Source organism: Ylistrum balloti, unplaced genomic scaffold (assembly GCF_031769215.1).
Source record: "Ylistrum balloti isolate Yb309-2 unplaced genomic scaffold, AGI_CSIRO_Ybal_v1 Utg370332, whole genome shotgun sequence".
Lineage (NCBI taxonomy): Eukaryota > Metazoa > Mollusca > Bivalvia > Pectinida > Pectinidae > Ylistrum > Ylistrum balloti.
In genome coordinates this window covers 1,382,771-1,504,666 of record NW_026782241.1, presented here as the reverse complement: position 1 = coordinate 1,504,666, position 121,896 = coordinate 1,382,771, and the positions used below count along the sequence as shown (strand labels likewise).

At 36.3% G+C, this 121,896-nt stretch overlaps 2 protein-coding genes across 2 annotated transcripts; both read right to left on the bottom strand.

Moving 5' to 3' along the window:
- Nucleotides 1-5,474: 5,474 nt before the first annotated feature.
- Nucleotides 5,475-47,358, bottom strand: LOC132553521 (uncharacterized). The gene is made up of 11 exons (XM_060217768.1): nt 47,173-47,358; nt 40,644-40,890; nt 40,333-40,503; nt 37,759-37,946; nt 36,860-37,019; nt 35,495-35,606; nt 33,021-33,171; nt 30,402-30,546; nt 29,495-29,666; nt 6,080-6,270; nt 5,475-5,557 (listed from the first exon to the last, which is right to left on the bottom strand). Exons 1-11 carry the CDS (start codon nt 47,356-47,358, stop codon nt 5,475-5,477), a joined length of 1,806 nt encoding a protein of 601 aa, XP_060073751.1.
- Nucleotides 47,359-63,978: 16,620 nt separating this feature from the next.
- Nucleotides 63,979-65,028, bottom strand: LOC132553519 (G-protein coupled receptor dmsr-1-like). Its single transcript, XM_060217767.1, has one exon. The coding sequence runs from the start codon at nt 64,867-64,869 to the stop codon at nt 63,979-63,981; it is 891 nt and encodes a 296-aa protein (XP_060073750.1). The 5' UTR covers nt 64,870-65,028.
- Nucleotides 65,029-121,896: the final 56,868 nt, after the last annotated feature.

Below are 121,896 nucleotides of genomic sequence, written 5' to 3'. Positions count from 1 at the left end.
TTACCAACTTTTTTGAATTTGTATTTAAGGTTGTAAGGGAGAACGACGAAAAAGTTTTTCGTTGGAAATTATTCAGTAATATTATCCCCAATGGCGTTTTATTAAAAAGATGGAATATTAAGTCACACGAGAATTGCGAAGTATGTAAAGTTAAAGATGACTATATTCACTATTTTATGAGTGTATTTATATAACTCCACTCTGGGATCACGTAAAAGAACCTCTTCGTAGAATAGGCTACACCATAAATATAAAATGTTTGAAATATATAGTTATTGGATATAAAATAACCTATTCTGCGTATGACTGGATTAATAGTTTGTTATCACTGGTTGGGTTTGTTATATATAAATGGTTTCACCAAAGTGATTCAAGGACAAAGTACGTGGACATAGTAAAACTATCTAAGTATGAATTGAACAGAAAATTATGTTTAAAGTATTACCAAAATATGACTTACTTGAAATTATGTTTGTAAAAATGATTACAGCAAACGTGACGAATCACTTTGAATAATCGTTTACGTAGTCACAATGCTATTTAAAAAAAAAAAAAGGAACACACTGTGATGAAAATGAAGCCAAAAGAATTTCAGCAAGCATGGTGACAGCGACATCGTTCTCTACACAAAAACAATAAATTGGTGATTTAAAATATATCTTAAAGTGAACCAAAATAATTCATTTCTTTTTTTATATATTTCTTTTTTATAACGTCCATACTATGTTAACAAATGTGTTATCTTTGATCTTCGATTTGTGTAGTTAAGAGAAATAAACAGAGAGAGGGTGATTGAGAGATAGAGAGAGAGGGAAAAGGAAAGACAGGGAGGGGGAGAGAGAGGAGAGAGAAGGGGAGAGAGAGGGAGGGAGAGATAGAGAAGGGGGGGGAGATAGAGAGAAGTGAGAGTGAGAGAGGGAGAGTGAATAAGAGAGAGGGGATGAGAGAAAAGGGATAGAGGAAAAAGAAAGGAGAAAAGACGCGAGACAGGAAAGGAAAGATTAAGAGGGAGTGAGAAAGAAGGAGGGGAGAGAGGGAAAGACAGAACTAAGAGTGACAGAGAGAGAGAGAGAGAGAGAGAGAGAGAGAGAGAGAGAGAGAGAGAGAGAGAGAGAGAGAGAGAGAGAGAGGGGGGGAGGGAGAGAGAGAGAGAGAGGTGAGAGAGAGATGGGGGAAGCAAGGAGAAGGAAGAAACAATTTTTCAGAAAATATGTAATATGTACAGCGATATTAACAAAACATGAAAAAGCATAAACTGAGTCGCTATGTAACTATGTGAGACCTGCTGATTTGCTATTTTCTGAGTGTAAAAAAAAAATATTCAGAACGAAATCATGAAAATGGTCGAATTTCTGGCTGACAACATTTTCGTCAAGTTAAGTGGTAAGACCTTGGAACAGACTATTAATATATCTATGGCAACTAACTGTGCTACTTGTTGTGTTTTCATTCGAAGCTGATTTATCAAACAGCTGATCAAAATAGGTCGGAAAGATCTTGCAAAATCATTCAATTTCACTTTCAGATATATTAATGTCGTCTTGTCTTTAAATAACGAGGAATTTAAAGACCACATCCATAGTTATACCTACTAGAATTGGAAATCAAGGACACCACAGACTCTACATTAGCCACTTTTCTCGATCTTTTCTGACAATGAATCCTAATGGACAGCTTGGCACCAAGTTGTATGATATACATGATGATTTCAACTTCTCTTTTGAGAATTTTCCATTCCGGGAAACAACATCACCTCATCCCTAACGTATGGAGTTCACATGTAGCTGTTGATGCGAAAATAGTCTTCGGCCTGCTTCCATTATCATGAATTTCGTGCAATATAGGCGTAATACAGAATTTCAACAGATACAGATTGACATAGGAGGTGGTTCTACGGTCGTGACAATGATCTTGTTGAGAACTAATCTATTTCTTCATGCGATACCTCAGATAATTGAAACTGAAATTGATCAAATTTTGAGATTTGGGGCACACCACTTTCTCTCTCTCTCTTTTGTTTTTTTTACATCTATTCTGATGATAAGTCCTCGATGGTCGTGACAGATTTATGATACAGTTTCAATAATCGTTCTGTATCTAATTCCAAATCTGTATCAAATATAAATTGATCCGTGCTTCTTTAGTACGGCCCTCTGATCTTGTTATATCACCGATGCTAGGTTTGGAACAAGAACACTTTCCCGGATAACTTTATTGGAGTCGATGGAGTATAATGTTCGTTGATTTAAGGGACAATGCCCTTCTGGTTACGACATTCAAAGAAAATATTAAAAGCAACGAGATTACCTTACAATGCATTCTTTCCACTTTTGCGATCTCTCTGGTATCACAGTTTACACAGTTTCTATTCAACCAACACGTGCTACGAAGGGAATGGCAGGTCATTACATCATTGGTGTATTGCAGATTTAAAAATTAAGTTGAAATTTGTTGTTGGTGACGTTGATGAATTAAAAATAATAATCGATAGAGAAACATGAGAAGGGACATTTTTGTACACATCAGTAATATGTTTAGTGTATACTAGGCCAATGAATGTTTGATGAATATTTTTGGACATATAGCTAATACTGATCCACTTGTTTGTGTTTTTAGACCATCATTTGTAAATATTTTGAAAATCGATTCGGTCTCAAACAATACCTTTTCATGAAGAAAGGAAGTGACATCACGATAATCTTATATTTGTGATATAACCTTATTTGTTTATCATAATTCTAACTTTGTGTTAGAATATATTTCTTATTCAGATGTCGAATTAATGAAATTTTACATGTCTGGGAGGTTCTACATGGAATCTTACATGTCTGATAGGTTTGTGCAGGAAATCTTACATGTCTGATAGGTTTGTGGAGGTTCTACATGGAATCTTACATGTCTGGGAGGTTGTACAGGAAATCTTACATGTCTGGGAGGTTTACATGTACAGGTTCTACATGAATCTTACATGTCTGATAGGTTTGTGCAGGAAATCTTACATGTCTTGGAGGTTCTACATGGAATCTTACATGTCTGGGAGGTTGTACAGGAAATCTTACATGTCTGGGAGGTTCTACATGGAATCTTACATGTCTGATAGGTTTGTGCAGGAAATCTTACATGTCTGGGAGGTTGTACAGGAAATCTTACATGTCTGGGAGGTTGTACATGGAATCTTACATGTTTGATAGGTTTGTGCAGGAAATCGTACATGTCTTGGAGATTTGTACAAGAAATCTTAAATGTCTGGGAGATTTGTACAGGAAATATTACATGTCTGGGAGGTTTGTACAGGAAATCTTACATGTCTGGGAGGTTGTACAGGAAATCTTACATGTCTGGGAGGTTCTACATGGAATCTTACATGTCTGGGAGGTTGTACAGGAAATCTTACATGTCTGGGAGGTTGTACAGGAAATCTTACATGTCTGGGAGGTTGTACAGGAAATATTACATGTCTGGGAGGTTTGTACGGGAAAACTTACATGTCTGGGAGGTTGTACAGGAAATATTACATGTCTGGGAGGTTGTACAGGAAATTTTACATGTCTGGGAGGTTTGTGCAGGAAATCTTAATTGTCCGGGAGGTTTGTGCAGGAAATCTTAAATGTCTGGGAGGTTTGTACAGGAAAGCTTAAATGTCCGGGAGGTTTGTACAGGAAATCTTACATATCTGGGAGGTTTGTACAGGATATCTTACATGCCTGATAGGTTTGTGCAGGAAATCTTACATGTCTGATAGATTTGTACAGGATATCTTACATGTCTGGAAGGTTGTACAGGAAATATTACATGTCTGGGAGGTTTGTACAGGAAATATTACATGTCTTGGAGGTTTATAGAGGATATCTTACATGTCTAGGAGGTTTGTACGGGAAATCTTACATGTCTGGGAGGTTTGTACAGAAAATCTTACATGTCTGGGAGGTTGTACAGGAAATCTTACATGTCTGGGAGGTTGTACAGGAAATCTTACATGTCCGGGAGGTTTGTACAGGAAATCTTACATATCTGGGAGGTTTGTGCAGGAAATCTTACATGTCTGATAGATTTGTACAGGATATCTTACATGTCTGGGAGGTTGTACAGGAAATATTACATGTCTTGGAGGTTTGTACAGGATATCTTACATGTCTAGGAGGTTTGTACGGGAAATATTACATGTCTGGGAGGTTTGTACATGGAATCTTACATGTCTGATAGGTTTGTACAGGAAATCTTACATGTCTGGGAGTTTGTACAGGAAATCTTACATGTCTGGGAGGTTTGTACGGGAAATCTTACATGTCTGGGAGGTTTGTACAGAAAATCTTACATGTCTGGGAGGTTGTACAGGAAATATTACATGTCTGATAGGTTTGTGCAGGAAATCGTACATGTCTGGGAGGTTGTACAGGAAATCTTACATGTCTGGGAGGTTTGTACAGGAAATCTTAAATGTCCGGGAGGTTTGTACAGGAAATCTTACATGTCTGGGAGGTTGTACAGGAAATCTTACATGTCTGGGAGGTTGTACAGGAAATATTACATGTCTGATAGGTTTGTGCAGGAAATCGTACATGTCTGGGAGGTTGTACAGGAAATCTTACATGTCTGGGAGGTTGTACAGTATATCTTACATGTCTGGGAGGTTTGTACAGGAAATCTTACATGTCTGGGAGGTTGTTCAAGAAATATTACATGTCTGGGAGGTTTGTACAGGAAATCTTAAATGTCCGGGAGGTTTGTACAGGAAATCTTACATGTCTGGGAGGTTGCACAGGAAATCTTAATTGTCCGGGAGGTTTGTGCAGGAAATCTTAAATGTCTGGGAGGTTTGTACAGGAAAGCTTAAATGTCCGGGAGGTTTGTACAGGAAATCTTACATATCTGGGAGGTTTGTGCAGGAAATCTTACATGTCTGATAGATTTGTACAGGATATCTTACATGTCTGGAAGGTTGTACAGGAAATATTACATGTCTGGGAGGTTTGTACAGGTTATCTTACATGTCTAGGAGGTTTGTACAGGAAACCTTACATGTCTGGGATGTTTGTACAGAAACTCTTACATGTCTGGGAGGTTTGTTATGGAAACCTAGCAATTCATCAAAATTAACATCATCCAGATACCTGGTTAGTAGGATTGATATGAAATGTTGTTGGACATAGCGGAGCAACAACTGTAACATGTAGTAAGATTTATTGTATTTAAAGAAAGCCAGGCATTGCTCAAAGGGATGATTATTCTTGTATATTACTGAATAAAATTATTCAAAAACAACGCAGAATGTGAAAAAATAGTATTCAGCTAAACCACACTTGAAATCACCAGCGAAATATTCGCCCAATACTGCCACGCAGTATATCACTCAAGTCCAATTACATCTTTATTTAAGCAGATAATTTACATTTTTGTCTGACCTCAGCTGCTGTAATAATTGTGAGATGACAGGAATGGCGATACTTTATGTCTTGTCTCTGACAGTCTTCCTATCAATGTCGGCTCCTTTTATGGCTACTGCATCTGAGAACCGGAGCCGCTGGCAGATCGTGCTGGAGCGCGAAGTGCACTAACCCTGAAAACGGAAAGAAAATCAGTGTGAATTTATGGTTTTATTCCTTTTTATTATTTTCTTCGTCGGCCATTCCTTCAGTAAATAAGCTCCAAAGCGTTTTTCACTGCTGGAACGAGGCAAAGCAGCGACACTGAAGACGGCATATGACAATCCGGTTGATTGTATAACCACTATCAATGCATGTAGCTTTGATAGACGCGATGAAACCCTCTCCTAATTAGTGTTGGATTGTAAAAGATAGGTGACATTTGGAATACATTTTACAATGTATGAGGGCATTGCATTATATCAAAATAGAACTTCTATATTAAATGGTAAAGCCATATGATTTGGTTCCTGGAAGTTTTATTTGGCTAGAGGCATTTTGTACATAATTCTGACAGCACGAAGTATACACAATGTATCAGGTAAAATGTCATGAAGATTGTTTTGCCAAAAATAAATTTGAATTTTACTTATCTTATTTATTGCAATCAATGAAAAAAAAAGATAAAAAAAAGTTCGTTATTTTCAGTAGCGCACCTGCTAATGCTGATTGAAATCCACTGTTATAATCACATGCCACTTCATTCTTAACATAGTCTTTCCGATCATCCACGTAGTCGTCATGGCGACCTGGACCCCCTACCAGAGCTCCATACAGGATGTGTGGGTTCGGTGCATGTGAATCGAATGCATCCCAATCGCAGGTAGTTGGTGGGTCAGGACATGAACTACAACAAGTATGTTCAGAACCATTACGTAGAATAATGACCTATGAACATCAACTCAAAGACAAACACAGATGTACTTCACGAATAACGACGTCAACAGCTTTAGTTAAGACAATACTACATGTATTCATGTTTTTATTTTCTTAAATAGTGCTTGGATATTGAAGATAAGTGATTGACTTTCTAAAAGAGATAAACAGTTGTTATGTAATAACTGATGAGGTCTTTTTCATCAAAGAATAATGACCCTGATATATGTTAATAGAATACCAACTGCATGGCACTTATTTCCATTTCTGAATTGTAAAATTGACATGTAAACCGTTAAAAGAAGGACCGTATCACGTGATCTGATATATAAAAACTGTTGTAGCAGCCAGAACGAGGCCGAGGTCGTAATAAAAGCACCATTGTCAAGAAAATTGGACAATAGCCGTCCAGAAGCCAACATGTGACAATTAGCATTGTCTCCTAACCAATCATAAAAACACGCATCATCTCCAAACACGAGATATTATGCAATGGTAGAAACTTTCTAAATTCAATACCGATCATCTACTATCACGTCTTGCTGTCAATAAAAGATAAATGTATTTGATTATAAAATCAAGCTGTCTTCTAATTTCTACCAATTACAAAAATGAATAATCTACAATGTTTTCAGAAAGATCAACTAGGTTAACCGTTCAATTTTAAGCATATAAAACCCAAAGCTTGTATCTAAAATGGTTTTAATTTTCCCCCAATTTTATCAATACGAAAAGACTGAACGGGCATGCAAATAGCACGAATATCATTTAACTTGCAAATAACCAATCTCTAAACTTTATCTTGTAAAAACATTTTCAAAAGTGGCATTTATTAGCATTTCTATCTTCAACCATTGACACAAGGAGGAACGTAAGGTTTACGAATCATGCTTCCTTAATCGAAAAACAATCTGAAAGCTCCTCATTAAATTGGAATCAAATAGTAATCGTCTAAACCCTGTCTACAATCTTTATTTTCAAAAGTGTCAAATTAAAGCTTTAACTGATAACTTTCAAAATTTCAAGAAAATTGCTCTCCTTGTTGAAAAGTATCCGCATGTTAAGAAATGATACTGTCTAAGACAATAATAAGTAAGAGCTAAACACGATATCATGGTGTTAAAACACGTTACATTTTACATCATGAATGTCCTAGCATTTCTGGTTTCGTTGTTATAAAGGTTACACCTTAATATATTAGGAGCCTTTCTTAATAGACGAAAGTTTATTCTGTTTTTAGCTTTGCACGTTTAATGAGTTCCCGTTCAATTTTTACTTTAAAAAAAAAATTTGGCCATCGGACATATGTTTGACTGATTTTGTGTTCAAATATCGGAAGTAAGTCTGAGTTATACATTGTTTGAACATCATGGTATCTAGTAATTTTAAATCTCACGTGAGAATTCAACGCCAGCGACTTGTTTTTGACAAATTCAGGAACGTTATACATTGAGGCCAACTGTAGTTACGAAACCAAAGTAAATCGAAATACTTTGCAAAATTATTAGTGACCATTTTCAAGATGACGGTCGGCCATTGCGTTCAAACATCAGTCGAGAATGTTTCACTGTTAGCAATACGATTCTACATTCAGCTTGGCCAGTAAATAGGGGTAATGTTGTTGTGAACATTGATTATATCAGTTAGTGTTGGCATAACGTAGAATTATTTACATGCAAAAGAGCGTTATATAATTATTCTCGCAACAAGTTTACAGATCTATATGTTGATCATTCAAAACATATATAGGGAACAATGTATGGGTCTTTTTGTCATTTCAACTAATGACATATAAACATCCAATAGCATAGTTATAATAAAATATCAATTATATTTTCTATCCAAGGTCCACGAAAAGGTGAACACATGACTGCCCATTGGTTACAGAGTCTCTGGGTCAATGGCAGACATCCTAGGTCTCCTCGTGAGGAAATCAGAACATCATATCAAAACCTCAAAAGACCTTCTAGAAAGTTTGGTCACAGTACTTGTTCAAAAACATCAATTCACGCGATATAGGGTCTTTTTTAACCACACACTGGCAAAACACTTGGTAGTATTCGGAGCCGCCAATAGCAAAACAGGTCATGGCAAAAGAACCCTGTATGTTCCATCTCCAAGACATCATGGATTTACTTGACTTTGTGCTTATACAACAACATCGTCTTTCAGCAACGGTTTGGCACGGCCATGGGCCGCCCAATGTCTCTGATTGTGGCCTACTTATTTACGGAACACTGGGAAAAGAGTATATAGCCAAATCCCCTTGTGAAATGCAAGTTTAGTCTACAAGGACAAGTGATTTTTTCCAATCTGTACTCCACCATACTTTCTTCTAAGCTGAAAGAACGCCTTCTTTCTCATGTTACGAGAGCTTTCTTTTCAAGACGGTAAAAAAGTGGGGGTTTTTCGTGAAAAATACATTCAAATCAAACAAGAAATATGTGGAGGACGAAATCATGAAAATGTTCGAGTTTCTGTTGACAATATCTTCGTCCAGTTTGGTGGTGAGATCTACCAACAGACTATTGACATACCTATGGGAACTAATTTTGTCCCTCTGTTGGCTTTATCGTAAATCTTATCAAAACAGGTCGAAAAGACCTTGCATATAACGATACTTGACAGAAAAAAAAAAGTTGTTTTGTATATCTTATCACCTTTTCATAAGGTATCAATTTAGGACTACACAGCTTGTTTGATTCGGAAAGTGATATCTCATATTTATTATTCTATTAGTAAACACACGCGCACTAATAGTCTAACCAACACACAAGAAAGAAGCTCTTGATCATTTCTTGCTAAAATAAAACATATGCAAACCGCAAGGTGGTAAGCGAAAAGTAAAGGTAAACCATTGAAAATTGGTATCAATTTTGGTTAAGTCTAACGTTACTGTACTGGAGCGACAGACTCGTCTACAAGTGTTAAAGAAAGCGTAGCCGATTCGACTACAGTATATTATTGCCATCTTGTATCCTTTTTCTGTCATGAATTTACCATCTCGGCACACTATTATTTTACCTTAGTCATCAAATTGTCACACTCTAATTTACTGGTTGTGTTATAAGCAGTTATATGGTCAATATAACCTTTTCGGAGAATAGAACAGGAAAATAAAATGCTGATATTGATTATGGGCCGTGTATAGTTGAATGTCGACTTCATGGTGGTGTAAATGAAAGAGTGATATTTTCAAAGGTTGTCATTTCATTACGAACATGTAGATTAATGAATATTTTTGTATACTTTCTAATTCTAAATTTGTATTGAAACTTACTGTTCACTTTGTAATTTTCTATACAATCAAATACACGCCTTATTGAGTTTCGAATCTTCCTACAAATACATCACATGTAGAAATCAGATTAGAATAGAGATGATGTCGTACCATAGTAATTTTCTTGATGGGAAATTATATATATATTGTACAATGGTAAGTTAAAAACTTTAAAAACAACTTATATGTATTTTATTGCTTTAATCATCAAGTTCATCAATTTCATGTGGTTTTACTCCACCTATGGAAAGAGGCAAAATAGAATAATAGCTCTCTCGTCGACCATGAAATAGAAATGTAGCTTTAATAGTATTAACACCTGGCACTCGATTCAGATATGTCAAATATCGTCTATTATATTTTAAAGGACTAAACAATGCCATTTTTTAGTAACTGACGAGCATTGAAAACGTGTTACTTCATATCGCACAAAACAATTCATAGCATTACTCAATTAGATCATAATGGCGACCATGATACATCTCCAAAGTCTTCATGTACTTACATCTCTCAAACCCCCGGAAAAATAAATCAACTGTGACTTGAGAACACCGTAGGGTGGAGATTAGGATTGTTTCTATTAAAAGAATGGAAACGGCTAGTGAACAACATCTTTCGATATAAATTCTTTTAGAGAAGAGCCAAATATCATATCGAATTAAACTGTATAACACATCTGTTTCGTTCATGACTAGTCATGAGGTCACTGAGGGCCAACATATGACACAGGAGGGTTTATTAATAAGTTGTGAGACTTATATAGAAGTTAAGCAGAAATGTTCCTTTTCAGTCTACTATTACATGACTATTTAAGGCTGTGTACCCGAAGACTGGTGTCATTTGATCAGTTTATGTCTAAACACTCTAAAGGAAACAAGGCAAGTGACTTTTGCTAAACAGACAGAATCGCTGAAAGGCCAGTGATGCAACACATACATAAGAAAGGTATAGCACTTATGGATATCCATACTGATATGGTAGCAACACTAGGGAATAATGCTCCTTCACTTGCTGCAGTAAAAAACGTTGGTTGCGGAATTTATGCGCGGCGGACAGAGCCATGGGGATGGCGCCCGTCCTGAAAGGTCTGTCACTGTTGCGACTTCAGAAATGGTAAATAAATTCCATGATATTTTTATGGCTGACAGGCGAGTTACAGAGAGATATATATAGCCAGTGCAGTTGGGATTTCATAGGAAAGCGTGCATTCCAAGATCTTGTAATGAGAAAGCTCTCAGTCCGTTGGGTACCGAGACTTCTGATAGTTGATCAGACGCACACCAGGCGGACTTTGTCGCGTGCTTATCTGAACCATTTAGAGGCAGATCCTGCTAACTTTCTGCAGAGGTTTGTGACTATGGCTGAAATGTCAGTTCATCATTTCAGTCAAACAACAGTCTAAACAATGGAAGTACCCTGATTCACCCCCGCCAAAAGGCAGAAAGTGTTCCATTATCTGCAAAAGGGACAAACAGCCAATGGCACATAATATGCATCACTTTTAAGACAGTTTAGAGAATATTTTAAACTTATGCGCCACGTAAAACTCAGCAAACAACTGCCATGGATTCCATTAACGATTTTCGCATTGAATTGATTGAGCACCCGTCTTATTCACCTGATCTCGCTCCATCAGACCTTCATCCATTTCCAAAATTGAACGCCATTTTCGGTACACAGTTTCAGTCCGATGATGACGTCATACAAGTTGTGGAGTACTTACAGAATGGTCAAGAAAAGGACTTCTAAAAAAGTGGCATTGGGGTCCTTTGAACATTGAAAGTGTATAGATACTGAAGATAATGATGTTGAATAATAATGCAATATGTCCGCCAAATTCAAACCCTTACATTTGAGTCCCCATCAGCTCTCGTACTAGACAACTAAGTGAAATATGTGCCTTATGAATGCTTTGTATGTTAAATCTGGGGTAAGCGACTCATATAGAAGAACCTGTTGTGTTTCTGATTTCCTGTTCGATGTATACGATGGGCATGTCAATGAATGCCTTGTGATTGTGATAGGTATCATAAATATAATCGCTTAAAGTATAACGATAAAACCTTAGTAAACATTCCATTTAAATTAATACAGACACTTAGATTTGGACATATTGATATCCTGATAGACGAAGTCTGCCAGCAGAAGTGTTATTACAGGATGAATTGAGATTAAAGTATTTCTGACAAATCTTTATAAAGCGATCTTTCCTCGCAGGCTTGGTTATGCTGTACGAATTACGTGATGTCTATAAAATGTTTGATTCCTATAGAATTCCGCCTGTTTTGATTAAAAGTGGTAGTGCTATTGATGGCTGTTGTTAATGTTAGCAATTCTTGTCTTGTCTGAGAACGGATGAGAATGTCTCAGCGTAATTAAAGCGGAAACCAAGACTCTTTTATCCTAAACTATATGTGTACAATCGGATATACCAAGATATAGTGTCCAATGGATCAAGTATACATATTGTTCCATCACTATTACAGACCACTTATCAGCGCTAGTGTATCTCACAAACATACGACCCCGGCCTGTATAAACACGAGTGGCACGAAATCACTGGGTTAGGTTGGAGTAAATTACTGCAGGCAGATGATTATTTTTTTATCATTATTATCGGGAAAACATTTTTAAAGAATCATTTCGATCCCAATCAAATTGTGCAGGTTTAGTGACAAACCAAACTGTGTAGGTTTGGTGATTATTCAAAAACCAATTCTATTGTGTAGATTTGGTGACTTTTCCAGGCCAATGGAATTGGAGTAAGAAATGTTATCCTGGCAAGTAAATAAGTTGTTACATTGAGATTTTATTTTTCTGCTGAAAAAATTAACAATTGGTGATCATCAACCATATAATTCATAATAAAACAGGGACGGTGTTAAGTTGAGTATGTGTGCCAGAACATAGAGATTTGGACCCGGCAATGTTTTCACATACATATAGCATTTACCTCAATGAGATTTACTAATTAAGACAAAAGAACAGATAAAACCCCGGAATAGATTGCTGACAAATATTAATTTCCCAGAGGACTAGAAATAGCAATAAGAGTTATGCATTATATAGTTAGTTTCGCTGTTACGTCGACATTGCCTTAATTGTTTACCTCATTACAAACGAATAATCTGCCTCATATGTCTTACTGGGTACAGAGAGATACCATATGTCTTACTGGGTACAGAGAGATACCATATGTCTTACTGGGTACAGAGAGATACCATATGTCTTACTGGGTACAGAGAGATACCATATGTCTTACTGGGTACAGAGAGATACCATATGTCTTACTGGGTACAGAGAGATACCATATGTCTTACAGGGTACAGAGAGATACCATATGTCTTACTGGGTACAGATAAATACCATATGTCTTACTGGGTACAGAGAGATACCATATGTCTAACTGGGTACAGAGAGATACCATATGTCTTACTGGGTACAGATAGATACCATATGTCTTACTGGGTACAGAGAGATACCATATGTCTTACTGGGTACAGAGAGATACCATATGTCTTACAGGGTACAGAGAGATACCATATGTCTTACTGGGTACAGAGAGATACCATATGTCTTACTGGGTACAGAGAGATACCATATGTCTTACTGGGTACAGAGAGATACCATATGTCTTACTGGGTACAGAGAGATACCATATGTCTTACTGGGTACAGAGAGATACCATATGTCTTACTGGGTACAGAGAGATACCATATGTCTTACTGGGTACAGAGAGATACCATATGTCTTACTGGGTACAGAGAGATACCATATGTCTTACTGGGTACAGAGAGATACCATATGTCTTACTGGGTACAGAGAGATACCATATGTCTTACTGGGTACATAGAGATACCATATGTCTTACTGGGTACAGAGAGATACCATATGTCTTACAGGGTACAGAGAGATACCATATGTCTTACTTGGTACAGAGAGATACCATATGTCTTACAGGGTACAGAGAGATACCATATGTCTTACTGGGTACAGAGAGATACCATATGTCTTACTGGGTACAGATAGATACCATATGTCTTACTGGGTACAGAGAGATACCATATGTCTTACAGGGTACAGAGAGATACCATATGTCTTACTGGGTACAGATAAATACCATATGTCTTACTGGGTACAGAGAGATACCATATGTCTTACAGGGTACAGAGAGATACCATATGTCTTACTGGGTACAGAGAGATACCATATGTCTAACTGGGTACAGAGAGATACCATATGTCTTACAGGGTACAGAGAGATACCATATGTCTTACTGGGTACAGAGAGATACCATATGTGTCTTACTGGGTAGATAGATACCATATGTCTTACTGGGTACAGATAAATACCATATGTCTAACTGGGTACAGAGAGATACCATATGTCTTACCATGGGGTACAGAGAGATACCAGTCTTACTGACAGATAGATACTATGTCTTACTGGGTACAGAGAGATACCATATGTCTTACTGGGTACAGAGAGATACCATATGTCTTACTGGGTACAGATAAATACCATATGTCTTACTGGGTACAGAGAGATACCATATGTCTTACAGGGTACAGAGAGATACCATATGTCTAACTGGGTACAGATAAATACCATATGTCTTACTGGGTACAGAGAGATACCATATGTCTTACTGGGTATATAGAGATACCATATGTCTTACTGGGTACAGAGAGATACCATATGTCTTACTGGGTATATAGAGATACCATATGTCTTACTGGGTACAGAGAGATACCATATGTCTTACTGGGTACAGAGAGATACCATATGTCTAACTGGGTACAGAGAGATACCATATGTCTTACTGGGTACAGATAAATTCCATATGTCTAACTGGGTACAGAGAGATACCATATGTCTTACTGGGTACAGAGAGATACCATATGTCTTACTGGGTACAGAGAGATACCATATGTCTTACTGGGTACAGAGAGATACCATATGTCTTACAGGGTACAGAGAGATACCATATGTCTAACTGGGTACAGAGAGATACCATATGTCTTACTGGGTACAGAGAGATACCATATGTCTTACTGGGTACAGAGAGATACCATATGTCTTACAGGGTACAGAGAGATACCATATGTCTAACTGGGTACAGATAAATACCATATGACTTACAGGGTACAGAGAGATACCATATGTCTTACAGGGTACAGAGAGATACCATATGTCTTACTGGGTACAGATAAATACCATATGTCTTACTGGGTACAGAGAGATACCATATGTCTTACAGGGTACAGAGAGATACCATATGTCTAACTGGGTACAGAGAGATACCATATGTCTTACTGGGTACAGATAGATACCATATGTCTTACTGGGTACAGAGAGATACCATATGTCTTACACAGAGAGATATGTCTTACTGGGTACAGAGAGATACCATATGTCTTACTGGGTACAGTCTTAGAGAGAGAGATACCATATGTCTTACAGGGTACAGAGAGATACCATATGTCTTACTGGGTACAGAGAGATACCATATGTCTTACTGGGTACAGAGAGATACCATATGTCTTACTGGGTACAGAGAGATACCATATGTCTTACTGGGTACAGATAGATACCATATGTCTAACTGGGTACAGAGAGATACCATATGTCTAACTGGTACAGAGAGATACCATATGTCTTACTGGGTAAAAATAGATACCATATGTCTAACTGGGTACAGAGAGATACCATATGTCTAACTGGTACAGAGAGATACCATATGTCTTACTGGGTACAGATAAATACCATATGTCTTACTGGGTACAGAGAGATACCATATGTCTTACTGGGTACAGAGAGATACCATATGTCTTACTGGGTACAGAGAGATACCATATGTCTTACTGGGTACAGATAGATACCATATGTCTTACTGGGTACAGAGAGATACCATATGTCTTACTGGGTACAGAGAGATACCATATGTCTTACTGGGTACAGAGATATTCATATATCTTTCTGGGTACAGACAGATACCATATGTCTGACTGGGTACAGATAGATACCATATGTCTTACTGGGTACAGAGAGATACCATATGTCTTACTGGGTACAGATAAATACCATATGTCTTACTGGGTACAGAGATATACCATATGTCTTACTGGGTACATAGAGATACCATATGTCTTACTGGGTACAGAGAGATACCATATGTCTTACTGGGTACAGAGATATACCATATGTCTTACTAGGTACAGACAGATACCATATGTCTTACTGGGTACAGATAGATACCATATGTCTTACTGGGTACAGAGAGATACCATATGTCTTACTGGGTACAGAGAGATACCATATGTCTTACTGGGTACAGATAGATACCATATGTCTTACTGGGTACAGAGAGATACCATATGTCTTACTGGGTACAGATAGATACCATATGTCTTACTGGGTACAGAGAGATACCATATGTCTTACAGGGTACAGAGAGATACCATATGTCTTACTGGGTACAGATAGATACCATATGTCTTACTGGGTACAGAGAGATACCATATGTCTTACTGGGTACAGATAGATACCATATGTTTATTTGGGTACAGAGAGATACCATATGTCTTACAGGGTGCAAAGAGATACCATATGTCTTACTGGGTACAGATAAATACCATATGACTTACAGGGTACAGAGAGATACCATATGTCTTACTGGGTAAAAATAGATACCATATGTCTAACTGGGTACAGAGAGATACCATATGTCTAACTGGTACAGAGAGATACCATATGTCTTACTGGGTACAGAGAGACAGACATATGTCTTAAGGGTACAGACGAATATACTGGGTACCTCTGTTGGTTCATTGGAGACATTGAGTCCATAACTATGGAAAAACGTATGTCGTTATTCCACTGCCTTTCACGTCATTCTGGGGATAGAGCGACTATTTGTGTTATCTTACCTATGTCAACACATAAGTTATCTTGGAGATAAATATACACAGAACCTACAACAATACATTATCATTTTTGTTTCAGGAGTGATTAAGAGGTCTTCTGCCTTAGGGATAGCAAATAAATTACCCCCCAATGGACGAGCCTTACCTTGTACTGTCAACTGACTCTTCCCAATTAGACGTTTGAATAAAGAATATCATCCGACAGAAGGTGTCTTATAATTGTATTATTACAGAAAGTATAGATCATAATAAACTCTTTTGAAATTCTGTTAGCTAACTTGTAAATAAAATGCAATCATCTCTGTCATTGACAAGATTTCACAACTATTGTTCACACATCCAACGGTATTTATCGTCGGGAGAATAAAACACTTCGATTAAATCAATTCTTTGGAAAACCTTAGAAAAAACAAGAAAGATTTTAAGTTTGACTGCTTTCCAGTATTTAACATCGGCAGGTGAATTATGATATCGTTTGTATACCATTTAGAGGCTATGATGTAAACTTATAGCTATCAATATATATAAATTGTATGTAACAACCAGAGTTGGAAATTAAATACACAACAGTCTCTTCTTCACCAGCTGCGTATCTCGATTTAATCCTGCAACGATAACAACTTGGACAGCTTTCCATCAAGCTGTATGATAAACCTGATTTCAATTTCTCTATTGTGAATTTTCCATTTCTAGATAGCAACACTCTTGCATTTCCAACCTATCTTGTATACATGTCTCAGTTGATTAATATTCTAGGGTCTGGTCCCATTATCACGATTTTCGTGCTAGAAGTCGTCAACTGACGGACAAACCCGTAACACAGGATTTGAAAAGATGCAGGTTGATGAAAATGATGGAGAAGTTTTACGGGCGTCATAGTAATCTCCTTGAAAAATATTGACGCTCGTAAGAATAAATGTATATCCCTTGTAAATAGAGTAAACCAGATATCCCGGGATCGAGTCACTAAAAATTATTATGACCTCTGTTACATTGGTGCTCATGTAGAGACTCGAGATTAATATTTAGCGTTACCGTCACAAGCATAGCTGTAACCCGAGAAAACTTGAAGACGATATTTTTCTTGGAGGTTGAGTATGTAACCCCGGTAAAATGCTAGCCGTATGATACCACTCGACTAGTGAGAACTTCTCTTTAGTTTGCTCGGTTGAGCGTAAGACTAGTAAACCAGAGGTCACGGGTTCGAATCCTAGCGGAGGCATATGAACAAACCTGTGTTAAATATATGATAGTTTGAGGCAAAAATGTTCATTTTCGATGAATAAAGTGAAACTAAGTTCACACGCATCTGAATTTTAAAAAACTAAGTCGGACGTTTTGAGACACTTCGCCTATTAGGTACAATATACCACCATCTAAACACACGCACACAACCCCCCCCCCCCCCCCCAAAAAAAAAAAAAAAAAAACCAAGAAGTTCAATGCATTACCAAGTTCACCACTCAAGTCATGCATTCCCATGATCCTAAGTCAAAGGTCGTTCCATTCCCAAGCTCCCAAGTCAAAGATAAATCCATTCCCAAGATCCCCAGTCAAAGATTAATCCATTCCCAAGATCCCCAGTCAAAGATCAATCTATTCCCAAGCTCCCCAGTCAAAGATGAACACTTTTACGAGCCTCCAGTCAAAGATCAATCTATTTCCAAGCTCCCCAGTCAAATATCAACCCTTCTACGAGCCCCCAGTCAAAGATCAATCTATTCCCAAGCTCCCCAGTCAAAGATGAACACTTTTACGAGCCTCCAGTCAAAGATCAATCTATTTCAAAGCTCCCCAGTCAAAGATCAACCCTTCTACGAGCCCCCAGTCAAAGATCAATCCATTCCCAAGCTCCCCAGTCAAAGATCAACCCTTCTACGAGCCTCCAGTCAAAGATCAATCTATTCCCAAGCTCCCCAGTCAAAGATGAACACTTTTACGAGCCCCCAGGTCAAAGATCAATCCATTCCCAAGCTCCCCAGTCAAAGATCAACCCTTCTACGAGCCCCAAGTCAAATCAAAGATCAATCTATTCCCAAGCTCCCCAGTCAAAGATGAACCCTTTTACGAGCCTCCGAGTCAGAGATCAATCCATTCACTGGCTCCCCAGTCAAAGATCAACCCTTCTACGAGCCTCCGAGTCAGAGATCAATCCATTCCCAAGCTCCCCAGTCAAAGATGAACACTTTTACGAGCCCCCAGTCAAAGATCAATCCATTCCCAAGCTCCCCAGTCAAAGATCAACCCTTCTACGAGCCCCCAGTCAAATCAAAGATCAACCTATTCCCAAGCTCCCCAGTCAAAGATGAACCCTTTTACGAGCCTCCGAGTCAGATATCAATCCATTCACAGGCTCCCCAGTCATTATCTTTTATGAACAATAGAGTCTAGGCTGTTTTAATGGTTTTAATGATTCATAACAACACACCACCAAATAGAAAAAGACAAATTGATATATATTTATGGAATGAGAAAAAATACCAACAGAGCATTCCAGGACACCATTTATCTATTACCTCAAGTCTTCCTTCAGAATTTCACCGGATTTGATAAAAATGTTTCTGTCAAACTATTAATTTTGCTGTACCAATCCTTTTCTCTGCCTGAGAATAGATGAGGATGTATGTGAGTAATTAAACTGGAAACGATGACTCTTGTCCCAGACAATGTGTGCACAATCGGAAAAACCGGGCTTAAATGATCAATGAATCGGATAGATTACACGTGTTGTTCCACGTCCTAGACAGAGGCCTACATGAATAAATTTGTCTTGAAAAAGTACAAAATCTCCGGAACTGCTTCAATTAAAATCTTTGATGGCTGAGAGAAAACTATGCAATCATTATCAAATAAAACTTTTGAATCTGTGAAAGAATTCAGACGTACTTCAATTTCTGTATTCTATGCTACAAAGCAGAGCAAATAATATTCACTTTGCGTATGCATGCCACACACAAAAGTAAACCAGGATTCATTGCTTTTACTCCAATTAGGGCCAAGCCAAAATACAGCAATTCAGTGATATAGCTATTACAGGAAGGTATTTGAAGATTAGCCGCATTATTTATTATTTTAATAAAGTTTTTACTTACCAAATATTTCAAAATTCAATATCAAATGGGACAGACGACGAAAGACATCGGACAGAAGACGATCGCAATTGAAGGGACCTAAACACTCGTTCTTCAAAATGCCTCAACGTAATTTTCCAAACTTATGACGGCCTTTTACATTTTACTATGCTTCTTTCGGGCAAGTAAACCTTGATTATTTTCCAACCCTTTCTATCAATAAGTCTTTAACATGCTGACAGGGTTTTCTATCTGCATCATTAAGACACAATTTTCTACCTGAGAACGTAGACCTACCCTCCTGTGACGCCAAACTTCCCAGAGCCCGGTAATCCGTTTCGTTTTTATATAGCGCGCCATCTATATCCGGTTTTGGAGTTAACATTTCACCATGGCGATTTTAAGGCTGTTTATTAATCACAAGACGAATCCTAGGGATAAGGGTAGGGAATTTTGTAAACGAACTAAATTTAATAAGATCGGTATATTAAATAAGGGTAGGAAACACGATGGTCGCTCAACAGAGGTACAAACACGGATTTCGGTATTATCATCTTCTAGGAAACACGTTGGTCGCTCAACAGAGGTACAAACACGGATTTCGGTATTATCATCTTCTAGGAAACACGATGGTCGCTCAACAGAGGTACAAACACGGATTTCGGTATGATCAATTCTAGGAAACGCGATGGGTGCTCAGCAGAAGTATTAACACGGATTTCAGTATTATCATATGCGTGCCGCTTTTAGTACGATCATGATTGTCAGTTGATAATCAGAAAGTAAACACTCGTAATAAAAAAAAAAGTGCAGAACACATTTATTTCAATAACGTATATTTTATAGATAGAACTTGTGAATTGGTTAGTTATTTTCGAATCAGTGTTGCCAGGGGTACAGGAAATAAGTACTTTTCACAGAAAACATTGACTCAAATACGAAATACATTGTAATACAGTGTATTTGTATAATGTATTGAGATATTTTAAGATGGATAATCTATTGTAGCCTGGAATGTTGTGAGTGAAATGATAACTTTATGTTCTTTGATATTTTTCAATCTATCGATTTAGTTATGTATCGGGTGAATACCTGGGTAGTAAATCTGAGTTGGAAAAAATACCGACATCAGAATTTAAATCCAAACTCAACTTCGATGACACTATGTCAAAATACGGACAAAAAGTAATTCATGAAGACTTAAAATCAAAACAAAAGGCAAATGAGACCAGGTGTTTCGAAAGGGTATCCGTTTTCTTCTTTAACGACGGCATCCACCATCCAAATTTCGGAACTCTCTGTCCTATTTCGTAAAGCTTTGTTCAGGTGACAACCCAGACTTTCCAGGAAAATCACACTTGGTATTGATGACGTATTCTGATCACGCTTTTGTATACAATATATATAACAGGCAAAATCTTAATCGCGGTATTTAAAATCAATTCACTTCAAAATACACTAATTTATGAGTACTAACGAAATCAGACATTAAGGTCATGTCGGGTTGTACATTTTGTAAATAGTGAAATTAAATTTCGGTCTTCATCTCCATGTGATCGATTATATTTAATTATTTTTACATGATATGAATGCGTATCACGAGATAAGTAACGCCTATTGAACACATGTAAAACAGAACAGCTACACCAGAACCCAATAGCTTCAAAATTTCACCATATTGCAGTTTTTTCGCGAAAAAATATTGCGACGTATTTTGTTATTTTAAACATGAATACCTCTTGATACATTGATTTTATTTGTTGCATTGAATTTTAAGAGGAAACAGCACCGTGCATGTAAATGATAATACATCCACACAGACGACTTTAGGAACCCTGTATCAGAAATACACTAAAAAGAGTACGGTGGGCGTATCTTCGCCTCAAAAGGAGGCTTTCAAACGTCACTTTGTCTACAGGACATCTTGGGTAAGAGCTTAATTGGTCCTAAATATCGGTATTGTGTCGTTCAAATTGAATTAAATAAAAAGACATGGATATCTTTTTGCAATCTATTGGGTGATTAGGGCAATAAAGAAAAGGTACCAGTCCCCTAGACGAGGATACTGTGGTAGCAAGTACTCTCTTGTGTTATTGATCTTTTACTTTAACTTAAAGTCTGTAATGGTGTCATATTTCTTGGTCCGAAGTGTTTAATATCTGTAACAAAAACTACAAAAAAATTACATAACAAACACGTCCATGCGTTTGACACCAAAAAACAGAACGTCTTGACGAAATGATCTTAATCTGTTATTTAAACCAAATTTTTCGAAAGAATTAATATAGACAAGTACATGCTTTCTATCGCATGTTGTCCAAAGTTCAATTAATATTGAAGGTATTTGAACATCGTATTCTTCTGTCTCCCATAACCACTTGTGATAATTTATCAGCCCTTTATGGATTAAGAACTCTAAATACGCAAGCCACTTTACAGAACCACAAAAGACGACACTGCATTATATACGTGCACACCATGTATGGATGTCAAGTGTACACCGGAAGTTAAAGTCACTTCTTAAAGTCCATGACTAATTGAAAATACTCGTGATAATTAATTTCTGAATAAATTCAGTTATTAATAGCGATCACACAGAATTAAAATCGCCATATCCAGATATAAAACTGAAAAAATGGTTCATACCTTGTGCTTCCCGTGAAAGCTGAATCTGTTCAGCTGTGGTTCCAACCAACTAATACCATACTATATATATGTGGAATGTCCTGTAGGTTACGCTTCCGACTAGGAAAACGTCTTGTGAAGATTTCAAGATACGTACGTTGTACATGAAATTCTACGTGGCTGGGCGTCACCATTTTGTAATTTTACGCTAAAATTCTGTAACCTTAACGTCGTTGTGTACCGCTTTCGAACAATCGTGTCTCAGAAAGGACTTTACACAGATACTGAATATGTGGGATATACAGCTTTTAGGTATCCAAGAGCATCCGGGTAAAAACCCATAAAGATATTAGATCGGGCCAAATATGACCCTTAACCTACCAAATCAAATGACAACGTATTTAAATAAGAAAATTGGATTTCACTCGATATTCCCGGTCTACGGTTGATGACGAACAAGGTATTATAAAAGTAACCAACAAGGACTAGAAATGCTATTAGTGTAAATTGTTGGTGATTGGAAGATCAAGAAATACAGATCTCTGATTTCCTTTTCTATTTCTTTTAACACAGGAAAACGTTAAAATGAACTTGTTTATTTTCAATAAATGATATGTGACTAGCCAGTAATTTAACCCTAGTTTAATTTCAGGATAATCTTTTGTAATGATTAAACATAATTCATAGACAATGTAAAACACATACTGTTTATCTGTCTTCTTACATCTAATGTTTACAAGAAAAAAACTAATGATAAATAACTTCGTTTTTTCCGCAACAAAAAACATGACTTGTAATAAGGTATATTACAAAGTATCTGAGGAATTTTTAGTGTAGGAAATGGGGTGCAGGGTTTGATGATATGAAGACCTGCCTTAAAATACTGGCCACATGATTGTCATCTTTGGTTTTCTTTATATAGCTTTTACATTTCTTACTAATTCAAATACTGAATCTGTTCAATATTTAGAGGGAGTTACATATGTAAAGCGATTTTAAAAAAAAACTTAGTATGGTTTTTCTTTTCTTTTCATGTAAACTTGTGCCAGATGCTCTTGTCACTGTTTTGGCAAATACAGAGAGAGAGAGAGAGAGAGAGAGAGAGAGAGAGAGAGAGAGAGAGAGAGAGAGAGAGAGAGAGAGAGAGAGAGAGAGAGAGAGAGAGAGAGAGAGAGAGAGAGAGAGAGAGAGAGAGAGAGAGAGAGAGAGAGAGAGAGAGAGAGAGAGAGAGATGATTATACTAATGTCAGTAAAACAATACCTTTGAGAATTCGAAAGAGTGAAGAAGTAATATTGACTATAAGGCAAATCTACCCGACCCTCCCAGGAAATTATATGCAGCTTTAGCGATTCTCGTGTTATCAATGGACGACATATTTGCATCTCCTTTGACAGAGAATATCCACATTAATATCGCCTTCGTACCATGATAGTGCTGTATAAAGGATTCAACGTAGATTAGCATACAAACGGCAAGTAATAAAAAAAAGAGGTAACCGTCATCACAGAGATGGCCACATTGACACTCGGCAGAGGCAATGAGGTTTGCTCTAAACATGTTATAGTTTAGGCAACTAACGTGGTTTCTAAGACGACAGAGCAGGATAAGTTGTCTAGGTCCATAAGATACAAAAATGAGGGCTTAAGTTTCTATCTACTACCATGGATCTTTTAACATTAGCCTTAAAGGAATTAATAGAAGTTCAGATAATTCCAAAGTTTTGTTTAAGAAGGAAAGAGTTTCGTGATAGTCTAAGTTGGCAAAATTGTTCTCTTAATAGGTGGGCATTCCTTAAGTTATATGGTCCTAAGTTACCTTTTTCATCCAGAAATAGATCAGTAAGGAATTCGGGTACCATATTGTGAACTATGGAATAAAATAAAGAAAGCTTGCGAGATTCCTGTCTTTTTGAAAGTGGCAACCAACCAGTTTCTCGATACAAGAGTTCAGTTTTTGTGAATATGAGCAGCACTGTGACTATTCTTGCAACTTCTAACTGAATTTTGTTCTAATATCAAAGAGTTCATTGCCCCGCAGTTGTCCCATACTTCACAATCATTTCTAGTTTTGAAGGAAGACAGGGAATCCTTAATGAAACTGCTTGCTACCTATTGGTTACATAATCACTTACTCATCTCAGAAGTTAACCAGATATACCATAATTGTTTATGAATAAGACCTTTATGTCATACTCGGTCAAACGCCTTAGAGAAATCACAAACTATATGAGGTCGTTTTCAATATATATATATATACACTTATAAACCACACGTTAAATAGTTTACCTAGACAGCTAAGGAGCGACATTGGTCTGTAATTAGAAGTAACACAAGGGTTGTAGGCTTTAAAGACAGACATGAAACAAGTCAGTTTCCATGAATCGGGATATACACCAGACAATAGAGAATAAATAACGATAAGAGATAATGGCACAAACTTTCATTGGATACAAGTGTAAGCATTATATAACTTATACCATCAGGGCCACACGCCTTCTTAGCATTCAATTTATTTTATGACATCAGTAACTTCACTAGGTAAAATGGTTATTTCTGAAAGAGTCAGTACGTCTCTCAAAAAAGAAATTCTTTATCTAGATCACTTTCCGATAAATTACAGACAGAGCTAAAACAATTGTTCAGAAGCTCACATTTTTTATCATTGTAATATATTATTTCGTTAGTATAATTACCTAATATGGAGATGTTTCTTAATTTGTTCCCCCCCTTTTTAATTATATTTCGTAAAAGTTTCCATTAAACTTTAGGATTATAATTATATTTATCTATAAATGAATCTATGTTATCATAAAATATTTCTTTGGCTCTCTTTATCATATTATTTAATTTATTTCTCATTTACTTATAATTATTTTTAATGCGTACTGTTTTATCATCAAACATTATTTTTTGTATATGTCCCTTTTTTCATGTTCCGTTTAATCATCCCGTTCATCCAAGGTTTGTCTGTATCTCTAAGTAATATTTCTTTAAATTGAATACGTTTATTCATAGCATCAATATTTTTTTCAGTAAAAAAGCTGCACATTTCATTAGCATTAGTCATGTTAGTAAAGGTGAATAACCATGGAATATTATTAATCATAGTCTGAAGTTAATCAATATTTGCTCGATCATAAAGCCACACCTTTCTACTAAGATAATGTTTGACTTCACCAGGAATACATACAATAACAAGACAACTGCAGTAGTAGAAAGCAGATCAGATGGAGACAACTAAGTTTGGATGTTAACAATTTCAATGTTTTAAACCAGTGACGTTTAAATGCTCGAAAAAAGTATATCATATTGTAAATATGAACTGGTATCAGATAAATATGTTTGTGATAATTTACTTAAAAACTATGTGAAGTTTCATCATAAGTTATAACTTCAAAATTCTACAACTATCTATAAACGCATTGTCAACGAAATACATTTTTGTGGTTTTAACCAATAGTGTTGATGTTGTTGAATTATTGAAGTGATCACACTGAAATCCGACTTATGGTCTTCATGTAAAATCCAGAATGTATATATATCAATATATTTACAAAATACATCCTCGTATTTCCAAATTGCATTCTAACATAGTTCAGACAGAAGCCCGAGTGAGCGGGCGTCCCACCAGTGGAGACTAGCCTCTCCTCTTCTTGTAGATCAAAAGGAGTCTGTTTATAACATACGTTTGTCACGTATGTTGAATGTGGCAACCTAAGATGATATAAGTATTGACTTTGATGTATCTAACACTACCAATGTGTATTACTTTGACAGTACGACAAGACATGCTTCAGGCTTACGACTTTGTAAATATAATATTTCAAATTTTAACTCAAATAAATAACATAAACATATTTATAGTTCAAAGCGTAGAAAAAAAAATCCTTCGAAAAGAGAAGGGCAAAGTTATCTATATCATAACCATACAGTTCTTGTGTAGTGGCGAGACAGAAAATTAAAGGTTGTTTTTTACACGTAAGAAAATATAGAGGTTTGTTGTTGTAATTTGGAAATATGAAATGAACAGCTCCTCTTTCATGTACAATGTCATTTCAATATTTAAAATTTTTAAATTTTTTTTTTATCAATTCGGTTTCCTGACGGGCTTAATACAGGAAAAAAACCATTTTCAAGTAGATTTTACTAAGATGGAATGGAAACGGATGTTAAATGCAATCCAAAGTCTCGGATGAGTCACGCTCGATATTTCAAGTATTGGTTGTTGTGGCTTTTTTCTCCCTTTTTTCGTTTCAATGTATTTATCAACATTGATAATACTATACTGTCATTTTATTTATGTGTTTATCACTAACGTTTGTGGTCGATGTTATTCCAGTCTGTTTTAGTAGTCCCTATACGCGAAGTACTCGAATCTCGCCAAAAGGCAAAACTTGGTGCGATTTTGCATCAGTAACTTGTAACACGCTTAGATAACACTTCACTTGTTCAGTAGGGAAAGTCGATTTGTTTCCAGCAATTTGAGAAAAAATTGATATACAAATGTTGCACAAAATTTCCATTAGAATAAACACTGTTCTTGTCGATTTTAACGTTATCCGTTTGTCCGTAAAGTTCTGACGAGAACTCCGTGCACGCGAGATTGTACATACATGTAAAGTATGATACCTCTCGCCGATGTAAGAAAACTAAACATGGTTATGATTTCATTCATTGTCCAGTGTAAGTCCTGACCCTATAACTGCCCAGTGTACGTCCTGACCCTGTGCCTGCCCAGTGTAAGTCCTGACCCTGTAACTGCCCAGTGTACGTCCTGACCCTGTGCCTGCCCAGTGTACGTCCTGACCCTGTGCCTGCCAAGTGTAAGTCCTGACCCTGTAACTGCCCAGTGTAAGTCCTGAACATGTAACTGTCCAGTGTAAGTCCTGACCCTGTGCCTGCCCAGTGTACGTCCTGACCCTGTGCCTGCCCAGTGTAAGTCCTGAACATGTAACTGTCCAGTGTAAGTCCTGACCCTGTGCCTGCCCAGTGTACGTCCTGAACCTGTAACTGTCCAGTGTAAGTCCTGACCCTGTGCCTGCCCAGTGTACGTCCTGAACCTGTAACTGTCCAGTGTACGTCCTGAACCTGTAACTGCCCAGTGTACGTCCTGAACCTGTAACTGCCCAGTGTAAGTCCTGACCCTGTGCCTGCCCAGTGTACGTCCTGAACCTGTAACTGTCCAGTGTACGTCCTGAACCTGTAACTGCCCAGTGTACGTCCTGACCCTGTGCCTGCCCAGTGTACGTCCTGAACATGTAACTGTCCAGTGTAAGTCCTGACCCTGTGCCTGCCCAGTGTACGTCCTGAACCTGTAACTGTCCAGTGTACGTCCTGAACCTGTAACTGCCCAGTGTACGTCCTGAACCTGTAACTGCCCAGTGTACGTCCTGAACCTGTAACTGTCCAGTGTACGTCCTGAACCTGTAACTGCCCAGTGTACGTCCTGAACCTGTAACTGCCCAGTGTATTTCCTGACCCTGTAACTGCCCAGTGTACGTCCTGAACTTGTAACTACCCAGTGTACGTCCTGACCCTGTAACTACCCAGTGTACGTCCTGAACCTGTAACTGCCCCGTGTACGTCCTGACCTGTAACTACCCAGTATACGTCCTGAACCTGTAACTGCCCAGTGTACGTCCTGAACCTGTAACTGCCCAGTGTATTTCCTGACCCTGTAACTGCCCAGTGTACGTCTTGAACCTGTAACTACCCAGTGTACGTCCTGACCCTGTGCCTGCCCAGTGTACGTCCTGAACCTGTAACTGTCCAGTGTAAGTCCTGACCCTGTAACTGCCCAGTGTACGTCCTGAACCTGTAACTGTCCAGTGTACGTCCTGAACCTGTAACTGCCCAGTGTACGTCCTGAACCTGTAACTGCCCAGTGTATTTCCTGACCCTGTAACTGCCCAGTGTACGTCCTGAACCTGTAACTGCCCAGTGTACGTCCTGACCCTGTAACTACCCAGTGTACGTCTTGAACCTGTAACTGTCCCGTGTATGTCCTGAACCTGTAACTGCCCTGTGTACGTCCTGACCCTGTAACTACCCAGTGTAAGTCCTGACCCTGTAACTACCCTGTGCACGTCCTGACCCTGTAACTGTCTAGTGTAGGTCCTGATCCTGTAACTGCCCCGTGTACATCCTGACCCTGTAACTGCCCAGTGTACGTCCTTACCCTGTATTTGCCCCGTGTACGTCCTGACCCTATAACTGCCCAGTGTGCGCCCTGACCCTGTAACTGCTCTGTGTACGTCATGACCTTATAACTGCCCAGTGTAGGTCCTGACCCTGTGATTTCCAGGTGTATGTCCTGGCCCTGTAACTACCCAGTGTACGTCCAGACCCTGTAACTGCCCAGTGTACGTCCTGGCCCTGTAACTGCCCAGTGTACGTCCTGACCCTGTAACTGCCCAGTGTACGTCCTGACCCTGTAACTGCCCAGTGTATGTCCTGACCCTGTAACTGCCCAGTGTACGTCCTGACCCTGTAACTGCCCCTTGTACGTCCTGGTACTGTAACTGTCCTTTGTATGTCCTGACCCTGTAACTGCCCAGTGTAAGTCCTGACCCTGTAACTACCCAGTGTACGTCCTGACCCTGTAACTGCCCAGTGTACGTCCTGACCCTGTAACTGCCCAGTGTACGTCCTGACCCTGTAACTGCCCAGTGTACGTCCAGACCCTGTAACTGCCCAGTGTACGTCCTGACCCTGTAACTGCCCTGTGTACGTCCTGACCCTATAACCCTGTAACTGCCCAGTGTACGTCCTGACCCTGTAACTGCCCCTTGTACGTCCTGGCCCTGTAACTGCCCCTTGTACGTCCTGGCCCTGTAACTGCCCCTTGTACGTCCTGGCCCTGTAACTGCCCAGTGTAAGTCCTGGCCCTGTAACTGCCCAGTGTATGTCCTGACCCTGTAACTGCCCCTTGTACGTCCTGGCCCTGTAACTGCCCAGTAACTGCCCAGTGTACGTCCTGGCCCTGTAACTGCCCAGTGTACGTCCTGACCCTGTAACTGCCCAGTGTACGTCCTGGCCCTGTAACTGCCCAGTGTACGTCCTGGCCCTGTAACTGCCCAGTGTACGTCCTGACCCTGTAACTGCCCCTTGTACGTCCTGGTACTGTAACTGTCCTTTGTATGTCCTGACCCTGTAACTGCCCAGTGTAAGTCCTGACCCTGTAACTACCCAGTGTACGTCCTGACCTGTAACTGTTACATGTGGATCCTTACACACTCGCCCTTTTTCCAGAGGTGTGATACTTTGAATTATTTTTAATTGTGATGCACTTACCTTGCCACATGATGAGGTTTGACAGGGTAATCTGTACCGAATCCGATCTCGTAGCTAAAGTTATGGTTGTTTTCCCCGAGAGCGTAATCTATCTGAGATAAGGCCCATGCTTTGTAGTCATTCCCGCCAATCCCGTCCTCAGCTGCCATCAGGGCCACGAAGGCGGCATTAGCTGATGGAGAAATATTCACACCGATGTTAAAATACAGATACGATATCATTAATTCACTAACTCGCCAGATAATTCACAAATGTCACATATAGTGATTGAATCTTTGAGGTCGTTGCTGGTGTCGGAAGTGATATGTTTTAAACCTTGCTAAATGTAACGATACCCGGACACGGAAGGAGTCACGAAGACGGAAACGTGCCAACAACCAAGTCAAGGCGTTATATGCGGTGTAATGATAACAAAGAAAGAGATACAAAGATGAGCTCCCAGCTCCCAGTTCCTAGTTCCTAGTGACGTTTTTCTCAAACTAGTTCCCAAACGGTTCTTTAACGGAACTTGGAACTTGGAACCAACTTCAGGCTTCCATACAAAGTGAGAACATCACCAATTTCGATTCTGTTTCAGACTTATAATTCTAAAAACCTTTTTCAGCGAATGTCATGTGAAACACACTCTTACAGTAATTTCCATTTCATGCAAGATTTATGAAACTGGATACGTATTTGAATTTTACCTGCCAGACACTTGGTGACATATTCTTCTATGTCAGGAACTCGTGCAACATATTCTATATAAAAATCAGGTCTCAAATAAAATCAATATATCAATGTTCTTATTTTAAAGCATTTGTCATATAATTCATATATTTTAATGTTTCGATGTGTTCCGGAAATTATTATTCATTAAAATTACAATATTTCACGTCTGTTCATTGTTGCTATGTATATACTGTACCTGCAAACGCCAGCGAGCCCCACTTGGCCCTGAACACAAGACCACACGGTGTGTATGGAACATTTCCACCAGGCATGTAGCTATGAAGGAAGTTCCTCACACTGGTTTTATACTGGGTCTCACTAGTCAGTTCCCAGAGTAAAATCTGGATAATGAAAATACTGTGTATTTCTGTACCGTTCCCATAGTACGTGATGATAATACAGTGTATTTCTGTACCGTTCCCATAGTACGTGATGATAATACAGTGTATTTCTGTACCGTTCCCATAGTACGTGATGATAATACAGTGTATTTCTGTATCGTTCCCATAGTACGTGATGATAATACAGTGTATTTCTGTACCGTTCCCATAGTACGTGATGATAATACAGTGTATTTCTGTACCGTTCCCATAGTACGTGATGATAATACAGTGTATTTCTGTACCGTTCCCATAGTACGTGATGATAATACAGTGTATTTCTGTACCGTTCCCATAGTACGTGATGATAATACAGTGTATTTCTGTACCGTTCCCATAGTACGTGATGATAATACAGTGTATTTCTGTACCGTTCCCATAGTACGTGATGATAATACAGTGTATTTCTGTACCGTTCCCATAGTACGTGATGATAATACAGTGTATTTCTGTACCGTTCCCATAGTACGTGATGATAATACAGTGTATTTCTGTACCGTTCCCATAGTACGTGATGATAATACAGTGTATTTCTGTACGTGATGATAATGCAGTGTATTTCTGTACCATTCCCATAGTACGTGATGATAATACAGTGTATTTCTGTACCGTTCCCATTGTAATATCTACGTGATGATAATACAGTGTATTTCTGTGTGATGATAATACAGTGTATTTCTGTACCGTTCCCATAGTACGTGATGATAATACAGTTTTCTGTGTCCCATAACGTGACAGTGTATTTCTGTATATAGTACGTGATGATAATACAGTGTATTTCTGTACCGTTCCCATAGTACGTGATATATCAGTGTATTTCTTATTTTAAAGCATTTGTCATATAATTCATATATTTTAATGTTTACGTGTGTTCCGTGTATTTATTATTCATAGTAAAATGATAATACAGTGTATTTCACGTACCGTTCCCATAGTACGTGATGATATATACTGTACCGTGTAGTACGTGATGATAATACAGTGTATTTCTGTACCGTTCCCATAGTACGTGATGATAATACAGTGTATTTCACCGTATGTAATACAGTGATTTCTGTATTCCCATAGTAGGCAGTGTATTTCTGTACCGTTCCCATAGTACGTGATGATAATACAGTGTATTTCTGTACCGTTCCCATAGTACGTGATGATAATACAGTGTATTTCTGTACCGTTCCCATAGTACGTGATGATAATGCAGTGTATTTCTGTACCATTCCCATAGTACGTGATGATAATACAGTGTATTTCTGTACCGTTCCCATTGTAATATCTACGTGATGATAATACAGTGTATTTCTGTGTCGTTCCCATAGTACGTGTTGATAATACAGTGTACCGTTCCCATAGTACGTGATGATAATACAGTGTATTTCTGTACCGTTCCCATAGTACGTGATGATAATACAGTGTATTTCTGTACCGTTCCCATAGTACGTGATGATAATACAGTGTATTTCTGTACCGTTCCCATAGTACGTGATGATAATACAGTGTATTTCTGTACCGTTCCCATAGTACGTGATGATAATACAGTGTATTTCTGTACCGTTCCCATAGTACGTGATGATAATACAGTGTATTTCTGTACCGTTCCCATAGTACGTGATGATAATACAGTGTATTTCTGTACCGTTCCCATAGTACGTGATGATAATACAGTGTATTTCTGTACCGTTCCCATAGTACGTGATGATAATACAGTGTATTTCTGTACCGTTCCCATAGTACGTGATGATAATACAGTGTATTTCTGTGTCGTTCCCATTGTAATATCTACGTGATGATAATACAGTGTATTTCTGTGTCGTTCCCATTGTAATATCTACGTGATGATAATACAGTGTATTTCTGTGTCGTTCCCGTAGTGATATCTACGTGATGATAATACAGTGTATTTCTGTGTCGTTCCCATAGTAATATCTACGTGATGATAATACAGTATATTTCTGTATCGTTCCCATAGTAATATCTACGTGATGATAATATATTGTATTTCTATATCGTTCCCATAGTAATATCTATGTGATGATAATACATTGTATTTCTGTATCGTTCCCATAGTAAGTAAGTAACTTTGTTTTTATACACTGACTCCGTCCATTCAAGGAATTGTGGGTTCAATGGGTACATTATCACCATCTGACAGTTTATACATAATAATATATGTCACTATAATTGGTCATATGTATGAACAGTTGATACAAAACTGGGTATATCGATCATGTCTATTGACAGTTTATCCAAAAAAATTGTTTGTCACCATGATGAATCGTTCTACTAACTTTATTATTGATGGAAGTTTGTAACAATGTTATCGAAATGACAACAGATGTTACAGATCGAAGTATGAATAAATATACTTGTTTGTTATAATCTAGGTATTAGATAGTGAGGAACCAAAATACATATCTATGGTGCAGTGTTATACTCACTTGACATGAGATTTGCTTGTCATCCCAGGAGAGCGCATACGCGGTGTCTGAATCGTAAAAATGTTTAGCGTCGACTAAATAATGGGTTTCGTTGGTGGCCTTGTATAACCAGGCTGCGGCGGTACACAATTCATCCTCATAGCCACTGGATCTGTGTGAAAACAGATGGACAGACAGGCCGTAGATATATGACAGATGGACAGACAGATAATAAAATGTGACAGATGGACAGACAGGCAGGCAGGCAAACAGACATACTGACAGACACACATACATACAAGCTGGCAGGCAGGCAGGCAGGGCAAGGTGGCAGACAGACAAACAGACATGCAGGCAGACAGCCTGAAAAACTGACAGACAGACAGACAGATACTTAACGTATATGTGACAGGTGCACAGAGAGACCATAATAATGCGATAGGTGGATACCAGGACAGATTACGTAACTGTGATAGTCAGAAACAAAACGGCGGACGCAAGAACAATCAGAAACAAGAATGAATCATGGACATATTTATGTGACAAACGACACAGACAAACAATTCCATACATTCTAAATATTGTTTCTTCAAACCATCCATTAAGAAGACTATTAACGTTCTGTCACATAATTTCACTTTTACAGAATAACATGACACTTTCTCAGACTTAAAATACATGTATGAGACGTTGGGTTTAGTATCCTATTAAAAATCCCATTTCTACTTAAGGAATTTGTTTGTCTGTCATAAAATAGAGCAATTTCCTTGGTTAGCTATTTCTCTGAACCTTTCAGTTTAACGGTCTCTTTTGTCAGCCCAAACGTTAAAGTCGGGAATACAAAGTGAGTTCTGGACAAAAGTGTTTGTACTCTAAAGCTGTCAGGAGCGCCTGGCGATAATTTGCAATATTCTAGAATAGCCGATTCCCTATTCAGGAAGAATTCGTCCCAATTCTGGCCAATTTTCGATGTCAATCTAATTTAGTTCATCAGAGAACGGCATAAACCATGTTGTTTTTGGGCTAGTAATTAGCCAAAGGGAGTGCCTTAATCTCAAAACTATAATCAGACTCAAAATGTAATCCTAACTTCGAACTAACTCTAACTCAAAATGTAATCCTAACTCCGAACTAACTCTAACTCAAAATGTAATCCTACCTCCGAACTAACTCTAACTCAAAATGTAATCCTAACTCCGAACTAACTCTAACTCAAAATGTAATCCTAACTCCGAACTAACTCTAACTCAAAATGTAATCCTAACTCCGAACTAACTCTAACTCATAATGTAATCCTAACACCGAACTAACTCTAATCATGATGTAATCCTAACTCCGAACTAACTCTAACTTAAAATGTAATCCTAACTCCGAACTAACTCTAACTCAAAATGTAATCCTAACTCCGAACTAACTCTAATCATAATGTAATCCTAACTCCGAACTAACTCTAACTCAAAATGTAATCCTAACTCCGAACTAACTCTAATCATGAATGAACTAACTCCATAATGTAATCCTAACCGAACTAACTCTAACTCATAATGTAATCCTAACTCCGAACTAACTCTAACTCAAAGTGTAATCCTAACTCCGAACTAACTCTAACTCAAAATGTAATCCTAACTCCGAACTAACTCTAACTCAAAATGTAATCCTAACTCCGAACTAACTCTAACTCAAAATGTAATCCTAACTCCGAACTAACTCTAACTCAAAATGTAATCCTTACTCCGAACTAACTCTAATCATAATGTAATCCTAACTCCGAACTAACTCTAACTCAAAATGTAATCCTAACTCCGAACTAACTCTAACTCAAAATGTAATCCTAACTCCGAACTAACTCTAACTCAAAGTGTAATCCTAACTCCGAACTAACTCTAACTTAAAATGTAATCCTAACTCCGAACTAACTCTAACTCAAAATGTAATCCTAACTCCGAACTAACTCTAACTCAAAATGTAATAATAACTCCAAACTAACTCTTACTCAAAATGTAATCCTAACTCAAAACCGTACTTTTAAGTCAAAATTGCAACTCTTTATCAAGTGTAATGCAAACTAAAAAAACTAGCTCTTACTCAAACTATAACTACATCACATAACTCAAAACTAATTTTTACTCAAAATTTACTCCTATCTCAAAATTAACTCTTACTCGAAATGCAATGCTTCATCAAGACTGTAACTTTTACTCAAAATTCAATCCTAACTCAAAATTTCAACTCTTAATCAAAATTATACTCCAAACTCAAAACAAACCCTGACTCAAAATGCAATCCGAACTCGGAAATGACTCAAACTGTTTCCCTTATTCAAAACTGTTATCCTTAGAAACTCAAAACAATAGCAACAACAACATGCAGGAGAGAAAATGTAAACGTTGTTGAGACTCTGTTGAGACAATATCGCTTTCGTTTTATAAAACTTTGACTTCATCCGTGTTGCAGCTTCTTCTCCTTCGACCTGGTTCCCTAATTACTGAACTTACGCATAAAACTCGTGAACGTCCTGCACGCTATCGGAATATTTTCCTCTGTGAGTCTTGGCGAAGACATAAAGAGATCTGCTCGCCGTCAGCAATGTATTGGCGTAGGCAGTATCTACAAACAAAAAGTGACGTCAACATTTTTCGCCACGTGATACTCTGGTGAGAGCATTGTAGCTTGGCTTAAATTGAAATAGCGTTTAACTGTCTAATTCTACTTAAATGTGATAAGCCATCACATGCAAAAAAACCTTAAAAACCACAAAACAACAGAATTTTCATTTTGCGAATTCGGAAAGGAAATTAAACAATAAAACATGAAAAAGTTTTTTATTTGATTTAGAAATTGCTACCTTGGATATTATACAATAAAACATTGCTAATTTTCTGATTACAAATGCTATTTTGGCATCCATAGTACACACAAACCCAGTGAGGTCTGATACATCAAGAAATAAAAAAAATCAAATTAGACCAAAAATGATAGGAGCTTTTGCTTTTTATCTTGACTTTACAATTAAATTATATCTTATATTTGTTAGATGTGTTTCATTGGGTCGCACGCTTAGTCACAGCTTTTAACATCGGAATGTTATCTTTCAATACACTTTTTCATTAACTAATTGCAGTAGGAAGTGTTTTGTTATTTCATTATTCATATGCATTCCAACGATTACAGACCAAGACCTATTATTTCAGGTGATAATGAGTGTTAAATGTTTCAATAGCAATTTGGGCATTGGATTAATGTTTTCCTGTGTGCAATTCTCAGTTTTAATAGTAACATCGCCCAACATCTATAAGGAAAGCACGCCACAGTCAGGATAGACACGGTTGTTGGCCTGTCGTCCTTTGTCAAATTTAGATCTACCTAGTCTATGTACTGAAATGGAAGCTCCAGATACGCACAGCGCCATACCTCTTTGTTTTTAAATATTTGGTGCTTCGCTGTTTGTTCAGTATATCTTTGAAAATTCTTCTTAGATAAAAAAATATCTTGAATTTTTTCGATTTAACTACATGTAAATTACGTGTATTGCTTACTTACCAGTTTTGATTTGTAAATGTGAATTTGAAATTAGTATGTCTGTCTATCTGTCTGAACAAGCTAAAACAGTCCATTTCATCTTCATATAAGTTTGATAACTTGTGTCCAATCCCATTCTATAAATTTAATGCAAATAAAATCAAATATACATGTTTATGTATAGAAAACGAGGCCCTACCCATTAATAATAATAAGAAGAAGAAGGAGGAGGAGGAGGAGGAGGAGGAGAGGAGGAGGAGGAGGAGGAGGAGGAGAGGAGGAGGAGGAGGAGGAGGAGAAGGAGCTTCTGATCGACCTGGCCTTGACAGCTACAGTGATACCTTTTCTTTGGAAAGCGATCGAACCAGCTGCCATCGCTGCAGCTGTCTCCCCTGCAACGTCACTTCCGGGTTTATGCGCATTGACTTTATACGTTGGTCTGTTCGGATTCATGTCTTCCGGTCTGCCCCAGTAATCATGGCCTAAGTGCCCATTTCCACACTACAGGAAATTAATACGTGTTAAAGCATATAAAAATCCAATCACATCAAGAAATAAGTGGAGATATGTGAAGACTTGTCGACTGAAATAGGAATTTCAGTAATTCACGTCCTATTAGCGCATACATGCACTTTAATCGTTTTGATATGTTTCAATCTCGTGTAAGGTGTACATATATAGTTAGTGTTGGGTAATTTATCTTCATTGCAGGATGTGCACTATAAGTAATAGACAGTGAAGCCAACGGTTTAACAGGAAAAACTATGGAATGCTGACATGCAATCTCTCCTTCGTCCTGATTTTACCTTTTTAAACTTCTGAATGTCGTCATTCTATTCTGATACACATACAAGGCTTCCCTGTGCTTTTAGAAACACTTTAAACAATTAGAAGTTTCAGCAACGTTACTTGTCATAGAATACATAAAACGTTCATGGAATCGGTCTTGAAAGCATTGCTGTCATTCGCTAGTAATTAGATAATATTGTCTCTTTATTTTCTGACACGATTCTAAAAGTTTAACATAAGAATATATAAGACTGGAGATACTGAAGCATGCTTGATAACAACTTGTGTATATGGTAAAGGACACATGACAAAGCTTACGTATGCATGTAGCCTTGTGTCTACATCAAATCTTGACAAACAGTTTCCTGTTATTTGCTTTATTCTTCTGCATTTAACATTTTATCTGTATCCACCTGTATGTACATTATTTACCTGCCTTGAAAATACCTACCTGTACGTAAAGTGTGTTTATACTTGGCTTCCAACACTTTAGGAAGTAGTCAAGCGGCCATTTTATGCTGTCATACATGTTGTCTAGTTGTCCTGCAGACTGATAGGCGTCCGGCCACCGAATGAGACCCCATACAAGCAGTGTAGTGGTGGACGCCATCGGGAAATTAAACTTAATTAGGTCGCCAGCTAAAAAAAATTGGCAAAATTGTGATTGTGATAAAGATACATAAAATACGTTTTTCTCTGTGGATAAAATTTGCCAAACAAAAACCATCAAAATACAGGAATAGATGGTGACTAAAACGTATTTGTTACCACTCTCTTCTTAAAGTATGATGGATTATTTGATTTAGCTAAGGTTCAGTAGATGTTAGGTGGTTGATTGGTGTTCAAAGTTTTTCCAATTGAAACAATGAAGGCTGGTCACATTATCAGTGAAAATCACCACTCAATTATAACGGAAATCAATTCATGACTATTTGTAGTCAATGATACAAAGTTAATGTTGGTGTTTCATAGAGGTAAAGAGGTAAATATCTGTAGTCAATGATACAATGCCGAGGTTGGTGTATCATAGAGGTAAGTATTTGTAGTCAATGATACAAAATCAATGTTGGTGTATCATAGAGGTGTGTATTTGTAGTCAATGATACAAATTTAATGTTGGTGTATCATAGAGGTGTGTATTTGTAGTCAATGATACAAAATCAATGTTGGTGTATCATAGAGGTGTGTATTTGTAGTCAATGATACAAATTTAATGTTGGTGTATCATAGAGGTGTGTATTTGTAGTCAATGATACAAAATCAATGTTGGTGTATCATAGAGGTGAGTTATGTAGTCAATGATACAAATTTAATGTTAGTGTATCACAGAAGTCAGTATATGTAGCCTCAATGATACAATGCCGAGGTTGGAGTATCACAGAGGCGAACATTTGTAGTCAATGATACAAAATCAATGTGGTTGTATCATAAAGGTAAGTATTTGTAGTCAATGATACAAGCCAAACTTAGTGTGTCATAGAGGTGAGTATTTGTAGTCAATGGTACAAAGTCAATGTTGGTGTATCATAGAGGTGAGTTATGTAGTCAATGATACAAATTTAATGTTAGTGTATCACAGAAGTCAGTATATGTAGCCTCAATGATACAATGCCGAGGTTGGAGTATCACAGAGGCGAACATTTGTAGTCAATGATACAAAATCAATGTGGTTGTATCATAAAGGTAAGTATTTGTAGTCAATGATACAAGCCAAACTTAGTTTGTCATAGAGGTGAGTATTTGTAGTCAATAGTACAAGCCAAACTTAGTGTGTCATAGAGGTGAGTATTTGTAGTCAATGGTACAAAGTCAATGTTGGTGTATCATAGAGGTGAGTTATGTAGTCAATGATACAAATTTAATGTTAGTGTATCACAGAAGTCAGTATATGTAGCCTCAATGATACAATGCCGAGGTTGGAGTATCACAGAGGCGAACATTTGTAGTCAATGATACAAAATCAATGTGGTTGTATCATAAAGGTAAGTATTTGTAGTCAATGATACAAGCCAAACTTAGTTTGTCATAGAGGTGAGTATTTGTAGTCAATGATACAAAGCCAAACTTAGTTTGTCATAGAGGTGAGTGTTTGTAGTCAATGATACAAAGTCAATGTGGTTGTATCATAGAGGTGTGTATTTGTAGTCAATGATACAAAGTCAATGTTGTTGTATCATAGAGGTGTGTATTTGTAGTCAATGATACAAAGTCAATGTTGTTGTATCATAGAGGTGAGTATTTGTAGTCAATGGTACAAAGCCAAACTTAGTGTATTACAGAGATAAACAGATTATTGGTAACCTTCAGGACATCTTGATACAAGATGGTTCGATGATATTTCCCATATTTCCAGAAATCGCAGCTAATTTATACAAAATGGCGAAAATCTGCAATACCTTCATTTTATCTCAGATTAAAATTGATGAAAACCAGCGGATATTAAATGACCTGTTACAACATACATAAACAAGCAAATGACCGGAAGCGCACATATCATTTTATATATGATACTATACTTATATATGATAATTTTTTCCAGCCGTTGACGCATTTACGGAACGGTCTGGGAATAGAATAACACGATTGATTGTGGTAGATATATATAAGTATAACGTAACTCTTATTCCAGTGTATAAAACTATATACAAAAGGACAAGACGATATTGAATAACATTTTTCGAAGACATGGTCTTCCATTTTGAAAATAATACTACCATATTACATGTCGTTATTGATGACTTAATCGTATGAAAGGCAGACATTGTAGATTTTAGATAGATTTATCAAAATGAAACAAGGAAAAACATTATTGAATATATATAAAAAAATCTATAGATACAGGAATTTTAAAAGCATCATTAAAATGACTTATCATCTCTATCGTCTGGTGATATCACCGGTCTTGATATCAACCATATTAAAAAAGAGAAATATTTGTTATAAAGAAGGTTTGGTTTACATTGTAGACTGTTATGACATAGAGTCGTCGTGTGATGTAATAGATGGAGATTAAAATCCAGCTTACCATCATACCATCCACCAGTCAAATCAGTGTGAACGTCGTGTCCGTCCTGGAGAGCGGAGTCACCCCTCCATGGAATAGGGTTGTTAGCCGGAAGTTTGCCTGACCGTTGCGCGGCGTAAAATAGTATTGACAAACGCATGGCTTCCGCGTAATCGTATTTTGTGTTTAGAGCTGAAAACGTTAACAATTTATTTTGAAGTTTTGTTTTCATCATGAAGGAACTACATTGTGCATGTAAATAACAATTTCATAGTTATGTTATACATATTTGTTTCATAATTACAATGAAAAAAAAAAAGATAATGACAAACCATTTACAGAATGGTTGGATGAGCCCTGTGTTGTGGGTCCTGGTGGAGGTGAAGCTGTCGACTGACTTCCTCCCATTGTTACTTCCGTTATGGTAACAGTTCCGGTCGGGGCCTGGTCACCAACCATAGTCCCGGTGAAATCTACAGTTAGCGAGCTATTGGCCGTAATATTTCCGTCCCATCGGACATTTTGAACAACATAATCACGATGATCACTGCTTGACGACAAGACTATGGCCTTGAAAATCTAAACAAAACGAACAATTAGTCATCATGTCGCTTGAACATCCTCAGTTGTACTCACACGGAAAAGACGGAAAGGAAACGTATTGTTAAAATAAACAAAAGCTGTCTGGGACAAAATACATGTGCAGGGTTAAGGTTAAGTTAAGGATTATCATATTAGAATTGATGTCGCTGAACAGCTAAAAGATGTTGATACTTATGAAGTTTAGGAATCCAATATGAACGAGGGAGGTCCGTATCCTTATTATTAATACACAACCTTAATGATTGCAAAAGTGAAACATTTGCCAGTATTTCTCCTGTATAAAAATTGTATAATGTACAGGTTTCCTTCTTTATATAGCAAGGGCTAGAATTATCTGAAGGAAATAACAGGGATATATCTGCTTTGGTAGTATGCTGGAATGTTAGCAGACTTCTGATGTAAAATATTGTTGATGCAAACTCAACTTTCATAAATTGTCGGGTTGCTGGAGGATCACGGCTACCCATACGAACGGTTTAAAAAGCCTGATTTGTGCCACATTTTAATAACTTCCAAAATCTCCAAGCTAGTTTAAGGTAACCAGGTAAAGAAATGTGCTACCATTAAAAATGGTCGGTCTGTTTGTTTTTATCTGATTTTAGGAGTAGGGGAGATAAATCTGTTATTACTCTCACTTGTAAGTCCTCTACTATTTCAATATTTTTCATAGTTTAACAGAAAAAAAACCCCACACATTTCGCTGTTTTTATTTGATATTTCAGATACCATAATTGACATCTTTTCCTAATCATTTGGATTAAGTTAACGAAAAATTGTCCCTGTTTCCCAAGTCTTTTTATGTATTATGTAAATAAGGAAGCAACACTTCAGCTCAGCAATTATTCATTCAAAACTAGTTCAATTAGCTTTGGTACATGCAGGCTTGGCTTAATCAATTATTTCCTTATTAAGACACTGTCGGCCATTGAAAACTTATCATCGAAAACGCCCAGAAACAGAGAGGCTCTGGTTTTGTTCCCCCCCCCCCCCCAAAAAAAAAAAATCATATATTTTTATTTCGTACACGTGTACGCCACTTCCTGAATTAATTAAAACCGACGCAAAATAACATCTTTATGTTGTTGAATATAAAGTGGCTTCCTTTTACAGATCTAAAGTGACACTCTTCTTTTCTTAGTTCATCAAAGCTGTGTATTGTAGCGAAGTGTAAACTACATTGTAATTGATTTAAGATCACGTTTCCGGTGGTAGTTCAGACGAAAAATTTAAAATTAAATTTAAGATTTGATAAAAACGAAAGGGATTGATTACTAACTTTCGATAATAAGGATTTTTGATATGACATTCGAAACGAAATAAACGAAAAGAAGCATACAGAAAAAAAATTCTGACGAGGAAAAAAATGATTTTCATTTCATTAAAGTTATATTTGCTTATCAATAAGATAGACAGCCAAAAATAGCTCATTTTGTATCTCACTCAATAAATATATCTGGGTTTTTATCACAAGGGGTTCTTAATTTCTGTTCTTACTAGTATTAGTGAAGACATCTATGTAAGATTATGTTCAGCAAGCTGATATTGTAACAATAACAGCATGCGATGTTAATGTAAAAGTGTAATAGTAGGACACCACTTTAAATGGACCCCACGAGACCTTAAATGTATGGTAACTGACGGATGAACGAGTCTTTCACCTTATCGTCATTGTTTTTAGAGTAATTGATAGCGAAGCATAGCATTTCTCACAAAAGGTTATCTTCGCTGTGGTGCGATATTTCAAACAGTTCTAGAAAATATCAGAAGATTTTTCCAATCTTGCACTAAAAGGGTTCACGGTGAAATGTATGTTTTTTTTGTAGAATGAGTGGTGAGTCTCGTATTTTAAAAAAATTCAGTAGTTCAGTAGTGCAAAATTACAGTGCAAAGCTACGTTGTACAATACCGTGTCTAAATTCAACATGAACCGAAATCAGTAATAAATTCATATCATAACATACACTCGTACGATAACACGTAAAATGTTTGATACTTGGTATAGCTTATATCTAGTCGCTTTGGTCCTTTAATGTGTAAATGAGATGTCCAACGCACATTAAACTTCACACACAAAACAATTCCTGTTTTTAAACAGATATTGAATTTTCAAATTTATAACAATTTCATATATACAGCTGATACTTACAAAATAGGTTGTAGAAAATCTAAAATAAATTTCATATTTTTGTATGATTGGATAATTCCCAAGAACATGTCTAATACGCATGCGTATTCTGAACTGTGCCACCATTCGAACGAGTTAAAACGTGGCATGCAGGTTAAGACAAACCCCGAGGATTAAAAGTCCATTAGCAATGTCTACCGTCTGTAATCTACGATACCTTTTAAAAATGTTCAGAATTAGACACAATAAAGCCAAGTGAATTCAACTGCATTTTAAAGCAGTTTCATCCATTTAGGACGCATCACTGATAACAAGGGCCTAAACTGTGAAGACAAGGGAAGCAACTGAGGAAGATCCAAACTGGTCGAAATAAATATCAAAATCAGTTGGGGAATCACCCCGAAATTCAACAAATTTCAAAATTATATTTGCAGCTAATATAAACTTAAGGGGTCGCAGAACCCGTCCCCCAAATAAAAAACTAAACAAACAAACTAACAAACAAACAAACAAACAAACAAAAAAAACAAAAAACAAAAACAAAAAACAAACAAACAAAAAACAAACAAAAAATAGGAATTACATAGGTATTTTCAAAATATTTCTTGGTTGATATAACTATACTTCATGTTCATTTTTGAACGATTTAGGCAAAATTTTGCTGACACTCCAATTTATCTTTCGAATTTTTCTGACTTTATGACTTGATCTCTTAATTACATAGGTTTCTGTTTAAGAATTATTCATGAGAGAATTACTCAAACAAATTAAGTCATGAATAAATTGGGTGGCGCGCATGGCGATTGATGACACAATCTAATATTGCAAACAGTCGAGATCAGAATCTTTAAATGTCAGCGTCAAGTGAATTACCTTTTAAGCTCATAAACAATGTCGACATGAAGACATTTTCAATGTGAACACAAACAGAAATTAAAACTAAAATGTTAATAAAACGAGAGAAGGACTTGAATTTAAAAATTTACAAAAAATCATGGCAGATGTTGCTCTCTTTTTCTTCGACGACTTCTGTTATGTCAATTAATGTCGAACCAAGGAACGTCACATTGAGAACCGCGATAGTTACAAGGCAAAACGAACATTGAAAACCGCGGAAGTTACAAGGCCGCGGAAGTTACAAGGCCAAACTAACATTGAGAACCGCGGAAGTTACAAGGCCAAACGAACATTGAGAACCGCGGAAGTTACAAGGCCAAACGAACATTGAGAACCGCGATAGTAACAAGGCCAAACGAACATTGAGAACCGCGGAAGTTACAAGGCCAAACTAACACTGAGAACCGCGGAAGTTACAAGGCCAAACGAACATTGAGAACCGCGGAAGTTACAATGCCAAACTAACACTGAGAACCGCGGAAGTTACAATGCCAAACTAACACTGAGAACCGCGGAAGTTACAAGGCCAAACGAACATTGAGAACCGCGGAAGTTACAAGGCCAAACGAACATTGAGAACCGCGGAAGTTACAAGGCCAAACGAACATTGAGAACCGCGGAAGTTACAAGGCCAAACGAACATTGAGAACCGCGGAAGTTACAAGGCCAAACGAACATTGAGAACCGCGGAAGTTACAAGGCCAAACGAACATTGAAAACCGCGGAAGTTACAAGGCCAAACGAACATTGAAAACCGCGGAAGTTACAAGGCCAAACGAACATTGAAAACCGCGGAAGTTACAAGGCCAAACGAACATTGAGAACCGCGGAAGTTACAAGGCCAAACGAACATTGAGAACCGCGGAAGTTACAAGGCCAAACGAACATTGAGAACCGCGGAAGTTACAAGGCCAAACGAACATTGAGAACCGCGGAAGTTACAAGGCCAAACGAACATTGAGAACCGCGGAAGTTACAAGGCCAAACGAACATTGAGAACCGCGGAAGTTACAAGGCCAAACGAACATTGAGAACCGCGGAAGTTACAAGGCCAAACTAACACTGAGAACCGCGGAAGTTACAAGGCCAAACTAACACTGAGAACCGCGATAGTAACAAGGCCAAACGAACATTGAGAACCGCAGAATTATAAGGCCAAACTTACATTGAGAACCGCGGAAGTTACAAGGCCAAACGAACATTGAGAACCGCGGAAGTTACAAGGCAAAACGCACAAATGAGAGAATGGAAAAACAAAAAGAATTTTCCTGCATAGTATTATGTGAACGACCGCACAGAACATATAACATATGTTAACACATTCGGGGGAAAGTTTATCTTTATCACTCTTTGAAAGGGTGTGTTATCAACATCACCATGTATACCAATAATTTTTCTCGGAACATTTTCTTCAAATTTGTAATTATGATAGAAGAAGTTCTTAGAACACAACCAGTAATAGATCAGAATGTGATGTTTTGACGAAAACACTGTCATCTCCATCAGACACTAGTGTACATAGTGTACGAGATGGTAAGGAATCAACCGACTTTTTCGGCTGTACTATAATCCTATATACACTAAGGTCGAAAAATAGTGTGACGAGATGGTAAACAGATAATATCCCAAAAAGATGGTAACTGTGTATCCCAATCTTGTTGTTTAACCTTGTTCTCATTTCAGAACGTTGCATTACTTGGATTGATTAACAAGGGCTTACAAGGCGAGTGCTGTTCACAAAGCAGATAATGCTTACCCTTCTAGAATACTTGGTCTTATTCTCCTTGTACATTTTCAGGAATTTCAGTAGTTTTTGTGTTACACTTATAGGACTTTTAAGAGCACGCATTCGCTAATCCGATTCAAGTCAATAGCCTCTTTCAATACTAATGTAGAAACAGACCCAATCGGTGAATTCGCTGTATCATAAGCTGTTTTGCCAATCCAGGACTCGTTAGTGATGCTAAATGTAGAAGATGAAAGTTGTTGACAGTCAACTGGATTTTATTTGATAAGGTATGAACAAAAACATTGAGATTGATATGAAATTTAATACACATGTTTTCAATCTTTTTTGAAGGACAAGTAATGTATATGTATAATTCAGGATGTTTAAGACCTCATTTTCAGCTGAATCGCCTTAATATGTCTCTCGCTTCTGATTCTCTTATTTCAATAGAACCCTTGATAGATTACTTTCTTGTATTACCGGACCCAGGCATAATTATTTCCCTCACAACACGACTATGAAATATGACAGAATGAGGCCAATGGACAACTGCTTGGATAACAAATATAATCGATCCACATGCAGTTGAAGTAATTTCCCTACCTCAGCAGTAAGGAGTGTCTCATTGTCAGCCTTTCGATCATTTATAGAAACAGTAATATGCTTTAGAAAAGTGAATATATGCCATAAAAATGATAAACGCATTTGTGTTGTGATTTTGCAAAGCTCTCAAATCGAAGGAAAAAGCAAAAATCTTAAAAAAAACCAAAATTTTAACACTCTTCATGATGGTTGGGTAATCGCTTTATAGGAATCCTTTGAGAAATAATAACTAGATGTGCAACTAAAAAAAGGATAAATGATTAGGATTTCACTCCATGAATCTAATATTGTTAATTGGTAAACAAACAACTCGAGTACACTATTAGCCATTTGCAAGCAAGACAGCTAAAACATGTACATGTAGCTAAATTTCTTGCAGTCTTAATTTCGTTTTCCCAATTACGTTTCAATGCAGGATACACCAGGATACCATATATGTACGACACAAGGGAAAACCCTACGATCAGCAAGGATAATCACAACAGATTTTCACTTATCACAACCAATTAGAAAAATTGCACTTCACACCTTAGAGGCACACTGTCACCTCTGATGGAGGTTACACATCACTGCCTAATGGAGCTGGCAATCTATTCCTCGAGATGTCACACATACTATTTCTAACTGGCTGTGATAGATGGAAATATATTAAGTTCTCTTGTTCATACATTTAAACTTGGTCCTGAAATAAAATTATTCTCGACATACGGTAATGTTTATTACAGTTTTTAAAGATTTTTTTATATTAATATCTCTTTATTCAAACATCAAACCCCCTCCCCTCCCTTTCTTCTGATGTCTCATCGGATTTGAAGTAGAGGTAATGCTTTGTCTTTACTTGACAATTTTGGTTTGTTTTACATAAAGTGGAGATATTTTGACTTTAAGAGGAACTGATACATACTTGCAGGTTCTGTACAGCTTTACTAAAAGACAGGTGAGCTGTCCAGCCTATGATGGCGTGATCTGTGTCTACAGTAAAACTGCTGTGGAAACCGCCATTCCATACATTTTGGATCGTCAATGGCTGTCTCGATGCCTCGTTTGGTTGTACAAGCAACATTAAAGTCACCACGAAGATTGGCAGCATTTTGATTGTCATGAAACTGCAAATGTTGAAGCATTAAATAACTAATATATTGAGGATTTTACACGCGGTTTAATTTCTTATCAGGTATATGAAACGGGTCTAATGATATTATAACTGGCGGGGCAAAAAGAAACAAACATGACGAGGTTAATATATTCCGTAGGGAAAATAACGAATGCATTATTCTGTTTCTCACGAATGCATTATTCTGCTTCTCACACAAACGTTTGCATGTATTCATAGAAGTGGCATTCTCTGAAACTGATATAAGATGAATCTTGGCGATTAGCCAGCTCCACATGTCTATCGCAAACAATAAACCTTCACCCAATCACAGTTATAGATCCACTACGTCTGGCTCAATGTCTGGACACAAACATTTATCCAGCTGTAATGCGATATTGATAACAGGGTTGTTATGTGTTTAAATGATACTGTATTTTATCACAAGTTGTTTGCCCCCAGAAGTAGTAACAATTATCAAATATATCAAAGAATTTGAACAAGCTACACAGAGGTAGGTGTTTCGCGGTGAGTGAAAACAATACACGATATATACACCATGACAAAACATCCGCGAGTGAAATTCGATATTGATACATACCTCATAATCACTGCCATATATGAATATATTGGATAAAACGACGAACCCAGCAATGTTAATGGACAACTGAATGGACTTACTTAGACAACCCCGCTGACATTTAGTCGTACAGGTAATATTCTCTATATGACCTCATTATTGTCCGTCTCAGTTATCCTACATGCATTTGTTTACAATTGGAAAGCTATTTGACCAATTCTTGCAGCTTGGTTTTCAAAACTCACCTCTATCTACATAAAAAAACGACACGCTGGACTTTCGTCTACAAAATCCAGGACGAGACCGGACGTCAGTGACCGACCAGTGCTGTATTATCTAAGATTTACCACAGTGTTAATATCTATACAGTAGTTTCAGATAAGGCACTATCAAGCAAGAGACGGTGACTCTACCTGATGTCCGACAAATATGTAGAATATTTGTGTACAACAGTTAAAATTTCAATATAACAGAAATTTCTTAATCTAGTAATTGCGGCTTGTATTTTTTTAACAGTTTGGTTAAAGAGAAACCAAAAATCTTAAAAAGAGAAAAACATGGTTCGAGCTGAAAGCGGCAAAAACGAACATAAACGAAACCCAGCTTCTGAAAAAAAAATCTGAAAAGATTCGTTGCAGAGAAATCACCCCGCCAGACAGTTGTATAGAAAGATGAAGAAATCGACAACTGATGCTGATAATTACTTATAAAAAAACCTGCTGAAAAGCATGTTTTTTATCGTGAATGTGCTGAAGCGCAAAGAACACTATGCTATGATGAATACGTCAGTTTTGTATTTACTGAAAAGGCATAGCCTTTAAAAGGTTGACACTCTCAATTTTGACATTTATCGACGGGTGTGTTCCCCAGGGAAAGAAAGTTTGAAAAGGATTGCCTCATCAATCAAACGTTAAGGCAGACAATGATTTATACAGTAAACATGTAGGAATGGGACTGACGCTGTGTTATAACACTGTATCCCTCGTGTGTTACACGTTCTGGATCACGTCTTGTTCCAGCAAGCAATGGTCAAGCAAAGCTTAAAGTGTGGATGTTGATATAATAGTGATTAAATAGAAAGGAAAGAAGCCAAGTATGAACGGAAATCTTGACTACAATAATCATGACAACGGTAACCATGGCTACTGTCACCATGGCTACAGTAACCATTACAAAAGGAATAATTCATTCTGATAGATTGTGTCAGGCTTATCAACATTTTGCTTTTTTAAAGTTACTGAATATCCTAATTCTAGATCGGTTGATTTTATGGCTTCATTTTTCATCGTTTAAAAATATCAAGCATTCGTATATCTCCCCACTTGTGTCTGCTGTATTTCTATGTTTTTGCTTCAAGCATTACCGAAAAGTTCCACACGGACGAATGTGACAAAATAGCTGTAAAATGCGAAGTTCTTTTCAGTTTTAGTAAGGACTGTTATAATAACAAAAATCTACATATGTAGTTAACATATGTGTGTTAGTTTAAAAGATTAAAAAAAACGGGGAAGTGTTTCGCTGAACGTTAACATTATCCAGTGTACACGTTTGGTACACTAGGAAGTCTTAAGACCGCTGAATAATGGCATTTTAATTCTGAGGCTATACGATAGATCATCAGTGATTTTACCTGTTTAAAGCTATGGTAACCATGGTTATACCTACACTTGTATCCTTACGACATTGTAGCTATCGGTGGTGTGAGATGTGAGGGCAGCTTTTCGTTATTGAAGCAAAGGAAGGCTTAAGATGTAGTAAAGGGTGCACGGTTGCAGTTTTTCGTGAATAAAGACTATCTAAAAAGGTCAATTGAATAACGCTGTATATCACACAATACCATAAGACTGAAAATTACATTGAATTGAGAAATTGACTTTTTGACCTTTTTTTTTAAACGCCGTAGTTTCTCTTCAGTCTCGCCGGGTGTCGACCATACTGTATTTACACCTACTAAATGTCAATGTTCAATACGTCCGAGGTTCTCATAGAGTTCTTGAAACTGTTTCTACTTTATTGTCCTCACTAACCTATAAACTATCTTACAAAAGGCCTTTCTATCTAGTTTGTTACAGTGTGTTCGGATTACAACCTTTAGTAGAATTAAAATCGGTGCACTTTAACATGGATACAAGTCAGATGACAAATATGTCTAAATCCGGGTCTGTCACGAGCTACCGATCACAGAAGTTTCACGCGCGTGATTTGTGTTTCAGTTAGAGTACCAGACAGGCTAAGAAGTGTATGTCGGGGTTTTAATTTCCGCCAGTGAGGCTGTATACAGACAATGTGATATGAAGAGATAAGGGACGTGGAAGATGCGATTCAAAGTCAAATAAGGTACAAAAGTATACTAAATGATCAAAATTTTCTCAATCATTCAACTGTTCTATTTATGAAAAAATGAACATGTATATCCCTAATCAGTTTCCACATGCCTATATATAGTCTATAAATGGGCGATATTTTACAAAGATCAACATCTCAATGCTGACATCCGCAATTATTGCGAACAGTCACGAGTCCCTCAGTAAATTTCTGCCTAGAACACCAATGAGCTCTGCACTTAATGGGCAACTCAGTCAAGAATCTCGCAATTAATAGTGCCGGACAGTTAATAGAGACCCATTTCACGAATCTCGAAGTTATTGGGTACTTCAGTCACGAGCTGGACAGGTAATAGATACCCAGATCACGAATCTGTACATAGGTCACGAGTTTGACAGCTGATTGGGACCCACATCTAGAATTTGGCAGTTAATGGTTACTCAGGTCACGTGTCTTACAGAGATAATAGTGTTCCTGAATGGTCCCATGCTTCGTCGGTGATGTCTACAATATTTATCTTGACTTTTCTCAATATGATAATTGTTTCAATAACGCGAGAACCACCAGACAAACCACCGATTATTCAATGCATCAAACTTTAATTCAGACGAACTAGTTTATTACGATATTTCGTTGACGACCACAAAGCTCTTTCAATCTCTATCTATATTTCGAGACAGAACAACAGCAAAATATCAATAGGTGTACATAATCCGAACCTAAAGTAAATAGACACAATATGATCAGAAGAAAGATTTACAGTGAGACTCATGAAAAAGGCAAAGGAATATAAGACCAGATGTTCCGGAATAATAAGCGTCTTCTGCTTCATGCCCGCAATGTAAATCTTGGTCAGTCCAAGTACGTTATGTCATTATCAAATTAAAAAAATGTATACAACAAAGGAATCATTAGACAAATTACAAGGCATACAACACGTCCAGCTTCATATTAAAGACATAGAATATCAAATAGTGTATTTAGATAGTGAGGTTTGCTGGAAATAGCATCGTAATGATAATGAACATTCAGGAAATATGTAAATGAAGTACAGGTTACAGGTGAGAAGTACCCAGTACACAGGCCAATGTAAATGTAAAGATAGGAAATGATTTTCTTCACAAGTATATACAAATGAACAAAGGATATTTTAAAATATATTGATCGATCATAGAACCCTCAATCACCTAATTTATCTCACCGACTTCTCTTATGTATGAGTTCATTTTCTTTGAATTCTGATATATAAAAACAAAAGCAAAAAAAAAAAAAACAAAAAACAAAAAACAAAAAAACAAAAAACAAACTTAAAGATAAAAACAGCTTGATAAATGCATGCTTACATTCAGCAAATCACGTGATCACGGATTCCTACGATTGATATTTTGACTCTCTTCATTTTGAGTATAAAATAATTATTATTTCCGATACATTGTTAATTAAACATCAATAAAAAGATATCAGATGTTCTAAAGGTGACTAGTAGGATATAGCTGACTAGCTGACATGTTTCCAGCCAGAAAACTTAATCGTTCTTCCTTTATAAATCAACATATACTGTATGTGATGAGGGCCCATTTTCGATGTTTAAAAAAAATCGCACAAAATATCCAGCATAGAAATATATATACCTCGATTTCATAACTTTCGTTAAAAGAAAAAAAAAAAAAAAAAACTGACACAGAAATATTTCCACTTCATTTCATAACTTCCGTTAAAATGAATCCCTAACAAAAGATACTGATAGAAACATATATATATATATATCCATTTCGGGAGTTTCTTTAAAGATAAATTCCCAGACTGAAAAACTGGCAGAGCAATACATATCTAACTATACCAAGACTTCATTTACAAATGGATACCCCTCCTAAAGAAATGTTAGAGAAATGCGAAATATGTATATATGCATTTCCTGTCTTCCGTTTAAAATTCTATCCTGAATACTGAATCCTGAAACTGATAGCAAGCTAGGAATATATCAACTTCATGACTTCCGTAAACATGGATACCAAACATCAGAAACCGGCAAAGAAATATGTTTTTTTCCACATTACGATTTCCGTTAGATGGATTCCCAGCATAAAAAACTAGTGAAGATCTACATTCCAATTCCATGGCTTCTGTTTTGCTTGAAGATTTTGATTTAACCGAGAATATTTTAACCCCATAAAAACAACTATTATATTACACCAATATAGAACATGGTACTGTCGACATTCCCTCTTAATGCTCATCAACAACAAAAACTTTATAATGAGTAAGTACGGAATTCTAAAGAGCAGGTTATGTTGTTATGCGCGAAATTCTGCTCTTTGAATTGCTTGCTTAAATATCTCTCTGAATTGCACCACTAACGTCATCCGTTCTGCTAGTTTGTTTGATTGCAATGTTACAACGTGTTGGTATTATACCTGTTTCTTAACATTTGTCATTCCTCAGCTCTCAAGAAATCTTGCCTGGGTTTGTAAAACATACACACAGGCCGTGTGTTTGACGTCTCCTTACGAAATATTGGCATTGATCGTCAGAAGTCTATAATGAGTATGTGATGAACGACGTCATTACATACCTTAGTTTACAGACCAGTCAATCCCCAGACGACGCCAACCCACGAGGAGAGCACCCCCCTCACGTCGCCAGAGAATCGAGCATGTCGATTGAACAATGTCTGGCGGCGGGTAGACTCACGGAGACGATAAATTATCACCAACACAATCATCATCATCATCATCATCATCATCATCATCATCATCATCATCATCATCATCATCGTCATTTTTATCATCGTCATCATCATCATTATCATTATCATCATCATCACCATCACCATCATCATCATTATCCTCCTCCTCCTCATCATCATCATCATCATCATCGTCATCATCATCTTACACGCGGGTGCAATAATATTTAATTGGAAAGTTTAGATGGTGAAAACCTATTAAAGTATTTTTTCTATTTATCAATACCTGTTGTCATATTGACTTTTCACAATTCAATCTTGGACTTAAATTGAGCAGACCAAGACAACACTTATCATAGCTGTTGTCTCATTGTGCATTTGGTAAGGATAACATAGCTGTTACAGAAGCCATTTAAGTGAACTGCTCAAACTGTTCCGAGACTTTATCTTAATTAGAACATTGGGAAGTAAAATTGAGAGTATGAAAAGGAAAGCTAAGCCTAACTGATAAATGTAATTTTTGTATCTTGTATATTTATATAATGTTTTTGTATTTTGCCTCTTTATTTTAAGTTTTTATTACATCTCCCGGTATCTAGCTTTTGTATTTCGTCACCCAGTATAAAGTTTTTGTATTTCGTCAGCCAATATTAAGTTTTTGTATTTCATCACCCAGTATAAAGTTTTTGTATTACGTCACCCGGTATAACGTTTTTACATTTCGTCACCCAGTATAAAGTGTTTGTATTTCGTCACCCGGTATAAAGTGTTTGTATTACGTCAACCAGTATAAAGTGTTTGTATTACGTCACCCAGTCTAAAGTGTTTGTATTACGTCACCCAGTATAAAGTGTTTGTATTTCGTCACCCGGTTTAAAGTTTTTGCACTTCGTCACCCGGTAAAAAGTTTTCGTATTTTGTCACCCGGTATAAAGTGTTTGTATTACGTCCCCGGTATAAAGTTTTCGTTTTCGTCACCAGTATAAAGTGTTTGTATTTCGTCACCCAGTATAAAGTTTTCGTATTCAGGCACCCAATATTAAAAGTTTTTATTTCGTCACCTTATGTAAGGATTTTGTATTTCGTAACCAAGTAAAAAGTATTTGTAATTCGTCATTCTTAATGAAGATTTTCATGTTATGTTACTCTAATGCAGGTTTTTAGTTGTTTTGATTACCGCTTCCCACCAGTAAATATTTAACTATATTTTTTTAAAATTTATTTTTCTAATCAATTACGACCAACATCCGGTAAAATATGATTTTCATAGAGCCTTAAACTATCAATAAGATTGCTTTGATCGGTGTAAAGAGGACATTAAAATGAGGTCCGGGACTTTATGGTGCATCACGTCCAATGAGACATGTTTACAGATCCACGTTGTATATATTTATATACAAATAAATCTGTAATACATAAGTACTGTATAGGAGTTAGTTCCCTTGTTATGGTATAAAAACATACCAGGTAGCGTACGTTATACCGGGAGAGTGTGCCGTAAACACGAAGTCACACATATCAGTGCCGCTAATTCTATTAACCTGAAGCTACCGTTTTCACGCCAAATCGTTTTGAGATAAATACTTGGACAGTTGTGTATAAGACGATACCTAGGGAAAATGCTAGCTTTGATAGTTATGGTAATGTACATTGTATGTGTGTTTTATACATATTTACAGAATCCTCGCGTGATCGTTTTTCAGCCCCAACTTTTCCTCGTCATTAGCTTGTTTCTCGTAAAAATATTTTAAACCAGAAAAGACGTATCTGTTCACTAAGATATAAACCCGATTTTGTACGTGTGGTTTTATATGCAAATCAGCTTATCTTTTTTTTGTAGTTTTTATATGTATTTTCCTTTGTCGCCTCTTACGTCTGAACATTTAGGCCCTTAGCAATACAGATAAGTTCTAGAAGGATGAAATAGCTGTGTGATGTAACATCACTTACGAGTCTTAGAAGGGCGAGACAGCTGTATGATGTAACATCACTTACGAGTCCTGGAAGGGCGAGGCAGCTGTATGATGTAACATCACTTACGAGTCCTAGATGGGAGAGACAGCTGTATGATGTAACATCACTTACGAGTCCTAGACGGATGAAATAGCTGTATGATGTAGCATCACTAAGGAGTTCTAGAAAGACAAAACAGCTGTATGTTGTAGCATCATTGACGAGTCCTAGAAGGGGAGACAGCTGTATGATGTAGCAAAACTGACGAGTCCTAGAAGGGCGAGACAGCTGTATGACGCAATTTGATAAATCGCTTGACTCTACTGTATGTAATTCTAAATATGTATTTCAATGTGCTGTACACTTGTTAGTCTTTTGTACAATTTGAAGAGTGGATCCTTATTAAAAGAATTTGAGATGAGTATATTTGCAAAAAATATATGGGCTGGAAAGGAGAAAAGGGTCACAGTTTTCCATGGAAATTGCGTTTGAAATTGAAGAAAAAATATCCCCTCCTCCCCTCCCCAGAAAGAAAAATATTAAATTAAAAAAAAAAAAAAAAAAAGAAAAAACACACACGGATAAATCAAAATAGAAGAAAAAGTTATCCCCTCCCCAGAAAGAAAAAAAAAAAGTAAAAACACGGATGTATCAAAATTATGATTCATTAGAACTACTTGACCTACATAGGAAACTAAGCCGGTCTGATAATATGATTTATATAGGTCAAGGTCAATTTCATACCAGTACACTTTGCCTATGATTTAGCAGATGTACTTGGTATATGAACTTCTCATAACACCTTCATCTACAGAACGTGGGATAATGGTTATAAATGTCATCTGTGTGAGATCCTACCTGTTTAGGCGATATCAGACTAGTTAATGACCCAGCACATAAAAGATTCTTCATAGTTCCTAAAAGTTATGTTGTTTTTGCTCTCCAACACGACCACAATAAGATAGGGACTATCGATTTTTTTCCTGTACAAACCATTTTATCACAACATTTAAAGTCTCATATCGAATTTCTTCCACCAGTTTTGCCGATAAAAACTGTAATTTGATATCTATTCCAACACTACAAAATTACCTAAGGCGATCGTAAGCGTCTTAGAGACTCGTTAAAGTTCAACAAAAGACGGATTACGGGGTTATCAGGAGGACAGTTACAGCTAGACTGAGGTGATTTCGGAATTACCTAATATTTTCAATATGGAATATTTTAAAGCAGAACTGATATTAAAAATCCCACTTTATTTATGGAGTATAATGGACATTTCAGGATTGAAATTTTATTTCTGTGTCATTACAATTCGGAGAAATTGTTTTTTTTTTCAGTTCTCTTAAGAATAACAGACTTTTTCTCTCGAGATTGCCGAATTGTCGAATTGTCGTTGTTCAGAACATACACAAATTCATGTACTTGGTGGTTTACTTAACTTATCAGGTATATGGAATTTATAGAATTATTGGATTTGTGTACCTCCTTGTCTAGCTTTTCACTTTTCTTTAGTAGCCTCATTGTCTTTGAAATTGGTCCCCAGCATCACCAAAGAGTCCTACAAGGACGAAACAGCTGTATGTTGTAGCATCACTGACGATTCTTAGAAGGACGAAACAGCTGTATGATGCATCATCACTGACGGGTCCTAGAAAGACGAAACAGCTGTATGATGCATCATCACTGACGGGTCCTAGAAAGACGAAACAGCTGTATGATGCATCATCACTGACGGGTCCTAGAAGGACGAAACAGCTGTATGATGCATCATCACTGACGGGTCCTAGAAGGACGAAACAGCTGTGTGATGCATCATCACTGACGATTCCTGGAAGGACGAAACAGCTGTGTGATGCATCATCACTGACGATTCCTGGAAGGACGAAACAGCTGTATGATGTAGCATCACTGATGAGTCCTAGAAGGACGAAACAGCTGTGTGATGCATCATCACTGACGATTCCTGGAAGGACGAAACAGCTGTATGATGCATCATCACTGACGGGTCCTAGAAGGACGAAACAGCTGTGTGATGCATCATCACTGACGATTCCTGGAAGGACGAAACAGCTGTGTGATGCATCATCACTGACGATTCCTGGAAGGACGAAACAGCTGTGTGATGCATCATCACTGACGATTCTTAGAAGGACGAAACAGCTGTGTGATGCATCATCACTGACGATTCCTGGAAGGACGAAACAGCTGTGTGATGCATCATCACTGACGATTCCTGGAAGGACGAAACAGCTGTGTGATGCATCATCACTGACGGGTCCTAGAAGGACGAAACAGCTGTGTGATGCATCATCACTGACGATTCCTGGAAGGACGAAACAGCTGTGTGATGCATCATCACTGACGATTCTTAGAAGGACGAAACAGCTGTGTGATGCATCATCACTGACGATTCTTAGAAGGACGAAACAGCTGTGTGATGCATCATCACTGACGATTCTTAGAAGGACGAAACAGCTGTGTGATGCATCATCACTGACGATTCTTAGAAGGACGAAACAGCTGTGTGATGCATCATCACTGACGATTCTTAGAAGGACGAAACAGCTGTGTGATGCATCATCACTGACGGGTCCTAGAAGGACGAAACAGCTGTATGATGCATCATCACTGACGGGTCCTAGAAGGACGAAACAGCTGTATGATGCAGCATCACTGACGGGTCCTAGAAGGACGAAACAGCTGTGTGATGCATCATCACTGACGAGTCCTAGAAGGACGAAACAGCTGTATGATGCATCATCACTGACGGGTCCTAGAAGGACGAAACAGCTGTATGATGCAGCATCACTGACGATTCCTGGAAGGACGAAACAGCTGTATGATGCATCATCACTGACGATTCCTGGAAGGACGAAACAGCTGTGTGATGCATCATCACTGACGATTCCTGGAAGGACGAAACAGCTGTATGATGCAGTTAAACATTCTTAATTTGTATTAAATGGTAGCAGGAAGAGGGAAATGTACAATGACGTTCGGTGATATCGAACTCTCTGATCGGTACAAGCTTCATCTTGATTATCTCGTAAATTTTCAGTTCGTTTTGACGCTGTTTCGCCCCGATCTTTGGCTTGGCACATGTTTTGAAATATTTGAAAATAACAACTCGTCAACAAAATCTTAATTGAAATACGAATACGATGAAACTTCGATAAAATACGGAAAGGGGTGTTAATTATTGACGGTACACATCACATCAACTTAGGGCAAATCAAACATATTTCATAAAACAAACAAAGAGGATTTAATGTCGTCAGTATCCTTATTCAAACTAAAATGGATTAAACGGATGAAACAAAAATATATACCAAATTTAAGTTAAAATGTACACCGATATCCCGAAAGGATACAGGGCGAATAAAAGCACGTGTTTCGGAAGTTTAAATCTAGGTCAATCGCTGTAAGGAATGTTACGTTTGCAAATGAGAAAAAAGGTAAAATTCTCGGCTGACGACATCTTGCACGAGAAGCGTAACATATGGAACTAACCTTTGACTTATAAACATCGTTTGGGAAAGCGGGGATATCACCATCTAAAAAACGGAAAATTCACAATAGGGAATTCGAATTTTAACGCTTATCATAAGCGACAAATGGTATCAAATGGACATGATCAATAAATGTATGCTATTTAGACTTAATCTTCAAGTGAATCTGTGTCGCCACTACACCAAATGGACATGATCATGATAGCGGCCATAAATTTGTCAATAATCATCAACAGAAGATAATTGTAGAAATAATTCTATCAACAAACACAATAGCGATTAATTGTTTATCACCAGGGTTAAGTAGCTTCATTCATATCACATCAGTGCCACAGTTGGTGCTCGATATGAAATTTATTTCAAATATTTTCTTATTATTACCACGTTAACAGCCACATTTCTTGTGAGACGGAGTTTCCTTGTATAAGTTGTTGTCACCTTAATTGAACAGTATAAGGGAGGCGCGTCGCATACAATCCAAACCAAAAGTGAGTGTCGAACAACACACCTTGGATCTTCAATTGAGATTGTGAAGTCCGATACCCTTCCGAGTTAGCTATATTGAGAAGCGCGTGCCATATAGATAAAACACAATAAAGTATATTCAAATGTAAACCTTTAATTTTAGAGACAAAATATAAATAAACAAAAGGTAATTTTAAAAGTGTTACAACATATCTATATCAGAGGGAATCAAAATGGCGAAACGATCATGTGTCATTCACAATCATACCAACACCATTTAACAATAGTAGGTCCATAACGCTGCAGATAGACAAAATATCTCAGAGTTAACTCCCCTGACTTCTTTTCAGAAAAGTTATTACAAATGAAGGGACAAAGGGATAGGTTTAGTCGACTTAGTAGACTTCATCACGATATCATAGGAAATTGTTGTATGGCATATAGAAAATTTATAATTATCTTGATATAAAACGAAACATAAAAACACAAAAAAAAAAAAAATTTTTGATCAATAATACATAAACTGATGTGTTAGACTACAAGCTATCTGGCTGTGTGATGACTTTCATTCCAGATTTCTGTAATAAACATAATGGTATGCACGAGTTATTATGTAAAAAGTCTCACACTGACAGGATAATGTAGCTGATGTTTTCATAACCAGAAATATTGATACTGTGACATGGGACAAGCAATAACAAACGGATATAAATATTTCATTGGAATGTGTTTTGTTGGTAAAGTATCGAATAATGATTAAAAATGTATCATCGATGATGAGATAAACAGACAAGAATAATTGAAACAACATTTCCAGCTGTGACAATAACCAAATGAATCATTATTCATCTGAATGACAACTGCAAATTATGACGCCCTCACAGTTTCCGCTTTCAAATGAGCATGCCTTGCCCTTTAAATATATTAAACACATTCAACAATATTTTTGACGTTTCCTGTTTAATCATGCATGCCATATTTTTGAATTATTAATTTGATTAGTAATTCACCTTGAAATACACCAGTTATTCTGAAACGCTTTCAGATATGAGATACGTGCACCACCCATTTTATAATTTGACGTCAAATTCGGCCATTTTTTCGTTATATTTATGACAGTCATTTCCATCGAAGTTCATATCACTATCCAGTCCCAGGAGGACATAACAGGTTTACAATACAGAATAATTCATTGTATGACAATACTATATCTAATTCTACATTCTCAATCAAATGTGTGGGTATAGGTGTGGGATATTGTGTGTGGGTAGGTGTGGGATGGTGTGTGTGTAGGTGTGCGTGTATTCGAGTTATTATTTTGGTAAAATATTCTACAGTGCACTTAAAGTTGTTAAAAAACAAGAAAATAACAACTTGTCAGCACAATACTAATCCGAACTCAGATTCAATAAAACTAGGGCAAAATACCAGGTGTTCCGGGAGGGTAAGCAAACATCATTCACTTATAATTATATAAATTTTATTCGTGATATGTAACGTGAAGATGTTTGTGATAGTAATAATTTATTTTAGAGGTTTATAGGTAGATCTTAAAGTAGATAGTCAATATTAGCAGTGATCAGATCCTTACCTATCTGTTGTGAAATATCAAAATATTGGTGAATTTAAAATATGGATTTTAGTCTTAAAGACAAAAACATATTTAATATGAAGACTTGAAGTTCTCTGGTCATCGTTATTCGAAAATCAAAATATTTATTGAATTGTAGACTTAGTGATTCTCATCTTGCCGTTTCTTTCTGTTAATTTTGATTTTGTTCAGTCGTCTCTTAGGTTTTAATTTTTAGGAACTTAGAATCACTGGTGAGTGCTAGAAGAATGAGACAGATGTATGATGCACTTTAAATCGTTTCTTGTCTCAGCTGTGTCAATCGATGTAATTCTGTATCTAAATTGTAATTTAAAGTCGTTATTCATTTGTTTGTCGCTTGTACAACCCCTACTAATGAAACTTTTTACAATATATCATAAAAAAATTTCTCTCTCTACATTTTGTCACATCTGAATTTTCCGGGCAAATCCCTCCTTATACATACAATCATATCAACATACAGGTTAAAACTGATCCTCTTCCATCAATATCATCAACATGCATATAAATATTGAAGTAGTTGAATATCAATATGTGCACACAATTTGATGACGTAACAATGTTTGTTAACTCTCGTTTCCTTTTCTGTTTCAATATTTGATACGATCAACATACAATAGTAAATGGTAAAAATAACATGTCGATTATTCTCAGTACAACACAAATATTTCTATATATATGTTAGAATTGATTAAAGTAAATTCGTGAATTTAAAAATTAATTTTCATATTAATTTCATGATTTAACATCGTCATATTTACAAATTTGTAAGCCATATATACAGGTAGCACAACCATGGATACAATTATATAAGTATATACACGTTCTGTTGAACACTGTAGCACTAAGTGTACTCTATAACATAGAACTTTCGTTCTTTTAAAAATACTTTTCTAGCTATAGACAAATTATGAAAATAAAATCGAAAGAAGATTCCAGATAAAAAACATCGTTTGTAGACTGACACGTAAAACACACGAAAATCTGAAGTTATACTGTATGTTGGAGTTGGAAGATATCGCCTTAATCTTTTGTTACACGTGCTAGGTGTCAACTAGAACATACTGAAAAGGCACAACGTTCAAAAATGAATGACAATAACTGAGAGCAAACTAAAATATTCTGAATTAACTCTTTTTAAATATGTCAACTTTAAGTTGATTTCAAAGTTAATATTTTCCCCTCATTGTTCGGAAATGAACTCAAAAGATATGTTTCACATAAATATGCTTTCTCGTGTTTACATGGTGTCAATGAAAAGTATTCCCTTTAAAGTGATGGTGAAAATACCTCGTCAAATGCATTTTTCTGTTAAAAATGTTACCAATTAACAATTGTAATACGTAAGAAAATAATTACATCATTAATAAGACAAAATCTTAATTTCTAAACAATGCTGAAAACATTAATTGATATCGATGAACATAATGTTTATGAAACTTATTTACCAATTTTAATAGTTCTTGGTGTTTTACAAGAAAATCTAAATACCATAGTTTAACATTCTGAAGCAACCTAGAATAAACCTAATACAGATGGAACATTATAGAAAAGACATTTTGAATTTGAAAAAAAATGGAATCCTTCGGGATGAGATTGGCATCTACATAACACAGCAATGACAAAACACATCATATCAGTGAAATCTAACGTCAATGTTTCTTTAATTAAAATGAACATTGCTTGTAAAGAAAATAAATTTACAATTTGTAAAGTAAATATTGACATGTTATAAACATAAAGAAATATTCTATTATGTCTTGTTGATTGATTTGAGTAACGTGAGCAATAGAGACTGCCGTCAGTCAGAAGGAAATAAACCGTCTTCATGGTAACGCCAGATTTCCAAATCTAGTCACGAAGTCATCGAGGCGGATATATAAGTGGCATTGTGGTTTAAGCAATACCTAGGAGACCGATTCTGACGTATATATCAAATACATTACCATATATATCATATCCATCAACAAAACAACATTGTATAAACATCCCTGCTGTTGGAACTTTCCACCTGTTCAGCTCAAGTAAAACTTGTTAGTATTGATGGTACAATCCTACATCTGTATTTCCAAACATCAGTGTTCATCATTTTGTCCCTGGCTAGTCTGATGTCACCGCCCTTCCATCTACAATTGTATTCAGAACCCGGCGGTCGCCTCGTTTAACATTCATTTTCACAACCGTTCTTCGAAAGTCGTCTCGTTTAACTTAATTTTCATTTTAACCACAATATTCCGGAAGTCGCCTCAAAAGAGTTAACATTCATTCACCACCAGAACCACAAAGTCGCTTCATTAATATTCATTTTGACCTTCGGGACATGGAAGTCGCCTCGAAAAAAATAAATATTCATTTTACCCAGCAGATCGTTGAAGTCGCCTCTTCGTCAGTCATTCTAGAGCTGCCCTGATATTCCGTTTAATGTAATGTTGCAAGACCAATCACTGTCTGCAAAGACTTGACCGACCGAGAACTTTTCATTGATATAATATTATTTCCGTTCATCTAGACATTTAAAAACACACCATATCACATGATAGAGAACACATTCTCTTAAAGTAATGAAAACTCCGTGGTCCAGACATCGATGGCGTTAATGGATCATGTTGTTTCAAACGCCTGAATATTTGATTTTAATTTCAAACGAACATTTGAAATCACGACGCTTGGGAACGAGGTTAAAAATAAACACGAGTGGTCTTCTAAACAAGGAAAATTCCACAATGTAATACATGCTCATATGAAGAAAGGTTCTTATTTAGTTAAATAGTTTAAAATAGCTTCTTATTTAGCTAACAAAGTTAAAAGTTTTCTATTTGGTCAATTAGTTAAAAATAGGTTCTTATTTAGCCATTTAGTTAAGAAATTTTTTTATTTAGTCAATTAGTTTAGAAAAAGGTTCTTAAATAGCCAATTAGTTAAAACAGTCCTTATTTAGCCAATTTGTTAAAAAGAGTTCCTATTTAGCCAATAAGTTAAAAAGTTTTTTATTGAATCAATTAGTTAAAACAATTTTTATTTAGTCAATTAGTTAAAAAGGTACTTATTAAGTCAATTAGTTAAATAAATTTCTTATTTAGTTAATTAGTTTAACAGTTTATTTTATTTAATCAATTAGTCAAAAAGTTTTTTATTTAGTCAATTAGTTAAAAAATGTTCTTATATAGTCAATACGTTTAAAATAAATTCTTTATTTAAATAATTAGTTAAAAAAGTCTCTTATTGAGTCAATTAATAAAAAAATGTTCTTATTTTGTCAATTAGTGAAAAAAGTCTCTTATTCAGGTAACACTATCCACTGTGCTCAATGGGAGAAGTCTATATGTTGACTGGGCTATCGGTCAATAATTAACTATGGTTTAGGGTTCTTGTAGGTTCATGTTTTTTTTTATCAACGACACATGCGTCTATATGGTGTGAAACTTATTGATAATTCAGGGAAATACGCAGTACGTTGTTCAGAGGTGTTGATTTGTCAACACATTCAGCGAACAAGTAAATGTTGTGGTGATTGTTTAATATGATGGTTCCCGTGCATATTTGTAGTCATGGCTGTTGTCTGAGATTGGGAGCGGACCGCGTGATACATCTTTGAGGATTTACTCTGAATATTGTCACATGCCATCTCCATCAAACAGTCCCGAAACTGTCGACTCATAGCGCAATACATACAAAAGTTTGCCGAACTGTTGATCAACGACATCAGATCTAACGTCTCTGCAAACATCTGATACGTGTTATCCATAAAATTTTCAAAACACAGACACAGCACAACCAAGATGGAGGAAGGCATTTGTGTGACAATGTACATAACAATGATTGCCAGTAACATGATCGTCGTCCGCTTGTGTTGTTTGAGACGGTTCGCGCACTGCGCACCCTTTAGTGTGAGCGTTCTTTTCTTACTCTCGTGCAAACCGCGTAACAACAGACCACCAAAAATACATATCAAAACACAGGGAAATACCTTTCCTATCAGAATAAATACTCCTCCTGCTGTCTTCTGTAGCCATGTCGCGTCACCAGCACCCATGTTATTTAGACCTTTCAGGTAAATCTCGCCATTTCTGTTGCCCACCTTGGTAACGATATAAACGGGTAGGTAACAGAGAACCGTACATACGTACACAATGATCACAAGGATGACTGAGTTCTGAACCTTCATAACAGACTTATTGTTCCCCATAGACCGGATGTAGATGTACCGTATAATGGCCATACAGACGCCGAGCCAGATTGATATCGTATGGGTGGTGATGCTGAGACCCGAGTGAATGGCCATGTACCACACCCATCCATATGTGTACTTGTCCTTGGTACGTTCTAGACCGTGGATGATGTAGAAATGGATGCAGTACGGCATATAACAGAGCATGGTAAGCACGTCCGCTATAGCTATGCCTGCCAGGATACAGTTGATGGGGGAGCGAAGATTCTTCCTCGTCAAGATTACAATGTTCACGATATTGGTAGGCACCCCGAAACAGCAAATGACGAGACTAGTGTAGCCGTGAATTGAGAAGATGAAGCAGGCGTATGCCAACAGTCCTCTCGCTTGCGATCCACACTGATCTTGAGGACCAGTCAAGTTGGTGATGTTGCTGAAGTTCATATCTGAGAATGTTAGGCACGTCAGTTGGAAATGGTATTTACCTGTAACAGAGAAGAAATCCATATAAGTAATTGTATCAATTAATATTTGTATTGACCCTGATTAGGTAAATAGCTCGTGGTTAAATATGATTAATGTTTTCTCTTAAACGTAATTGTGACAAATGGTCAGATGGTTAAGGTATACTGCACAAGTCGTTTACGAGGTCGATCGCGATTCAGTTCTTTGATCAGATGAAAGTTATGATGCAATTTGCTCGACAACGGAAGCTCAGAATTCTTTCTATATAAGATCGGTCGAGCCCTAGTACACCTGTCACACTATCGATCGATTGAAGTTCAAAGAACTTTAAAAACGGAAGAATTGCGATTATTCGTAATCTGCATAGCTAGCATTCGCAAATAAATACTTATATATTGACATTCTTTAAAGAAAACCAACTCTGGAACCCTCAACGTGATAGTGAAGGGGTAATTAACAAAGAAAAATTCTGGACCCATCATCATGAACATTCTGATCCCTCCATCTCTATGACAGATCTGAGGTAATCAACAGACCGAGAGACTCGTTCTTGATGCACATCTTTAGCAATTTCCAAATGTTTCAATTGGATATTACATGTCTACCAGCCTTTAATCATATGTCTTGAGTTTCTGCTTATATTTTCAGTTTATAAAATCACAATTAGATCTGACGAGAATCGTGAGTATCGGCTGTGTATCAAATCATTCAAAAGTAAATCAACAAAGTGACATCACTTCCGGTACACGGATGCCGGAAGAGAACTCTTTTGTGGAAGTTTTTTTATAGTATATGATAAATTGTTATAGGATATAGAGTCAGGTAAATGTTCATCATAAAGAAACCAATTCAGTAGTAATGATTGTTTTGAAGTTTTTATCTCACTGAAGGTAATTGACCATACTGCACTCGGTTGTAACATTTGACCATACTGCACTCGATTGTAACATATGACCATACTGCACTCGATTGTAACATTTGACCATACTGCACCAGGTTGTAACATTTGACCATACTGCACTCGATTGTAACATATGACCATACTGCACTCGATTGTAACATTTGACCATACTGCACTCGATCATAACATTTGACCGTACTGCTCTCGATCATAACATTTGACCATACTGCACTCGATCATAACATTTGACCGTACTGCTCTCGATCATAACATTTGACCATACTGCACTCGGTTGTAACATTTGACCATACTGCACTCGATTGTAACATTTGAACACTTATATGTGGGTAAAGCACAGCGATGAAGTGATGTGTAAGAAATATATCACAAACCTGCGATTTAACGCAATCAGCTTGGATCGATGGACCTCTTAAGGATAACACCAAGTTACAGTTAGAGAAAAAAACCAACGGAAGATCTACCTGTCAGCAATAGTAACGGTTATAGTTTGTTTTAGATTTGTCAACAAATGGTTGCCAAAGGTGAGTGACCTATGAAGAAATGTAAAAATACTAAAAAATAATAAGAAGTATACATATCTTTCTGGAATATGTGTTGTCATTGTAATTATTTCCCAGACAGAACCGCAGGGTAATTTACATCTATCACATCTAAACTTTTATCAGTCACTAAATTGTCTCTAGGACTGTCAGTATATCTTACTTCATGTTTTTACCTCACGATGAACTCAACAGTGACAGCTTTCCAATCAGCTGTATGATTAGTGTGATGACTGAGTTGCAGTATTTTGAATTTTTTCTGGACAGCAATACCCTTGTAACGCGGACTAGCGTGTTGATTTGATATTTAAGTGCCTGTTCCTAATATCATAATTTTCATACAACTTATAAAATAATCATATGATGTGTTTTTTGTGTGTATACGACTTAATCAAAGAGTTGATAATGAAAAAAATCCTACACAGTGTATGCATATATTCCAAGGTGTCTGATAATTTTTAATTAATCATTGATCGAAACTGAATTTTTTTCGTTTGTGATAATTTAATTATAATTCTAGCTAATTAACATCGTTTGTTGTCAGGATTGATAACATCAATACCATATTATTAACCCAGACAGCTGATTCATAACACTGATGGTCTAACCCAAGAGGATCTAAAGATAAGAACATATCTCCTCGATTCTACTACTGTTGTATGATGTTGACATATAAATATGTATTTGGAAATCGACGTGTCGAATATACAGAGAATACACGGTCAGTGTTTATTTTGGCGAAGGTGAAGAATGACAAAAGTGGTAAGTATCTGGTTAGCCACTTTTGTTTTTCTGCCCTAAGACAAAATACAGCTTATATCTTAAGACACTGACAATGTATTCTATTTATCAGACTATTGAAACAATCAGATTCGTGGTTCAATCTGTGTTTAGCTGATGTTGACGTCACGCTGAATTTTGCCTGATGACGGGCGCGAAAAAAGTTGCTCAGCGCGGAAACAGCGAATACTGCAAAAATATATGTGGCAGGTGTATTCCGACAACGGCGGTGCCAGTTGCAGGATAAAGATACATATTTAAACGACGACAACTATTAATAACCACAGCCTATACAGATTTCTGAATCCTATTATACTAAATGTTAAAAGACCTATAACAATAATGAAAATTAATCTACATATATATATATACATTAAACTTTATTTTTGCAAATATTTCATTTTATGCAGTTTGTGAAAAGAGAGATGTAACGGTATTTAATGATCATCTAGATTAAACTAGAACAAAAATATGAACGAAAGAATAATTTAAATGTTGACCATCGAAAAGGTACGAGGAGAATGAGACCAAGTGTTCCAGTTAAGTAAGCGTCTTCTGTTTCATCGACGACACCCGTCATATAAATCTTTGCCGATCCAAGTAAATATTCTCACGTTTTCAAACGATTTAAGGTAAACATTGGCACCACCAAGCAAACTGACGAGCATCTAACACATCCTGTTTTATATAGCACAAAGAATTATATCACTATGACAACCGTATCTTCTTCAATCTTCATATATCGAAACTCTGTGTTGTGAGTTTGTTAGAATGTAGACAAGTGATAATACACCCAGCTCCAAGTAGCATTTTCTCTAGACTTTCTGCCCCAGCAATGGTGCAGCCGTCCAACAGGTCAAAGTGGTCTTTTATTCTCATTTTCAAGCAGGAGTCAATTTACGATATTTCATTAAGTCTTAGCGCCCGAGGTAAATGTTATATGAAAAACGAGTTCAATCGATCCCATCTGTGTTATAATAGAAAAAAAATCATAATTGCGTCCACTCTGATTACAGACTCACGGACAATGTGACAGATTCTGTTGGTCTACATGAATTGATTTTAACTTTATTTCTCCCAAGCATACCAAAGATGATTGGTTATCAGGCAAAGCAAAACGTGTGCGAGATCGGAGCGCCATCTTTGTGTGAAAACTAGATAATTCATCACACTATCAAGCAAAACTCAACTGATGCAGATAACAATAGAGGTCTTGGCTTCTTACAGATTTATAATCACTGATTTCTATATATATATATATACATTGATAAATAAATTGTGATGAATGTCCTTTTTTCAAAACTGCCGAAAACTGTCCTAAACTTCTAGTTTCTAATTTGTTAAATTACACAATGTTGCCCCGACGTAATGCTTACAAGGCACACCACCAGACCTGATAAATCAATGGCCGTGTAATAAATTGTTGGCATGCTCTAATTATTGGAGTGATAATTTTCAATGAGATGTTTTTTTTTTTTTTTTTTTTAAGAATGGAAAGAATTTGTGCGTGAGTAACATGGCAACGATTTGTAATTTGAAAGAAAAACTGTCACTTAACGATTAATCTGTGTTTGCTTTCAATTCAAAGATGGTTTAAAACTTATTATTATTATTTTTTATTTTAATAAAAAATGCATTGAATTCCAGTCGTAATTGATCCAATGTCGTCTAGAAGATGCGATATGGTATTACGACGCGACGCCTTCTGAAGCAATCCTAATGCGCTAAGTGGCGTCATTTCATTTAGGTAACTTAAATATCGGTTTAGTGATTTATCATCAAACAGACGTAGAATTTGTCTTGATCCTATTCAATATTGATATATGAAACAAAAACTTTCATAGAATGTCTTTGATCAGGACCACGTTTTCACAGTTTTTGTCGACCTATTGAAAGAATTATTGATACTGTTGGTCAATGATATGTCATCAGTTCACATTAAGTTCATTCAGGGTCATATGCATGTTTACATTTTAACTCAAAATTAATTTGTTTGAAAAAAAGAAATACCACAAAGCGTCTTGCTGCGCATGGTAGTGTATTGACTACTTAGGTTATTGAAGATAGGGATTCCGACCATATCGTCACCATGGTAATGGACATCAATATCGTCACCATGGTAATGGACATCAATATCGTCACCATGGTAATATACATCAATATCGTCACCATGGTAATATACATCAATATCGTCACCATGGTAATATACATCAATATCGTCACCATGGTAATGGACATCAATATCGTCACCATGGTAATGGACATCAATATCGTCACCATGGTAATAGACATCAATATCGTCACCATGGTAATAGACAACAATATCGTCACCATGGTAATATACATCAATATCGTCACCATGGTAATATACATCAATATCGTCACCATGGTAATATACATCAATATTGTCACCATGGTAAGACTTCAATATCGTCACCATGGTTATAGGCATCAACATCGTCACTTCAGCAATAGTCAGTTATATCGTTAATGAAAAATAATTAAAAGAAAACTGCGAAAAGCATAACTGGTGATTAATTAAATCAGATGTACAGGAATAAAATACCTTTCGAATCAAAGAAAGAATATCATGTATCGTTTTTTTTTTTTTTTTTGATCTTTTCATGGAGTTAAAAAAACCCAATATTTTATACTGGACAGTTTTAGACGATGTAGATGAAGGTCACCAGAGTATAACGAGAACGTGTTTGATCCAAATAGTGTCATGAAACAAGTATTCTTGTCTCTTCATTCTTGATATCTCGAGTCCAACTACTCGCTTCGAATGTTAAATAACCTCATCCAGCCGTGTGTGAGGCGGTCATATTAAGGCATGGCAGAAGTGTCGCTGTGCTGTTACATTCACAATTGCATTATAGACGGCAGTCTTTTGATGAAGCATGCGAACGTTTTTAATTAGGTATGGAAATCAGTGTTGTCATGTCGTACATTATATATATACACTCTGACCTAAGTCTAGACACTACCGTCAAAACCTATTGTGGTTTAAATCAGAGCGTTATCCCGTAACGCTGCATTCTGTCATGGCCTCCAGTTTATTTACATTTTGCAATATTTGGCTTTAATCTATACAGCAATCATTGGCAATGCTATTCGAACTAAATAATCTATGGAGCTATATCTGCTATGTTTTTCTCCCTGGGGTCATTTTCTTGTGGAGCTGGTGACTTCCTCATTGAATTGCAAGCGGGAGGCCAGCCGCATACCCTCCAGAGCAATAAAGGTAGTGCTTTGTTTAAGGATAGAGCCATGTCAGTTCAGGCCTGTCTGGTTATCAACTTCTTGAGAAACGCATAACGGCATCACAAGACCATATACACATATCAAATGTCGATACAATTACTTAAAACGGTGCCAATAACATCGTTTTATAATCTATGTGAACAAAATAATATTTTGTGGAAATGTTTGTGAGATGCAATGAAGTTGTCATCAATGATTTATTTCACTGACATGAGTGATATTACCATTTCTTTAGAATAAATCCGCCCCCGGTTGTAATTTTACATCATTTGAACACCACATAACCAGAGAAGATATGACAAAAGCGGTTGTATACGGTCACAAAAGTGCATACGTTGAATGTGCTAAACCATCCGAAAACGAAGGAGGAAATGCTGATATCACAAACACCTTAATTCAAACTCAAAATTGGAGTAAGAAGACGAAGAAAAATCATTTTCACGGAAACCCTCAAAAAAGTACAATGTCCCCTACCGAACCTACTAAATCTCCCACTGTAATTATTTATAGAGATGAAGTTACTATTTCATCACCAATGTGTGATAATGCGTTATGGTCATTTGTACAACAAGTAACGGATATTGAATAACAAGAAAAAAGTGGTCAAACGTGCATGGTTTTTCCCAAGTTTTTCTTTCTAAAGTAAATGATATCCGAATATTGTAGCATAACTGTGACACACATGATTGTTCGGTATAGATTGTGATTGTGGGAGAGTGTAGGTCACGTGGTTTTGGGAGAGTGATTATCACGTTATATTGGAAGAGTGTATGTCACGTGATTGTGGGAGAGTGTAGGTCACGTGATTGTGGGAGAGTGATTATCACGTGATAGTGGGAGAGTGTATGTCACGTGATTGTAGGAGAGTGTATGCCAACGTGATTGTGGGAGAGTGTATGTCACATGATTGTGGGAGAGTGTATGTCACGTGATTGTGGGAGAGTGATTATCACGTGATTGTGGGAGAGTGTATGCCAACGTGATTGTGGGAGAGTGTATGTCACATGATTGTGGGAGAGTGTATGTCACGTGATTGTGGGAGAGTGATTATCACGTGATAATGGGAGAGTGTATGCCACGTGATTGTGGGAGAGTGTATTCCAACGTGATTGTGGGAGAGTGTATGCCAACGTGATTGTGGGAGAGTGTATGCCAACGTGATTGTAGGAGAGGGTATGTCACGTGATTGTGGGAGAGGGTATGTCACGTGATTGTGGGAGAGTGTATGCCAACACTTGGAACTGTTAGACCAATACAATGCACCACTCCTTCTCTTGGCTGTCCGTTGGTATGGACGTCAATATTGTAGGATAATTTCACCACGTGCAAACAATTTCTATTGAACCGTGTGATCGATGAATATGGACAACACTCTTCGGAGTAATTAAACATTATGACCACACATTATTGTCTTCTTCAAATCTCCGTCCGGTTTTATACATATTGAACAGCCCATAGCACCGTAATACTGACCACTATGGTCATTCCATGATCAAGTCAATCAGAGACGCAAATGACACGGCTACATTTCCCAGTGAGTCAATCAAACAGTCAGCCATCATCAGAACCGGACACAGTTTCTAATTACTGCCTTCGCGGTGTCAGATTGTAATCATACCGGTTCGTGGCTTTATTTGACGCAGAAATATGTCACCAACAAACCTAGAAACTTGATTGGTCTGTCACACAAGTCCGCCGCAAGGTCAATAGGGATACAGTAGAGGGGTTGGTAAAATACACTGGTGATTTCAATGAAAAGGTCTTATTTGCTATGCTTGTTGGGGCTTGTCGTGTTTATCGTTTTATTGGTGATGCCAGATAGCTGATGTAAGATACTCTGACAAAATGTATGATAGCAATATTGTAATGAAAAAAAAAATCCTGAAAGACGCAAAAACACTTAACATACATATACACATATTATTTAATGAATAAATAATATGATCTTCCGTCATGCTTAATACAGTATTTCAGTATCGTGTATCTTGGTAGCACAGTAATTCAGTATCATGTATCTTGGTAGCACAGTAATTTAGTATCGTGTATCTTGGAAGTACAATCTCGTGTATCTTGGTAGTACAGTATTTCAGTATCGTGTATCTTGGAAGTACAATCACGTGGATCTTGGTAGTACATTATTTCAGTCACGTGTATCTTGATAGTACAGTATTTCAGTCACGTGTATCTTGGTAGTACAGTATTTCAGTATCGTGTATCTTGGAAGTACAATCTCGTGTATCTTGGTAGTACATTATTTCAGTATCGTGTATCTTGGTAGCACAGTAATTCAGTATTGTATATCTTGATAGTACAGTATTTCAGTATCGTGTATCTTGGTAGTACAATATTTCAGTATCGTGTATCTTGGTAGTACAGTATTTCAGTATCGTGTATCTTGGTAGTACAGTATTTCAGTATCGTGTATCTTGGTAGTACAGTAATTCAGTAAGTATCATGTATCTTGGTAGTACATTATTTCAGTATCGTGTATCTTGGTAGTACATTATTTCAGTCATGTGTATCTTGGTAGCACAGTAATTCAGTATCGTGTATCTTGGTAGTACAGTATTTCAGTATCGTGTATCTTGGTAGTACAGTATTTCAGTCACGTGTATCTTGGTAGTACAATATTTCAGTATCATGTATCTTGATAGTACAGTAATTCAGTATCATGTATCTTGGTAGTACAGTATTTCAGTATCGTATATCTTGGTAGTACAGTATTTCAGTCACGTGTATCTTGGTAGTACAGTATTTCAGTATCATGTATCTTGGTAGCACAGTAATTCAGTATCGTGTATCTTGGTAGTACAGTATTTCAGTATCGTGTATCTTGGTAGCACAGTATTTCAGTATCGTGTATCTTGGTACACTATTTCAAGCCCGTGTACCTTGGTAGTACAGTATTTCAAGCCCGTATATCTTAGTAATACAGCATTTCAATCACGTGTATCTTGGTATTACAGTATTTCAATCACGTGTATCCTTGGTATTACAGTATTTCAATCACGTGGATCTTGGTAGTACATTATTTCAATCACGTGAATCTTGGTAGTACAGTATTACAATCACGTGGATCGTGGTAGTACAGTATTTTTTTTTTTCAAAGTCGGAAATCTTAGTAATATTATGTAGGAGTCGTTTATTTTTGTAATTCGGTATAAAATTTGACATATCTTGGTGAGTGACGCTGAATTCAATAGAAATTTTATATATTATTGGACATCCATTTTATTAGGGAACAGTGTCGTGTTTCTCCGGCTCTCGGACAAAAATCAATTATTCCATTTAGTACATGCAATTTCTCAAATAGATTTATTGTTTTCCGAAACAGTAGAAGCAAAAACGACAAGACTACATTCATATGTTTAAAATTTTCCATTATATCTCATATTTTGTTTGATCTTGTGTTAATCTATTAACGGTACGATGCGATTCCTTCCGTAAATCAGAAAGCTAGATTACTTAACCCTATAACCTTCAGTAATCCTGTATGCAACTCGATGTTATGGCCGGTTTCAACTGAATCTTGCTCTATGACATAATTGGATACTGCATCATGTACCGTGTATATACAATGTAGGTAGAAAGCCTTCACAGCGCATTAAATCAATACCATGCCGGTCTGTTCAAAATTCAAATATTATCGAACTAGGGAAATCGATTGTTTGCACGACCATTTCATTATCTCATTATCATATTATTACAGATTTGAATATCATTTACTTCTTAAAAAACATGGACGACTTTATGTATAATTCAAATTACATTTTTTAAAAATCATTATCTTTCCATTTCTATCTACCAATGCGCTATTGGCAGTTTAGATAATTAGTAGAAACCGAATATCACCGGAAAACGTTCTCTCTAGAGACGTTGAAAACGGATGTGCATGTCAGCACGTGCAAGTTGATAGTGTCATCAATAGCATATTTCTAGCAGTTTTATTTTGAAAGGGGGATTTCACGCAGCTCTCGTCTCTGCAAGCAAAAGTAACAAGTGATGCATGTAAAGTGACATTAAAGGTACATTTTTTTTGTAGCATAGTTTAAGACAGGGAAGTGTATTTTAGATATAACTCTGTACAGTCAACAGTCAAACAAAATACCTCTTACTCAATAAAAATGAAAAAAATAAACAACGAAAAACGATGGTTGTTTATGAAAAAGTGCCTATTTCTCGAGGTTAAAATTACTGTAAGTCGAGAATGAATTGGCAGATAGCCTGAACACACTATTTTGACACTACTTATTGTTACAAAGTTGATTTGGGATCTCTCCCTAAACACCTTCCGTGACTATCTATGACTTTCGGAACACCTCGTAAAGACGGATTCAAAACGATGCTCCCCAAATAGCTGGTTTAATCATACATTTCACCAACTTCAAAGTGACTTTTATGTCATCAACTGTCTGTAGTGCGCTATTTGAAAAGGAAATGAAATCGACCCTTGGGTATAAATTTGAAAGTATACCATTCGAGCTTAAACATCAGTGAGGTCTCCTGTCATTGCTTTGTTTGAATGGGTACGTCCAAGGGACTTTTTTCAAAGATCTTCTAATAATGAAGTGTCGATATCGCCTAACCTAGAATGTCCTGATGGAAGAGCGTAACGGTCTTGATATTTTCCCTCGAGGACACCCATGTAGTCGAACAGGCGACAACATGCAGACTCCATTTCATTTCGTGACTGTCTTCGCAAAACCATCCCCTATCGCGACTGTCTTGGTGAAACCATCCCTTATCGCGACTGTCTTGGTAAAACCATCCAATATCGAGATTGTCTTGTTAAAATCATCCCCTATCGTGACTGTCTTGGCAAATCCATCCCCTATCGCGACTGTCTTGGTGAAACCATCCCTTATCGAGATTGTCTTAGTAAAACCATCCCCTATCGCGACTGTCTTGGTAAAACAATCCCCTATCGTGACTGTCTTTGTAAAACCATTTGTAGGAAAGAAGGCGAAAAACGCAGAATCAATCCCCTATTGCGACTAATTTGGTAAAACCTTCCAAAATCGCGACAAGTTTGTAAATAAGAAATATAATGGCGAACATGACTTTTCTAGATGCTACCTTATTGGATAAAAATTCAATTGCAACGTGCTCCCTTTGTTACAAACTCCTGCCTTATCAAAATCACCTTTAGATTATTAAAGACGACTTTACTAAAAATGTGAAGGAAGTGAAATGACATCCATCACTTTGATTCTTTCTTCACATTCTAAACTCAAATTTTGACAGGATCCAACATTCTAGGGTCTACTCTCTTGGAACTTTTACTGTCTTCAAATTGATGTAATTGGGAAATATCTGATTTCATTGTTCAATAATAAGCTTGACGGATGTGATGGCTCGTTAGTTTGTCTGTTGTTTCCGTTGTTTATCTTGTTCTCATTAGGGAACAGGGATAAATTACATGGAACCACTAAGATTTATCCAGCAGGTGTCGTCTTATTCTACCTGGTTTTTTTCCAGTAGTTTCCATATGAAGCTTTCTATTCTTCATACATTGCCCGAGTTTCTTTGAATTGGAGTTTTAAGCTTTTTTTTTTGACATGTCGATATTTTGTCCCCATTGAACCCTTGGTCTTATATGTACATCATCGTCTTTACAAACACCTATTTTATTACATAATTGAACGAATTCCCAATACCAACACCACATCTCTACTTTATATAGATAGCATACACCTTTGAAATGCTTCCACTTATTTTCTGTGGAGTGTGTGTAGATATTATAAAGACGTTTTCCGTTACGTATCGAAGACACATAACACATGGTTAAATTTTATGTATGTTTAATCACATATAATAACTTTGTAATATCATTTGAGCAAGAACGATAACCATTTAACTACAACTAGCTCATAAAAGCTGCCAGCGTCTTCGTCTCACTGTGGGTTATTGAAATACAGGAGATAAGACCAGGAACACGAGCACGCGCCAAGTGGTTTTCCTAAAATTGTTCGCAAGAACGTTAAATGACTGGTGATGATACAGAATTTGCTTTATCACATTAACAAATTGTATCGAGATTTTGTATCATTACTGTGAAGCCGCATTTCGTTTTCGTTTTATTAAATCGTGCATGACGTATGCTGTTCATTATAGCTTAATAGACATGTCTATACCTATATATATATATATATCTGTAGGATAATGAAACCACTTATGTTTAGTAAGGCATAAGTGCTTTCATATAAAATCTTCTGACGCTTCATAGTTAGTTATATATTTATATAGGACACTCAGACAGCCTTCAAGAAGTTTGGATACTCTGCCAGACAAATATCATAAGATTCACGTTTAGGCTTCTTGGTACGCGCACACATCAATTTTAAATGAACAACGTTTAAAATTGTTTTAAAAAAAAAATTAATAAAAATTTTTGATGAAGCTATCCATAATTCAATGTAATGTTTCGAAAGATGGTGCTAATGACATGACACATTGTATATAATTGACATCGATCTCCGTAGAATACAAAACATGGGCCATAACCTCACATCATTATATTCTGACACGTCCTATACATAACCATATGCTATGTATGATTTATCACGACAATATTTTGTAGAAATTGTGTCGGTTTTACTGTACAATTCCAATCTAAAAAATTCGGTAACGCTCAACAGTACCACCGTATATACTGGTTTTCGATCCGTCTCTTTGACATGCAAAACTTAAGCACGCTATACTCAAAATCTCAATGTAATGCTTCACTGCCAATAGACCCAAATTTAGTCAGTGGTGTGTATGGAAACACATGATAAATAACTTTGCGCAAATATCAACAACTGTTTGTTGACAGATCTACGACCTTGGTGAAAAGCTGTCCAATTCAGTTTCGTTGACGGTTCGAGATAGGCGTCTGATGTAGAAGATTGTGTAGTGTCCTTGAATGATTGATCTTGTTGCACAGAAAATAATTATATTTAATATTTGTTTAAGATCGATTGTAATCAATGTCTAAAGAATTAGATATGATTTGTCCAGAATTTTTATCACGGGCCATTCTTTAGAATTGGTTATTTTTTTAACATGCATGTTTCTGCGGTAATATTTCACGCTGAAAGTTTCGCACTAAAAAGAGATTTTCCTAATGGTTATTTTCTTTTTATTGTTTATAAAGCGCCACTCTATAATTGTACAAATTTGCCGAATTGATTACGCCAAATTGATTATGAGTCCATTAATTTATTTCGCTTTGAACTGCTTCCTATGCACAACAACAAAATAAGAAAATTTTGATTGAGTCAAACGAACCTCAATATATCATGATTAGATATTCTTTATCAATCTGAAGGAATATCGTATTATGAGGTACACCTTTTCATCGCCATCTTATATGCTCTATGACCCGTTACTTTTTGGTGCTCACACAACATTCGTCACTATTCCATAGCCAACCAAAAACCTGATCATATTTCGGAACATTTACTGCACTGCAGGTAAGTAATGTCAATGGAATAAGAGTTTTTAAAACACAACCAGTAGAATATCTAAGTGTGACGTTTCGATGTTTACACGGTCACCTTAATGCGACCCAATAAATGCAGATTGTTGAAATATGCCAACATACACCGAATGCAATGCGGAATATTCCAATGTTTGAAAAAAAAATCAAGAAAATACCGACATGGCAACATGGAGACTTCTGAATAAGTACAAATAAGGTAAGACCATGTGTTCCGGTAGAGTAAGCGTCTTCTACTTCATCGACGACACCCGCCATGAAAACATTCGTCAATCCAAGTAAGTGATTTCACGTTTTAAATAAGAATTAGTTATACAACAACAACGGAACCACCAGACAGATTAAGGAACACCTAACACGTCCAGATTCATATCATACAAGGAAATAGAATATTTCTCACCGAGATCACTATGACGACGAAACAACATAATTATACATTTTTGTAAAACCACATTTGGCTATCATACTTGCCTATACACTACCTATTTTTTAACCCGCGTAAAAATGTAATAAATCGTATCGCACAATATGGACCATAATCATTTCAATAGTTCCAGTATGACAGAACTGAGTTGGATGATTTAGGAGATTTGATGACGTCAATTTAGTAGTACATGTATTTCGACCCAGTATCTCCCTTTGTCAATATTTTTCTACCAGGTTGATATAAAATAAAACTATATTGACCGAAATCAAAGATCTGTGTATACGTATATAGAACTGGTAGAGAGAATGGTAAAACTGTATTATAAAGCCTGCCTAAATGTTAAAAGCTGCGGATATCTATTCGTCACGGCTTTGCGGAAGTGGCCGGAGGGGAAGATGAAGGTGTGGTTTGGAGATGGATGAGTTCTGGCAGACGTCTGAGAGGAGATAATGTTGTTGGTATTTTCTATCTGTAGCGTTGAGTTGGAGTTAGTGATATAACTGGCAAACCTTGTCCCTGAGGCGTTTAGACAAGTGCTGTTTAGTGTTGAGAGTAGATTTTTGTCTCCAAAACCGTTTCTCTGATGATATCATTTCCTTTGAAGAAGAAAATTGTCTTAAAATGAAATAATAAAAATAATAATAATAATAATAAAAACACAAAGTTGCCTTCATGGTAGAATATATCATTGGACCTGTTGCAATGATGAGCTTGGGCTTTATATAACTTGGACTTCATGTCGTTAACACCGAGAGGACTTATTGCCAAATGTTCAGGTTGCTATTTACTGGTGTGGGTTTCGTAATAATGCTGATGGATTTCAGTCCCCGATGTTTGCCATAACTTACATGCCATGTTTTGACTCATTCGAATCGCGGTCCGGTTCAGAATAATACATATTTAAGTTCTTTTGAAATTGTAAGATGTATAACTTGATGAAATTCATTGAATAATTGGGTAAGAGCATCTCCCGACCTAACTGTTGACATCTCTTTCGATTGAATTTAAATTTCCTTAGTCGCCTCCGAGGCTTAACAATTCGGTTTAGATTCCTACAAGAACGAAACAGCTGTATGATGCAGTTTACTTAATGGTTTGTCTCCACTGTATCTAACTCTAAATAAGTATTTGAAGTCGACAATCATTCATATGAAATAACTCGAACCTAACCCTTCACAAAAGATTATAGCAGACAGTTAAAATGCAATAAGGAAGCTAGTATCAAAGAATTAGTATTGTCACTATCGTAAAATCGACAGAAATAATGTTGTATTGTAAACACAGACATGCGCATTGAGTTAAGTTAAATACGCTTTCTGGAAGCTCGATTGGATTTCTATCTTTTCTCGACATATGAAAATGGTGTTCATGTAAAATACGTCATCAAATGATATATTCGTGCCTTCACACTGAATATCATAACCTAATGACACTCCCTTCTTCTTCAATCAAGGAAACTTTCAAATAAGTCATACTGTGGGAGCAATAGAATATATCAAACCGAGGCTATGCATCAGGTATTGGCTTTCTAAAGATCCAATCCTCCAATCGACAAGCTGCCGATGTCTCCAATCGGATTCTGAATATCGGTGTTAACCTTAAAGGTCAAACACAATTCCCAAAGGAACATTTAACGAGCGTTCGATAACTGGCATAGCTTACACATACACTGGCACTTGTACCTATCTGTCAAATCTTAAATTGGAAGTCAATAAATAGAAAACAACAAGAACAAAAACATACAAAATATGACCCAGAAATCAATAATACTGATACACTGAAACAGTACGAGGATAAAACCAGTTATTATGGAACAGTTAGTGTCTCCTACGTAATCAAATACATCCGCTACTTGAATTCAGTTCGGTAAGTAATATGACGTTTGCAGGTCTATAATAAAGGCGAACACGGAAGACATTTAACTTCATATTACATGAGAAGTAGCATATATCCAAATGAGGTCAAGATGGCGACGCTTTAACTTCCGGATAGCCTTCATCGACCTGTATCCGTCGAAAAACTATGTCACAGTCATAACTGTCAGCTGGCAACGTCTTTCACAAAGGATTGATCCATCAGACAGATCGTATTTCTTGAATTTCATATAATGTATCAGCTGCTTCCAGATACAGTTGCAAAGAAAATTCAGCGAGATAAATTCATTTATTACATTTTTGCCAGTGAAATATCTCATTGATAAAAGAGTAATTTTTCACAAGTAAAAAATAACACTATTGCAGGCTTACACCAATGAAAAGTGAGAACACAAATCATCTTATAAAATTGATAAATCATGAAACTTGGGAGAAATTAGAAATCTGATGGGGTTGTTTACTAGTAACAATACCTGCAATTCCATAGTATACTTTCTTTTCCATGAAAGTCATCAAACAATGTAACTTAAATGACCTTATCAGAGATCAAACCCATTCCCCAAATAAATGTCTTGAAAGTGGAGCTAGACATTTCACAAGGATTCGTGTCATCAATAACTGTCCGCGGCTAGGTTGCCGCCATATTTTCTGCGCGGAGTAACTTGTCACTGGTTAAGATCTCCCTCTATCTCCCTCTGAACGTGTTATATCAAATTTTGTTAATGACATGAACAAATAACATTTTCTATGTGAATGTAAAATGAATTTACATTAAAATTCATTCTCTTCTTTACACATTTTCAATGAAAAAAAACGGACTATATTTTGTCGCGTACTGTGTGATGAGCGAGTAGTGTCTGCAAAAAGCATAGTCAGTTTTGTCCTTTTATATCTGTCCTGAATTTGCCAGTGATTTTGCTATTTCACTTGTGAAAATATAATAAACGTGTCTTTAGTAATAACAAATATATTTCACTCGTGTGTCCAATAGTTTTTGTATATTTTCCTCGTGGTGCGGAATCTATAAGGTACTAAAATATTAGGCACACCTGTGAAATCTGTTACTGCTGAAGACACAATTAAATATCATCTATATATTCTTTTCTATTCCTTTTAAAAGATGACGTGCAAAAAGATAGTCCCTCAACTCCCTGATCATGGATGATGCGCTAAGTCTGAAGCTACTGAATCACTTCGTAAGCATTATGGTATTTATATGTTGTTCAGGATGTTGTGTCTCAGCATTACAGCCTCAGAAGTTACCGTTGCATTTTGCCAATACGATATATCAGCGTGAAAAAAAACAAAGAAGTAAACAAAAAACAACAACGTGTAAACATAATCATAATTCAAACTAAAATTCAATTTGGGCAAAATATAAACAATATGAACGGAGACTCCTAATAGTACATGGAGCATGAGACCAGATGTTCCGGGAGATTAGATGTCTCCATGGGGTATCCAAGTAAGTAATGGCACGTTTTCAAACGAGAACAAGGTATACAACAACGGAACCAATAGGCAAACTAAAGAGCATCAAACACGTTCAGCAAAAGAAATAGATATTTTTTCAATTGGATCACTATGACGACCGCAAAACTTCCCCTCGATTTCCATTAACTTGCATCTTTTGAAACTCTGTGTTACGAGTGTGTCCGTCAGTTGACGACTTCTTGCACGCTATCAGGGAATAAACTTTTTAAAGAAACAGATCATATCAGAAATAGAAACTAAAAAAAATATTCTCAATAAAAACTGTTTGTCAAAAGTACGCCATTAAAGACACGAAACCGGCAAAATAATCAGAAACAAGCTTCATGAAAATACCATATGATCCAAAAATTAATGGCTTCTTTTTCAAAAACAAACATGATCAGAAATAGACGTTAGAAAAATAACAAAATTCATAAAATTAATAAAGGACAACGGTAAAATAAGCTGAAGACCTAACCTGAAGAGAAAGGATGGTATCCGGCACAAATATCAGAAATTGATTACTGATTCTCTTAATCCCCTGGCAATTTTACTTATCAGCCACAAGCGATGTAGAAATCCATCTATGATGGGCATGGGTTATTCACTCAGCAAGAAGGCTTGTCAATACGTAGTGAGATTACACGCTTTAAATGTTCAATTCCAGCCTTATTTCTAGAGACACAAATAGAAATGTATGCCAATGGTACTCAGCGTTAGGCATGCAAAACCCCAATAATTAAGACGGAAAAGCAGCTTGTAATTATTGCTTCACGTGACTAATATACGGAGCAGCATGCTGTGGTTTATTAGACAAAGATATATGTAAAATTATGACAACAATCTGCGGCATGCTAGTTGTCTATAATTATCTGTCTTAAATAGATAACGAAGTGTGCCTACAAGAATAATTAAATATATAGTTATGTACATAAATTAATAACTCTTTTTTGAAACTAAAAAGAAAAAAATAATACTTATATACGAACTGCGGCTTGAGTCCAAAACTAACAAGTCGTCATAAGGGTGTGATGGGAATGAAAACAAGCTATGAAATGTTTGCTGAGTATAAATGCCAGGCTCATGGTAAAGTACACAAGATATCCCAGACGAGTGCCTGTGTTTATGTTATTAATAGCTGAATATATCTGTCTGTTATGATTCATGTGCTAAAACCATGTTTTAACCTTAGTGTTGTTTCCAGAATTGCCACTGTGGAATAGGCATGTCCAAAGTAGACAATTGTCTCAATGGATATATTTGGTATTCACAGTCCCATTGGAGTTTCCGTGTTAGCTTTCCACTTCTCAAAATGTCTTGTATCATCTCACGTAATTAAATGAAGCAGACATTATAAAGAGTTTCTATCAGACACCGAAATGTCAGATATAAAGTAGTGTATTCCCTAGTGTATATAAGAGATTTAGTATCTCTTCAGCCTTTTCCATGAACATAATATTCTGACAGCTGTGGTCATGCTATAATCAAAACACGCCCATCTTTTTTTTTTAAATATACGACTTACCACCCACCCCCTCCCCCACCTTTCAGAAAATGATTTACTGGTGTTATAACGTTGTTGATTAATGCACGACTCAAGAAATTGTACCGACAACAACAGTTATAAACCAACACGTCACGTCAAGGCGCTGTCTTAAAGGATGTTGTACTCAGGAATCAAACAAAGTGACGGAGTCATTTTTTTGTTTATAACCTAAGATACCTGGGTTTGACGATTGACCAGAAGAGACAGACAGAAGCCTAGTTAAATCTCCCTGACTTACACTTATATCTGACGAGGTAGTTTTGACCCGAGAGACGGAAGAATGAATTTTCTTCTGCTGTCGAAGAGAGGTGTGGGAGATTGCTGTTGTACTAATTATTATTTCTAAACAGCTGTATGATGCAGTCTCATTCATTGTTTCGCTCTACTGTATCTAGCTCCTAATTTAAGATAATTTTAGACACATCGTCTGTATTTCGGCTGTTTCCATGGGAGATCACAGCATTAAGCTATGTTATCATAGTCATTCACCAGACAGAAAACGATGAAATTGCATGAGATACTATTTTAAGGCGTGACAGGCAAAGCTCTTTCTTCTGTCCGATTTATGTGGACAATAGCATAAACTGATTTATCTACTCCTACTTCAAAAAAGTATCAAACATCTAGGGTGTTCATGCTTAGTTGAGTATGTAATTGGAAAACATAAAAACGAAAATATCGTTGTGAAAATGAGGTCAGTGTAACTTCATTCTGTAATCATATCCAATGATATTGTGTCTTTAAATTTTATATTTGTAACACGGAGGAAAAGAAATGCATGTCATGATGGCGAATTGCTTTAATAAGGATACGAGAAAAGGTGAGGATATCCGTAATTATCGAAAAGTATCCTGTTAGCGTGACAAAGAAATTATGCATTAGTTCTGTTGCACTTATTTCGTTTTCCCAGTATTTTCCGACTGTTGAAACGAGCCCCAACACGTGATGGCTTCCATTACAAACTAAATTTTACAGCTGAATTATCTTACAAGTGCGTCATGAGAGATACCAATGTTTGACCTGTAATTGCATTCGTTAACATTAGTGTGAATAAGAAACAAAACAACGTGCCCTTGATGTACTTATATCGTACATTTGGCTTGTGGTGTACGTTAATATACCGAGTGACCTGACCTCAATAACACCACAGTGTAAGCTCCATATATTATGTACCTAACCATAATTAAGGACCCACACGTTCCTTGATTAAGGTCATAAGTGATGAAAAACGAATTAGCTACAACAGTATTGCTATTGCACTCAATGTACAATTTGTATTGTTCAGGAAGATATCCATGAGTGATACCTACTTGAAACAGTTGATTAGGAAAATGGCTTAAGCAATAATTATCATCCGCCCATCAACAAATTGGACCCTTGTGTCATTTTGAGTTTGGAGGTTGAATGGATGCATTCCTGACGACTTTGCACTGTACTCGTATACTCAAACATATGATCAAGTCCATTTTTAGTAATATTTTTTCATCATAATGACTCAAGTGAAGCTGATCTGTTGGCTACAAAACATGACTTCAGCTGTCAGACTGTGCCTTTTATGGCATTGATTGAGGTTGCATGTGATAACGAATTGACACATCAGAACATCTGTTTTCATTTTTCACAATGAATCTTAATATACCGATATTTCCCTGTATGACGTAAAGGAATCTGAATGAGATCAGGTGGTACTTTTGTAACACGTTTATCACCATACCTGACAAGTTTGACAATAATATATACGTCATGTTTACTGGATGACAGTAAACAACTTCAGAACTACGTCATTCATAACGACATACATGTTCACAAGTTTAACATCAATTAGAAAAAGGAGCTAAAGAGAACGTTTCAGATAATCGTGTGTTTTATACATTATCATAATATACTCATGGGAATTTGATATGCTAGCTATGTTTTTCTATACATTGTTACTCAAGAAAACCGTAAAAACTGAATGTGATCTAACAATAAAAAAAAACTCACGAAAAGAGATATAATTATATGAATTAGACGGCATTATACCGTAATTAATGGTGGATTGTGATTCCTGAAATAATTCGAGAAAACGGTAATAAAACTTCGAAATAATGTACGCTGCTTCTTGTGAATGTCTTGGAGTAACATTTATGACTCTATGCACGATTGAATTGAAAAGGAGGGATATTTTACTCCCTCTCCCAAACAGCTGTAAAGTCAGTAGCTCTGACATTATAGGTTTGATGGCCTTGTCCCAATCAAGCAAAACTGACTTCAGCTTGCTTCCGGTTTATTCTCACTCAGTGAGGAGTTTCAGACAATTTGAGTGCACATTTTTGTGTCATTTCAAATCAACAAGCAGGAAATGATTTAATCTCGTCGCTGAAAACACGATAATGCTGCAGTCTCCTATAAACCATGATTAATATCCATGCCGATAAAAGGAATTCTAGCAAGGTCAAGGCTGAACGATTCAAGGTTACTGAGGACAAGATCAATTTGTCATCGTTACAAGGTCAAATATAAATCACCTTTAAATTTGGCTGCAAATTGTAATCACACGCAGGAATTTGCCACCCAAACATTTCATTTAACAACGAGAATGGTGCCGATATTAATGGTGGGTCTCAAGGATGAAATGAAAGGATCAACACAGGAAAATTAAGGCATGTGGTTACAGATACACCAGTTGTATCTTAAAAATTGAAACAATTTTGATTTTTAAACAGTGATTTTGGCTCTAGGTTGGATTTTGGTTTTTATACAATGGTCTTTGCTCTAGGTTGGATTAAGGTTTTTATACAATGGTCTTGGCTCTAGGTTGGATTAAGGCTTTTATACAATGGTCTTGGCTCTAGGTTGGATTAAGGTTTTTATACAATGGTCTTGGTTCTAGGTTGGATTTAGGTTTTTATACAATGGTCTTGGTTCTAGGTTGGATTTTGGTTTTTATACAATGGTCTTGGTTCTAGATTGGATTATAGTTTTACTATCACAATGAAATCCTTTCCTTTGAGATTAAAAAGTGGAGATTTTGAGATAAGTGAATCATTCTTCATGTGAAATCAGACTGTCAAGCTGTGGAATCACAATAATCAATGGACTACAGAGTCCGTCCACCTGTAGAATCATCACAGAAATATGTAGACTATAGAGCCAGCCTATGTGTGATATCCCAGACTGTGAAAATTGTGGAAAAGTGTGATAGCTTTTCATTAACAGTGTAAGAATATAAAATCGCTTTGTAGCCCGCGAAAAAACGCCGGGCGAAAAAACGAAATAACGAAACGACGAAAAAACACCGAAACGAAAAAAACAAAAACAAAAAAAAAAACCCCAAAAACCCGCCAAAGCAAAACAATGAAAACTCTTTTTATAATATATGTACCTCGTAAATAAGACAATAGCGACTCAGCTTACAGATATTAATATTTTAACAAAGGGTTGGTTATCTATTAAATCGATGACGATATAACATCTTCACGACGCATGAAACTTTATTTCATATGAGATAATATTTGTTTATAATCTTAACTGCTGTAATGGGAGATGTAGAAAACACCGACACATCAACAGAAACAACAACGAGGAAAATATCAATAGAAGCAAAAACAAAGAAAATACCGATTTGTCAACAGAACAGCAATGAGAATACCGGTATGTTAACTGAGAAACAATGAAAATACAGTATCCGATTTCAATTAAAGTATTGCTAAAAATGAATAAAAGAAAAGTGAAATTTACACAGAGAATCACGGAAGAAAAGATGATACCAATTTGTCGAAAGGGTACGCGTCCTCTGACTCATTGATGTCACTTGCCATGTCATAGTCTCAAATGAGAACAAAGTAAACAGTGGGGAAATGTTCGCTATTTACTGATGAATGGTAAGTTACCTTCTCTGACTGCTGAAATAATAGACGAACTATCCGAAATTTAGTGTTGTGACACCTAGAAGCGTTATTTCTTTAGACGACGGTACTCGCGTGTCACAGATTGCGAAGTCTTTTCAGATATGTGATCAATTTGAAAACCTTTCTCACTGAGCTTACACCCCAATGTATAACATGACGATAAAGACAAGCGCAGATAATACCAGAAGTTCCCTATAAATCTCTGTAACTCAGGTCAGATAATGACGATCCTAACACTACATCAATCCCTATAACGTTAAATCTGTCATTGTACTCACAATATAATACTGTACTCACAATATAATACTGTACTCACAATATGATACCGTACCCACAACGTAATACCGTACTCACAATGTAATATCTTACTCACAATGTAATACCGTACCCACAACGTAATACCGTACTCACAATGTAATATCTTACTCACAATGTAATACCGTACCCACAACGTAATACCGTACTCACAATGTAATATCGTACTCGCAATGTAATATCTTACTCACAATGTAATATCATACTCACAATGTAACACTGTATTCACAATGTAATATCTTACTCACAATGTAAATATCACAATGAAATATCGTACTCACAATATAATAGTGTACTCACAATGTAATACCATACTTATAATGTACTATCTTACTCACAATACGACAGAATGATTTTGATAATAGTAGGCCTGTCATTGTAATAAGACTATGTTTAAATAAAAAAGAAAAAATTATAAAGAATAGTTGGTCGTCGTTCATAAATTTTAGATATAATAATGGTGTTTATGGTTCATGCAATATGTATTTTTTGAAATTCTACAAAAGTTTCCCAGAGTTATACTTTAGAAATATAACCTAGCAACGAAAAAACGTTGAAATTGATGACATTAAACTCTGAATCACGACATTAATACGGTGTCAAAAAATTGTTACCAATCAAAGATTCTACAGAACGTTAAACAAAGCGCCTGCCTTCGGGATGTAAATAAAACTATTGACAACAAACAATATATATATATATATATATATTAACACACAACACACACACACACACACACACACACACACACACACACACACACATACACACACACACACACATGTATATATATAAACCGCAAAAATCTGAGATATTCCATGTATTTTCTATCAAATTATGTCCTACTTTCAAAAATCTTTCATACATCCTGAAAGTTGTTATAAGCTGTTATACAATTAGGTCACAGGTCCAATAAATGCACGCGCCGATTTTTATCATTAAATATTTTGCTTTGCTAAGTTAAGGTATTATATAATTATCCATATGACTGTCATTCTATGTATAAAATCTTTACCCCGTAGGAAGCAGATTTAATGGTAGCTTAATGTAAATCCACCATGCGTTCTAATAGCGGATTTCTCCTATCAAAGGATCAAACATATGTGATGTAGTTCTCCTGCCACGTTTTAACTCTGAGAGTTTCATACTGTGATGACTATTTAGATAACTTAAAACGGCAACAAGAACAGCCCTTTATTGAAATAAATAGCCCGGGAAATCTTCCTTTTAGTTGTTCCTTTATACGAATGATGATATGAAATATTTAAGGACCCTAATGGATCAAATATCGTCAAATTTCATTTATAAGCTCTAAAAAATAGGTATTGTTGATATAAAAGGATTGCTTGTTAGTAAATAGCTTACCATGTAGACTCGTACTAAGTTATTTTGTATCTAGGATTCAGTTGCGCATCTACGACTGATTATATAATAAGATAAGGAATATTTAAAAACACAACGAATAAGCTAAAAATCGTTTTTCTACATTGCAAAATAGTAACTTTATTTTTCTAAATTTTAAATTCACAAATCGTGATTTTGAAATATCGTATATGTAATTGTTAAACGATGTTTTAGTTTCACTCAATAAGTAAACAATACAATATTTCGATGCTAATCAACAATAGATTTATACATCCATATAAACACGAGTCACTTTAAACTGACAATGAGACGTTTAACGATTTGTGAATATAATCCAGGACCTATTTCTTTATAAGGTGTCGAGTTTGTTACCTTTACAAGTGAGTAATATCTGTCACAACAAGAAAAATCGACATGACAAAAAATACCAATCAACGTAACAAGGGGAAAAGAAAGTCCGGAAAGAGTATTGTAATGAAAAACCGGAGTAAATTATCTCCTCTACTGTCGCAATGTGACCTGGACACAGCGAGATCTCGTGGAGCTTCTGTGACAATTTGGCGCGAGTCTGCACGACAGCGCTCTCTTGACTCCTAACCACCTGACAACACAGACAAGTATCACAAATGCCAGTAATTTCCCGGTATCACCTACTAGTTTGGAGCTGAGAGCTACCCTAGAGAGTTCAGTGTGAAATACACACTGAAATTCTCTATAGTATTAAGAGTAGTAGAAGCCTTCTAATTCATTGTTGGATTACGCCATATAAATCTTGTTTAATCAAAGTAAGTAATGTCTCGTTCCCAAATGAGAACAAGGTTAACGACCACAAAACTTTCAGTATTGGGTCGAGTTTCCAATTCTGGACATATTACCGACGTTAAAGAGGTATGTTGATGTGGGTACAGTCGTATTTGATGATCAGGTGTGTTCACATGACCACTGAGGGAGCAGAATACCACACCAATAAAATATAATTAATATAATACGTCGATTTATTTATTTTTAAAAGTCGGTACTGCAATCAATTGCAATATTCAGGAAAAGCATTATTGATAAGGCAGGGTGAGCTGTGCTGATTCAATCAACTACTAAAAAAGTGGGTCTGTTTTGCATCATAGCCCCATGACATGACATTGTGAGCACCTAAAAATACGCGAAATATTGTTTCTTAACAACTTTCGTCAGTTATCATTTTACGATCTCCTTGCGGTCGTGATTTCAAATGTGAAGTACCGTAAATGATTTGTTTAATACGGAACCCGGTTAATGCCACTTAAAATATTTTTTTTCTCGTAGTTACGACATAGTTATCTTGACATTACGTGTTAGTTATCTCGTAGATAGGAGTCAGTTATCTCGTAATTTCGACTTGGTTTCTTCAGAACGGTGTTGTTAACATGAAAAGGATTTGCCGAAGTCGTAATAGTTGTCAAACTTCTAGGTAAGTAAATGAATTTCGTGACATAATCGTTTACTGTGAGAAGATTAATATAAATACTCAGACGGTGTTTATTTGTACTGGACGCAGACATTATGGCGTTAGGTTAATTTCTGTTTAAGTATAAGTGTTACTCACTAAGGGACAGGAAATATTCTAAATATACACCATTTGATTGGAGCGTGTGTAGACATTTATTTTCACTTTTTGTCTCGTCCGTCTATTGACCTTCGAAGTGGTGAACGCCCATCATGTCATCATTTCATACAAAAAGTTGATGAATATTGTGAAAACATAGACGGCAAAGTAAACCAAACTGTGGGTACAATGGACACAATATACATAATACTTAAAATTATAAACAGAAGGCACTTTAATGGGACAAACAGGTGTCTATATACTGTCAAAGAATGTTTTGTTCGGTATTGGTATATATGTGAATGATTTAGTTAAAACCTAATGTGTCTTTAGGCATATTCCGTGATATCATTTCACGATAAAGACCGTCTTTGCTTCTTTACTGTGGCATGAATACCAACAGCTGTAGTTCCAATGCATTATCATTTTCATCAAATAACTTTCTTGTCTTCTGTATATAAACTGAATTATACATGTAATGCATATTAACTATTTTTTGTTATGGACTTCAAGTATTACGTTTTGGAACGAAGATTCATGTGGTTACACGTGTCTCCATTATGACATCACAAAAGAAAACAAGTTCGAGTTCACAAAAGGTCAAGTAAATTTGAATAAATGCTATGCCATTCCCATATCCATGTTCCGTATCTATATTCTCACATAAAGCAAACTTCGTGTAGCAGTTTAGGCTCTAAGGTCAATGTACCAGCCCGACAGAGGTGTTCCGAGTAATGCCATAGGACTCTATTTCATCCAAGGTTGATACAATACTTCATCAGTATTAATTGAACGGTTTTCGAAATGTTAGAAGGTTGCTATGTTTTTTTTATCTAACTAAGCGAGTTCGAGGACTGGTTGGTTATAATAACGCGTCGTTCAATGAAACACAGAATATTCGGTGTCATAAAAGATCGATAAAATTTCCTATCATTTGTAACAATAATGAAAGAATGAATCTAATTGCAAGCAGAACTGATTATTTTTATGTTCTTTTCAATGTTGTTAATAACTCTAAAAACATCCTGTGACATTCTTTTATTTCAGAGGGATTCCAACGAAATGAGCCGCGTTTCGAATGTACACAATATTCGCCCAACAATGCACCAGAACAGCCCACATGGTCGCCTCATCATAAGGTACTTGCTACATTCCTCTTACAACACTCGCTGTTATCTACACAAAGTTGAAGAAAATGATATGTGAAAATTGATATATATTTCGAGAAGAACGAGAAGACATCCACGAGATCTCACTCATATATATGGAGAGAAACGAGTGTATCTTAACAACCTTCAGCGTGGCCGTTATTTAATAAATGCCCTCCTACTTGAGCTCTAGAACTTAGAAAATATTGTTTATCACACTAAAATATAGAGCATATCAGCTGCCATCAGGTGCAAATTGATGCTGTGATTGCTTGCAAGTATTATGTCATACGAGACAAAGACTCCGGAGTGGAAAGCTAGAATTGAAAGCCTTGAATTGAGCGGAAGATACTGGCGTTCTATCAAATTATCCTCGTCTTGTATCTCCATTATTCCGTGGTTAACTGTTTAAGAATTTCGGAATATTTTGTTTAACTCATTTAGGACATAGTTAATACTTCGTGGGTATAGTTTAACTTTTGAAAATATAAGATATCGGCAAGAGTTCGGATATTGAGTTTCTACTTTACATTACTTCTCAAAAGACAGAGCAAACATAATTAAAATATGTGGTAAAATTACCATATACTTCGACAACAATCAGCAGTGAATCAAGTAGACAAAATATCAAGGCATCTAGGTCTTCAAACAAGCCATAGATGTTATATGGAAGATGATAAAAACCTATGAAAGCTGAACATGAAAAAGACTAATGAAACCAAGCCATGAAAATTTCCTTCCTCATGACTATTTAATCTACAACAATTTACTATAAACATCAAACGTAAGGTGTATATTGTTACGAGGCCTTATCTTAATTGGTAAACTAATTAATTATGTATGTTTGTAATTAGTACACATATCTACAGTTCACATATACTGCTAGCTAATTTGTTAGATTTTTTTAACCGTACCGTAACATTGGAACGGACGCACAAAATAAGTAACAAACAAGATAAAGGACAAATTACTACACACATACAATAAAAAAAAGACCAGAAAGCGAACAAGTTACTACACACATACAATCAACAAAAAGGTCAGAAAGGCGAACAAGTTACTACACACATACAATCAACAAAAAGACCAGAAAGCGAACAAGTTACTACACACATACAATCAACAAAAAGACCAGAAAGGCGAACAAGTTACTACACACATACAATCAACAAAAAGGTCAGAAAGGCGAACAAGTTACTACACACATACAATCAACAAAAAGGTCAGAAAGGCGAACAAGTTATACACACATACAATCAACAAAAAGGTCAGAAAGGCGAACAAGTTACTACACACATACAATCAACAAAAAGGTCAGAAAGGCGAACAAGTTACTACACACATACAATCAACAAAAAGGTCAGAAAGGCGAACAAGTTACTACACACATACAATCAACAAAAAGACCAGAAAGGCGAACAAGTTACTACACACATACAATCAACAAAAAGACCAGAAAGGCGAACAAGTTATACACACATACAATCAACAAAAAGGTCAGAAAGGCGAACAAGTTACTACACACATACAATCAACAAAAAGACCAGAAAGGCGAACAAGTTACTACACACATACAATCAACAAAAAGACCAGAAAGGCGAACAAGTTATACACACATACAATCAACAAAAAGACCAGAAAGCGAACAAGTTACTACACACATACAATCAACAAAAAGGTCAGAAAGGCGAACAAGTTATACACACATACAATCAACAAAAAGACCAGAAAGCGAACAAGTTATACACACATACAATCAACAAAAAGACCAGAAAGGCGAACAAGTTACTACACACATACAATCAACAAAAAGGTCAGAAAGGCGAACAAGTTACTACACATACACACATACAATCAACACAAAAGACCAGAAAGGCGAACAAGTTATACACACATACAATCAACAAAAAGACCAGAAAGGCGAACAAGTTACTACACACATACAATCAACAAAAAGGTCAGAAAGGCGAACAAGTTACTACACACATACAATCAACAAAAAGGTCAGAAAGGCGAACAAGTTACTACACACATACAATCAACAAAAAGACCAGAAAGGCGAACAAGTCACTACACACATACAATCAACAAAAAGACCAGAAAGGCGAACAAGTTACTACACACATACAATCAACAAAAAGACCAGAAAGCGAACAAGTTATACACACATACAATCAACAAAAAGGTCAGAAAGGCGAACAAGTTATTACACACATACAATCAACAAAAAGGTCAAAAAGGCGAACAAGTTATACACACATACAATCAACAAAAAGGTCAGAAAGGCGAACAAGTTACTACACACATACAATCAACAAAAAGACCAGAAAGGCGAACAAGTTACTACACACATACAATCAACAAAAAGACCAGAAAGGCGAACAAGTTACTACACACATACAATCAACAAAAAGGTCAGAAAGGCGAACAAGTTACTACACACATACAATCAACAAAAAGACCAGAAAGGCGAACAAGTTATACACACATACAATCAACAAAAAGACCAGAAAGGCGAACAAGTTACTACACACATACAATCAACAAAAAGGTCAGAAAGGCGAACAAGTTACTACACACATACAATCAACAAAAAGGTCAAAAAGGCGAACAAGTTACTACACACATACAATCAACAAAAAGGTCAGAAAGGCGTACAAGTTACTACACACATACAATCAACAAAAAGGTCAGAAAGGCGAACAAGCAACATTATCAGAATAATGAACAAGTATTTTTTTTAATATAAACCGAAGAACAGACGGATTAGCAGACAAACCAAGAAGAGCGAACAAAACGAATTACCCGACTGTACGATATATTTTATATCAGTGTTATGGAAATTTAGTGTACTGCCTGTGTATTCTTGGTGATAAAGCAAAAGCATAAACAAAAAAAAACAAAAAACAAAAAAACAAAGAAAAAAAAAAAAAAAAAAAAAAAAAAAAAAAAAAAAAAAACAAAACAAAACAAAGCAAAACAAAAACACCCCCACACCCCACCAAAAACAAACAAACAAGAGATCCCAGGAAGAGCTTTGCGCCCACGATTATTTTCTTTGCTTTTATCCCTTCTTTTCTCTTCTCTTCTCTGTTTTTGGTCTTCATGATAAGGAATTTGAACATTCATTTGCGATAGTAATCTTTACCAGCCAAATCCAAAATGGTCATCTGGAAGCCATTTTGTTTCTTCTGATCAGTCCCAAAGTCAAACTGTCATAAGTAGAGACCGAAGGGAACATACGTATGCAATTTGAAAGATCTATTCAGCACTTCTTAAAAAAGGGGATAACAATCTTTACTAAGCGAAGTCCAAGACAGCTCCTTTGGATCTATGCAATATTTCTCAAGAAATAACAAACTTTTGAAGTCAAAATTAAGATGACCGCCTGTAGGCCAGTTCTTTTTTTCTGATCAGTACCAAAATCAAACAGGCACAACTAAAGATCAAGGGAAACATACACAAGAAATTTGAAGAAAAAAAAACCTATGCTGTAGTTCTCAAGAAATAGCGATAAAAACTTTCAAATAATCAAACCATGATGACCATCTGTTGACCATTTTGTTTTTCTGACCAGACCCAAATTCAAATGGAAACATGGGGAACCTACATATGAAATTTGAGAGAGTATATCGAGTTCTTTTCAAGAAATAGCGATAACAAGCTTCATTAAAAGAAATCCTAGATGGCCACCTGTCCCAAAGTCAAACAGGCACAACTATGGACCAAGGGACACTGATATATGAAATTTGAGAAAGATCCACCCAGTATTTATCACGAAATAGCGATAACGAAAATCGTTTACGGATGGACGGACGACGGATGTAGGGCAAATCGAACAGTCCACCATCTGGTGATGGTGGGTTAAAAACAGGAAAACAAAAAATAATTGTCACATTCCTATTCATGGTTGAAACGATTAATCAATCTTAGAGTACTTAATCTTAAGATTTGGTGAGAAATAATATTATTTAATAAATTATAAAGCAATGTGCACTGATATTTACATTACGTTTATCTTAAACAATGTCTTTCACCATCTGCTGTCAGCGTGACCTAAGTTTCATATTACTTATTACTAGCGAGATACGAGTCATGCTCAATACTGCAACAATTACTTGTAAATGGATATATATATAATATCTTACGTCCTTTTTAGTTCAGTATACACTGAGATATGTAACATACGTCAAGTCATTCAGTGCTTTAATCAATAAAGAACACATCTGACCTGTTTTCTCGAGATTACACTATGTTAAAAAATCACAAGAGGCCCATCACCCAGACATTGCAGCCTTACAGTCTAAAACATTGTCAAATTCCGCCCGGAAGTCCATAAAGCTTTCGTATGTCTTGGACAGCTGTAGTTTAGATAAACATTAAACGGAAGTTACCCTATATCATTGCATACTGTAACTAGCACGTGACCACACTTATCAACTACGGCGTCATATACTTTGTACATAATATGTATTCTACAATCTATCCTATTCAATACATGTATATATTATGTCTAATTGTTAAATTCAATAGTTATTGACAATATGATGTGTACAAGGTGTTCTAAGACCCAAAGTTCGTTTTGTTATGGTATGTACTTGGGAAAGGAATTAATATAAGCTCGAAACTTGTTTTTACTTTCCAAAATATGTCTGTTTACTTTGTTGTTATAATAAATAAATGAAAAGATGTTGTTTAAACTAAACATAACCACAAATCCAACATTACTATGTTGTAATTACAAAATGATTCAGTCGTAATTACGACATGTTAAGTCATAATTACGAGATAAAAAATACTTCGAGAGGCAATAGTCCGCTTTCACAGGATCTATGTTTGATAACTGTTTACTTTTAAAATAGATGAAGTTACTTTAGGGTGACAGAACTGTTTTCCTTGTGTATGTTTCCTGGTGGCAGTTTGTTAAAAGATATTATAGAATTGGGATAACAGATCTTTTTCTTGTGTGCGATACCTGTTGACAGACATACTATCTAGTACCATTATCTACAATACTGTGTTTACGCTTGGATGGTGAAATTGTTGATCAGTTCTGACGGTTAAAATGTTGATGTACTATATCTAATTTAATATCATTGACTCAAGCAATATATAATGGGAATATTAATGAAAATTGTAGACTTTATCACTGTCCGGATACATCATCAATAATACATTCTTCCTTTTTTAATTACTCGTTTCCATAAAAATTACTCTCCAATATGGCCTAGACTCAGATATTGATCAGTGTCCGTTAATATATGAAAACTGCATGTTTGAATCCGATATCTCATTGAATTGTTTAAAAATGTTAAAAACGAGAAGCTTTAAGATGTGCGGATTGGATATGTTTTTAATGAGTGTGCTGTTATCGGTTCAATGAAACAGTTTGAAATCACAAGATGAAACAACGTATGAATAATGAAACTGGCGTTGTGACATGGCCATCAAGAAATGATCTCTCACTTCACTCGTCAAGCAGTGTTCAATGTATTGAAGATTGTCCTTTATCAAATGGTGTTGTTGTTGATAGGTATGATGGATGCCAATCGGTATTTCTGCAACATCATGTGTAATTTTCATTTTCAATTTGTTCTCAGCAGACCTAATAGTATTTCTAATGTCAGTATGCGATCGTTGGGAATCAACCCAATGTCAGTTCCCTTGGGTCAACCGTGGTTAGTACTTTGTCACTTCCAGCCGTTCCCTTCTCGCTCTTTTCTATAATGATACAGATAAAATCATTCCTCCGACAACATGCCTTCCGGTAATGTCGTTCACAGAGGAGATTACCTCTGGAGTTTTCTACTTAATGTATACCAGACGATTGATTTCCTTTCTGATAGATTTGTTTATTCAATTGAAGCCTAACATTGCAGAGATAGACCCAAGTATATTACGTTAACATTTAGGAATTCTTGTTCCCAAAGGACGATTTTTACACGTGAAAGGTATATATTGAAAGTGAATATGGCCTCTAGATATGTTTGGTCGTGGTAATGCATTTTGTAGTGCCTCTTTGATTTCATTTTACATTGACCGTAACGTACAAGACTGTAAGTAACACTAGTATCTATGTAAAGTTCTGATCAAATCACATTTACATATACTATACGGGTTTCAATGTATATATCGTTTCTCAACAAGACATATGATAAAAAAAGAACGATTTTGTACTTTCTTGCTTAGCTTGCCAAGAGTTTCGTTTTTATATTGTTAAATGCAATTTGATGTATTGGTGGAGGACAGGTATACCTAATGTTAGGCAGTATAAGGAATATGTTTTGCAAAGTACAGAATAAGGATATTATGTCTTGGTGGAGGATAGGACTCTTTACACTGTACAGAATAAGGATATTATGTCTTGGTGGAGGATAGGACCGTTAACACTGTACAGAATAAGGATATTATGTCTTGGTGGAGGATAGGACCGCTTACACTGTACAGAATAAGGATATTATGTCTTGGTGGAGGATAGGACCGTTTACACTGTACAGAATAAGGATATTATGTCTTGGTGGAGGATAGGACAGTTTACACTGTACAGAATAAGGATATTATGTCTTGGTGGAGGATAGGACAGTTTACACTGTACAGAATAAGGATATTGTGTCTTGGTGGGGGAAAGGATCTGTCTCTTAGAAACATCAGCTAGCAGAGAGGTATCAACGAAAGGAAGATGGAGATTTTTACATTCCACAAAGGCTAGGTTCCACTTGAGTTAATCAGTAACAATTCAATTTATGTAAATATGACGTCCAATTTGTGTTTTGCATTGCTTTTCGATAATCTAATGCATCATGGACTTTTATACGGATCACTCAAATTCTCAGGGGGCTTCCTTCAACTATATCTCACAACCCGGTAAAAGATAAGATAACTGGGAACACCGGTTCAGTTGAAATCATTGTTATCGTAGATTTTTAATCAGATCACTTTCATATCAATTTATTTGAATGTGTTTAATGTACTTTAAAAGTATTATCAGCATCAGTTCTTTTTATCGAATCGTATTGATGTGTCACAGGCATCACATGTAAAATTCCAGCTTACAAAATATTTCACATCAATACATATACATTATTAACCAAGGTTGTAAGGCCCTACATCATAATATACATTATTAACCAAGGTTGTAAGGCCCTACATCATAATATACATTATTAACCAAGGTTGTAAGGCCCTACATCATAATATACATTATTAACCAAGGTTGTAAGGCCCTACATCATAATATACATTATTAACCAAGGTTGTAAGGCCCTACACCATAATATACATTATTAATCAAGGTTGTAAGGCCCTACATCATAATATACATTGTTAACCAAGGTTGTAAGGCCCTACACCATAACATACATTATTAATTAAGGTTGTAAGGCCCTACATCATAATATACATTATTAACCAAGGTTGTAAGGCCCTACATCATAATATACATTATTAACCAAGGTTGTAAGGCCCTACACCATAATATACATTATTAATCAAGGTTGTAAGGCCCTACATCAAAATATACATTATTAATCAAGGTTGTAAGGCCCTACATCATAATATACATTATTAACCAAGGTTGTAAGGCCCTACATCATAATATACATTATTAATCAAGGTTGTAAGGCCCTACATCATAATATACATTATTAACCAAGGTTGTAAGGCCCTGCATCATAATATACATTATTAATCAAGGTTGTAAGGCCCTACATCATAATATACATTGTTAACCAAGGTTGTAAGGCCCTACACCATAACATACATTATTAATTAAGGTTGTAAGGCCCTACATCATAATATACATTATTAACCAAGGTTGTAAGGCCCTACATCATAATATACATTATTAACCAAGGTTGTAAGGCCCTACATCATAATATACATTATTAACCAAGGTTGTAAGGCCCTACACCATAATATACATTATTAACCAAGGTTGTAAGGCCCTACATCATAATATACATTATTAACCAAGGTTGTAAGGCCCTACATCATAATATACATTATTAACCAAGGTTGTAAGGTCCTACACCATAATATACATTATTAATCAAGGTTGTAAGGTCTTACATATCTAACACATAACTGGTGTGTCCTGAATATTTTTCCTCGGAATTATTCTTCGTGTATACCTACCAGCACCGATAGTATCAATCACGCTTAACACAATATCAAGGGAAATATCCCATGTGTTCATTAAAAAATGTCGGTAGTGAATAATTTTACAGAAATGAATTGAAGCTTTTAACATATACGGCATCTATCTGATATATATTGTTTTGTCTACTTATATCGTAATAGTCATTGCAATACGACTCTTATCAAAGGGTCAGAAACGGACCTCGTTAAAACAGTGTTACCAAAAACACATGATATTACTTATCAGAAACAGACTATAGACGTTCATTTCGACACTACAAAATCACAGTGATTTGACAAATCTGTTGAATTTCGCCGTCGGGTGAATAGAATTGCCTTTTCAAATTTCATTATCATCGTCAATATTTATTTCTGTGCATAGTTTCATTGCACGCAATTAGAATGTTAAACTGTTGAAAAAATATGGAGGAGTGGTTTGAATAATTCAAAACTGCGACACATTGATGACGTTGCTAGCGCAACAATAACGACATGAAACCACCAGGGAGATGCGTTTCACTGTTGATATGGACATACTCACTTAAATGCAACTTCCATGGAATGAGCTCGCCGATAGAAACGAGAACGCGAGCGCGTGATGAGAAATTAACAAATTATGTTGATAATATAAACATCTACTTCCGAAAATCCCCCCCCAGCCCAGACCTTGACAGGTTGATGTCGGTGAGACTAGATTGTAGGTGGGTTAATTCTTGTTAACGAAATAGGTTGATATTATAGTTATTACATAATTAATTGACTTTTTTATCACTTTAAGGTAAACGACAACGAAAATCCAACTAAATCTCAAAATCAGCGCTTGTTAGCGTTAGTAACGGAGGACATATCAGGTCATATCAATTTACCATTGGAAATGATAAGTGATAAAAACGTAGGTCATTTTACCACTGAGCCAGGTACCATTATAACGTGGGTCATTTTATCACTGAGCCAGGTACCATTATAACGTGGGTCATTTTACCACTGAGCCAGGTACCATTATAACGTGGGTCATTTTACCACTGAGCCAGGTACCATTATAACGTGGGTCATTTTATCACTGAGCCAGGTAACATTATAACGTGGGTCATTTTACCACTGAGCCAGGTACCATTATAACGTGGGTCATTTTACCACTGAGCCAGGTACCATTATAACGTGGGTCATTTTATCACTGAGGCCACAGGCACTCGAGGCCAGGATATTATTTTTTAAACGTTGATTTTTGTTTTAGCACTCATGACTGACGTTATTTAAACGAAATATCAGCAGAATTCAAGTTTATGTGCCGGTTGACAAATCCGAGGTCCACGGTCATTAAAAATACACAAGGCAAGCAACTCCAGATTTTAAAAAATCGACCCCTCGCTTGGAAACTGGCTCAAAAAAAGTAGTTATGATAAGTTCCTTGTAAAACAATATGTATCCGTAGGTAGTGTGTATATTTACCTTTTATTTGGTGCATAACATTACAGGCAACGAGAAATTCACAATACGTACATGAGATTAACATCTCAATAATCGGAGATTTTATCGTCCATGTAATTATCTTTGACGGAAGTAACATGCCATTTCAAGGGCGGTCACTCCGACTTTTTGGGAGAGGAGTTCCGGATAGCACTATACCAGTGAACAGGTAAGAAAGGTTCCGATGTCATTACGCGCGTAACTTCAAAATAGATATTTTTATTTCTACAAATACATTTGCGGGGATGGAAAAATAATGGCTGGGCATTTAAAAAAAAAATAGAAAAAAAATCATTTAATTTCCAATTTCTAAGTTAATATATTTCCCCCACGATATTTTTCATAAATTGCGCCCTTTTTTCATTATCTGCATGATTTTTTTTTCTATTTTTTTTTTGAAAAAAAATTCTCATTACCGCCAGCTTGATTGAAATTTGATGCATTCTGTATAATCCCTTACCATGATATTGTATCCGAGTTGGCAACTGTGGACTTTCTTTGCCCAGCCATTATTTTTCCATCCCCGCAAATGTATTTGTAGAAATAAAAATAATGGCTGGGCATTTAAAAAAAAAATAGAAAAAAAATCATTTAATTTCCAATTTCTAAGTTAATATATTTCCCCCACGATATTTTTCATAAATTGCGCCCTTTTTTCATTATCTGCATGATTTTTTTTTTCTATTTATTTTTCCATCCCCGCAAATGTATTTGTAGAAATAAAAATATCTATTTTGAAGTTACGCGCGTAATGACATCGGAACCTTTCTTACCTGTTCACTGGTATAGTGCTATCCGGAACTCCTCTCCCAAAAAGTCGGAGTGACCGCCCTTGAAATGGCATGTTACTTCCGTCAAAGATAATTACATGGACGATAAAATCTCCGATTATTGAGATGTTAATCTCATGTACGTATTGTGAATTTCTCGTTGCCTGTAATGTTATGCACCAAATAAAAGGTAAATATACACACTACCTACGGATACATATTGTTTTACAAGGAACTTATCATAACTACTTTTTTTGAGCCAGTTTCCAAGCGAGGGGTCGATTTTTTAAAATCTGGAGTTGCTTGCCTTGTGTATTTTTAATGACCGTGGACCTCGGATTTGTCAACCGGCACATAAACTTGAATTCTGCTGATATTTCGTTTAAATAACGTCAGTCATGAGTGCTAAAACAAAAATCAACGTTTAAAAAATAATATCCTGGCCTCGAGTGCCTGTGACTGAGGCAGGTACCATTATAACGTGGGTCATTTTACCACTGAGCCAGGCACCATTATAACGTGGGTCATTTTACCACTGAGCCAGGTACCATTATAACGTGGGTCATTTTACCACTGAGCCAGGTACCATTATAACGTGGGTCATTTTACCACTGAGCCAGGCACCATTATAACGTGGATCATTTTACCACTGAGCCAGGTACCATTATAACGTGGGTCATTTTACCACTGAGCCAGGTACCATTATAACCTGGGTCATTTCACTACTTAGGCACTATTACGGATTGGCTTATTTTAAGCAATCCATGTACCATTGTTATGCCACTGAGATGAAGAGTCATAGTCAAGAATGGTCACAAAAACACTCACACATATATACTGTACAGTGCAGTAAAATCATATCACATTTGCTGATTTTTGTCATCATAACTTAAATGTAGTCTGTAATGTCTTTTCCTTACAGCCGATTAATTGATTATAACATTTATGGTAAAATTCAATATCAGTAAAGGACTAAACATATATGTATTCTCTTCATGTGCGTGTTTTTATAATTTATAAATACGTTTCGATTTTTTTACTTTTTTTATTACCATTAAGAGATAAACAGCAAATCAACAAAGTGTTGACCTTTGAATTTGTCGATTAGAAATTGTTTTACTATCGTCAATTATCAAACAATCAATAAGTCATGCGGTTTACAACATGTGTGCATTGTACTGAAGACAGTTGACATTAGAACGGGTCCTTTAGCATGGAGAGAGAATCACACTAAGTCTACATTCTCTGGAGAAATCAAACATCATAATCCTAGGGGGAAAACGGTATGGCCAGGCCTTACTGGTGTCGCTATATAAACAATGTCAGCGATGATCATTACTTACAGTCTCAGTTATCGTTATTTTATCCATATCAGCTGACAGGTTAACTTTTAGAGTCGTCATATTTTAACAGAGAAGTCTTAATGAGGGATAAACTGTTTCACCTGCTTATACATTCATTAGACGCTAATTACGCGTGTAATGAGGTATGGAACCAATCTGACATGTCTTCCCTTATCGCGTGCTAATGAGGTTGTAACTACTGACTTTTGTCCTCTCTCTCGGATCCCTATCTTACAACATTTATTGTCCTTGGTATCAGTGACGTAAGATGGCCGACAGAAACCTGGCAAATTAAATGAATGTTCATAATCTTTATACCTGGGTACACCTTTATACGGTAGACAAAGATATGAAAATTCAGATCTTTGAGTACCATAAAAAGTGTAACGCGGTTAAAAGATATGGATTATCAAATGATATCTTACAATGGGTAGAACAGGAATATAAACAGCTTTTCGAGAAAAAAATCTTTGCTTTTACATGTTAATGTACCCACAGCTGATATAAACAGGCAGAATAATGTGAATTTTCATATTTATCTGTGTCGTGGTATACTTTTGCATGGTACAGAAAGATATGAAAGCTTGTCTCCGTTATGTAGCGTGTTACACTCTTTCCGTGTCTTTTTTTTTTTTTTTTTACAAATAATGACACAAAAAGACATGAAAGCTTGTCTCTGTAATGTAGCGTGTTACTCTTTTTTCGTGTCTTTTTGTACAAATAATGACACGAAAAGATATAAAAGATTATCTCCATTATTTAGCGTGTTAATTTTTTTTCATATATTTTTTTTTTCAAATAATGACACAAAAAGATATGAAAGCCTAACTCCTTTATGTAGCGTGTTGCACTTTTCCCCGTGTCATTTTGAAGAAATAACGACACAAAAAGATAAAAAGCTGTAGAAAGTGGTGATAAGACGCTATAACAAGAAATGACCCTTAATATTAAATATCTGATTACACCATCAAAACAAGACATTACTTTCAAACAAAAACATCTAACAGAGAAAATTATGTGAGTACTGAGGCCATCATGGGGTCCCTAAATGTGTGAATAGGACATCAGTATTTTTCGAAATTTTCATTATGTTAATGACTTTCCAGATCACAAAAATCCTATAATAATCTCCTCGTGTTATCCAAAATTAAATAGATATACGTGTAAACTAAGGTTTAAAACGGAAGCCGGTTAAGCGTTCGATGTTGTAGCATATTTCCTGTCGTCCCCTTTGACCCTATCAACATTTTCAAAACAACAATGTCCTAATATTCCGTCTACTAAGTATCTTTGGTGCTGTGGTATCGATGTAAAGAACATTAGCCGGATGCAGAAACAAGCGAACAAATTATATCTTTGCAAGTCCTCTTTGACCCTATCAGAATTTTCAAAACAACAATGTCCTAATATTCCGTCTACTAAGTATCTTTGGTGCTGTGGTATCGATGTAAAGAACATTAGCCGGATGCAGAAACAAGCGAACAAATTATATCTTTGCAAGTCCTCTTTGACCCTATCAGAATTTTCAAAACAACAATGTCCTAATATTCCGTCTACTAAGTATCTTTGGTGCTGTGGTATCGATGTAAAAAACATTAGCCGGATGCAGACACAAGCGAACAAATTATATCTTTGCAAATAGAAAATTATGGTTAGTCTCACAGTTTCACATGTTACTGTACTTAGTAACCTTTTAGTCTCATAGTTTCAAAATTTACTGTACTTGATAACCTTTCAGTCTCACGGTTTCACATGTTACTGCACTTGATAGCCTTTCAGTCTCATAGTTTCACATATCACTGTACTTGATAACCTTTCAGTCTCACAGTTTCACATGTTACTGTACTTAGTAACATTTTAGTCTCACAGTTTCACATGTTACTGTACTTAGTAACCTTTTAGTCTCATAGTTTCAAATTTTACTGTACTTGATAACCTTTCAGTCTCACGGTTTCACATATCACTGTACTTGATATCCTTTCAGTCTCACATGTTACTGTACTTAGTAACCTTTTAGTCTCACAGTTTCACATGTTACTGTACTTAGTAACCTATTAGTCTCAAGGTTTCTCATGTTACTGTACTTAGTAACCTTTTAGTCTCAGAGTTTCACATGTTACTGTACTTAGTAACCTTTTAGTCTCATGGTTTCACATGTTTCAGAACCTTGGCTATTTTCGGGCATTATTTTGGCACAGAAACATACAAAAGCAACGAGGTGCACATCATTTTTTACTAACGATGGTATATCTTTCTTACCATGCAAACGTTTTCCGTGGTACACAAAGGTATTCATATCATGTTGTCAGAATCTTGTTGGTCGTCGAACTGATGAGTTCTAGAAGGACACAACTGCAGTATGCTTCTGTAGGATTCATCAGTTGGCTGTATTGTATCCAGTTATCTTTTGTACCATTCTTAACGACTACATTTTTGGAAGACGACACAACAATGTTACTAACTGAATGGACGGAATCGTATCATCTTGATGAAAAATTATAATATGGACGGAATCGGACTATCTGGATGAAAACTAACTGTACTGACGGAATGGTATCATTTTAATGTAAACTGACTGTATTGACAGAATCGTATTATCTGGATGAAAACTAACTGTACTGACGGAATGGTATCATTTTAATGTAAACTGACTGTATGGACGGAATCGTATCATCTTGATGAAATCTAACCGTATGGACGGAATCGTATTATCTTGATGAAAACTAACTGTATGGACGGAATCGTATCATCTTGATGAAAACTAACTGTATGGACGGAATCGTATCATCTCGATGAAAACTAACTGTATTGACGGAATCGTATTATCTTGATGAAAACTAACTGTATGGACGGAATCGTATCATCTTGATGAAAACTAACGGTAGGGACGGAATCGTATCATCTCGATGAAATCAAACGGTGTGGACAGAATCGTATTATCTTGATGAAAACTAACTGTACTGACGGAATCGTATCATCTTGATGAAAACTAACGGTAGGGACGGAATCGTATCATTTTGATGAAATCAAACGGTGTGGACAGAATCGTATTATCTTGATGAAAACTAACTGTATGGACGGAATCGTATCATCTCGATGAAAACTAACCGTATGGACGGAATCGTATCATTTTGATGAAATCTAACCGTATGGACGGAATCGTATTATCTTGATGAAAACTAACGGAAGGGACGGAATCGTATTATATTGATGAAAACTAACTGTATTGACGGAATGGTACCATTTTAATGTAAACTGACTTTATGGACGGAATCGTATCATTTTGACGAAAATTAACGGTGTGGACGGAATCGTATTATCTTGATGAAAACTAACGGTATGGACGGAATCGTATTATCTTGATGAAAACTAACTGTATGGACGGAATCGTATCATCTCGATGAAAACTAACTGTATTGACGGAATGGTATCATTTTAATGTAAACTGACTTTATGAACGGAATCGTATCATTTTGACGAAAATTAACGGTGTGGACGGAATCGTATTATCTTGATGAAAACTAACTGTGTGGACGGAATCGTATTATCTCGATGAAAACTAACTGTATTGACGGAATGGTACCATTTTAATGTAAACTGACTTTATGAACGGTATCATATCATTTTGACGAAAATTAACGGTGTGGACGGAATCGTATTATCTTGATGAAAACTAACTGTATGGACGGAATGGTACCATTTTAATGTAAACTGACTTTATGGACGGTATCGTATCATTTTGACGAAAATTAACGGTGTGGACGGAATCGTATTATCTTGATGAAAACTAACTGTGTGGACGGAATCGTATTATCTCGATGAAAACTAACTGTATTGACGGAATGGTATCATTTTAATGTAAACTGACTTTATGAACGGTATCGTATCATTTTGACGAAAATTAACGGTAGGGACGGAATCGTATTATCTGGATGAAATCAAACGGTGTGGACAGAATCGTATTATATTGATGAAAACTAACTGTATTGGCGGAATGGTACCATTTTAATGTAAACTGACTTTATGGACGGAATCGTATTATCTTGATGAAAACTAACGATAAGGACGGAATCGTATTATCTTAATGAAATCAAACGGTGTGGACAGAATCGTATTATACTGGTGAAAACTAACTGTATGGACGGAATCGAGTTTGCTTGATTAAAACAAATATATATGGGCGGAATCGAATTATCTTGACGAAAATTAACGATAGGGACGGAATCGTATTATCCTGATGAAACCTAACTGTATTGACAGAATCGTATTATCTTGATGAAAACTAACTGTATTGACATTTTAATGTAAACTGACTGTATGGACGGAATCGTATCATCTTGATGAAAACTAACGGTAGGGACGGAATCGTATTATCTGGATGAAATCAAACGGTGTGGACAGAATCGTATTATCTTGATGAAAACTAACTGTACTGACGGAATGGTACCATTTTAATGTAAACTGACTGTATGGACGGAATCGTATCATCTTGATGAAAACTAACTTATGGACGGAATCGTATTATCCTGATGAAACCTAATTGAATTGAGAATATCGTATTTTCTTCATGAAAACTAACTGTATGGACGGAATCGTGTCATCTTGATGAAAACTAACTGTATTGACGGAATGGTATCATTTTAATGTAAACTGACTGTATGGACGGAATCGTATCATCTTGGCGAAAATTAACGATAGGGACGGAATCGTATTATCTTGATGAAAACTAACTGTATTGACGGAATGGTATCATTTTAATGTAAACTGACTGTATGGACGGAATCGTATCATCTTGATGAAATCTAACCGTATGGACGGAATCGTATCATCTTGATGAAAACTAACCGTATGGACGGAATCGTATTATCTGGATGAAAACTAACTGTATTGGCGGAATGGTACCATTTTAATGTAAACTGACTTTATGGACGGAATCGTATTTTCATGATGAAAACTAACTGTATTGACGGAATCGTATTATCTTGATGAAAACTAACGATAAGGACGGAATCGTATTATCTTAATGAAATCAAACGGTGTGGACAGAATCGTATTATATTGGTGAAAACTAACTGTATGGACGGAATCGAGTTTGCTTGATTAAAACAAAATATATATGGGCGGAATCGAATTATCTTGACGAAAATTAACGATAGGGACGGAATCGTATTATCTGGATGAAAACTAACTGTATTGACAGAATCGTATTATCTTGATGAAAACTAACTGTATTGATGGAATGGTATCATTTTAATGTAAACTGACTGTATGGACGGAATCGTATCATCTTGGCGAAAATTAACGATAGGGACGGAATCGTATTATCCTGATGAAACCTAATTGAATTGAGAATATCGTATTTTCTTCATGAAAACTAACTGTATGGACGGAATCGTGTCATCTTGATGAAAACTAACTGTATTGACGGAATCGTATTTTCATGATGAAAACTAACTGTATTGACGGAATCGTATTATCTTGATGAAAACTAACTGTATTGACGGAATCGTATTTTCATGATGAAAACTAACTGTATAATATGATTCCGTACATACAGCCTTATCGCTTGATTTCTTTATCAGAGCGCGATTTGACCAATGCTGGCGATGTTTGACCTGGTACATAATTCGTTGTTTTGCTAAGAGAATCATCTATTATACTATATAAAAACAATTTAAAAAATGAATCGGTTCGGCATTCAACGTTTGAGGAAATGTTCAATTTGACGGACTTTGCATTAATGTAACTATAGACGATAGTCTAATGATTTGTTCTACAATTCTTTGTGTTTGTTTTTGTTTTCTTTTTGTTTTGTTTTATTACATTGATATTGTTATATATAAAACTGTTCATACCACGATACTCTCTCCCTCTCTCTGTCTGTCTATCTGTTTGTCTGTCTGTCTCCCTCTCTCTCTCTCTCTCTCTCTCTCTCTCTCTCTCTCTCTCTCTCTCTCTCTCTCTCTCTCTCTCTCTCTCTCTCTCTCTCTCTCTCTCTCTCTCTCTCTCTCTCTCTCTCTCTCTCTCTATTTATATATACATACTATAGATTTACGTTCATATTAATAATTAAGACTGATGTTACCGAGGGAAATTTGTTTTGCTTTGCGAGATTTAACGTCCTCGCAACAGCATTGACAAAATAAAGGCGCACAGAAATATTCCACATTTAAACTGATTAATGTTACAGTGTAAACAAAACTTGTCCTGTTGAGTTCGTCCTTTACTTTCTAGCATATTTCCTTATTACTTTGTTTCATTCAGTCATGTGACCCGTACGTCACTTCCGCGTTACACGTTGTTATGATAGACATGGTACGTACTTGACTCAGTGGATTGTTTATATTTGCCTCTGTAATTAAGTATACCATTACGCTATACATCTCTATGATCCAAGGTAAGGACTAACAGTGTTACCGTTTTTACATTTTGTGTGTATATTGTTGATATATTAAATTTCTGTTTGTATTTATTTGTTCGTTATCACAATAAATAACATAAATGCTGTTTACAGTCTGGTTTCAGTTTTTTCTTTCGTCGCCGAAGGTTCATAATTGTTTAATAAAAATGACGTACGGTAGATACAACAATTCAATTGTTTCTCTTAAGATAAGCTAGAAAAAGCTTTTCAAAAGACGTTTACAAAATATCGTTAAGTGATGTCGACATTTCAAAAGACAGAAGCAACCTATATTACATTTATAACAGCGTCATGTTAATGAATGCTGTTTTATGTCCTTTTCGAAATCACGGAACCTGTGTGTAGAAGATTACAACATGGTTTGGTATTACAATGCAGATTTGCGTGATGCAAGAGAGAATGATAAACATCTATTGATTTAACAAATGGCTTCCTTTTTAGAACCGACTTACCTCATAATACGTGTCCAGTATCTCCGAATAATCTATTAGCTTACAATGTGGCGTTCCGGGCAGTTACCAGTGAAAGGCTCCGCGTACTGAAGTCATGAAATGCGTTTATCTTCCGCTCCTTAATTGCAGATCAGGTCGGATATTTCTTAAACTCTTATCATCAGTTTTAATGCCTTTTCTTCACTTTCGTCTGAACTTAAAAAAATAAATCACACTGATTCATAACTTTTATGTCTATTTCCACAGAAACTTGACAGTTTTAATAATTCCTTTCAACAAGTGTTCAACACAATTTGTCTTTTGTTTGCATCAAACAGTTAGATGTGTTATTAACTTCGTCACATTTGATTGCGGAATAACACCACGTGAACCTTATCGCCAACGACTCGACAAGTAATGATTCTTTGTGACACGCCGTTTCAAAGAAGCGTTTTCTTCATTGACACTAATAATAAATAAATTAATTCTCACTGTCTGTGTGAAGTTTCCGATAATCAGCTTTTCAGTATAAAATACTTCAACTGGAGTGACTAATGTGTTGATACTTTTAAATTTCACGTCCGTTTTGATATTCTGTTTTATTTCCTTACCTCTGTACTAATCAGGCCGTCGAGCTGGTTTTTGACAAATCAAGTGTGCGGAGATTCCAAACCTTAAATAAGTCCTGTAGTAAACCTTGACAGTTTCATCTGTTATTTGTTACCGCTTGGGTGACTTCTTTCAGGTTGATTGTTATGTAATCCTCATGTGCCCGTGCGCGTGAGTGATCTGCTCCGCTGTGATAGATAAGAACACCTCACACTTACAGAGACGTAGAAGCACTGCGATCCCTGCACAAGTTGGCGTACGATTATATATAGGAGTAAGCGAGGGGTACCCCATCGATCTGGTCAACCTTGGATTGCAAATGTACGTGAAAAACGTGCCCGATTTACATACAGCCATTGCCGTACAACAAAGCAGGTTACCTTATGTCGTTATATAGTCAGTAATAAAGCTTTAGAGGAATCCATCTTATGTGCAAATATTAATCGACACGAAGTGCCATTCCGGAAACAGTCTGTTGGCCATGTGGGACCGTAGAGATTGATTTGATATTGGTGTTTGAGTGGCGATGCTGCTCGCCATTGCGGTGTGGTTCGATGAAGGAAAACAACCTACAACGTCACCAATCATCATATCAACTGCTATCGCAATAGTTTCTAATACTTTCTAATATATATGTATTGGTTATCATCAAGTCACGTAATTTTTACATAAAACATAAAACACTACTCACTCTGCTGGTGTCTTCTTTAACACATAAATATAAGTACACCCCCCCCACTTGATTCTACCCAGCGTGACGACAAATCTGGCTCCGTTATCGCTGTTGAGAAACCATTTTAACCGACGATAAATTATGGTGTTGATAAATATCAAGTATGAAGTATAGTAGACCATAACCATAACATGTCGGTGTTTAAGTAGAGAGTATATGTCATATGACGAGTCTCGGTTACCGGGATTTCTCTTAAGCCGAGAGCGAGATATCGCAAGTTCGAGTTACCACGGCGGCAGATACCCTGCTCACTACGTTTTACTATTTTATTTATTTACATTTATAATGGAATCAACTCCCATTTATAGAATAAACATTTTCAAGATACGAATGGCTTCCCAAGGATACACAAATTCTACAGATGATAAAAGATTTGAAAATTACTTGTTCTACCGTCAACAAAAACATTGATCGATAGGTCGATGATCAAAGTAGCGATTGTAATTGTGTATTAGGTCATCAAAATATACTGATTATTCATCAAATTAAATCCCTTTATTGCGGGAGATGACACGCGGGATAGGTGTACTAGGTACATACGCTTGTTGTGCTTATGTTATTTGATATCAAGTAGGATACAGAACGCCTACAAATTACGGGGATATCAGTTGCAAGTGTTTTAATATTGATGTTAAAATTGATAAAACAAAATATGATATTGCACACATAGTGAGAATTTGTTCACCAGCAGAAGCTTGGATTAAAAAAACATAATGCTAGTTCCCTTGGTTTGGGGAATGCTTGTGAATAATCTGTTACAATACTGGAAATATTAAGTTCATTACATAGAACACGATACTTTGGCAGTAGCTGTTTTGGTCTCAATTAGAGAATAGAACACTGTCCTCGTCAAAAAAACAAGTGTTGAAACTGATAGGCGTTATGCGAGTGTGGTGCCATGTGAACAGAAAATTACAATGATTATTCAAATTGTTAGTAAAACCACGACATCTGAGCCCTGACCAATCCTCGAGTGTTTATTGCCAGGATGCAACTATCTGTCGGTCAGATGTTGTGAACGCAAATCTCACATTCGTACATACGTACTTCATTATCACGTGATCATTCAACAATTGTCACCTGGGCTCGGCTCTAGTTTACTGTTGGAAAGTTGGGAAGACACTAGTCTAGGCCCTGACAGTCTATACCGTTAGCATAACTGATAATCGTCTAAAGGACGAAATGATTACATCATGATAAACTAGAGTCGGTTATTTTATTGATACCTGACCAGCATGTCACAGGTAGACAGGGATTACCAAATCACCTGTTTTTTTCTAGTTATTTTAGTGACTAAGGAGATTGATCAATAGAGATTGCCCAACCACCTGCTCTTCTAGTTTTTTTTAATGACTAGGGGGATCGGTAGACAGGAATTGCCAAATCACATGCTCCCCTAGCCTTTTTAATGACTAAGGAGCTTGGTAGGTAGGGATTGTCCAACCACCTGCTCTCCTAGCTTTTAAGTGACCAGGGAGCTTGGTAGGTAGTAATTGCCAAATAATCTACTTTCCTAGCTTTTTAGTGACTTGGGGGATCGGTAGGTAGGATTTTCCCATCACCTTCTCTCCTAGCCTTTATATTACGAAATAAGAAATGCATCTAGATATAACCCTGAATTCCTTTGGAAAATGTTAAACAAATATTGGAGTCAGAAAAATATAGACAAGGCTGACATACCAATTCATGAACTATATGATTATTTCAAAAATATTAATGAAGTTGACTCTACTACTGATGGGGGTGATGAGGCGTTACCAGAGATTGATGAAAAATTAATATGATTATTTGCTAAATACAGTGATAACAGAAAATTAATGTATATATACCATTTATAAATTACTGAAAAGTAAAGCTGGATACTATGATAAAATTATAGGTGAATACCTTAAAAGTACGTTGTTTCTTTTAAGTCACATATGTCAATTCATTTAATGTTGTATTAGATACAGGAATTGTCCCAGAACAATGGGAATTGGTTGTAATTAAACCTATGTATAAAAAAATGTGACCCCCAAAGACCTCGATAATTCAAGGGCGATAACTCTTATGTCTTGTCTTGGAAAGAGTTTTACCTCTATCTTAAACAAACGACTTACAATATTATCTGATGAAATACAAATCATATCCGATGCCCAAGCGGGCTTCAGGAAAGGTTTCTCTACAACAGGTAATATATATCTACTCTATTATCTAATATATATATGCTTTGTTTTAGGTAAACAATTATACTCCACATTCGTCGATTTTCGAAAGCTTCCGATAAGTGTTGAGATGTGGATTATGGAGAAAGCTTCTTAAAGGTAATATTTCAGGAAAAATATTGAATATCATATTTTTATGTATTTGAGGGCAAAATCTTGTGTCGTAAATGGCCCAGAAATGTCTGATTTTGTGTGTGTAATGTTGGAGTAAAACAAGGTTGAAAGATCTTTTTTGTTTACAATATTTTGGAATGATTTAGAGGATTTCTTTGACCACAACGAAGTAGAGTGCCTTCTTTAAAATAACAACTTGTTGGAGAATAACATCGGCATTTACCTTATCTTATCATTTTGCTTTATGCAGACGATACATTAAATATGTCCGTGACCAGCAATGGTCAACAGTCTGCTTTTGACAATTTTGAAGAGGACTGTAAATCATGGAAGATTGAGGTTAATTTGCAGAAAGCAAAGGTGTAATATGTTGTGAAAGAAAACTCAAAAACCTAACAAGACTTACTTTTTACAACACTGTGTTGGAAATAAATGACTCCAACACTTATCTGGGATTAATTATGATCTGTAATGGTAACTTTATTAACACCAACACCACCCCCACCCCCCACCTCTAAACCAACCCCTTCCTAACCCCTAACCAACAACCCCCACACACTCAAACAAAGAAATACAGAACAGGTTCTAAAAGCACGTTTTGCTCTATATCGGAAATCCGAATGTACAAATATATATATATTTTATGTAATGTACATAGCTATGTATCACATGATGCTGGAATTGATTATTTATCCCTCCCAGCTGACTTGCAGTTAAAGTTCCATTAGACATCAATGATACAAAAATAGTTAAACGATATAGAGAATGCATCTCGTGCACAATTGTATCAGAACGCAAATTCATTCTTGAGAAGTATTTAATTACATTTAATGATACAAGTAAAACAACTTAAAGTAAATTTCGAACTTCAAATGTGACATTTCTGATTGAAATATTACGCTGGAGAGGCATTCCGCGCCGTCACAGATTGCTTACTTTTTGTGCTTTGGAAATTGATGATGAATACCATTATCTGTATAACTGTGATAATGTTCAAATGCTACAACATAGAAACAAATACATTCCAGATTATTATTGCAAAGCATCCAAGCGTCATTGAAATGTGGGGAGTGTTTTCCATTTTTTCAGATAATCATTTAATTTTAAACGTTTTGCAGATTCTTAGAAAAAAATATCTTTTATTAAGTGATCTATCAATACCGTTTACCTGTTTTATTTGAAATGAAGGGAATATTCTCCATTTTCAATAAGTGTTTAATTTTAAACGTTTTCAGATTCTTAGAAAAAAGTGATTTATTATGAAGTGATCTATCACTATCGTTAAGCTGTTTTACAAGTTACAACAGCTTCATTTACTCCATGTACTGCTTCCGGGCTTGACTGTATGACTTACATGTTTTAGATTTCTAGAGGGAAAGGACATTTTTTATAATTTGAGCGTACATGTATTACTATGTAAATTATGTAATTATCCAAAACTTAATTTGCCAGCCATTCTTACTTTGTAAAATGACATCTTGTTTCACATGTGTTAGAACGAAATAAATCTGAATCTGTGATTTTCCTTATCGCCTGCTCTCTTTGCCTTTCCATACTTTATCAAACACTACGTGTGTCTGTGCCAAAATAATCATATATCTGATGAATATAACAGTGTAGTTGTCGAAACGTCACACTTTTAATGGTTATGCTATACTAACTAGTAGTTGCTTTTACGTTTCTATATTTCCGCATTTCTTAATTCACACTAAATCAATGTCGACACTACATTTATTTTACTATTTTAGCAGGTAAATGTACATTTGCTCTACACTAGCCGTCCCCCTTTTTTTTGTACGAGTTGCAGCTTTCAACACCTGTCTTAGTCTCATCATTCCTGCATCCTCAACGTATGATATTTGCATGTCGTAGTTGATTCGATATTCAAGAGTCTGTTCTAATTATCACGATTTTCGTAAGACGTCGTCAACTGACGGGCAAACTCGTTATACAGGGATTCAAAAGCTTCAAGTTGATGAAACATATGGAGACGTTTTCCTGATTGTCATAGAGACCTCAATGAAATATTCTATTACCAACCTGAAGAAAACGTCCCGAAAGAGAGCAATCATAATTGTTTAAAAAGCAAGTTATTTATTAATGCATATTTTATCACTTTCATCAGACAGCTCGATGTAACAAAAATCTCTTCACATTTCAAACCATGATAATATTGCATTTAGGGACTAAAATACACATCAGACAAGTAGAAATAAGAAGTGACAACAGTGGAACAGAAGCGTAAACATTCAAGATCATCGTTTAAAATATGTGCTGGTGTCGGCGTTGAAGAAGACGACGCTTACTCTTCCGGAACACCTGGTCTTATTATCCTTGTACTCGGTCAGGAGTTTCCATGTAAATCTTTCTTTTGTTCATATTTTGTCCTAGTTTTGGGGAATCCGTGTTTGAATTATAATTATGCTGGCATTTTTTTAATGTTTTCTGTAGTGTCCATAACAATAAACTAGATCTCTGTTCTTGAAAACACCGTCCGAGTGACGCCGATCTTAAGCATTAACTAATACAGTCGTTTCAATGTAGCAGCAACAATTTCAAAATAGAAAAGTAAAATTATGTTTCCAATTTCAAAAACCCGATAGCCATGTTTCCTTTTTGTAGTTCCGTTATCATCATATTATGTTATATGTTTCTTCCTTCAATTCAATTAATTACAACTAGGTTTCGTCCATGGCGATACTATTATAGTATACAATATCAAATCACTGGTTTCACCAAGCTGAGAGGAAATTATTTTTGTTACAAATCCAATTAATCAAATTTTGTATAGACTAGAACTACAAGAAAGCCCAAAGACCTCAGTTTGATTGTGTGGGCTGTATTAGCTTTACAAAACAGTCATCATTTTGTCACATGTATATCTTGTTAAAAAGGGATAAATTTCCTGTTCATTTCAAAGCATTTTATTATCATGATATTATAGATAAAGGGACTTAGGTAACCTGATGACCATAAGTATAAATTTGGCCTTTTCATTAAGTATATGAAAATAGACGTACAATGGTCTTGAAGATCTGCAACGGTTAAAATAAAACATTTTTATTTCACATTTTGATAAAATTTTGGGAAACAGGTATGATGGGTTATGCCATTCAGACATTTTGGTGAAGAAACTGATAATGTATAGACTGTTTTTGGTAATGGAACATTGGAATGTCTATTATGAGGAAGAGAATATTGAACATTAGTATTATTGATATTAGTTTTAACTGAATCATAAACATAAGCAGAGCACCTGTTGTTAAAGATCTGAACAAGAAATAAAAAATGCTGACATTTTGCAAGAGGAACAAAACCATAGTCTCCGTATGTCATAATTTGCTGCCCGTCTCAGGTCTTTCTTCAGGGTATCAGCACCTTCTTCTGTGTCACTTAATCATTCCATACACGGATGCATTCAGCGAATCATTTCACATTGGAGTCTAATTTAGCACCAACAGTATTGATATATAATAAGATGACACTAGAACGGACCCTTGGGGTACAACTGTCTGTAAAGTTTTCCGGTTAGACACTAGAACGGACCCTTGGGGTACAACTGTCTGTAAAGTTTTCCGGTTAGACACTAGAACGGACCCTTGGGGTACATCTGTCTGTAAAGTTTTCCGGTTAGACACTAGAACGGATCCATGGGGTACATCTGTCTGTAAAGTTTTCCGGTTAGACACTAGAACGGACCCTTGGGGTACAACTGTCTGTAAAGTTTTCCGGTTAGACACTAGAACGGATACTTGGGGTACAACTGTCTGTAAAGTTTTCCGGTTAGACACTAGAACGGACCCTTGGGGTACAACTGTCTGTAAAGTTTTCCGGTTAGACACTAGAACGGATCCTTGGGGTAAAACTGTCTGTAAAGTTTTCCGGTTATACACTAGAACGGACCCTTAGGGTACAACTGTCTGTAAAGTTTTCCTGTTAGACACTAAAACGGATCCTTGGGGTACAACTGTCTGTAAAGTTTTCCGGTTAGACACTAGAACGGACCCTTGGGGTACAACTGTCTGTAAAGTTTTCCGGTTAGACACTAGAACGGATACTTGGGGTACAACTGTCTGTAAAGTTTTCCGGTTAGACACTAGAACGGATCCTTGGGGTAAAACTGTCTGTAAAGTTTTCCGGTTAGACACTAGAACGGATACTTGGGGTACAACTGTCTGTAAAGTTTTCCGGTTAGACACTAGAACGGACCCTTGGGGTACAACTGTCTGTAAAGTTTTCCGGTTAGACACTAGAACGGACCCTTGGGGTACAACTGTCTGTAAAGTTTTCCGGTTAGACACTAGAACGGACCCTTGGGGTACAACTGTCTGTAAAGTTTTCCGGTTAGACACTAGAACGGACCCTTGGGGTACAACTGTCTGTAAAGTTTTCCGGTTAGACACTAGAACGGACCCTTGGGGTACAACTGTCTGTAAAGTTTTCCGGTTAGACACTAGAACGGATACCTGTCTGTAAAGTTTTCCGGTTAGACACTAGAACGGACCCTTGGGGTACAACTGTCTGTAAAGTTTTCCGGTTAGACACTAGAACGGACCCTTGGGGTAAAACTGTCTGTAAAGTTTTCCGGTTAGACACTTAGGGTAAACGGAAAGTTTTCCTGTTAGACCTTGGGGTACAACTGTCTGTAAAGTTTTCCGGTTAGACACTAGAACGGACCCTTGGGGTACAACTGTCTGTAAAGTTTTCCGGTTAGACACTAGAACGGATCCTTGGGGTACAACTGTCTGTAAAGTTTTCCGGTTAGACACTAGAACGGATCCTTGGGGTAAAACTGTCTGTAAAGTTTTCCGGTTAGACACTAGAACGGACCCTTGGGGTACAACTGTCTGTAAAGTTTTCCGGTTAGACACTAGAACGGACCCTTGGGGTACAACTGTCTGTAAAGTTTTCCGGTTAGACACTAGAACGGACCCTTGGGGTACAACTGTCTGTAAAGTTTTCCGGTTAGACACTAGAACGGACCCTTGGGGTACAACTGTCTGTAAAGTTTTCCGGTTAGACACTAGAACGGACCCTTGGGGTACAACTGTCTGTAAAGTTTTCCGGTTAGACACTAGAACGGACCCTTGGGGTACAACTGTCTGTAAAGTTTTCCGGTTAGACACTTTGGGGTACCTGGTTAGACACTAGAACGGACCCTTGGGGTACAACTGTCTGTAAAGTTTTCCGGTTAGACACTAGAACGGACCCTTGGGGTACAACTGTCTGTAAAGTTTTCCGGTTAGACACTAGAACGGACCCTTGGGGTACAACTGTCTGTAAAGTTTTCCGGTTAGACACTAGAAAGTTTTCGGACCCTTGGGGTACAACTGTCTGTAAAGTTTTCCGGTTAGACACTAGAACGGACCCTTGGGGTACAACTGTCTGTAAAGTTTTCCGGTTAGACACTAGAACGGACCCTTGGGGTACAACTGTCTGTAAAGTTTTCCGGTCCGGTTAGAAAGTTTTCCGGTTAGACACTAGAACGGACCCTTGGTTTTCCGGTACAACTGTCTGTAAAGTTTTCCGGTTAGACACTAGAACGGACCCTTGGGGTACAACTGTCTGTAAAGTTTTCCGGTTAGACACTAGAACGGACCCTTGGGGTACAACTGTCTGTAAAGTTTTCCGGTTAGACACTAGAACGGACCCTTGGGGTACAACTGTCTGTAAAGTTTTCCGGTTAGACACTAGAACGGACCCTTGGGGTACAACTGTCTGTAAAGTTTTCCGGTTAGACACTAGAACGGACCCTTGGGGTACAACTGTCTGTAAAGTTTTCCGGTTAGACACTAGAACGGACCCTTGGGGTACAACTGTCTGTAAAGTTTTCCGGTTAGACACTAGAACGGACCCTTGGGGTACAACTGTCTGTAAAGTTTTCCGGTTAGACACTAGAACGGATCCTTGGGGTACAACTGTCTGTAAAGTTTTCCGGTTAGACACTAGAACGGACCCTTGGGGTACAACTGTCTGTAAAGTTTTCCGGTTAGACACTAGAACGGACCCTTGGGGTACAACTGTCTGTAAAGTTTTCCGGTTAGACACTAGAACGGACCCTTGGGGTACAACTGTCTGTAAAGTTTTCCGGTTAGACACTAGAACGGACCCTTGGGGTACAACTGTCTGTAAAGTTTTCCGGTTAACGGACCCTTGGGGTACAACTGTCTGTAAAGTTTTCCGGTTAGACACTAGAACGGACCCTTGGGGTACAACTGTCTGTAAAGTTTTCCGGTTAGACACTAGAACGGACCCTTGGGGTACAACTGTCTGTAAAGTTTTCCGGTTAGACACTAGAACGGACCCTTGGGGTACAACTGTCTGTAAAGTTTTCCGGTTAGACACTAGAACGGACCCTTGGGGTACAACTGTCTGTAAAGTTTTCCGGTTAGACACTAGAACGGATCCTTGGGGTACAACTGTCTGTAAAGTTTTCCGGTTAGACTTGAATCCTTCCATGGCCATTCCCTGCCTTCTATCAATTATGTAGATAAAAAATCAAGTTTTTACTAATGCCATATTTTTCCAATTTACAGATTAAATCATGTCAAACTCTATAAAATACTAATATCACATATCATTCTCGCTTTCTTGTCTTTGTCCAAATATTTATCAATTTTACCACAAACGATTAACAGTTGATCGACAATAGAAGACTTAGGTAAGCAGCTTGATGGGATTAAACATTTTTTGCCGCGAGACATTGTTAAGCATTTATCTAAAAACACCTTTAAAAAATCTTGCTGGAAATTGCGATATATTTAGATAGGTAACTTGTTTCGTTCTTCCTTTTATATATATACTTGAGCATTTTTCGAGGAGGTTTGTAAATCAATTGTATTTTGTGATATTCCTTTAACAGACTTAGACAGGATGGTGTCAGGACCTGTAGGTTTGTTAGCAGTCAGACGATTGAGTTGATTATCAATAAATAGACAAGTGTTATGTGAAGCAATCAGATCCAGCTTTTTCTATGGAGTGTTTCTTCAGATCACCATTTAATACCAAACGAGAGTCGGTTTCACATTTGTTTTGAAGATTCTTAACTGATTTTAAATTTTGCCGCCATTTCCCAGGGGAAAAGTTTGATCAATATGAACAGATTGTAATTCAGATATGAACCTTGGCTTCTTGGATTAGGATAATTTCTTGGTTTCGAATGGTTATAAATTTGCTCCACGAGGCTTGGCAGTCGTAAGCTTTGTTTTAGAATCCTGACGATTTCTAGGTCTTATTTTTATCAGGACATTGATCGACAGCAGGTAAGATTATGCCAGTTAGAACAAAGTCCATGTAGTCAGTATCACCTTGTTACTGGATTTTCCAATCAATTAAACTAAAACAAATCATTTGCTGTATTGAAATTGACATTTTGAAGATAAAACAGTTTTCTTCCAGGCATGTTTTTGAGAATTTTATAAGTCAGCACTAACAGTGCAGAGGTCACAACAGGTAGGCGACAACACAGGGTTTACATTAATAGCCGTCAGAATATCAACATAGTTTACATTAATAGCCGTCAGAATATCAACATAGTTTACATTAATAGCCGTCAGAATATCAACATAGTTTACATTAGTCGTCAGAATATCAACATAGTTTACATTAATAGCCGTCAGAATATCAACATAGTTTACATTAATAGCCGTCAGAATATCAACATAGTTTACATTAATAGCCGTCAGAATATCAACATAGTTTACATTAATAGCCGTCAGAATATCAACATAGTTTACATTAATAGCCGTCAGAATATCAACATAGTTTACATTAGTCGTCAGAATATCAACATAGTTTACATTAGTCATCAGAATATCAACAAAGTTTACATTAGTCGTCAGAATATCAACAAAGTTTACATTAATAGCCGTCAGAATATCAACATAGTTTATATTAGTCATCAGAATATCAACATAGTTTACATTATTAGTGATCAGAA

Bases quoted from the DNA above. Each gene is read 5' to 3' on its own strand.
- LOC132553521 (XM_060217768.1), bottom strand. From the start codon at position 47,358: ATGCTGCCAATCTTCGTGGTGACTTTAATGTTGCTTGTACAACCAAAC. The intron at 30,547-33,020 runs GTGAGTATAACA...TTCATTATCCAG, and splicing joins ACAAGCAAATCTCATGTCAA to ATTTTACTCTGGGAACTGAC. The intron at 29,667-30,401 runs GTACAGTATATA...TTTCTCCATCAG, and splicing joins GGGCTCGCTGGCGTTTGCAG to CTAATGCCGCCTTCGTGGCC.
- LOC132553519 (XM_060217767.1), bottom strand. From the start codon at position 64,869: ATGCTCTGTTATATGCCGTACTGCATCCATTTCTACATCATCCACGGT.